This window comes from Onychomys torridus, chromosome 12 (genome assembly GCF_903995425.1).
Source record: "Onychomys torridus chromosome 12, mOncTor1.1, whole genome shotgun sequence".
Taxonomy (NCBI): Eukaryota; Metazoa; Chordata; class Mammalia; order Rodentia; family Cricetidae; genus Onychomys; species Onychomys torridus.
The window spans coordinates 25,008,475-25,152,653 of record NC_050454.1 but is presented as its reverse complement, the minus strand read 5'-3'; the positions used below and the strand labels follow the sequence as shown (position 1 = coordinate 25,152,653).

At 39.2% G+C, this 144,179-nt stretch overlaps 2 protein-coding genes across 4 annotated transcripts; both read left to right on the top strand.

The window, feature by feature from the left end:
* Positions 1–23,299: 23,299 nt before the first annotated feature.
* On the top strand, positions 23,300–55,222 carry LOC118593755 (OX-2 membrane glycoprotein-like). The gene is made up of 5 exons (XM_036203268.1): positions 23,300–23,327; positions 29,695–30,033; positions 30,687–30,989; positions 53,291–53,405; positions 55,147–55,222. The coding sequence occupies exons 1-5, from the start codon at positions 23,300–23,302 to the stop codon at positions 55,220–55,222; spliced, it is 861 nt and encodes a 286-aa protein (XP_036059161.1).
* An 11,095-nt stretch (positions 55,223–66,317) lies between these two features.
* Positions 66,318–91,707, top strand: LOC118594023 (OX-2 membrane glycoprotein). 3 transcript variants are annotated; one of them, XM_036203774.1, is made up of 6 exons: positions 66,318–66,499; positions 73,684–73,765; positions 76,048–76,374; positions 78,300–78,572; positions 80,901–81,044; positions 90,407–91,707. In XM_036203774.1, exons 1-5 carry the CDS (start codon positions 66,488–66,490, stop codon positions 81,041–81,043), a joined length of 837 nt encoding a protein of 278 aa, XP_036059667.1. In that variant the 5' UTR covers positions 66,318–66,487; the 3' UTR covers position 81,044; positions 90,407–91,707. The 3 variants fall into 3 exon arrangements, with proteins under 3 accessions (XP_036059667.1, XP_036059669.1, XP_036059668.1); XM_036203776.1 differs by lacking the exon at positions 73,684–73,765 and having other exon boundaries at positions 66,358–66,499; XM_036203775.1 differs by lacking the exons at positions 66,318–66,499; positions 73,684–73,765 and having other exon boundaries at positions 76,220–76,374; positions 78,305–78,572.
* The last annotated feature ends 52,472 nt before the right edge of the window (positions 91,708–144,179 follow it).

Below are 144,179 nucleotides of genomic sequence, written 5' to 3'. Positions count from 1 at the left end.
ACAGAATTGAAGGATACTGATAACAGATATGACATACCTCTTTCTGGGGGCTGGATATTGTTTTATTCCTTCAATTGAAAATATTATAGGAAATCTATGAATTTAGGTATAACATTCTGATTTCCTATTACCGTTACTTACTTTCATTCTAAATGATAGCAATTGTAAGACTTGTCCATAGACTAGAGTAAGGAGAGGTGTGTGTTAAGTTACCTCCTACAGTACAGATTGAAGACAGTATTGGGATAATTTTCAGGAGGTCCTGAAGAGTGCTCAGAAACACACTTTTCAGAAGATCCAGCCATGTGTTACTTAGTTTGACACTTTTGAATTGTAGTTGAATTCTCAATAATTTCTTCCATCCTCATGTGTGGTGGTATTGTGTTCCCCAAAATATTGTGCACAATAATAAACTTATCTGGGGTCAGAGACAGAACAGCCACAATATTTAACATAGAGGATAGGCAGTGGTAGCACACATCTTTAATCCTAGCCTTCCAGAGGAAGAGATCCATCCGTGCAAGGATACAGCCAAGCATGGTGAATCATGCCTTTAATCCCAGGGAGGGATGGCTGAAAGAGAAAGATATATAAAGCATGAAGACCAGAAACTAGAATCATTTATCTGGTTAAGCATTTGGCTGGTTAAGCTTTTAGGCTTTGAGCAGAGCAGCTCAGCTGAGATCCATTCGAATGAGGACACAGAAGCATCCAGTCTGAGGAAACAGGATCAGCTGAGGAACTGGCGAGGTGAGGTAGCTGTGGCTTGTTCTGCTTCTCTGATCTTCCAGCATTCACCCCAATATCTAGCCTCAGGTTTGTTCTTATTAATAAGAACTTTTTAAGATTCATGCTACACTCATGTTTAATTATACTCAGCCTGTCTCTAACTCTATATCTCTCTGCAAAACTCAGAGGTGATCAAAGAAATAGGGGTTTTCTTCTTGGTGTCCTCCTAATGCTTCACTAAAACAGAAGAAAATCACACATTTCTCCTTTAACTATCTCAAGTCCTCACTACTGGTCTGTAAAAAGTGATTCCTCTCTTTTCTGTGGTGCTTGCAACTGAAATGGAGTGGAGGAGGCAGAATCCCAGGTGATAGAGACTAGCCAGCGATGCCATGAGTTCTCTCACAGTGCTGAGTGCTACCCAGTCATAGCCCACCTTACATCTGTGCACCTACCCAGAAGGTTTCTAACCTTTCTCCCACTGTGGAGACCACAGCAAGTGCTGGTTACTCATCTCTGGGAATGCAACCCTGAGAAATTCACCCTCAGTTTATCCTGCTGTCTAGAGAGGTGAAGGAGCATTTTGATTTGCATCATAATTTCAGCATGAATCAGTAACAGACCATGCTGATAACAACCAGGACTTTCTTTTCTCCCAAGAAGACCATCTGAAGGCCACAATTCTGATAAGCGTTTGAAACAATAAACAAAGCCACATCCAGAGACTTATCTCTTCCCAAAGTATGACTGTTTTACCTCAAAGTTTTAAGTTTCAGAATCCAGGTGGCATATAAATATATATACATATACATATATACATATACACACACATATATATATACACACACACACATATATATATATATATATATACACACACACACACACACATATATATATATACACACACACACACACATATGTATATATATATATATATATATATATATATACACACACACACACACACACACACACACACATATGTGTTTGTGTGAGAGAGAGACAGAGCGAGAGAAAGAGCAACAAAGAGAGACAGAGACACAGAGAGAACTCTTCTGGTTATAAAACATTTAGAGAGTGAAATTAATATGTGCTTATAGTTAACATTGAAATACATATGTAAACAAATCACCCACATGAATCTCATCCAATGGCTTTTCTATGCTTTCTTTATACCGATGAGCTCATTCTCTTGTAAGGATGCTGCATGCTGCTTTCTCCCTGTTACCGCATCATCAGCATCAAGTAGACCTGTGCACAATGTTCACAGAGACGGCATCACCTGAGCACAGACTCCATGATCAGGCTGCCTGGACCCAGAGTTCCGGCGAGCCCCCTTGTAGAGTCAGAGCCTGCTTTCTCTGATTGATTGATCGGTTTTCAAATCCCTTTCATTTCCTAGCTGTGTCACTACCCTCTGCATGTATTATTTCCTGAAATTCCCCCGGCAGCTGTAATGACGCTGAGTCGTCTCCTCAGAGGTCGCCTGGATGTCCCAGGTGATTTAATATGTGGCTGTTTAACAACCACTGCAACTATCCCAGTTCAAGGACAACAATTGCTCAGTTTTCAGTCTCAAAGCCAAGTTCTGATTTTGATTAGTTTTTTGTGACAAAGATGCCTACAATCAGAAGTACATCTATAGTCAGCAGACTTTGTTATCGCTAGCAGTTAGGGTGACTGCTTACCAGGTGGAACCATGGAGCACATAGATAAAATGATGCTACAAAGTTCTCCTTATAAGACCTATGGTGGGACATCTTGCACTGCCTTGAGGAGGAGGAGGGGCTTGGACCTGTCTCAGCTGAATATACCAGGCTCTGATACTCCCCATGGGAGGCCTTACCTTGTTGTAGGAGGGATGCGGGGGTGGGTTGTCGGGGAAAGGCTAGAGTGATGGGAGGAAAGAAGAGAGAGATCTGTGATTGGTATGTAAAATGAATTTAAAAAATTAAATTCTTAATTAAAAAATCTGAGCTTTCAGCCATTTTGGAAAGGGTTTATGAAAGTATTTCTTAACCTTGCTAATAATGTGACCCTTTTATTAGAGTTCCACATGTTACAGTGACCCCAACCAGAAAATTATTTTTTCCTACTTCATAACTGTAATATTGCTGCTTTATGAATCATAATGTAAATATCTGATATTCAGATGTTCTAAGGCAACCCCAGTGAAAGGGTCAGTTGATTCCCTAAGGGGACATGACCCACAGGTTGAGAACTGCTGGTCTATGACATGGAACGTCCCTACAAATAGAGTGAATCCAGGACAATTCTGTCATGGGGTCTCTCAATAAATCTTATCTAGAGGAAGAGCCAACCTAAGCAAATGATACCATAGCACATGAATCTCACAAGGATCTTGTTTCTGTCCAAGTTTGTTCACTTTTTGTTTGTTTGTTGGAGACAGGCTCTCACTATTTAGCTCTAGCTGGTCTTGAATTCAGTAATCTCAGAAGCATTCCCAGTCTATACATCCTGACAACTCCAAATAGCAGGGATCATGCAAGGGAATTATCTGCACAAGTTAACAATGTAAATCCATTTTTGCAAGTGGTCAAAGAAACCATGAAATGATTTTTAAATTGATAAACTACTTATAAAGTTTAAATGAAATAAAAAGTTAAGATTATCACTAATCATTTAGATAGAAATTATGAGGACTAAATGCCCATCTTATATTAGAAATAAAATTAGATTATTAAATAGAATAGCCTCTTTATGCTTATAGGAAGATTGTTGATATTGACAGATATTCATTATGCAGGTCTTATAAAGGCAATTTCTTTTGAGTGGCCCATGTAATTGGACCATATTTGCCTCCTATAATCTCCAGTATGTCTTTCTTTTCCTGTTATCCTTTGGCTTTTTACCCTCTCCTCAATATTTACAGACTCCTGCTTTCATGTCATATACAGAGATGCATGTGCATAGTTTACACATGTATACAAATCTAGAATCCACAAATGAGAGAATACTTGACACTTCTCTTTCTGAGGCTGGCTTATTTTGATTATATGTTGAGGCCAGTTGCATCCATCTTTAAGCAAATTTGTTCTTACTTTATTAATTTTTAATGTCATTCAGTATGAATAAAAACATTCTATTTTGCATGTGTTCCACATTTTCCTTATCCATTCATCTTCGATGAGTACCCAGGCTAATTCTATAGGTTGGTTTTGTAATGATGCTATAATAAACATGGATGTGCAAGTGTTTCTATGGGACATTGACTTAGAATCATGTCTGTGGTGAATTCCACTGTGAATGTGCTAGACTGTAGTCTACACTAAGGACACTGCATAATTGCCAGCATTTCTTATTATTGCCATTGCAACTGAGGTTAGATGCTGGGGATGTCTTTCTGCATGCTGTGAATGTGCTGCTCTGATTGATAAATAAAATGCTGATTGGCCAGTAGCCAGGCAGGAAGTATAGTATTGGCAGAGTAAGGAGAGAGGAGAATACTGGGAAGTGGAAGGCTGAGTCACGAGACGCTGCTAGGTGCTGCTGCCATGAAAGGTAAGATATAAAGACACTGGCAAGCCATGAGCCATGTGGCAAGATATAGATGAATAGAAATGGGCTAATTTAAGTTATAAGATCTAGATAGCAAGAAACCTGCCACAGCCATACAGTTTATAAGTAATATAAGTCTCTGGTGTTTACTCTGCAGGAGCTGGGTGGACACAGGAAAATGCCAGCTACAGTAAGATGGAATCTCAATGTAGTATTATTTTTCTCTTCTCTGATGGCTAAGGGTGTTGAGCAATTTTTTTTCATGTGTTTAAGCGTATCTGTACTTCATTTTTTAAGACTTTTTATTACTTCTTTTGAAGTTTTAGACAACATGTTTTGATCATAGTCACCACATCCTTAACTTCTTCCAGGTCTAGTACAACTCCTTATGCACTTTTTGTGTACTGTTTTTGTTGCTTGTTGTCTCTGTTGTTTGGTTGTTTGCTTGGTTGGTTGATTTGGGGATTGGAAGATTTGGTTTGGTTGTTGGTTTTTGTTGTTGTGGTTTATGTGATTGCTTTGTCTGTGATTTACTATGGAGGAGAGTAGTGTGAATACATGTTTATGAAATGCATGCTGACTACAGACACCAATTCAGGGCAGCCACAGCCAATTGTATTCTTCTGAGAATATATCCTGGTCCAATGTCTGGTTCTAGTTCCCCATCAGCCGTTTATTGGGGATGATAATAACTACTTCTGTTTAAACAAAATAGAAATAAAGGAAGAAAGGTGGAGACATGGGACTTCCTCATTCTGGAGTCTGGTCGGAGCTGCTCCCTAGCTCAGAATGAAGAGTTTAACATAATTTACAACATTTGATATGAAGGTTACTAGCATCAAGATGTGATTCCTCACATGTGTAGTTATTTTATGTTAAAGTAAGAATGAACCAGGCTTAAAGGCCTGGACATATATGACTTTGAATACAAGCTCATCTATTTTGGGGAAATACTTGCTGGGAATCTCAGACAAGACTAACTTAAAAATATTTCCTACCAGGATTGTGTCTGAACACAAACTTCCCACAGTAACAGAAGTGCTGGATGTTGCCCTGCTGGTAATAGAGTGAGTCATGGCGATAAGTAGGTAAGGGAACTTCTCCCTTAGATTCTGTCTCAATAGAAACAAATGGTTCTAAGACTGTGGATTACATGTGCCCCAGCCATATGAGACAATATTTGTCATCTCTATGACTGCAAATGTTGTAGACCTTTCCTTTAATCTCTTAAACTATTTACAGTGATGATATTAACTTTCCTGCCTCCCTGGGTTCAATTACAGGTAACCACCCTGTTTCTGCATTGAGAAGTAACCCATAAAATATATAACTTCAAAATTCACCCCAATTCTGTATATAAGACTATTGTAAGAACTACAAAGTGTGAGGCTCCTTTGAGAAGACTGTCCCCACACTTAGCTATGTCTTACTTTCTGCAATTTTAATGAAACCCAGACCCATGATCTGAGTAATGTCTTTTCTTAACCCTTGATATGAAAATATCTTATTTAAGTCCTAACGTTGCTTTATAGTGACTTGTTTAGAAATTATTTTTTGTACTGATGACAAGATAGTGGTTTGGCTGAGTTAATGTCTATCATGGATTAGGAGACTCCTCAATTTCCTGTGAGTGACAAAGTAGAGTTATGCCTTCTCCCCTGTGCTCTGTAACATTTAATTTTAAGACCGAGCACCACAGGGAAGACAGTAAGCATTAGAAGATCAGTAATGAGTGTACATCTTAGTGCATGAGTTGGCTGTTTGAAACCTTGGGCTTACACAGGGACACTTTGCTCAGTCTGGAAGGAGGTGACAGGACCTGCCTGTACTGAATCCACCAGGTTTAAATGAATCCCCAGGAGTGCCTTGGTCCTGGAGGACATGGGAATGGAGGGGAGGGGCTGGGGGGAGGGTGGGGGGGCAGGAGGGGGGAGGACAGGGAAACCCATGGCTGATGTATAAAATTTAAAACACATAATAATAAAGAAAAAAATTTTAAAAAATTCCAAAGACAAAAAAAAAAAAAGAAAAGAAAAGAAAAAAAAAAAACCCTTAATTTTCAAATAGTTTGTTTGGAGCTAATAATAGATGGATATAGATTTCCAAAGAAGACATTCTGGGGAAGCTGGTATGTAACTGTTTACGGGGAATGCAACCAACAAGTAACTGGCCTGGAATTTAAGTGACATCCAAAACACCAAAAAGAGGAATGTTTTCCTTCTTTATAAAATAGTTCTGAGGAGTTGATAAGAAGAAAACGATGGTTTGATTGGGTTTTCTGTCAATTTAGGGGTGTGTGTGTGTGTGTGTGTGTGTGTGTGTGTGTGTGTGTACCTGAGTGTAGTTGCCCATTGAGGACAGAAGAGGGAGCTGGAGTTATAGACAGCTGTGAAATCTTTAACATGGGTATTGAATTTGGATCCTCTGCAAAAGCGGTCTCTCTCTCTCTCTCTCTCTCTCTCTCTCTCTCTCTCTCTCTCTGAGACAGAAATTCTCTGTGTAGCCTGGGCTGTTCTGGAATTCACTCTGTAGACCAGGTTGACTTTGAACTCACAAAGATCTGCCTGCCTCTACCTCCTGAGTGCAGGGATTAAAGGTGCGCACCGTCACTGCCTGGTATTCTTTCTTAATTAGTGTTCTATTGCTGAAAAGAGACACCATGACTTAGGCAACTCATAAAAGAAAGTATTTAATTAAGGGCTTGCTTACAGTTTCATAAGTTGAGTTCTTTATCATTGTGGTGGGAATCACAGTGGCACATAGGCAAAAATGATGTTGCAGAAGTAACTGAGACCTACATCCTGATTTTATGACTGAGAGAGACACTCTGGGCTTAGCATGAACTTTTGAAACTCAATGCCCACACCAAGTGACACACTTTGTCCTTTAAGGCCATGCCTCCTAATCTTTGTAAATAGTGCCATTTCCTGGTAATCAAGCATTCAAATTCATGAGCCAATGGGGGCCATTCTTATACAAACCACCTGAGTGTCTTAACCCCTGAGCTAGTTCTCCAGTTCCAACTTAATTGGTTTGTAATTCAAGGCTATTTAATGACTTCAAGGGAAAGTCAGATTTTTCTACTCTAGTTCTTTGGGTATGGGTCCATGTATAGTTAGAGCTTATTGAGTCTTTTCACTCACTCTCACTCTCTGTGGTGTTGTGAGCACAGATAATAGGACACGCACATTAGTGAAACTTTTTAATGTCTCTATACCCTCAGAGGCAAGCAATAGAGATAGCCCAGGGACTCCAAGGCACCTCCCTTGGAAAAAGTATTTTCTGCCCTTTCAAGTAGAGGACAACACTCAAAACTTTCCTAAGGATAGTCTGTTCAAGCACATCCTGGTAGAAGGGGAAATTTGATCTGTATGTATGTGTATATGTATATAATGTATATGTAAAAGTTATATGTCTATATCTACCTATATCATTGGTATCTATATTTTCTGTTTCTATCTCTATGTCATCTATATTCATATCTATTTATATAACTATATCTAGCTGTAGCTGGTCAGATAGATGTTGTGAATAAGCCAACAAACATCAATCTGTTCTTGAAGTAAACTCTTAAGAATCAACTCATTTGCCATCTCATGAAGAGGCACTGTGCACTTAAATTAGCAGCCCATCTTCCCATCAAGATAAGGATTCCACTTCATTCCTGCCCCTCAGCTCCTCACTCCACCCAGGAGCCCCAAAAAAGAACTCATGGTTCTTGGATCACTTGTGCTCTTGACCCAATCTCTCTCTGTGCTTTATTTAATTTATTTATTTAATAAAGGAGTGCTTTTCTGTGTCGTCTTCAATTCTCTGCCCCAAGTAGAAAGAACCTGGGAATTGTGTCATAGAAGAACACCAACATCTCCGCTAGTAACATAAGTTTATGGAATTTATGGAGGATAGGATAGCCAGGAAATTAAAAATTTTTGCAATGAAGTGTAATTTAAAATAACTTTTTGAATAAATTTATTTTCTGAGAATTTCATACATGAATACCATATCTGCATAATTTTCCCCCTCCCCTTCCTCACTCCAGCTCCTCCTCTGTCCTCCCTCCCTCTTTTCCTCACAAATTCAGCCACGGTGTCATTCAGAGTATCTGCAAATCTTTATAGAGAGTTGTCTAGGCTGGTGTTAACTCACAGAGCTCTGCCTACCTCTGCCTCCTGAGTTCTGAGCTCAAAAAATGTGCTGGACCATGCATTGATAGAAAAAAAGGAGGAAGGAGTCATTTTAGTTCAGGTTACTTATGCTGTGATAAAACACCATGACCCAAAGCAATTTGGGAAGGGAAAGGCTTCTTTTGCTGACAGTTCCTTTTAACAATTTATCCTCAAAAGCAGTGAGGGTAGGAACTCATTCAGGGTGGGATCATTGAGGCATGAACTGATACAGAGGCCATAGAGGGAAGCTGGCTTGCTTCCTAGTGCTCATTCAGCCTGCTTTGTCATATACACCACAGCCCAGGGATGGCACCACCCATAATGCCAGGCTTCCCTCTCTTACTCAAATAAGCCATTAAAATAGACTGGTTAATGAATAATCTCTTTTGATGAGAACCTCTGGATTAGTAGAGGTGGATTTCAGTCCCATTTGGAAGATGTGCTGAAAAAGAAAACAGCATGACTGATTGTGAGGACTTTCATCATTAGATACAATGGACTCTTCACTCCATTACATTATCCATCTTTTGATGTTGCCTATATGCATCCAAGAATCAGGTAACTTTATTTTTCTGTTTTTAGAAATCTTTAGCTAGAAGTCAATGGTAAATAAATACTAGGTTATGGGACATTCACTTTTACCCCAGTAGGTAAAGGGAAATGTATGCCAGGTTTTGTGTATTAATAATACACCTATATAATCATATAATTATACATCTATAAAATCATTTAATGTGAGCATATTTGAAACAATACAAAATGGGATAAAGATGAGAATGAAGGCAAGCATACAGCCTGAGGTATACACAACTTGCTCAGACTGCATAGTTTCCTGTATATCTGTTTCATGTAACTATAAAGATAGCAGAATGTCTAGATGTAAAGGATCTCCACAACATCTTTTATTTCCTCTGAATTATGCCCATTTTCACAGTTAAACACCATACATACCCTTTAATGTTGAGATTGACTTGTTTTGAGGCCCTTCTTGGTCATTAAGCCTTTTTTACTATGTGGGCAAGGTCATAAATAATTTGTTTTATGGATTTGTCTACCTTTACAAGATAGTCTAATTTAAGAATTCAATAAATATTGTGTTATCATTTTCTTCTAATTCCAAATGACTGAATTAACAGCATTTAATCCATCAGTTTTCTTCAAGTTAAGGCAATAACTAATGTTTTTTTAGAGTTCAGGTGAGTGGCCTAGGAAGACGGCTCTGCATGGAAGAGTAAAGAGCATCTTATTCTTTTGGAGGTTCCAAGTTCTATTCCAAGAACCTACATCCAGAGGCTCACAAACACCTGTAAATTCAGCTCCCGATGATCCAAAGACCTCTTCCATCTTCTGTGGGTACATGCACTCAAGGACATGTACTCTATGCCACAAGCATAATTAAAAAAAAAAAAAAGCAAACTAGAAAAAATGTTTGTAATAAAGAATTCAGATGAGGAAACAAAAACCAAAAGAGAGGCTTAGGTTTGATGATAAGGCTTCTGCTTAGCATGAGTGGGTTCTGGATTCAATCCCTTGCACCAAGCATGAAAAATGAATAAGTAAATAAAATGTACGATGAGGAAGACTTCTGTCATAAAATACTCTGGCTTGAAAGGGAAAGATAACCTGGGAGCAAATGATGAGGAAGGGCAAAGCAGAACAGACACTGTTGTGCAGTCAGTGATGGACAGCTTGGTTGTTACTTTTTTTGAGTTTACAGTTTGGGTTTTTGTGTGTATTGTTCAGTCCTTTGCTGAAGGCAGGGACCAAACTACCTGTGGAAACTAAGATGCTTGTGGTGAATTATACCTATCAGATGACCTGATGTTCTCATTTTATTAAACACTGTGAGTCAGATAATGGTAAGCCTATTTCTGAGATGAAAATGCTGAGGGACAGGAAAGTAAAATATTGCTAGAAGACCAAGTTCTGCAAATCAGCCCGGGCAAGGCATGAGCACAGAACTGACTGATGAACGTAGTATTTCTCTAAATGTTAAACTCGCCCCTCATACATTTGAGAGGCTCATGATGCTTTTGTACACTTTATATTCACTGCATTTATTTTGGAAAACATTTGATACAAAGTTGCTTGTAATTTGATGATGAAGATGAAATGAGTGAAAAGCTTATGACATCATTTGAGTAAGGTGGATCAAAGTGTGTGGTTGGCTTTTTAACCTTTGTATTTAAATGAAGTAGACTGGGGGAAATGGATATTTTCCACAACAGTATTCAGACTCCTTTCCTTTTTCCCTCCATATCCTAGCTCCTCACACTATGTGTTTGTTTTATATGTTGACGACTTAAAAATATATATGAGCACTTAACATCTATCCATTTGTTTCTGGTTTCTTTAATTTATTGAGAGATTTAATCACATATTTAGAGGAAATGCAGTTCATTAAATCTCTTCATTTCATGAATTCCTTTGTGTAATATTATTTATTTATATAATCTTTTCTTTTTAAGTAAAATATTTTTATTATTTATTGGATAATTTCATATAAGGTATTTTGATCATATTTACTCCCTGATTCCTGCTCCTCTCAGATCCATCCTCACCTCACCATGCCAAATTAATGTCCTTTTAAAAAAATAATCTGGATCCTAATTATCCTGCCCTTTTTCCCACAAGCATGGGTCTATCCACTCCAGTGTGTCATGAAATACATTCTTGATTTGCATTTGGTTTTGATCATAACAAATAATGTTCCTATGAACATCTTTGTTTGTATTTTTGGATAACAGATGCATGAGCTTCCATTGTTTCTATTAGATGTATGTTAGGAGTAGACTTACTCCTTGTAGAGAATGTTTATGTTCAGTGATAAGATAAACCAAAGGGTTTCCAACAGAATTTACGCTCCCTTCAGTGGTGTGGGTGAGGTGCATTGTTTCTGCACATCCTCGATCAAACTTGACACTGTTTGTCTTTCATTTTAGACATCTGGTGCATATGTAGTCCTCAATTTAACCAGTAGTTTGATAACCAAATTGAACCCCTTAAGTACACAAGCTGTGCAGCCAGGTGTATATATATATATATATATATGTATAATATATATAAAGTATATATATATATTATTATATATACTTTAGGGTACATTTGTACATATATACCTTATGATTAAATACACACACACACACACACACACACACACACACACACACACACATATGTGCTTTATCTTGTGTTGGTTAATCCATAGTTCTTAATTTTACCCCTAATAAATATTTGTTAGGTAATATGTGCCAGAAATCATATTAAAAACTAGATATTCAATGTTGAAGAACATACTGTAGTTCACTGCCCCCTCCTAGTACTGATGATCCAATGAAGGGCTTGAATGTGTCCAGCAAACATTCTACCACCAATAGTGTGTATAGAATCTCCAACTACATTCCTTTTTATTGAGGTACAGTCTCACTATGTACTACAGGCTGGTCTTGAATACATGATCCTCCTTCAGTCAGCAGTGTGTTATTTTCTATTGTGCAGAAGAGGCAAATAAAATAGTGATCATAAGGCAAAGTGACAGATGCTATTTGAAAACCTCACATAATATGGAAATACATGTCTCTTAACACTGGCTCTCATTGTCAGAGGCTTCACAGAGGATAAAGCAGAAGGATTATGAGACAGCTGTCCTGGGAGGAAGCAGTTTTATAAGTTCCAATTTGATTGACTGATAAAAACAGAATCCTATTCATGTATATTAATGCATTTAAAACTTGAAAGCTGTGTGTATTTAAAATGTAAGAAATTGTAACAAGAAACCCCAGTAATTGTATTGTTTATGTACATGTTAGCTGTGGCATAGTGAGTTTCTGGTTACAAACATGGACAATGTTTTCTCTGCATTCAAGTAGGAGGAAGTTTCCTGGATAGCATGGAGTTGTGGGTATTTTGAAATGAAAGAATTCCATTTGAAAGGTTAGAAGCTGTGGTTGGAGTCTCAGTTCTGGGCATATAAAAGAAAGCAGGTCAAGACAGACTGGGAAAGCAGCTTCTCATTCTCTTTGGGACAAATGTGAAGATGGTTTCAGAAATAGTGGCATATTGTGTATTTTTGAAAAAAAAATATAAAGAATAATTTTACTGAAATTATTTAGCAGCATTTCTGTGGGATCAGGTTTTGTGTTCTTGTATCTTGTTTGTATTGGTCAGTGTTCTCTAGAGGAACAGTACCTGTACGATGGATGGATGGATGAATATGCATATTCTAATTTGTGCCTAGTTGAGATTCAAACCAACCATCACACTATTCTAAGAAAATATTGGGAGAGAAATTTTGTAATGCTTTGAAAATCTAGGCCATATTTGGGCATGTGGGAGACCATTTTATATTCTGACTCACACAAAGATTAGAAGGAATGGACAGAGAAGGAAAGAGTGGGGAACTTCAAAAGTAAATGCAGAGGATTAACCATTACATAAGTGCCCTTGGCTGTAGTGAGAAGCATTCTCAGTTTATACAGTCTGATAGCTCTGTAGTTTTCTTTTTTAACTCTTTGCTCTTTGGGGGACCGCCACAAAGCTCCCAAATAAATACGTGGAGGCATATTTTTTCTTATATATGCTCGGCCTTTGCACTTGGTTTGTTTCTAGCCAGCTTTTCTTAAATTATTACTTCTACCTTTTGCCTCTGGGCTTTCACCTTTCTCTATTCTATACTATACACCTTTCTTTCCTTTTTATTCCATGGCTTGCTGTGTAGCTGTGTTACTGGTCCCTGGTGTTCTCTTTCCTTCTCCTTTTCTCACACCCCAAACATTTTTAATTTTTTTTTTCATTTTTACAAATAAAACTACTGTTCTCCCTCTATCCCCTTCTCACTCTCCCCCCACCTCCTCAATCCCACCCCCACCCCTCACTCCTCATAGGGGGTAAGGCCTCTCTTTGATATTATTCAACCCAGGCTGGCATACCAAGTTGGGGCAGGACCAAGCCCAGCCTCCCAGAATCAAGGCTCAGTAAGGCATAGTACCTTAGGAAATGGGCTCTGTAAAGCAAGTTCAAGTACCTGGGATGAGTCCTGGTCTTATTGCCAGGGACACCACAAACAGATCAAGCCACACATCTGTCACCCTCATTCAGAGGGCCAAGTGTGGTCCCATGCACACTCCCCAGCTGTCAATCCAGAGTCTATTAACTCCCACTAGCTTGGGCCAGATGTCTCTGTGGCTTTTCCCATCATGATCTTGACACCCCTTGCTGCTATAATCCCTCCTCCTAATCTTCAGCCAAATGTCAGGAGCTGGGCCAAGTGCTTGGCTGTGGGTCTCTGCATCTGCTTCCATCAGACACTGGATGTAGGTTCTATGATGACAAGTAGGGTAGTCACCAATCTGAGTACAGGGGAAGGCCTGTTCAGGCACATTCTCCACCATTGCTGGGGACATTCTTGTGGGGTTTTGGGGATTTTCCTAGCACCAGATTTCTCCCTATCCCCATAATGGCTCACTCTCAAATTATCTCTTTCATTGCTCTCCCTCTCTGTCCCTCCCCCAACTTGGTCATCTTGAACCCTCATGTTCCACCCCATCCCTTCCCCTCTACTCCCCGTCCCAGTTTACCCAGAAGGTCTAAACCTTTCTTTCCCCTTTCTGGGGTGATCCATGCGAGGCACTCTTAGGGTCCTCCTCCTTACCTAGCTTCTCTGGGCTTGTCCTTTGTTTTGTGTTTAATATTCACTTAAGAGTGAGTACATACCATGTTTGTCATTCTGAGTTTGTGTTAACTCACTCAGGAAGATATTTTCTAGTTCCACCCATTTGCCTACAAATTTCATGATGACATTGTTTTTTAAAGCTGAGTGATACTCCACTGTGTAAATGTACCACATTTTCTTTGTCCATTGTTTGGGTGAGGGCATCTAGGTTGTTTCCAGGCTCTGGCTATTATGAATAGTGCTGCTATGAACATAGTTGGGCAAATGTCCTTGTGGTGTGGTTTAGTATCTTTTGGGTTTATGCCTAAGAAAGGTATTGCTCAGTGTTGAGGTAGGTTAATTCAAATTTTCTGAGATACCACCATACTGATTTCTAGAGTGGCTGTACAAGTTTGCACCCCCACCAGCAGTGGTGGAGTGTCCCCTTGCTCTACATCCTCTCCAACATAAGCTGTCATCAGTGCTTTTGATCTTAGCCATCTGACAGGCCAAAGATGGTATCTCAGAGTCATTTTATTGGAATTTCCCTGATGGCTAAGGATGTTGAAGACTTCTTTAAATGTCTCCTGGCCATTTGGATTTCTTCTATTGAGAATTCTCTGTTTAGCTCTGTAGCTCATTTTTAATTGGATTATTTGGTATTTTGATGTCTAGTTTCTTGAGTTCTTTATATATTTTAGAGATTAGCCCTCTGTCAGATGTGGGGTTGGTGAAGATCTTTTCCTATTCTGTAGGCTGCATTTTTGTCTTCTTTACTATGTCCTTTGTCTTATAGATGCTTCTTAGTTACAGGAGGTCCCATTTATTAATTGTAGATCTCAGCATCTGTGCTATGGTTGTTATATTTAGGAAGTAGTCTCCTATGCCAATGTATTAAATACTAATTCTCACTTACTCTTCTATCAGGTTTAATGTAACTGGGTTTATGTTGAGGTCTTACATCTATCTGGACTTGAGTCTTGTGCATGGCAATAGATATGGATTTATTTGCAGTCTTCTACTTGTAGATATCCAGTTATGTCAGCACTATTTGTTGAAGATGCTCTTTTTTTCCCCATTGTACAGTTTTGGCTTCTTTGTCAAAGATTAGGTGTTCATAGGTGTGTGGATTAATATCAGGGTCCTTAATTCTATTCCATTAGTCCATATGTTGGTTTTTATGCCAACACTAAGCTGTTTTTATTATCCTAGCTCTATAATAGAGCTTGAAGTCAGGAATGGTGATGCCTCTGGAAGTTCCTTTGTTGAATAGGATTGTTATGGCTATCTTGGGTTTTTTGTTTTTCTGAATAAAAATGAGTATTGTTCTTTTGATGCCTGTGAAGAATTGCTTTGGGATTTTGATAAGGATTGCATTGAATTTGTAGATTGCTTCTGATAAGATTGCCATTTTTACTATGTTGATCTTACCTATCAAAGAGCATGGGAGATCTTTCCATTTTCCAATATCTTCTTCAATTTCTTTCTCCAAAGTCTTTAAGCTCCTGTCATACAGGTCTTCCACCTGTTTGGTTAGAGTTACCACAAGATATTTTATGTTATTTGTTGCTATTGTAAATGGTGATGTTTCTCTAATTTCTTTCTCAGCCCATCTATCATTTGTATATAGGAGGGCAACTGATTTTTTTTTTTAGGAGAATCTTGTGTGCTGTCACATTACTGAAGGTGTTTATCAGTTGTAGGAGTTCCCTGGCAGAGTTTTGGGGTTCACTTATGTATATTGTGGGAGGCCAGCTCCCACCTTTAAAAAGGTTCCTATTAGGAGGAGAGAGGCATAAGAAACTTTTAGATAAAAAGATAGAGAAGAGGAGAAAGACAGAAAATCTGGATAGCTTCGGGAGGTCCTGGATCAAACCCCAACAGTTCCTTCTGCCTCTTCAAAAGGGCTTTTTATAACAATGCCAAGGAGTGGGGCAAAAGACTTCCCCCTTACTAAATCAAAACATACCACACAGCCAAGTGCAGGCCCTTCCAAACACCTGGTAACCATGCCTGTGGTCAAATCATCCCTTTATGCAGTTCGACTGGGTAAATCAAGTTAGATTCTTGGACCCTGAGTACGTTTTCACTAGGAAACCTCTGTGGGAACCTACAGACTATCATATAATCTGCAATTGCAAAAGTTTGACTTTTTCCTTTTCTATTGTATCTCCTGATCTTTTGTTGTCTTATTGCTGTAGCTAGAACTTTGAGTACTATATTGAATAAATATGGGGAGAGTGGACAGCCTCGTCTTGTTCCTGATTTTAGTGGAATCACTTGGAGTTTCTGTCCATTAAGTTTGGTGTTGGTTGTTGATTTGCTGATCCCTTCAAGGCCTTGATCATGAAGGTGTGTTGGATTTTTGCCAAAGGCTTTTTCAGCATCTAATGAGATGATCATGTGTTTTGTTTTGTTTTGTTTTGTTTTCTTTCAGTTTCTTTATATGGTAGATTACGTTTGTATGTTGAACCATCCACACATGTCTGGGATGAAGCCTTCTTGATCATAGTGGATGATTTTTTTTTATGTGTTCTTAGATTTGGTTTGCCAGTATTTTCAGTATTTTTGCTTCAAAGTTCATTGGGGGAGATTGGCCTGCAGTTCTCTTTCCTAGTTGCATCTTTGTGTGGTATGGATATCTGGGTAACTGCAGCTTCATAAAAATAGTTTGATAATATTCCTTCTGTTTCTATTGTTTGGAACAATTTCAGGAGTATTAGTTCTTCTTTGAAATGTTGGTAGAATTCTGTTCTGAAACCATCTGGCCCTGAGCTTTTTTTGATTGGGAGATTTTTAATGACTGCTTCTACTTTTTAGGGGTTAGAGGTTTATTTAAATTGTTTATCTGATCTTGATTTAATTTTGGTATGTGGTATCTGTCCAGACAATTGTCCATTTCTTTTACATTTTTCAGTTTTGTGAAGTACAGGCTTTCAAAGTATGACCTAATGAGTCTCTGGATTTCCTCAGTATCTGTTATTATATCCCCCTTTTCATTTCTGATTTTATTAATTTGGATATGCTCTCTCTGCTTTTTGTTAGTTTAGATAAGAGTCTGCCTATTTTATTGATTTTCTTGAAGAATCAACTCTTTGTTTCACTGATTCTTTTTATTGTTCTATTTATTGATTTCAATCCACAATTTGATTATTTCCTGGCATCTATTCCCCCGGGTGAGTTTGCTTCTTTTTGTTCTAGAGCTTTCATATGTGGTGATATTGTGTTCCCCAAAATATTTTGCACCCTAATAAACTTATCTGGTGTCAGAGAATAGAACAGCCACTAGATAATCATAGAGGCCAGAAAATAGTGGCACACACACCTTTAATCCTAACATTATGGAGGCAGAGATCCATTGTAATCTCTGTGAGTTCAAAGCCACACTAGAAATAGCCAGGTATGGTGACACATGCCTTTAATCCCAGGAAATGATGGCAGGAAGCAGAAAGGTATATAAGGCCTGAGGACCAGGGACTAGGGCCTGGTTAAGCTTTAAGCTTCCGAGCAGCAGTTCAGCTGAGATCCATTTGGATGAGGACACAGAGGCTTCCCGTTTCAGGAAACAAGACTAGCGGGAAGTTGGTGATGTGAGGTTAGCTGTGGTCTGTTCTGTTTCTCTGATCTTTCAGCATTCACCTCAATACCTGGCTCCGAGTTTGTTTGTTTGTTTTTTTATTAATAAGACCCTTTAAGATTCATGTTACATTCAGCTGTGATATTAAATTGCTAGTATGAGATATCTCTGCTTTATTTGTGTAGGCACTTAGTGCTATGAATTTTCCTCTTAGCACTGCTTACATGGTGTCCCACAAGTTTGGGTATGCTGTGAATTCATTTTCATTGAATTCTAGGAAGTCTTTAATTTCTTTATTTCTTCCTTGACCTAGTGATAATTCAGTTGGGCATTGTTCAGTTTCCATGTGTTTGTAGGCTTTCTGCAGTTTGTTTTGTTGTTGAATTGTAACTTTAAGTCATGATGATCTGATAAAATACAGTGGGTTATTCCATTTTTTTTGTAAGTGCTGAGATTTGCTTTGTAACTGAGTATGTGGTCAAATTTTGAAAAGGTTTCATGAGGTGCTGAGAAGGTATATTCTTTTGTGTTTGGGTGAAATGTTCTATAGATGACTTAAATTAGGTCCATTTGAGTCATAACATTTTTTAGTTTCCTCATTTCTCTGTTAAGTTTCTGTCTGGTGGACCTGTCTAGTGGTGAGAGTGGGGTGTTGAAGTCTCCCACTATTAGTGTGTGAGGTTTGATGTGTGATTTAAGCTTTAGTAATGTTTCTTTTACAAATATAGATGCCCTTCTGTTTGGGTATAAATGTTGAGAATTGAGACTTTTTCTTGATGGATTTTTCCTGCAATGAATATGAAATGTCCTTCTCCATCTCTTTTGATTAATTTTAGTTTGAGGTCTATTTTGTTAGATATTAGGATAGCTACACCAGCTTGTTTCTTAGGTCCATTTTATTGGAAAATCTTTTTCCAACATTTCACTCTGAGGTAAAATCTGTCTTTGATATTGTGGTGTGTTTCTTGTATGCAGCAGAAGAATGGATCCTGTTTTTGTACCCATTCTGTTAGCCTGTGTCTTTTTATAGTCAAAATGAGTCCATTGATATTTAGAGATATTAATGACCAGTGATTGTTAATTCCTGTTATTTTTGGTTTTGTTGTTGTTGTTGATAGTGCATGTGTGTTTCCCTTCTTTGGGATTTGCTGGTGTGATGTCATCTATTGCCTATGTTGGTGGTTGCAGCTAACTTCCTTGGGTTGGAGTTTTCCTTCTAGTACTTTCTGTAGGGCTGGATTTGTAGATACGTAATATTTAAATCTGGTTTTGTCATAGAATATCTTGTTTTCTCCATCTATCATGATCGAAAGCTTTGGCATCTGTGATTTCTTATTGTCTGAAGAACATCTGTCCAGGACCTTCTGGCTTTCAGAGTTTCCATTGAGAAGTTGGGTGTAATTCTGATAAGTCTACCTTTATATGTTACTTGACCTTTTTCCTTTGTTGCTCTTAATATTCTTTCTTTATTCTGTATGTTTAGTGTTTCGATTTTTATGTGGCAAGGGGACTTTTTTCCCCCTGTCTATTTGGTGTTCTGTAAGCTTTCTGTGCCTTCATAGGCATGTCTTTCTTAAGTCGGAAAAGTTTTCTTCTATGATTTTGTTGAATATATTTCCTTTACCTATGAACTGGAATTCTTCTCCTTCTCTCCCTATTATTCTTATTATATATATATATATATATATATATATATATATATATATATATATATATATATATATTTTTTTTTTTTTTTCATGGTGTCCCGGATGTTTTGTGTTAAAAATTTGCTGGATTTAACATTTTCTTTGACTGACGAATCTATTTCCTCTATTGTGTCCTCAGTGATATTCTCTCTTCCATCTCTTTCTGTTGGTTATGCTTGCCTCTGTAGTTCCAGTTCATTTACTCAGATTTTCCTTTTCCTGAATTCCCTCAGTTTGTGCTTTCTTTATTATCTCTATTTCAATATTCAATATTGAACTCTTTCCTTCACTTGTTTCAGTTTTTTTCTTGCATTTCTTGGCTTTCTTTATGGGATTTATTGATTTCTTCCAATGTTTTATTTATTTTTTCCTCCATTCCTTTAAGGAATTTTTTTATTTCCTCTTTAAGGGCCTCTATTATTTTCATAAAGTTATCTTTAAGGTCATTTTCTTCTGGATCATCTATCTACTTTGGGATGTTCAGGCCTTGCTGTTGTAGGATCGCTAAATTCTGGTGGTGCCATATTGCTCTGTATGTTGTTAAATGTGTTCTTAAACTGCTCTCTACCCATTTCTTCCTTCAATCCATACAGGTGTGGTTCCAGGTCCTCTTCTTGTAATCGGTGCAGGTAGGGCCTGTGGCTCCAGTGGTCATTGGTGCTGCAGGGAATGGTTGGCAAGGGACATGGGGGAAGAGGCTGTTATCTGGTCTCTGGGACTGTGATGGCTGTGAGAAGGGGCACAAAATGTGTTCCTGTGGCCTAGGGGCTAGAGAACTGGGCTGTCCAATGGGAGATCAGAGTCTTATCACTTCACTCTTCAATCTTTCTTCCCAGATTTCTCCTCCTATTTATGCTCTCTGCCTGCCAACCTAGCATGTTCTTTCTTCTGCCTAGCTTTTGGCTATTCTGCTTTTTATTAGGCCAATCAAGTGTTTTAGACAGGCAAAGAAACACAGCTTCACAGAGTTAAACAAATGTAACACAAAAGAATGCAACACATCTTTGCATCATTAAACAAATGTTCCATAGCATAAACAAATATAGCATATCTTCAATTAATATTCTACAACACAGCTTCAACCAAGAGGGATCATGGAAGGGTATTACATCCACAAGCTAACAATATAAATCTGTTTTAGCAAATGGTCATATAAACTGTCAAATTCACTGATGAACTAATATAAAGTTTTAATGAAATAAAAGTTAAGATTATTTCTGACTAAACATTTAGATGAAAATTATAAAGAGTGAATGCATCCCTTATATTAGAGATAGAATTAGATAATAAAATAACCTTGTATATTTACACTTATAGAAAGATTATTGATATTGACAGATATTCATTGTGTGAGTTTCACAAAGACAATTATCTTTTGAGTAGAGCATGTAGTTTGACCATATTCACTTCTGATAACCTCTCCTTTCACTCTTCCCATATTCTCCCTTTGTCTTTTCACTACCACATTTCCTTTCCTCAGTCTTCTGCTTTCAATTCATATATTAAGTGCATACATATAGTTTACATATTTATAAAAATTCTAGGATCCACCAATGGGAGAAAACTTGATGTTTGTCTTTCTGAGGCTTGCTTATTTTGCTTACATGTCAATGGCCAATTGCATCCATCTTCTAGCAAAGTCATCTTTATTTTTTAATGTCCTTGTTTATGAATCAAGACTTCATTACATATATATATATATATATATATATATATATATATATATATATATACCAAATTTTTCTCATTAATTCATCTGTTATTGGGTACTTTCACTGATTCTATAGGTTGATTTTGCTAATGATGCTATAATGAATGTGAATATACAAGTATCTCTGTGGGACATTGACTTAGAATCCCTTCTGTTGTGGGTTATACTGTGGATGTGCTAGTTTATAATCCACAAACAGTGTCAAAGGATACCCTTTCCCTGCATAATTTCCAGCATTTGTTGCCATTCCAAATGAGGTGAGATGGAATCTCAATGTCATTTTAATTTTCAATTTCCTCATGGCTAAGGATGTTGAGCATTATTTTTCATGTGTTTATGGATATTTGTACTTCACCTTTTCAAACTTTTCCTTACTTCTTTTGAAATTTATACATCATAAATTCATCATATTCACCATATCCCTAACTTCTACCAGATCCAGCTCTCTTCCCTACTCACTTTTTGTGTTCTATTTTTTGTTGTTATTGTTTGTTTGGTTGACTTGGGGGCTGGAAATTTTGGTATGCTTTGGTTGTTTTTGTGGCTCATTGATTTGTCTGTCATTGATTACAGAGGAGCATAGTGTGAATATATATATATTTATGAAATGCAGGCTGATTACTAATGCTGGTGCTGAGAAGACAAGGCCAATTGAATTCTTCAGAAAATAGCATTATCTCCTGGTTAAAGGTCTAGCTTCTGTTTCCCCACCAATAATTTCCCTAGGTGATTATATTTGTTTTGTTCAGATAAGATAGAATACAGGAACAATGGTAGGAACATGGGAAGCAAAAGGACTTCCTCATCCTGGAGTCAGGTCTCAGCCTCTCTCCAGCTCAGAATGAAGAGTTACAGTACAGTTTACCAACATTTTATATGAGGTTACTATCATAAAGATATGCTTCCTCTCATTTGTAACTATTTTCTATTAAAATAGCAATGAATAAGACATAAGACCCCAAAATATATGGCTTTAAGTACAGTCTCATCCCCCTTTTCTGGACAGTTTCTAGGAATCTCAGACAAGACAAATAACTTTTTAAAATCTTTCCTACCAGGATATGTCTGAACACAAATTTCCCATGGGAGGGGAGGTACTGGAAGTTGCCCTGCTCAGAAAAGATTGGGTCATGTGAAAAAGTGTGTAAGGGAACTTCCCCCTTTGATTCTGCCTTAATGTAAATACATTTCCCTAAGGCAATGGATCCCATACACCCCAATCATATGAACAAATATTTGCCTTTCTATGACTGCAGATATTGGGACCATTTTTAATCTCTTAAATGGTTTATAGTAGTGATATTGAAGTTTCCTACTTTCCTGGAGTCCTACTTCCCAGGTGCTTCTTGGATACCATTCTGTAACCTCGTTAATGTTTATATGCAACCCACAAAATATATATCTTCAAAACTCACACAAATCCTATATGTAGGACTAATATAAAGACAAAGAAGTGTAATGCCCATTTGAGAAGGCCATACCCACATATATGTGTGTCTTACTGTTTTCACTCTTAAAAATTAAAAATTAAAAAAAAAAACCCATATCCATACTCTGGGGAGTGTCTTTTACTTAAAATGTATATGAAAGTATCTTAATGAAACCTTTCCCAGTAGGGAAACACTGAATACCTCCCTATACATAATTTGTGTCCAGGCATCTGAGAGGTAGGAGAATTTTATGTGTATATAAATATATATGCACATGTATACAATGTATATGTATATGATGTATATCTATAGCTACATAATCTATATCTATATTATCTAATGTGTGTCTGTTTCTATATGTATTTCATGTATATCTGTATCTATATCTATATCTGTATTTCTATCTATATCTATATCCATATCTAGCTATATCCAGTCAGATAGATGTTGTGAATAAGCCAATGAAAGCCAATCTGTCCTTGAATTCACCTGTTAATAAAAAACCCTGTTCTTGTTCCCAAAACATGATGAGGCACAAATATTCTTAAATTAATAGTCCATCTGCTCATTAAGATAAGGATCCACTTCATTCTGGCTCCTGAAGATCAGTTCCTCACTCTACTTAGACTAATGATAGGAACCACAGAAAAGAACTCATGACTCTCGGATCACATGTGTGATCTTTTTGTGTGCAAAGCTTTTTAAACGGGGAAGTGAATTTCAGTCTCATTTGGAAGTTCAGTTCGAAAAGAAAAGATTTTGACAGTGAAGACTTTCACCCACAGATAAAATGAACTTTTCACTCCATTGTCTTCTCCATCTCTTAATGCTTCATATTTGCACACAAGAATCAGGTAACACTATTTCTTTTATAGATATTTAGCTGGAAGTCAATGACAAATAAACACCAGGACACAGGCCACTTACTTTACCCCAGTAGGTAAAAATGAATGTATGCTTGGATCTGTGTATTAATCATACACCTCTATAATCACTAAGGTAGCAAATCATTTAATGTGATCGTATTTGAAACAATGAGTGTAAAATGGGAGAAATGTGAGAATGAAGGCCGACAAACAGCTTCTGAGGTATGTGCAACTTGCTCAAACTGCATATTTCTTGCATGTCTGTTTTATGTAATTATAAAGATACTAGACTTGCTAGGTGCAAAGGATCTCCTCACAACATCTGTCTGTTTCTTTGAATTATGCCTGTGCTCACAGTCAAACAGCATACATACCTTTTAATGTTAAGATAGGCTTCTTCTAAGGCTCTTAAAGGTCATTAAGATTTTTTTCTCCTTTTTTTAATTTATTATATTTGTGTTTTAATTTCACACATCTGCCATGGGTTCCCTGGTCCTCCCCACTCCTGCCCTGCCCCCACCTTCCTCCAGTCCCTCCCCTCCATTCCCATCTCCTCCAGGTCCAAGACTCTCCTGGGGATTCAGCTCAATCTGGTGGATTCAGTACAGGCAGCTCCAGTCCCCTCCTTCCAGGCTGAGCAAAGTGTCCCTTGTAAACCCAAGGTTCCAAACAGCCACCTCATGCACTAAGGACAGGTCTGGGTCCCCTACCTAGGTGCCTCCCAAACAGTTCAAGCTATTCAATTGTCTCACTTATCCAGAGGGCCTGATCCAGCTGGGGGCTCCACAGCCATTGGTTCATAATTCATGTGTTTCCATTCGTTTGGCTATTTGTCCCTGTGCTTTTCCAATCCTGGTCTCAACAATTTACACTCTTACAGTCCCTCCTCTTTCTTGACAATTGAACTCCTGGAGCTCCACTTGGAGCCTGGCCAAGGATCTCTGCATCCACTACCATCAGTCATTGCATGAGAGTTCCAGCATGACAGTTAGGGTGTTTGGCCATCTGATCACCAGACTAGGTCAGATCAGGCTTTCTCTCGACCATTGCCAGTAGTCTACAGTGGATGTATCATTGTGGATTTCTGGGGATATGAGCAAGCCTATACATAATTTGTTTTATAGATTTCTCTGTCATGACAAGCTAATCTAAAAATGCAACAAATATTGATTTATCATTTTCTGCCCATCCTGAATGACTGAATTACAAACATTTATTCCATCAGTTTTCCTCAAGTTAAGGCAATAACTAGTCTTTTAAAAAATTGGAAGAGGCACCTAGAGAGGTAGCTTGGTGGTTAAGAGTTAAGAGACCCAATTATGTTCCCAGCACCTACATCAGGAGGCTCACAAACACCTGTAAATCTAACTCCAAATCCTCTTCTACCCTTTGTGGGTCCCTGTACTCAAGGGCACATATGTGCAGTCACAAGCCTAGTTAAATATATATAATTAGTCTTTAAAAACTAGATTTTGGTAGATTAAATGACAATGACATGTTAAACTCAAAAGAAGGGCTTAGGTTTAATGATAAACTTCTGCTTAGCTTAGCATGAGTGGATCCTGGGTTCAGTCCCTTGCACCAAGTAAGAATAATAAAGAAATGATGAGGAAGACTTCTGTCATGAATACCTCTGACTATAAAGGAGAAGAGAACCTTGGAGCCAATGATGAGGAGGGGCAAAGCCATGCAGACACTGTTGTGCAATCATTGATGGACAGCTTGGTTGTTGATTTTTTGTGTTGCCAGTGTATGTTGTCAGGCATATTGTTCAATTCTTCCCTGAAGGCAAAGTCCATATTATCTGTGGAAACTAAAATGTTTGTGGTAAAATATAATTTTCAGGTGACCTCATGTTCTCATTTTATTCAACTCTGTGAGTCAGGTAATGTTAAGCCTATTTCTGAGCAAAAGACCACAGTCCTGCAAATTATCCCAGGTAAAGCAAGTGTGTAGAACTGAGTGAGGAACAGTGTTTCTCTAAATAATAAGCCTGCCTCATGTATTTGAGTGCATCGGGATGCTTTGGTACATTTTAGATTCACTGCATTTATTTTCAAAGATGTTTGATACAAAGTTGCTTATAATTTGATAACAAAAATGAAATAAGTGAACAGCTTATGACTTTATGAGTATGGTGGATCAAGATATGTGGTTGGGTTTTTATCTTTTGTATTTAAATGAAGCAGACACAGGGAAAGTGAATAGAATTTCACAGCAGTAGTCAGGCTACTTTCCTTTTGCTTTCTTAGTGTTCTATTGCTGTGAAGAGACACTGTGACCACAGTAACTCTTATAAAATGAAACATTTATTTGGGGCTTGTTCACAGTTTCAGAGGATTAGTCCATTAATCTTATGATGGGGAACATTGTGGAATGCAGTCAGACATGGTAGCTGAGAGTTCTACATCTGTGTCCACAGACAGCAGGTAAAGGAGTGAGTCACTGGGCCTGGCTTGAGCTTTTTAAACCCAATGCCCACCACTAGTGCCACACTTCTTTCACCAAGGTCACATTTATACCAACAAGGTCTCATGTCCCTATCCCTCTCAAGTAGTACCAGTCCTGAAATCCAGACATTCAAATGAATGAGACTATGGAGACCATTCTTATACAAATCACCACATTTAACCCTCTAGAATCCATAGACTTGCAGCCATATAATTATGGAAAATTGTATTCACACTAACTTCAAAAATCCCCAAAAGGCCACAACAGTCTCAACACTGTTTAAAAGTTTGAAGTCTCTTAACTGTAATGCCCTGTAAAACCAAAATAAAAAACCAGATCACATATTTCCAACATACAATGGAACAGGATATGCATTACCATTCCAAAAGGGAAGAAAGGCACCATAGTGAAAAAATATTGGACCAAACAAGAACAAAACCCAGGGGAGACACTCCAACTACCACATCTCCATGTCTAATGTCAATGAGCTCTTCAGATCTATCAGTCATTTCAGTTTTGTTGATTGAAACACTCGTCCCTCTCTTGAGCTGATTCAACATCTGGTCTACAGACTTCTTTGGCTGGTATCCCACAGCTTTTGCATCTCCAGCATCTTGAGGTCTCCAACAACATCTAAACTTCACCTTCACAGCTTCATTCAGTGGTCTCTCTGAGCCTTCATGCACAAACACCACTGACACATACCTGGCCTCAACATCTTGCTTTAGCTGCAGAGGAAGATTCCATAACCCCTTTCTTGTATTCTTGACTCTAAAGCTGAGACCATGTGGTCAAAACTGCCAAGTTCGAGTGCTTTCTGGGGCTGGAACTTGGTCCCTTGTTCAAATATATTTCCAAAGCCTTCTATTGTCAATGACTTCCTTCACTGCTTAAACTTTTTTTTAATTCCTTTCCACACTTTGGAAGCTTACTTGCATGGATTGTACTCTCCAGTCACCACTCCATTTAATCCATTTAGCATCAGACATTTCTTTAAAATTTTAATCTTCTTTATTACAAAACTTAACTTCTTTATACTCTATGGTACCCCTTTTCCCCTCAAACTATATATTTTGTACATTTTCTTGCTCAGATTGCTCCTTTTCATTATAAATCAGCATAAGAGTGACCACTAAGAGATATATTAAAAATAACAGAGTCAATAATACTCTCTCTCTCGGTTTTTTGAGACAAGGTTTTTCTGTGTAGCTTTATGTCTTTCCTGGAACTCACTCAGTAGCCCAGGCTGGCCTTGAACTCACAGAGATCCACCTGCCTCTGCCTCCTGAGTGCTGGGATTAAAGGTATGAGCCACCACTGTCCAGCTAGTATGCTCTCTTGAAATCTCCTCTGCCATTATTCCTAAATTCTTCAATTTAGCCTATGGCAAATTTTTAGGACAAGGGCAAAAAGCAGCCACATCCTTTGCCAAAATATCGCAAGAAGAATCTCTATGCTACTTCCTAATATTCTTCTCCTCTAAAAAGCTCTTGGATCAAGCCATCATAATCTACATTGCTCAAAGCATTATTGCCTTCCTACTACTAGGGCCTATTAAGCCATGCTTAAAACATGCAATTGTTTTTATAGTACAAAGTCCCAATGTCTACATTTTGCCTATAAGCAGAATGGTCGGTCCTTGTTGTTGTTGTTGTTGTTTTCTCTTTTTAGGGGCCCTTCACCCAGCTCCCAAATAAATCACACATGGAGGCTCATTCTTAATTATAAATGCTCAGCCTTAACTTGGCATATTCTTGCCAGCTTTCCTTAACTTAAATTAACTTACCTACTTTTTACCTCTGGGCATTTCCCTTTCTCTTATTTCTGTAAATCTTACTCTTACTCCATGGCTTGCTGTGTACCTAGGTGTCTGGCCCCTAAAGTCCCCCTCCTCTTCCTCTGGCTACTTCTTTCCCCCCCCATATTTCTCCTTCTATATATTCTCTCTGCCTGTCAGCCCTGCCTATCCTTTCTCCTGCCTTGCTATTGGCCATTTAGTTCTTTAATAAACAATCAGGTGTTTTAGACAGGCACAGTAACACAGCTTCACACACCTTAAAATAATATTGTACAAGTCCTGTTACAACATTATCCTCTTCCTGGTCTCTGGTTTACTTCTGTCTTGGTCATTATTCCATTGTTATGAAGAGACACCATGACCAATGCAATTCTTATAAAACCAAACGTTTAACTGGCGACTGGCTTACAGTTTCAGAGGTTTAGTACATTATCTTCATGGCAGGGAGCATGGCAGCATGCAAGCAGACATGGTAGCTGAGAGTTCTACATCCAGATCCACAGGCAGTAGGAAGAGACAGACACTGGGCCTGGCTTGAACTTCTGATAGCTCAAATAGCACCTTCAGTGACATACTTACTCCAACAAGGCCACACCTACTCCCATAAGGCCACACCATCTAATTTCTCTAAGTAATCTGACTCCCTGGGGACCAAATGTTCAAATATATGAGCCTATGGTGGCTATTTTTATTCAAACTCCCACACTGTCCTTATCCTAGCTCCCCACACGATGGGTTTATTTTACCTGTTGATAACTTTAAAAATAATCCATGTCCATTTAGCATCTATTTATTTGTTTCTGGTTCTTTAAATATAATGGTAGGATTTATCCACAATATTAGATGAAATATGGTTTATTAAATCTCATTTTGAATGAGTTTCTTTGTGTAGTATTATAATTTGTACAATCTATTCTTTTTAACATGTTTTATTATTTATTTAAAATTTTCACATAATGCATTTTGATGATATTTAGTCCCCAACACTCACACTCCTCTCAGATCCACCTTCACTTTCCCACTCCAGTTTCACGTCCCTTTAAAATAATAACCTACTGAGTCCAATGTGTCCTGTCCTTATACCTGTAAGCATGGGCCCATTCACTGCAATATGGCTCAAAATATATTCTTAATTGGCAATTTTGTTTTCATCGTGACAAATAATGTTCCTATGAATATCTTTATTTGTGTTTTTGGAGAATACGTTCATGCACTTCTCTGAGGTTTATATTATGAGTAGACTTACTTCTGGTAGAGAATGCTATGTTCAGTGATAACACCAAGGATTTCCACTAAGTACCCAGAAGAATTTACACTGCCTTCAGCAGTGAATGTGAGATATATCATTTCTGCACATTCTTAGACTTGACATCATTTGCCTTCCATTTTAGACATCTGGTACACATGAAGTCCTCAGTTTAACCTGTATTTTCTTGATGAACAAGTTAAGTATGTACATGAACAATCCAGCCAGGTGTGGAATAATATATACTTTATGGTACATATGTACATACATACATTAGTAATATGATACAGTCTTAGTCATATATATGTATGATAAGTATATATACATATGCATATATTACCTTCTATTTATAAATTTATAATTCTTAATTTTTATCATTAGTAAGTATGTATTAAGTAATATGTGTGAGAAACCATTTTAGAAACTAGATATTCAAAGTGGAAGAACATATTGTAGTTCTCTATCTTCTCTTTGTCTTTGTCTCTGTCTCTGTGTCTCTGTGTTTGTCTGTCTATCTTTCTCTGTCTTTCTCTCTCATACTTCTGAGAGTCCAATACATGGCCTTGAATGTGCCAGGCTCTGCACATTCAATGTGTACCATTCTACCACTGATAATGTACATAGAATCTCTAGAATTTTTCCTCTTTATTGAGACATAGTCTCAACTATGTATCATAGGTTGGTCTGGGATGCACAAACCTCCTTCCTCGGTCTGGAGTGTGTCATCACCCATGCCTCATTTTTTGATTGAGCAGAAGAGGCAACACAATGGTAATCACAAGGCAGGTAGACAAGAGCTACTTGAACAGTCTGTAGAAGTATGGAAGTATATGTCTCTTAACAAGAAACCTCATTTTCAGAGTCTTCACAGATGATAAAGCATAACAATTATGAGACAGCTGTCCTAGGAAGAAATGTGACCATCTTCTGCAACTTGACAAGTCTGGCGAATGTTGAACAAATCACCTGGCAGAAAATTCAAGGCTCTTTGCTTCAAAATATTGGCACTTACAGCCATAAATATGGAGAAAATATTCTCCCCCCATATGTAAACAGGCTGCACTGCAAGATCCTGGAACCCAATGCTTCCTTCATAACTATCCAAGGAGTGACATTTGAGGATGAAGCCTGCTACAAGTGTCTGTTCAACACCTTTCCACATGGAAGCCATGGAGAACAAACATGCCTTAACATTCTAAGTATGTGACCCTTTCTCTAGGGTCCTGCAATGGGGGTAGACAGCGTTGAGTTATAGTGTTTAAGGACATTGTCCAGAGAAAGAAAGTTAGATGTTGAAAAACTGATGTTGATGAGTCCAGGTTACTTAGTGGAGAAAATGATGGGGGCCAATGGAGATTGTGTGCTGAGGCAGAACCTTCTCGCACCTCATATCACTTCTTTACATTACACTGCACTGGCTTCCATTAAGTGGAAAAAACCCAGGAAGAGCATTAGAATTTTGTTACTAAAGCAAGGAGAAGATATGAGAAAAGAGATATCAGGGAAGAGAAAAGAAAGGTGGAGGATGAGGGAATTAGGGTTCTCCAATCTTCAAATAACCAATATGTCCCTGTAGTAGTGAGATTACCAGAATTCCTTAGTGTACATCTGTAAGTATGAAGTGCTGGGGGTGTGTAATATAATGTATAGATGCATGGAAGTTGAGACAGCAGTCAGTGAACAGAGGAAGAGGTACTGGAAGTTTAATGACTTGTGAGGGGAGGTATCCAAGAGGGATATGTTTTCAGCATTAATGTGCCATATGAAAACTGGGAAAACACCATTCTTTAACAGCAGAGAATTTGGTATGACATACCATTGTATGAATTTTGTTTCCCTCTCTTTGCCTCAGCTGTACCTGAATTAATAATAACTGAACTCCAATCCATTCCTGGCTCTGAAGATCTCCTCAACCTCCATTGTTCAGCTGTGGGAAAGCCTGCTCCTGGCATCTCCATTTACCCTTCACAGGCCCTAATGCCCACACAAGAAGAATACTTTACTAAGAACCCAAATACCACAGTGACCATCACTAAAATACACAACATCTCTTTGAAAACTGTGAGGTCCTTGAATCTTCGAGACCTGGTTGTATCTATGACTCACCCTCTAAGAAGCGAAGAGAAGATAGTTCCTCTGCCGGTAAATCAAGAAGGTAAGTAGGAGTGACAGCAAATCAAGGGGAAAATAGCTTAGTCTGTAAAATGCTTGTCACGAGGCCATGGAAACTCAAGTTTTAACACAGCACCACCATAAAAAGCCCGGCATGGCTGTGTGTCCTTGTGATCACAGTGCTGGAGAAACAAGGAAGGCAAATCCCTGGGGCTCACTGGCCAGCCAGCCTAGAGTAACCAGGGACTCCCTGGGGAGCCACAAATTGGACAGCACTTCTTATTGATCTCTGGCTTCCATAGCACATATATTCATTCATTCATTCATTCATTCATTCATTCATTCTCTCTCTCTCTCTCTCTCTCTCTCTCTCTCTCTCTCTCTCTTTCTCTCATACACAGACATGGATGTATATATTCACAGACATACTACACTCATGTATACAGATATTAGAAAAAGAGAAAATAGATATTTATCTTTTAAAGCAAGCCTGCATGTCTAGCTTTCAGACCTCTTCCCAGGGTAGCTAAAAGAATGCTTTCAGAGCAGCGCGGCGGCTTAGAAAAGTTCTCATCTGTAATAAATTCACACACAATCTGAGGGTCGTATTTTTTAATTCTCTTTTTTCAGCTCTATTTTTTCTAAGTTCTAATTCCAATTGGTCTCTAATTTCTTGTACCCTAGTTCTAATTCTTCTCAGGTCTAATTCCTAGCCTCCTTCTCTACAGGGCTACACACACATTTTCAGCAGGACACTCTTTGCAATAATTACAAGGTTGCCTCTCAAGGAGGAGGAAAGCCATTTACAATGGCAATGCCTACTCCCAGACATGATGCTTGGCACTTTCCCTGGGCAGTGGCTTCTGCAGTTAGCTAGACATAAAACTATTTCTCTCTGGAATTGATTAATTGACTATTTGTTATTTGGGGCCTAAATAATAAACAGTTTAAGTTTTATATCATAAACTGAGGTTAGAAGTTTGTGTAGTATGTTAACAGCTAAAAGTTTAGTAGGGAAAGCTGCTTGTCTTGTTATCAGCAGGACCTGGTGGGGGAAGTTGGCAAGCAATTCAGGTCACTTTTGTCTCTGAAGGACTTTGATTCAACAACCCAGACATTTTGTAACTTCCTCCTTGAGCATAATCTGTGAAAGTCCAACTAGTGATCTATACGTAGAGACACTACTACATCTGACCAATATGCCCTGTCAGCTTAGCTAATTATAGAGATCAGGCTTCTAAGTGTCTTATAGTCCATGTAGAACAATAGATCTAGTTCTGAAGCATATTCTAGTATGTATTTTTGGGGGGTTCTTTTAGAGACAGGGTTTCTCTGTATAGCTTTGTGCCTTTCCTGGATCTTGCTCTTTAGACCAGGCTGGCCTCGAACTCACAGAGATCCGCCTGGCTCTGCCTCCCGAGTGCTGGGATTAAAGGCGTGCGCCACCACCGCCCAGCCTCTAGTATATTTTTATACATCAAAATTATACAGCTCAATGAGAAATCTTCTTCTTTACCAGCCACAAATATGTGTGCCCATAAGACTGAGATGCAATTATGAGATTAAATATACATATCATCTGAAAATGTACAGTAATGGTGAGATACCAGAGCTGTTTTTGCAGAAGTGAAATCACAGATGGAAGCAACAGTTTTCAGAGTCAATGGTCCCTAAACCTTGCTTGACTGTGTTACCCACCAAAGAATCATTCCTCTGGTGGGTTGACATCTGAATTATCACTTGCTATTAGCTGTATTTGCATCATGGCTTGCAATAACTCATGACAATCTTCTTAAAAAAATCTACTGTAAGATGAATTGCTAAATGGTTTTATTAATTAAAAAAAAAAAAACAGAGCCAGATATTGGGGTGAAAGCTGAAAGATCAGAGAAGCAGAAAGAAGCCAGCCATGTTCTTACTGCTAGGAAATACTTAGCCCAAGAGAGAGCTACTTCCTGTATACTCACATCTATATACCTTTGTGTGCCCTGCATCTTACTTCCTCTCTCTGCCCAGCTCTATACTTCCTGTCTGTCTGTACAGACCTCTAGACCTCTATGGTAAACTAATGCTGGGACTAAAAGCATGTACCACCATGCCTGGCTGTGTTCCCAGTGTTGCCTTGAACTCACAGAGATCCAGATGGATCTCTGCCTCCCAAATGCTAGGATTAAAGGTGTGTATTATCACTGCCTAACCTCTATGTTTAATATAGTGACTGGCTTTTTCCTCTGATCCCTAGATAATCCTTATTGGGTTACACAAATAAAATATCACCACAATCTGCTATAAGAAATATTTGTATAAATCAGTTATTTTTGAAGAAGTAAACTAATATAATGTACATGCATGATTAAGAAATCGAACAATGAAACCAAGTCTAGTGTCCCATGTCTTTAATTCCAGCACTTAGGAAGCAGAGGCACACAAATCTCTGTGAATCTGGGGCCAGCCTGGTCTACATAAAGAATTCCAGGACAGCTAGTGCTATAGACTTGAGAGAACAAACAGATGACAACAGCAACAACAAAGTCAAACAATGCTGACAATCTCCACCCTAACTTTCCTGCTGCGGCAGAGGGTATAGATCCCCTTTGTCTTACTTCTTTTTCTTTGTCATTTATACTTTTCTGATGAATTCTTCTCATACACAGAGAATTCTCTTTCACTTTCCTTTAGTTGAGGCTTGCAGATAGACATTTCAAATTTTTTTTTTTTGTCACATACTATCATTATGTTTTAAGGAACATTTCTAAAACACTTTAATTCATGTTAGGTAGTTTTTGTTCTTTGCATCAATTTGGTGATAGCCATTGACTTTTCTTCATTTTTAAATTTAATTTTTAAATCAGCATATAATGTGCTTGATAGTATAATAAATTTTCAAACATTTCAAAAATTCAAGAGTGAATTTTTGTGGTTTCCTTTCCTCCCATTTTCCCCATGCCCTTGCCATGTCATCCCTCCTGCCTTAGGGCCTCCCACTCCCAGTTGATTTTCCCTCTTCCATGACTCATGTGTCCTTGTGTCCACACCCGTGATCCTGCCTCATCACCTATCACCTAATACTATTACTTCCTCTCTCTCTCTCTCTCTCTCTCTCTCTCTCTCTCTCTCTCTCCTTTTGCAGTTTTATTTTAGACTTTACCCACACTTAGTCTTGTTTACACACACACACACACACACACACACACACACATACACAAGCACAGAGGCTACAATCTACATATGAGGCAAAACATGTAGGTTTTGTTATTCTGAATTTGGTTTTACCTTGCTTTCCAGACCCATCTTTTTTTTTTTTTTTTTTTTTTACAAATTTCATTTTTATTTACAACTGAATAATATTACCTTGTGTGTATATACCACATTTTTATTAGTCATTCATCTGTTGATAGACAGCTAGGCTATGAATGTAGTAGCAATATGCATGGGTGTTCAAGTGCTTCTGTGGTAGAATCTGGAGCTGAATCATTTGGTAATTATCTTTGTAAATATTTGTGGTGCCTCCAAACCAATGTTCATAGTATCTGTATTAATTTGCATCCTCACTAGCAGTGAGTAAGCATTCCTCTTTTCCTCACATCCTCTTAAACATCTGTTGTCCTTTTTCTTTTTAATAGTCTTCTGACTGGAGTGAGGTGGTGTCTCAAAGTAGTTTAATTTGCATTTCCCTGATGACTACAGACATTGAGTACTTTTAAAATTAGTTACTAGAGGGCTACAATGATGACTCTGGTTCTGTGAACTGGCTGCCCTTCCAGAGGATGGGATTGGAGTCCTAGAATCTATATGGCAGCTAAGAACTCTCTGCACTTCCAATTCTAGGGGATCTGATGCCATCTTTTGGCTTCTGTGGGCACTATACACATGCAGGGTACAAACACATGTTCAGACAAACTACTCATACATATAAACTAATCATAAATTTAATCTCAAGAAAAACTAATATATGTGTCTTAGTTTTGGTTTCTATTGCTGTGAAGAGACACCATGATCACAGCAACTTTTATAAAGGAAAACATTTAATTGGGGCTGACTTACAGTCCAGAGGTTCAGTCCATTATCCTCATGGTGGGAAACACAGCAGAATGCAGGCAGACATAGTGCTGGAAAGGTAACATTCTACATCTTCATCAGCAGGCAGCTGGAGACTGTGTCACACTAGCATATGGGACCTGCCCCCACAATGATACATTTCCTTCAACAAGGCCACACCCTCTAATAGTGCCACTTACTGTGGGCCAAGCATACGAACACATAAGCCTATGGGGGCCACACCTATTCAAACCACCGTATTTCACTCCCTGGATCCCATAAACTTGTAGCTATAACTTAATATAGAAATTAATTGTCTAACTTCAAATTTCCCCATAGTCTTTAACAGTCCCAAACTTGTTTCTAATTTCAAAGTCTCTTCTGAGACTCATACAATTTCTTAACTGTAATCCCCTGTAAATTCAAAATAAAAAAGCAGACCACATACTTCCAACATATAATGCCACAGGATATACCATTCCAAAACACAGGGAAAAGGAGCATAGTGAGGAAATATTGGACCAAAGTAAGACCAAACCCAGCGGCACAAACTCCAAACCCTGCATCTCCATGTCTGATGTCAAAATTCTCTTTAGATCTCCAACTTCTTTTAGCTTTGTTGATAGCAACACACTCTTTTCTCCTGGGTTGTTCCACTCCCTGTTAACAGCCGTCCTTGACAGGTATCCAATGACTCTAACATCTCTAACATCTTGGGGTCTCTAACACAATCCAAGCTTCACCTTAACAGCTTCATGCAATGGCCTCTACATGCCTCCAGTCAGAGACACTCCTGACACACGTCTGGCCTTAACAGCTGTCCTTAGTTGAGAAGGGAGACTCCATAACTCCTTTCTTTCATGTAGCAGAGTTTTTAAAGGTTCATCTATGTGATAACATGTATAAACACTTAAATTTTTATATGAGTAAAAAGTATTCTATAGTTTAGATATACCACACTTCATTTATCTTTGATTCAGTTCATAGACATTTGGATTATTTATAATTATGGCTGCTGTAAATAAATCTTCAAGCATTGTGTACAAGGTTTTACATAAGCATATACTTCAGTTCCCTGGTAATAATACACCCAGAACTGGATTTGGGGTTATATGATAGATTAAATTTTTTGTGTTTTCAAGAGCTGCCAGTAGTCAAACTATTTTAAGTTCCCAGCAGCCATGTAAGACTGTTTTTTGTCTGAATCATGCCAATACTTGTTATTCTATTTTCAAAAATGATCATACTAACCATAGTAGTGGGTATGAGTTATCAGTATCTCATTTTAGCACTCCGTACTTTTTAACCATAACTATTATGTCCTCATTCCCCACTTCAAGGAAGCTAAGAAACTAATGTATGTCTCATATGTATAAAAATATGAGTGAAGTTGCACATACGGTCTTTGTAGTGAATGGTCTCATAATATCTTCCCCCAAATGATATTTCCTTTTACTGTGCTTAGTGTTATGGTAGGCACAGTTTCCTTAATCCAGTTAAAATACATAGGAAAGGGCTGGGACTAATTGCCCAGTGCTTGCTTGCCATGGAGAAGTCTCTGAGTTTGATCTCTAGCACTGGACAAAATGGAAAGAATAAAAACGGTTTAAAATATGCCTGTAAAAACCAGAGCTCTTTCTGCTTTTTGCTCTTGTCTCCTGGAGGGTAACTATGGAGATTTAAGCCTGAGGTAGATACAAAGCTCTTTGCCCTTGCAAATATGTTTTTTTTTTTTTTTATTACTGCACTTGATTGCTGCCATCTGGTCAGCTGTCAACAGCTCAGGGTTTTTTTTTATTAAATTTTTTTTATTCATTTTACATATCAACCATGCATCCCCATGTCATCCCTCTTCCCACTGACCCCACCCAGTTTCCCCACTCCCCTTATCCCCTCCTCCAAAGGGGAAGGCCTTCAGTGGGAAGTCAACAAAGCCTGGTATATTCAGTGGAGGCAGGGACAAGCCCCTCCTTCTTGCATCAAGGCTGACCAAAGTGTCCAACCATAGATAATGGGATCCACAAAGCCATCTTATACACCACAGATATATCCTGATCCCACTGTCAGGGGCCCCTCAAACAGACCAAGCTACACAACTGTCTCCTGTGTGCAGAGGACCTAGTCTGGTCCCATGCAGGTTCCACAGCTGTTGGTCTAAAGTTTGTGAGTTCCTATGAGCTTAATTCAGTTGTCTCTGTAGATTTCCCCATCATGATCTTGACTACCCCCCTTGTTTATATAATCCTTTCCTCTCTTTGACTGGACTCCCAGAGCACAGCCTGGTTCTTGGCTGTGGATCTCTGCATCTGTTTTCATCAGTTACTGGATGAAGGCTCTATGATGAGTTAGGGTATTCACCAACCTGATTACCAGGGTAGGCCAGTTCTGGCAACCTCTCTACTATTGCTAGTAGTCTAATCTGGGATCATCCAGGTGGATTCCTGGTAATTTTTCTAGCACTAGGTTTCTCTGGTATCCCATAATGTCTCCTTCTATCAAGATATCTCTTTCCTTGCTCTCCCACTCAGTCCCTTCCCCAGCTTGACCATCCTGTTACCTCATATTCTCATCTCCCATCCCTCCCTTCTATTGCCCCCCCATCCTCAGTTTATTCACAAAGATCTCATTTTTTTCTCCTTCCCAAGGTGATCCATACGACCCTCTTAGGGTCCACCTTGTTTCCTAGCTTCTCTGAGTTGTGGGTTTTAGTCTGATTATCCTTTGCTTTACATCAAATATCTCTCCACTTATGAGTGAGTACGTACCATGTATGTCTTTCTGAGTCTGAGTTAGCTCACTCAGGAAGATATTTTCTAGTACCATCCATTTGCAAGCAAATTTCATGATGCCATTGTTTTTACAGCTGAGTAACATTTCATGTGTGTATGTACCACATTTTCTTTATCCATTCCTTGGTTGAGGGGCATCTAGGTTGTTTCAAGGTTTTGACTATTATGAGTAGTAGTGCTATGAACATAGTTGAACAAGTGTTCTTGTGGTATGATTGAGCATTCCTTGGGTATATGCCCAACAGTGGTATCATTGGGTCTTGAGGTAGATTGATTCCCAATTTTCTGAGAAGTCCCATACTGATTTCCAAAGTGGCTGTACAAGTTTGCACTGCTACCAACAATGGAGGAGTGTTCCCTTTGTTCCACATCTTCTCCAACATAAGCTGTCATCAGTGTTTTTGATCTTAGCCATTATGAGGAATGTAAGATGGTATCTCAGAGTCATTTTGATTTGTACTTCCCTGATGACTAGGATATTGAGCAATTCCTTAAATGTCTTCCATCCATTTGAGATTCTTCTGTTGAGAATTCTGTTTAGATCTGTAGAATATTTTGGATCATTTGTTATCTTGATGTCTAGTTTCTTGAGTTCTTTATATATTTTGGAGACCAGCCCTGTGATGATATTTTATTTGTGCTATAACAAATAAAGCTTGCCTGGGGATCAAAGAAAAAGCCAGCCACTATATTAAACATAGAGTCAGGCAGTGGTAGCACACATCTTTAATCATAGCATTCAAGAGGCAGAGATTCATCTGGATCTCTGTAAGTTCAAGGCCACACTGGGAACAGAGCTAGACATGGTGGCTCATGCCTTTAATCCCAGCACTAGTTAACCATAGAGGTCTGGAGGTCTGTTCAGATAAACAGGAAGTGATAGAACTGAGTGGAAAGAGGAAGTGATGTAGCTGGGCGGAGAGAGGAAGTAAGATGACAGGGCACATAAAGGTATATAGATGTGAGTATACAGGAAGTAGCTCTCTTGAGCTGAGGATTTCCTAGTGGTAAGAACTTGCAGCTTGGCTTGTTCTATTCCCCTGATCTCTCAGTTTTCACACCAATATCTGTCTCCAGGTTTCTTATTAATAAGACCTTTTAAGATTCGTGTCACACATAACTGTGTCAGATTGGGGTTGGTGAAGATCTTTTCCCATAATGTAGGCTGTTGTTTTGTCTTATTGATTATGTCCTTTGCCTTACAGAAGCTTCTCAGTTTCATAAGGTGCCATTTATTAATTGTTGCTCTCAGTGTGTGTGCTACTGGTGTCATATTTAGGAAGTGGTCTCCTGTGCCAACACATTCTAGGCTACCTCCCACTTTCTCTTCTATCAGGTTTAGTGTAGATGGATTTATGTTGAGGTCTTTGATCCACTTAGACTTGCGTTTTGTACATGGCGATAGATATGGATCTATTTGCAATCTTCTACATGTTGACATCCAGTTATTCCAGCAACCTTTTTTGAAGATGCTTTTTTTTTGTTTTTCCCTTGTACACTTTTGGCTTCTTTGTTAAAAATCAAGTGTTCATAGTCATGTGGATTAATGTCAGGGTTTTCCATTCAATTCCATTGGTCCACATGCTGGTTTTTATGCCAATACCAAGCTATTTTTATTACTATAGGTCTATAGTCGAGCTTGAAGTCAGGGACGGTGATGCCTCCATAAGTTGCTTTATTGTAAAGGATTATTTTAGCTATCCTAGGGTTTTTGTTTTTCCATATGAAGTTGAGTATTATTCTTCTGAGGTCTATGAAGAATTGTGTTGGTATTATGATGGAGATTGCATTGGATTTGTAGATTACTTTTGATAAGATTATCATTTTTATTATGTTCATTCTACCTGTTCAGGAGCATGGGAAATCTTTCCATTTTCTGATGTTTTTAATTTCTTTCTTCAGAGACTTAAAGTTCTTGTCATACAAGCCTTTCATTTGCTTGGAGAGTTACCCCAAGATATTTTATATTATTTGTGGCTATTGTAAAGGGTGGTGTTTCTCCGATTTCTTTCTCAGCCCATTTATCATTTGTATATAGAAGGACTACTGAATTTTTTTTTTTTTTTTTTAGTTAATCCTATATCCCGCCACATTACTGAAGGTGTTTATCAGCTATAGGAGTTCCCTGGGAGAATTTTTGGGTCACTTCTGTATATTATCATATCATCTGCAAATAGCAAACATTTGACTTCTTCCTTTCTAAATTGAATCCACTTGATCTCCTTTTGTTGACTTATTGCTCTAGCTAGAACTTCAAGTACTACAGTGAATAAGTATGGGGAGAGTGGACAGCCTGGCCTTGTTCCTGATTTTAGTGGAATTGCTTTTACTTTCTCTTCATTTAATTTGACGCTGGCTATTGGCTTGCTGTAAATTGCTTTTATTATGTTTAGGTATGTTCCCTGTGTTCCTGATCTCTCTAACATCTTTATCATGAAGGAGTATTGAATTTTGTCAAAGGCTTTTTCAGCATCTATCTAATGAGTTGATCATGTTTTATTTTCTTTCAGTTTCTTTATATGATAAATTACACTGACAGATTTTTGTATGTTGAACCATCTCTGCATCTCTTGGATGAAGTCTACTTAATCATGGTGGTTTTTTTTTAATGTGTTCTTGGATCAAGTTTGCCAGTATTTTATTGAGTATTTTTGCATCAATGTTCATGAGGAAGATTAATCTGTAATTCTCTTTTGTTGTTGCATCTTTGTGTGGTTTGGGTACCAAGGTAACTATAGCCTGATAGAAAGAGTTTGTCAATGTTCCTTCTGTTTCTGTTGTATGGAACAATGAGATTTTTTTGGTTGGGAGACTTTTAATGACTCCTATTTCCATGGGAGTTACAGGTCTATTTAAATTGTTTATCTGGTCTTGATTTAATTTGTGTATGTTGTACCTATCCAGAAAATTGTCAATATCTTTTGGATTTTTCAGTTTTATGGATTACAAGTTTTTGAATTGTAACCTGCTGATGATTCTCTGGATTCCCTCATTGTCTGTTGTTATGACTTACTTTTCCTTTCTGATTTTGTTAATTTGGCTATTCTCTCTGCATTTTGATTAGTTTGGATAACGGTTTGTCAATCTTGTTGATTTTCTTAAATATCCAACTCTTCTTTCATTGATTTTTTTTTGTCCTGTTCCCTTGGTTTCTATTTTATTTATTTCAGCCTCAGTTTGATTACTTCTTGGCATTTACTCCTCCTGGGTGTGCTGTTAAGTTGCTAGTGTGAGATTTTGTCAACCTCTTTATGTAGGCATTTAGAGTTATTAACATTCCTCTTAGTACTGCTTTCATAGAGTCCCATAAGTTTGGGTATGTTGTACATTCATTTTCCTTGAAGTCTAGGAAGTCTTTCCTTTCTTTCTTTATTTCTTCCTTGACCCAGTGGTGATTCAGTTGAGCATTATTCAGATTCCATGAGTTTGTAGGCTATCTGTATATGTGTTGTTGCTGAATTCTAACTTTAAACCATGGGTGATCTGATAAAATACAGGAGGTTATTCTAGTTTTTTTGTAACTGCTGAGATTTGCTTTGTGACCAAGTATGTGGTCAATTTTAGGGAAGGTTCCATGAGGTGCTGAGAAGTTGTATTGTTATGTGTTAGGGTGGAATGTTCTGTAGATATCTATTAAGTCCATTTGAGTCATAACATCTGTTAGATCCCTTATTTCTCTGTTAAGTTTCTGTTTGGCATTGGTGAGAGTGGAGTATTGAAGTTTCCCAATATTAGTGTGTGGGGTTTAATGTGTGATTTAAACTTTAGAAATGTTTCTTACACATATGTGAGTGCCCTTTTATTTGGGGCAAAAATGCTCAGAATTGAGACTTCATCCTGTAGATTTTTTCCTGTGATGAATATGTAATGTTCTTCCCCTTCTCTTTTGATTAATTTTAGTTTGAAGTCTATTTTGTTAGATATTAGGATAGTTACAGCAGCTTGCTTATTAAGTCCCCTTGATTGGAAAGTCTTTTTTGTCCTTTTACTCTGAGGTAGTGTCTGTCTTTGAAGTTGAGGTGTGTTTCTTGTATGCAGCAGAAGGATGGATCCTGTTTTCATATCTATTCTGTTAGCCTGTGTCTTTTTATAGGTGAGTTGAGTCCACTGATATTAAGGGATATTAATGACCAGTGATTCTTAATTCTTGTTCTTTTTGGTGTATGTGTTTTTATCTTCTTTTGGATTGGTTGGTGTGGGATTATGTATTGCCTGTGTTTTTCTGGGTGCATGTAACTTCCTTAGGTTGGATTTTTCCTTCTAGTGCTTTCTGTAGGGCTGGATTTGTGAATAGGTATTGTAATGGGTAGCCATTCCAGCCTTGGCCTGGAAGTTTCAACCCCCATTGAGGCTTCGGTAATGGTCACGCCTACAAGGCGGGGCATAGAGAGGACGCTGAAGACCCAGGATCAAGAGGAGAGGTTTCTCTTGGTTCCAGGACCCTGGACGCTGGAGGTAGACCCAGCAGAGTTCTCCAGAGAACACTGCCAGACTGTGCCATACCTTTCCCAGACCCTGCAACCTATCCCTTCATTTGTAAGTTACCCCACAAAATAAACCTCCCTTGTAACTACGTGGAGTGGCCTTAATAATTTCACCAATGAGGTATTGTTTAAATCTGGTTTTGTCATGAAATATCTTGTTTACTCTGTCTAAGGTGATTGAAAGTTTTGCTGGGTATAATAGTCATGGCTGGCATCCATGGTCTCTTAGTGTCTGCATGACATCTACCCAGTACCTTCTGGCTTTCAGAATCTTTATTGAGAAGTTGAGTGTTATTCTGATGGGTCTGCCTTTATGTATTACTTGGCCTTTTTCCTTTGTAGTACTTAAGATTCTTTCTTCATTCTGTATGCATAGTGGTTTGATTATTATGTAGCAAGGGGACTGTGTGTGTGTATGTGTGTGTGTGTGTGTGTGTGTGTGTGTGTGTGTGTGTGTGTATACAGTCTATTTGGTGTTCTGTAAGCTTGTTGTGTCTTCATAGGCATTTCCTTCTTTAGGTTGGGAAAGTTTTCTTCCATGATTTTGTTGAATATATTTTCTGTGCCTTTGAGCTGGTATTCTCCTTCTTCTATTACTATTATTCACAGGTTTGGCCTTTTCATGGTGTCCCACATTTCTTGGATGTTTTGTGTTATGACTTTGTTGGTTTTAATGTTTTCTTTGATGGACACATCTATTTCCTTTGTACCTTCAATGGACAGAAGAGATTCTGTCTTCCATTTCTTGCATTCTGTTGGTTATGCTTGCATCTATAGTTCCTGTTTGTTTACTTAAATTTTCTATTTCCTGCAGTCCCTCAGTTTGTGTCTTCTTTATTGCCTCTATTTCAATTTTCAAGTCTTGAACTGTTTCCTTCACCTGTTGGATTGCTTTTTATTGGTTTTCTTGACTTTTTTAAAAAAGGATTTATTGATTTCTTTCAATTTTTTTGTTTGTCTTTTCCTTGATTTCTTTAAGGAAATTTTCATTTCCTCTTTAAAGACCTCTATCATCTTTATAAAGTCATTTTTTATGATTGTTTTCTTCTATGTTGGGATGTTTGGGTCTTGTTGTAGCAGAATAACTAGGTTCTGGTGGTGCCATATTGCTCTTTATGTTTTTGAATGTATTCTTGCATTGGCATCTACCTATCTCTTTCTCCAATTGGTGCAAACAGTGTCTGTGTCTCAGGGAGCTGCTCTTTGTCCAATCAGTATTCTTGGTCCAATTGGAGCTAGTGGAATCTGTGTCTCAGGGAGCAGATGAGGTCTCAGGAGATAGGTGGGTTTTGGGGGACAGAGTGAGGCTTTTAGATTATTGGGTCTGATGGGGGTGGTGATAATCAGGTCTACCTGCATTTGTTTTGCCTGCCGGCCTGCAACTCAGATTCTTAGTCCAATTGGAGCTGGTAGAGTCTGTCTCAGGAAGCTGTTGTGGTCTTGGGGCATGGGTGGGTTTGGGGGATGGAGTAGGGCTTGCATATTACAGGGTCCAATGGAAGAAGTGGTTAGGCCTGACTGCAACATTCTTGCCTACTGGCCTGAAACTGGTGCTGCAATGTGTGGGGGTATGGGGACATGGGTTATGCCTAGAGTCTGGGGTCACTGACTTGGAGAGCACTCACCTACCTCTTGGTCCAATCAGAGCTGGTAGAGTCTTTGTTTCAGGGAGCAGCTGCAGTCTGGGGGGATGGGTGTGTTTGGGGAATAGAGTGGGGATTGTAGATTACAGGGTCTGAAGGGGGCTGGTGGTCAGGCCTGCTTGCAGGAGATTTAAATGCTGGCCTGCAACTGGGGCTGCAATGGGTGGGGGTATGGGAGCACAGGTTATGCTTCTCAAATAACTCAGTTTTAACTATAAATTTAATAACAGGTACTTTTGTTTGGTGAAACATGTTTTTAAATGTCAAGCTTGTCACTTAGATACTTTCTCTTACTATGTCTAAGCCCTATGAACTCTTTTTGATTTGGGAAACCTTTGATATTTTAAAAACTTTTTAAAAAGTAATTTCTTCACATTTTCTTAATAACTACAAAGGGAAACTTGGGCTATTAACTAATGAGCTGAAACTAATTAGGTATCTTGGTATTGAAGTAGCTTTTATTATACTATTTCACATCAACCACTTTCCATAGTCTTTTTGTTACCATGCTCATCATTAATGTGTTTTGAGCTTCCATTTCCAGCAGAATAAGACTATCATTCTCAATCTTCATCAGACCCTTAGAAATTCTATGGAAGTGGTAGAGATCCTGGATTACCTATTAGATGTTTTCCATCTTCCTTTTGACAAGTGTTGAAAAAACATTCCCAGTCTAAAGTTTGGCTTTATTTTCCAAATCTCTTCATGTTAGGGTAAATATAATATGGATATTTATATGGTAACTATCTTAGCCACTTTTTTGCTGTGAAGAGACACTATGGTCACAGCAACTCTTTTTGTTTCACTTTTTTTATTAAGATTTTTTTTTCATTTTACACACCAATCAGAGATCCCCCTCTTCCCTCCTCCTGCCCACACAGCCTTCCCCCTCAACCCACCCCCTATTCTCCCCACAAGAAGGCAAGGCCTCCCAGGGAGAGGCACATCCAGTAGAGGCAAATCCAAACCCTTTCCCCTGCCTCAAGGCTGCATGAGGTATCCTGTCATGGATAGTGGGCTCTAAAAAGCCCTCTCATGCACTAGGGATGGATTCTGATTCTACCGCCAGTCTCCCACCCCAAGCAAATCAATCTACACAATTGTCTTGCCATGCAGAGGACCTAGTCCAGTTCCATGCTGTCTCCACAGCCACTGATCCAACTTTCATGAGTTCCCACTAGTGTGGTTTGGTTATTTCTGCAGGTTTCCCCATCATGATCCTGATGCACTTGCTCATAGAATCTCTTATAAAGAATGTATTTAACTGGGGGCTTGCTTACAGTTTCAAAGGTTTAGTCCATTATTAGCATGGTTAGAAACATAGAGGCATATAGGCAAACATGGTTCTGGAGAAATGGCTGAGAGTTCTATGTAAAGATCCACAGGTAGCAAGAAGAGAGAGAGAGACAATGGGCCTAGTTTGGGCCTTTGAAACCTCAAAGCTTACCCCCGGTGATGCACTTTTGCCAGAAAAGCCACACTTACTTCAATAAGGGTACACCTCCTATCCCTTCTTTAGTAATGCTACTTCCTGATGACTAAACATTCATATTTAGATACTGAGCTAGACAGTATTATATCAATTTGACACAAGCTAAAGTCATTTCAAAGGAAAGAACTTCAAGGAAGAAAATGCCTCTATAAGATTGGGCTGTAGGCAAGCCTGTAGGACATTTTGTTCATTAGTGATGGATGGTGGAGGGCCCAGCCCATTTTGGGTGGTGCCATCCCTGGAATGGTGGTCCTTTTCCATAAGAAAGCAGGCTTAGCTATCCATGTAGAGCAAACCAGTAAGCAACATTCCTCCATGGCCTCTGCATCAGCTCCTGCTTCCAATCTCCTGCCCTGTTTGAGTTCCTGTCCTAACTTCCTCTGATGATGAACAGTGATATGGAAGCCAAATAAATACATTCCTACCCAGCAGGCTTTTTGTTCATGGTGTTTCATTGCAGCAATAGAAGCCGTAACTAAGGCAAATTCATATGAGAATACTAGGTATTGCTGTGACAAAACTGACCATGTTGTTTTTGTAGGATTGTAGAAGGACTTTGAATCTACAGGCTAGAAAAACCACTGAGTATTGAGAGCTTAGTGGGGTGTTCTATGAGAGCTTGGAAGATGAGAATATTGAGATCAGTGCAGATAATGCCCTGGCTTTTGCTATTTTGGGTTAAGAGTATGCAGTTTTGGTTAGCTAAGGCTGATGAACCAGCTGTACTTAAAAAAAGACAAGAACCAATGAAGTAAAACCTTTGTTTACTGGGACAACAGATACTGGTCAGCTGTGACTAAGAAGAGATGAGCATCATTGAGGTGAAGTCTTCTGGGAAATATTTCCTCAGATTCTGTACACAGAAGCTGTGTTCCAGATATGACCAAGGTTGTTCCTTGCACAGGCAGCCAAATGTAAGGTGGCACTGGTTTTGAAAGCATGAAGGGTTCATGTAAAGCAGCTGAGGCTTGGCACTGTGTGGCAGGGATGGAATCCCTGAAGAGAGCCCAGGAAAGGCTATTGGTGAAAATTGCAGCAAGGAACTCTAGCATTTTGTAGATGCCAGTATGCTGGGACGACCACCAAGAACAGCAGCAGCAGAAGAGTTGAGCCAAGAAGACAAGCTGTGTGTGCTGCAGATGCCAGAGTCAGAGAAGTCAAGAAGACTTTTGGAAGAGCAAAGAAGATTGTGAGTGAATCTTAGACATTGGGTGTTGAGTTATTTATACTTTTGGAGCTTTCTTTGCTTGATTTGATTGTGACTATGCTCTGGTTCTCCTTAAATATGAAAGTACTTAGTTTATTTTTGATTTTACAGGAACCCACAGATATAAATTTTTTATCCCCTTGAGCACTGGACTTCCTGTGGACTCCATTATACTTCCTGGTGCTCCTTTTCTCCTTAAACTGTGCATAATTTATGTTTTCCTTGCTCCACTTTCTCCTTTTCATTATAGATCTACATAAAAGTGGTTACTAATAACCATATAATAGAGTCAATAGTAGGCTCTGTTAAGATCTCCTCTACCAACACCCTGAATCTAAAGCTCTTCAATTTAGCCTCAGGCAGCTTATTAGGACAAGGGCAAAAAGCAGCCACATATATCATAATAATCACCTCTAGGCCACTTCCTAATATTCTTCTACTCTGAATCCTCTTGTGCTGGGCCCCTGTATTCCATATTGCCTCAGCCCCACTATCTTCCATGATCCTACTAACATGGGCTTTTAACCCAATTTAAAGTGTCCATCAACTTTCTAGGCCAAAGCCTTCCATAAAACAAAGAGCATGTTCAGGACTATCACAGCAATACCCTGCTCCCTGGTACCAACTTCTGTTTTAACTAAGGTTCTGTTGCTGTGAAGAGACACCATGACCAAGGAAACACTTATAAAGGAAAACATTTAATTGGGGCCTATTTACAGTTTCAGAGGTGTGGCCTGTTGTTTTCACAGTAAGAAGCAGGGAGGCGTGCTGACAGACATGGTACTGGAGAAGTGGCTGAGAGTTCTACATCTAGACCCAAAGGCAACAGTAAGAGAGAGATACTGGGCCTGGTTTGAGCTTTAAAATGTCATAGCCCACCCCCAGTGACACACTCCTTCAAACAAGGCAACACCTATTCCAACAAGGGCCCACCCCTTAATCCTTCCTAGTAGTGCCACATTCAAATATATGAACCTCTGGAAGCCATTCTTAATTAAACTGCCACAGTAAGTGATAACATACTTATATTTTACTCTCACGACACTCAACCATTATATCATAATTTCTCTAAGTTATTTATACATTAGCCATCTGCTTACTCATTTCATATTTCACAATCAATGTAATAATTTGTTTCCTATCAAGATTACCTTTGCTAGTTTTAATGTTTTTCAAGCATGACAAGTCATTGTTCTACTAGTTTGTTCCTTGTATGCACTAACCAACAACAATGCCATCACTGTAAATGGCATTGTCCTCGTGGTTAATCCAGATACAGTTTTGAAGTCACTCATTAGAAGCTCTTTCTGTGACTGTTTCTATTAACATGCTTGAATGCATCATGATGTTGCTCATAATCAATAATTATCAGTAATATGGGTAATTTAACAATATTTAAAATAATTTAAAGGTATACCAACATTTGAGTACATTAGGAATAGCTTAATGAATCTCCAGTCACATTTTTTTTTACCAAGTAAAGGATTTTTATGGTTTTTCAACAGCCAAGAACACGCTGTCTACAGACTTTCAGAATTTCATTTTAGATTTATAGTCCAAAGCATGTTACATGGACTATCTTGATCATTCTAGATTTCAAATTAGTGAAATTTTAGGCTTCAGAGACCTAAGGAAACAAACAACCCTATTCAAGTGAAAAGTTCCCCTGCTTAAAGCCTTAGCATTTACAACACACTTGTTAGAGGGTGGGATGTATTAGAGGACTTCACCACTGCCCCTTTTTCTTGGAAGATCTCCTAGAATCTAAAAGATACAGCTATGAAGAGACTGGGGTCTTTGGGTCCAATGAACTTCAGATGTCAAGCTATAGAAAGATAGCTAGAGAAAACTCAGTTTTAAGTATGAACATAGGACATTTTCTTAGTTAGGGTTTTATTACTATGAAGAGACACCATGACCATGTGGCTGGCTTATAGTTTCAGAGGCTTAGTCCATTATCATCATGGCAAGATACAGTGGTATGCAAGAGTACCTGGTGCTGGAGAGGTAGCTGAGAGTTCTACATCTTGAGCTGCAAGCAGAAGAAGAAGACTGCCACACAAGGCTTAATTTGAGCATGAGACCTCAAAACTCACCTCCATAGTGACATACTTCTTCCAACAAGGCCACACCTACTCCAACAAGGCCATACCTCCTAATAGTGCCACTTCCTATGGGCCAAGCATTCAAACTCATGAGTCTATGGGGGTCATTCCTATTCAAACCACCACATTCTACTCTCTGTCCCCCATAAGTTTGTAGCCTTAATATAATGAAGAAATACATTCATTCCAGCTTTAAAAGTCAGTATAGTTTATAACAGTCTCAAACCTATTTAAAATCCCAAACTTCAAAGACCATGCAATCTCTTAACTGTAGTTCCTTCTAATATCAAAATAAAAAAGCAGATCACCTACTTCCAACTTTTAATGGCACAGGGTATACATTACCATTCCAAAATGGAGGAAAGCAAGCATAGTAAGGAAATACTGGACCAAAGCAAGACCAAAGGCCAGCCGGGCAAATTCCAAATTCTGTATCTCCATGTCTGATGTCAAACTGCTCTTCAGATCTCCAACTCTTTTTGGCTTTGTTGACTGCAACACACTTCCACTCCTTGTTATCAGCCCTCCTTGACAGGTATCCCATGCCTCTGGCATCTCCAACATCTTGGGGTCTTCAAGGCAACCCAAGCTTCACCTTCACATCTTCATGCAATGGCCCCTCTAGGCTTCCATTCAGAGACACCCTGACACATGCATGGGCTTAGCAGTTTTCCTAGATGGAGGATGGGGATTCTATAATCCCTTTCTTCTATCCTTGACTGGAAAGCCAGAATGGCATGGCTGAAGCTGTCAGGTTCTGCTGCTTGACAGGGATGGAGCATGGCTCCCTCATTCAACTACATCTTCATCAGCTTTCTGTTTTCAATGGTTTTTCTTTGTTTCTTAAACTTGGCTATTCTGGAACTCACTCTGTAGACCAGGCTGGCCTTGAATTTAGAAATACACTACCTTCTGCCTTCTGAGTGCTGGAATTAAAGATATGCACCACCACACCCAGCTCTAAGCTTTTCTTTAATTCCTTTTCACAAGTGGGAAGTTTAGCTAGATGGGGTCTTATCCTGAGGTCACCAGTCCCTTTATTCCATTTAACATCCTGCTCTTCTTTAATCTGTTTATTTCCGTGAATGTAGGGCTTAGCTCCATTATACTCCCTGGTGCACTTTTTTATTGTTGTTTGCTTTTTCATTCTTTTAGTCTTTTGGGAGGCCTGCCACCCAGTTCCCAAATAAGTACACACATGGAGTCATCTTATTACTTAAGAATGCCCAGCCTTAGTTTGACTTATTTCTAGCTTTTCTTAATTTAAATGATCCCATCTACCTTTTGCCTCTGGGCTCTTTCCTTTTCTTCTGTAATCTTACTTTCACTCTTACTCTGAGGCTGGCTGTGTGGCTGGGTGGCTGGCCACTTCTTTTCTCACCCTTTCATCTCTCTTGCTTTTTCTCATTTCTATTTATTCTATCTGTGTGCCAGCACTGTCTATCTTTTCTCTGCCTAGCTATCAGCCATTCAGCTCTTTACTAGACCAACCAGGTATTTTAGACAGGCACAGCAACATAGCTTCACAGAGTTAAACAAATGCAACATAAAGAACACAACACATCTTTGCATCATTAAAACAAATGTTCCACAGCATAAACAAATGTAACATATCTTAAAATAATATTCCATAACACCTTTCCTCCTCAATCTGTGCATTTTGTATTTTTATTTGTTCCTTTTTATTATAAATCTTTATAAGAGTGAACAGTAGTAACTACATGACAGAGTCTATATTAGACTGTTTTGAGATTTCCTTTGCCAATGCAATTAATCCAAAACTCTTTACTTTAGCCTCAGGTAGACATTTTGAACAAGGCAAAAAGCAGACACATTCTTAGCCAAAATATGACAAGGACAATCTCTAGGCCAAATACTAAAATTCTTTTCTGAAACCTCTTGAGCCAGTACCTCAGAGTTCAAACTACCTTCAGCACCACTGTCTTCAATGCTCCTACTAGTATAGCTCATTATGCCCCACTAAAGCATCCCATTTCTTTCCTCATCCAGTTTCCAAATCCACATTTCTGCAAACAAAAGCATGGTCAGGCCTATCACACCATTACCCCAGTCCTGGTACCAATTCTATCTTAGTTAGGGTTTCTGTTGCTTCAAAGATACACCATGATCATAGCAACTCTTAAAAGGAAAAACATTTAATTGGGGTTGGCATAAAGTTTAAGAGGTTTAGTCCATTCTGGTCATGGTAGGACATAGAGGCATGCAGGCTGACACAGTTCTGGGAAAGAAGCTGAGAGTTCTACATCTTGATCCACAGGCAGCAGCAGAAAAAAACTGCCACACTGGGCTTGACTTGAGCATGAGACCTCAAAGAACACCTCTACAGTGACACACTTGCTCCAATGATGCCACATCTCCTAACAGTGCCACTGTCTATGGGCCAAGCATTCAAACACACGAGTTTATGGGGGTCATTCCTATCAAACCACCGTATGGAGTTTTGCTACCATATCCTAAAAGGGATTCAAATTATTCCCCAGAGGAGAATAAGGCTTAGAATATTATATAGACCACCCTACTAATATTAATTATGCTATAAGTGTTTAAGGTAAGTATAATAATACCCCATGTATTTTAAAATAAAATCAAGTAATATAATCTTTCTTCAAACTATACATTGACAGTTTGTTGCAAATCCAGAGAAGAATAAAGAAGTTTCGTGTATTTTTTTCTTTCCCTGTTGTACAGGCCCTCACTTGTTTTCCAGGCTTTCACTTGATGACATAGTGTCCAGGAAACCTCTGGCTTTAAATCTTGTTCCTATTCCCATATATTGACAGACTTCATAGATTTCCTGTAATGAGAATGAAATGAGAATCTATAATGATATAACTTGGTAAGGAGACCTGATCTACTTTTTTCCACTGTTAGGATGTAATGATTGACATTTGTTTTTAATAAACTCAGAGGGCTAGTGAGAAAGATGCAACTTTGCATAATTTGGTCATATTAACTCAGGAACCAAGGAGAATCACTAACCATCAGTAAATTCTGAATGTTTTCTCATTTTATGGAGAATTTCCTCTTTTTAATGCAACTGTCTCATTTTAGAAATCTCTCAGTAAAATTACGTTAAACCATCTGGGGTAGCTTCTACTTCATTTTAATATCCATAACTCTTTCTTTTCTTCATATTATCTTGGAGATTGTATATATATTTTCTTTAAGTTCTCTCATGGAGTTTTTCCTTCTTTTGAGAAGTAAGTTTTTAACTTAAAATTTCCTTTTCAACTTAAAATGGAAATAGTTCATTTTTGTTAATTAAATTATATTTTTGACTATTCATACACACATATATAATGCATTCTGATTCCTTTCTGTTCTCTTCCATTTTCTTATATCCCTCCCATTCCAATCATCCCACCCCCACACTTCTCCCCACAACTCACTCTCCCAGGCTCATGACTTTTGATCTTACCTTGTGACCCACTTAGTTTAACCATGGCCATCAGTGGTCATATCCATTGAGGGTTGGGGGTCAGCAGCAGATAGATGCACAGCTGAAGATAAGCTTTTCCACTGTCCCTGAATATACCAGTAGGAAACATTGAAGTACTGACGAGTGGGGAAGGCTGAGCCCCTCCTCCACCCATGCTAGGCAGTGGATGGGCTAAAGTGTTCATTCTTTCAAAAACTTTCCCTCAATACTTACATTAAGACAGCCATATCTTTTTAAGTATGTTTAGAAATGATAACTTGAAAGTCTCCAGTCATCTTCTGCTTCACTGGTTGCTTCTTTCCTTCACCTTTGAAGCTGATTCTTCTGTTACTTATTTTCTAAGTCTCTCTTTTCACAAGTTCTTGACACTGAAGGCTATGTCATATTCTTGCTCCTTTTCATTTAACAGTTTATATTTTAATGCTATTTTTAAGGAGTCTCAAAAATATTAGAGATAAGTATTTGTGTTATGTTTGTTTCTTGAAACTGAAGTGGGCCAGCTCCTTTTCCTGGTCAGTTTTCCCAAATTCAAACCCTTTGGTTATAGGAATTAAATACTTTAAGTATCCTCTATAAATCTATTGGCTGTGTTATTATGGTTAGTTTCAATTATTTATTAAAATGCAAGTGTCCGTAAGAAGTAATTTATCAATTCAGAATATGGTTCTTCATCGCTTAGGTATATGATAAGTATTGGGGATGTAAATTCCTGAATCTGGTGAAATCCTTGTGCAGTTATTTTGCTTTCTTGGAATTGCTTTCAGAATATTTCATATTTCAGTGTCAAATTCTTTGTGTTCAATTTCTTCCACCTACATAAAATGGTTATGTAGTATCTTCCTGAAAAAGAATAGTGGAAAGTAGATAAAAACCACATCTATGCAATCAAAGGCAAAGCTACAGTACCTTGCTTAAAGGCATGCATATTCCTAATTATAATCAAGGAAAGAAGAAACTGCTACCTAGGATTTTCCTTTTCTTTTCATGGTAATGAAAAGGCATCTTATACAGTGAATTTGAATGTCAATTAAGCTGCAGCAAATCAAAAAACATTACAAATTAAAGGCTCTAAGAGAGCAGTATATGTAACCAGAAAAAAAAAAATGTTCTGGTTTATGTTTTTCAGGTACCATGAATCATTCTTTAAATTGGAAGAAAACTGCAGTTGTATTCATTAATCTGTTTCTTATTTCATGTATCATCTTTGGGACCGTTCTCTATATGAATTTCAAAAAGAAAAGGTAAGCTATATGATAACTTGATGTGACAGAGAAACTAGATACCATAGCACTAGCTATGAATGTTATTTTTAAAAAATTCCCAGGGGTCTGGAAAAGTCCATCATGAAGAGCATATTGACGAAAAACTTGTTTTCTTAGGCTCAGCAGTGTCTGGCATCAAATAGCCATGAAAGTAGAGCCTATTGGCAAGCATTTCTGTTTATGGTGAGTTTAGTAGAAGATTCTTTTTATATAAAGAAAAGATTTGTTTATTTTTTTATTGTATGTTTACATGTATCTTGCCTACATGCATCTGGTGCCGCTGGAAGCCAGATGAAGTTGTTAAAACTCAAGTTACAGGCAATTATGAAACCTTTGTATGGGTGCTGGGAACTGAACCAGAGACCTCTGAACAAGCAACAACTGCTCTTAACTGGGGCTGGAGAGAGGGCTCAGAGGTTAAAAGCACTGTATTCTCTTCCTGGAGGTCAATTCCCAACAACCACCTGGTGGTTCACAACCTTCTATAAGAGATCTGGTGCCCTCTTCTGGCCTGCAGGAGCCATTAACTGTTGAGCCATTTCTCTGGCCTAGTTTTAAGATTCTTTATTGATCCTGGGGCAGTGGTGGTACATGTCTTTAATCCCTTCACTGGGGAGGCAGAGGCGAGCTGATCTCTGAGTTCAAGGTCAGCCAGGTCTACAGAGTAAGTGCCAGGACAGTCAGGGCTACACAGAGAAACTCTGTCTTAAAAAAACTAAAAAAAAAAAAAAATCTTTATTGAGAACAAATTTTCACATAATACAGCATAGGGCCCAGGACAATGTGTAAAGGAAGATGTGAAGACTGGAAGCTTGAGATATGTCCATCTGAGGCATAAGCTGAAAACAAGATCTTACTATATAGGATTAATATAGAAAAATCCCCACTCATTTTTTCAGCTCTCCTCATGGACAGCAATGTATGATGGGAGGATAAATGGAAATGTTACTAGGCATGACAATAGCAACTGTAGACATAATTGATAGTGTGTGATTTATTTTGCTGTTATTATGTACTCTTTAAATTTAAAAAATGGTGGGGTTTTTATTCTGCTCCATCTCAATTGAGGGAATCACCTAAGCAGGGTGAGAGTCTGATCTGTAACCTAGAAGGCTCTCCCACTGGGATGTGGAAGAGAAGTCTTAGCAGACAAGAATGAAGGAGCATTTTGAAGAGATGGCTACAGCCGTCAGGAGACAGATGGTAACTGTCTGGACTGAAGAGGTAGAAAGAGGAGGAGGGGTTAAGGTTTTATTGGGGATGGGAAGATTTCCTGAGTGACAGGTATGTAGAAAGAGTGAGAGGAAAGAATTATCTTACTCAAGGTAAGTGTTATAGCATTAAGGAAAACTTTTACAAAAATGTACAGGAATAGACGGAGAGCAAGCTTTGGAGGGAGGATTAAGACTTTCTTTAACGCCTATTTTTTACTCAAGAGAGAATGTTAATTAAGTATCTACATGGATGAATCTGGGTTTTGTGGAGCAGATGATAAGTTTTTGGAAAATAGAGGATAGGATCTCCATGGAGACAGATTATGAAATATTGCTCTTACTACATTAATGTAAAAACAATAGGCAAGTTATAGTAATTTGGTCAATTTCTCAAGAGAATTTGTGTATGAATCTCTCAAATTCTTATACCCTTGTCTTACTATGTACTGCCATGAGGGGGAGTGTTTATTCAGTTTATTTCTGTAACAGTGTCATGGTATCTCTAGGTCAGAGAACACACCTGAACCTTCGTCAACACAGATGTCTAACTTATTAGCAACACCAGTGCTCACATCGCCATAAACAGAGACTGAGAAGTTAAAGAGCCAACGTTGTCAGGCAAAGATATAATTTGTAGTATCCAATTTCTTTCTGTTACTATAGTCTTTAATTTTAGGAAGTAACCTTACAAATTTGATCATGCAAATTGCTAGCAGCAATTATCATTTTAGAAATAAGTGGTGACAAACAGTTGTTTCAACATGCAATTCTATTCCAAAATCAGTAAATTCAAGTGAAGTTTTATTTTTGTTAGTATCTTTACATTTTGAAATTAAAATTAAATTTAACTGATACATAATAACTATAGTTATTTTTGGAGTACCATGTAAATTTTGATCATGTCATACTTGTCTTTCTGTACCTGAATTTTTTTTTTACTTGACAAGTTCATCCATGTTGTTGCAAATAACAGAATTTCCTTTTTATGGCCAAATCATATTCATACGGGTGTATCACATTTTCCCCATTCATCAGTTCCACAAGATAGTTGCTTTATTTTTTATCTGTTATACATAGTGCCACAGAGAATATGGAAGCCCAGACATCTCAACATTTTCAACATATTAATTTCTTTTTCTTTTAGATATGCATCTAGTTATGGGATAGCTTGATCATATAGTAGTTTTAAACTTTTTGAGAAGCCTTCATACTGTTTTTCATAATGACCATAAAATTTACATTTCATTTTCAATATGCAAAGATTCCTATCTCCATATGCATACATCACTTTTCTTTGGTGTTTTTAATAGTAGCTCTTCTTATGGAGTAAGCTGTTATCTTCTAGTGGTTTTGATTTACATTTCCCTGATGATTAGTGACATTAAGCATTTTTTTTCACATGCCCATTAGTCATTTTGTATGCTTCCTTAAGATGTGTCTATTTAGGTGTATTGCCCATAAAACCTAGTATTTTTTTAATTGAGTTCTTAAGTTCCTTATATGTCTTCAAATATCAAATCCCTTTCAGATATGGAGTTTGCAAATATTTTATTCTTTTCAGGAGATATTCACTTTCATACTATTGTTGACTGTTTTCCTTGTTGACCAGAAATGTTTTAATATCATGGAATCCAGTTGTTTATTTTGGTTTTGTTGCCTGAGTTTTTGGAATCTTGTCTGAAATGTCCTTACTGACTCTACTTTCCTGAGTATTTTTCCTAAGATCTCTTCTAATGGTTTTATCATCATATATTTATGAGATTTTATATTTGATATTTATATTTTAAAACCTATACATAAAAACCTACATATAATACATATACGTTTGTATAAAATATTCATGTATTATACATATAAGTATAGTATATATAAACCTACATATAATATAGGTTTTCAAATCCTAAATTTGAGCCTTCCTTCTAGTTGTATTTGATTTTTGCAACTTGTGTGAGAGAAGACTCTACTTTCAGCCTCTTGCTTATGAGTTATCCCATTTCCCTAACAATATTTATTGGAAACACTGTCTTTTTCTAGTATGTATGTGTGTTCTTAGCACCTTGGTTGAAAATTAGTTCTCTGTAGATGTGTGGGTTTATTGAAGAGTCTCTATTCTATTCTGTTGGTCTACGTGTCTGTGTCTTGCAAATAAATACCATGCTGTTTCGATTACCTGCAGCTTCATGGTAGATTTTGGAATTAGGAGGTCCAATGTCTTTAGGATTCTTTTGCTGGTTCCATGTAGAATGTCATAGAAATCTCATGAATTCTTTGGACCCCATTAACTAATGCAGACCTTTGATGATTTGAATTCCTCCAGTCTATGAATACAGGGTATCTTGTCAGTGTGTGTTTGTTCTTTGATTTCTTTGTCTGATATTTTGTGATTTTTTTTCATTGTGGAAAGCTTTAGGAAGGCAGATGGCCTTTTCAGTGTAATTTTGTCATCTCATCTTTGTTATATGTTTGTTCAAGTCTCTGTTTTTCAGTAAAGGTCACATTTTTCTCTGTATATGAGTTTTGTCATTTTCGCCAATCTAATGCCTTGGTTCTTTTTATTTATTCACTTTTATGAATGGCTCCTTGTTTGTATATAAAATCTTGGTGGCTGTTAGTGACAAGAAACATTCCTTGGTAGTATAAAGTAGCTTGTGTTTAGAAATGCCTGCTGGATTTATGTCAAACTAGAGCCACTGGAGAGGAAGGAACCTTAACTGAGAAAATACCTCAATAAGGTTGGGCTATAGGCAGGCCTGTAGGTCATTTTCTTTATTAGTGATTGATGGACCCAGCCCATTGTGAGTGGCACCACCTCCACACTGTGGCCTTGGGTTCTATAAGAAAGCAGGTTGAGCATTCCAGAGAGAGCAAGCCAGTAAGCAGCACCCTTCCAGGGTCTCTGGATCAGCTCCTGCCTCCAGTTGTCTGCTCTGTTTGAGTTCCTATCCTGACTTCTTTTGATGATGAATAGTAATCCAAGGATAAGCCAAATAAACACTTTCTTCCCTAACTTGCTTTTGGTCATGGTGTGTCAATGAAGAAACAGAAACTCTAAGACAAGTTGATACCAGGAATGTAGGGTATTTCTGTGACAGACTTGACCATGTTGTTTTGGAAAGAATTGTGGAAGGACTTTGGTACGTTGTGCAAGAAAAACCACTGAGTGTTCATTCAGTGCTTGATGAGCTATTCTGTGGGAGAATGGAAGATAAGGACATTGAGGGCAATGCAAAAGATGGAGGCATGACTTGTGAAGTTTCAGGGGTGATTTTAAAGACTCTATTGGAGCTATTTGTTATTTTGAATTAAGATTCTGTGTTTCCAGCTAGCTGGGGCTGAAGAATCAGCTATGATCAAAAAGATACCAGAAATACTAAAATAAAACCTACTTTGCTGGGTTAATTGAAGCTAGCTTGCTGGAGCTGAGAAATTGGTGGTGATTAAGAGAAACCTGTATCGTTGAGGAGAAATCTTCTGTGGAGAGTTTTGTGTGAGTTAGCATGCAGAAGTTGTGTTCCATAGGTGTCCAAAGTTGTACATGGTACTAGCAGCTGGACTTGGTAGTGTAGGGGTTACTCAGGTGGTACTGGTTTTGAATGAATGAAGAGATCATGGAGAGCAGCTGAGGTTTGGCACTGTGAGACACCAGGAGAAGACTTTGAAGATACAGAATTGAAGGGGTCATGGAGAGAAGTTGAGGCTTGTTACTATGAAGAGAGCCTAGGAGAAGCTATTGGTGAAAGTGCAGCCCAATTTCAGCAGAAGACCCCAGAATTTTGGAGATGCAAGAACCATGAGATGACCACCAAGAATAGCAGCAGCAGAGGAGTGGAGTCAATGGGAGCCAAGAAAAACAGCTGTGTGTGCTGCAGAGGGCAGAGCCAGAGAAGTGACCCAAGGCCTTTAGAGGAGCACAGAAGATCATGAGTAAATTGTGGACATTGGATGCTGAGTTATTTATACTGTTGGAGTTTGGTTTTGCTTAGTTCAGATTGTGACTGTGCCCTGGTTCTTCCCTCTTGAAATAAGAAAGTACTTTATTCAATTTTTATTTTCAGGGAACATAATACAATTGAGAGACTGCATTTGAAAAGAGACTTTAGGTTTTAAGAGACTTTGAGTTTTCTTTAAGAGACTAAATTTTAAAGTGTTTGAATTTGTAAAGATGGTGGGACTTTTAGAGTTATTTACATTTTTAATGTGAGATCTTGGGGATGAATAAGAAAGGAAAGGTTATGGTGTAATAGTGATGTATTTGTGAGTTAAGTTGACAAGGGGTCAGTTGTCTGATAAATTTTGTTTCAATTTGACACAAGCTAGAGTCACTGCAGAAGAGGAAGCCTCATTTGAGAAAATGCCTCCATAAAATTGGGGTGTAAGCAGCCCTATAGGATATTTTCTTAATTTGTTATTGATGTGGGTGGGTCTAGTCCATTGAGAGTGGGACCAACCCTGGGAAGGTGGCCATGGGTTCATAAGAAACAGGCTGAACACAGCCATAAAGAGCAAGTCAGTAAGCAATACCCAGCCACGGCTGCTGCATCAGCTCTTCCTTCCAGGTTCTGACCCTGCTTGAGCTCCTGTCCTGATTTCCTTTGATGATGAAAGTGATATGGAAGTATAAGTCAAATAAATGTTTTCTTCCCCAACTTGCTTTTGGTCATGGCATTTCATCATAGCAATAGAAACCCTGAATAAGACAAGATTCAAAGTCTTTTGATTGATTCTGATACTTCTCCATGCACATGATCATCTCTCACAAATAATAGTAGTGTGGGATCTCTGAACATAATATTTAAGTATGGCATTTGATAAATGCTGGCTATTAAGAATCTTATTGTGGAAGACAAATTCATATTTTTTAAAAATTACCATGAAAATGTGATTAATGAGTGGGGAAATAACATTGTAAGTATAGTGCTTAGCTGGCAAGTATGAAGATGAGTTCTATCCACGGAAATGAGACCATGCTGGTCACACAGAGTCCCAGGTAAGATCAGCCAGCCCTAGATATTCACAGCTTCCTCAGAGCTCACCCAGCTTCCCCAACGGCATTCTTCATCTCATCTTCATATCCACGCCTACAACCCTCGCAGAAACCCACCACTCTACTAGAGGCTATGCTGGTACCTGGAGCCCCAGATAAGACCTACCCTCCTCATAGTCAGCCCAGCTTCCCCAACAGCAGTCCCCTCATCTCCATATCCAGTCCAACAACTCCTGCAGAAGCCCACTGCTCTATCCACTGGTAACTAGAGCCCCAGAAGCCATGCCACCATTCAGAATCCCAGATACCATACCAGCTCCTAGAAGCCCAGAACTCCAGAAGTAACACTGGCACCCAAAACGCCAGTGAACTGAACCATACTACTGAACCAGAGGACTCACCCGTCACCAAAACCAAAGGCCACTCAGGCCAGAGGACCAGCAAGGAAACAGAAGCCAAAACAAAAAGCATCCATCCAACAAAGATAAACTCAGAAATCAGCACCTAAACCTATAATTACCCCAAACCCAGATGTCTAGATACCAGTATAAGAACACAATCAACAACAGAGCCCAGCTACCATACTATAGCAACTCCTGAATATTCCAATACAGCTGAAGCACAAGAACAAATCCCTTAAAGAAAGCCAAATATAAACATATGGATAAAGGAAATTAATGAAACCATTCAAGATCTCAAAATGGAAACCAAAGCAACAAAGACAACACAAACTGAGGAAATTCTGGAGATGGAAAATATAGTTAAGCAAACAGGAACTACATATGTAAGCATGATCAACAGAATACAAAATGTAGGAGAGGGAATCTCAGGCTCAGAAGATAATATAGAAGAAATTGATTCAACAGTCAATGAAAATGTTAAGTCTAAAAAAATTCCTGACATAAAACATCCAGGAAATCTAGGGCTCTATAAAAAAAAAAAAAAACCCCAAACCTAAGAATAATAGGAATCAAAGAAGGTAAATAATCCCAGCTCAAAAACCTAGAAGATATTTTTTAACAAAATCATAGAAGAAAATTTTCCTAAATTTAGGGACATGCCTAAAAAGTTATAAGAATCTTACAGAACACCAAAGAGATTGGACTAGAAAGCAAAGTCACTCCCCATTCCCCTGCCACATAATAATCAAAACCTTAAACATACAGATCAAAGAAAGAATATTAAAGTCTGCAAGGGGAAAAGGCCAAGTAACATATAAAGTCAAATCTATTAGAGTTACAACTGACTTTTCAATGGAGACTCTAAAACTCAGAAGAGCATGGACAGATGTCTTACACAGATGCCAGCCTAGACTACTGTACCCAGTAAAACTTTCAGTCACTGTAGATTTAGAAAACAAGATATTGTATGTCAAATCAAATTTAAACAATATCTATCCACAAATCCAGCATTACAAAAGGTACTTAGAAGGAAAATTCCATCCCAAGGAGGCTAACTATACACATGAAAAATGTAAGAAATAATCTCACACCACAAAACCAAAAGAAGGAAAGCATACACACATATACATGCACACACACAAGCACACACTCTACCACCATTACCACCACCACCCAAATAACAAGAATTAATAATAATTGATCATTAATATCTCTCAGTATTAATGGACTCAATCCCCCCAATAAAAAGACATAAGGTAATAGAATGAATGTGAAAACAGAATCCATTCTTCTGCTGCATACAAGAAACATACTTCAACATCAAAGACAGACATTACCAACATTACCTCAGAGTAAAGGATTAAAAAGGATTTTCCAAGAAAATGGACTACAGAATCAAATTGGTGTAGCCGTTCTTATATGTAACAAAAGAAACTTACAACCAAAATTAATCAAAAGAGATGGGGAAGGACACTTCTCACTCATCAGAGGAAAAATACACCAGGATGATGTTTCAAATCTTAACACGTAAGCCCCAAATGCAAGGGCACCCACATTTGTAAAAGAAACACTAAAGCTTAAATCACATATAGAGCCCTAAACATAATAGTGGTAGACTTCAACACCCTATTATCACCAATGGACAGGTCATCCAGATGAAAACTAAACAAATAATGAAACTAACAGACATTATGAATCAAATGGACCTAACAGATATCCATAGAACATTTTACTTAGGCACAAAAGAATATACCTTCTTCTCAGCACCTCAAGAACTTTCTCCAAAATTGACCACATATGTGGTCTCAAAGCAAGTCTCAACAGATACAAGAAAATTGAAATATCCCCCTGTATCCTATTAGGCAACCACAGATTAAAGTTGAATTTTAACAACAGAAGCAACAGAAAGCCTACAAACTCATGGATACTGAACAACTCTCTACTGAATGATCACTGGGTCAAGGAAGAAATAAAGAAAGAAATTCAAGACTTTTTAGAATTCAATAAAAAAAAAATGCACGACGTACTCAAACCTATGGGACACAATGAAAGTGATGGTAAGAGGAAAGTTCATAGTACTAAGTGCCTACATAAAGAATTTGGAGAGATCTCATACTAGCAATGTAATAACATACCTGAAAGCTCTAGAACAAAAAGAAGCAAACACACCCAAGAGGAATAATGGCAGGAAATAATCGACCTCAGGGCTGAAATCAATAAAGCAGAAACAAAAAGAACAATATAAAAACATCAATGAAACAAAGAGTTGGTTTTTTTTTTTTTTGAGAAAATCAACAAGATAGACAAACCTTTATCCAAACTAAAAGACACAGAGAGAACATCCTAATTAAAAACAAAATCAGAAATGAAAGGAGGGACATAACAACAGACTCTGAGCAAATCCAAAGAATCACTAGGTCATACTTCAAAAACCTGTATTCCACAAAATTGGAAAATCTAAAATAAATGGGTATTTTTCTAGATAGATACCACTTACTATCAAGATCAGACAATTTAAATAGACCTATAACCCATAAAGAAATAGAAATAGTCATAAAAAGTCTCCCAACCAAAAACAGCCCAGGGCCAGATTTTTTAATGCATAATTCTACCAGATATTCAAAGAAGTGCTAATATCAAAACTATTTTTTTATTCTACAAAATAGAAACAGAAAGAACATTGTCAAATTCATTTTATGAGGCCATAGTCACCCTGACACCCAAGCCACACGAAGACACAAAAAAGAAAGAAAATTACAGACCAATTTCCCTCATGAACACTGATGTAAAAATATTCAATAAAACTACCCTCAAATTGAATCCAAGAACACATCAAAAAGATAATTTTCCATGATGGAGTAGGTTTCATATCAGAAATGCAAGGATGGTTCAACATATGAAAATCTGTCAATGTAATTCACCATATAAACAAACTGAAAGGAAAAAGAACACATTATCATCTCATCAGATAATGAAAAAGCCTTTGACAAAATCCAACACCCCTTTATGATAGATACCTTGGAGAGATCAGGGATACAAGGGATATACATAAACATAATAAAGGCAATTTATAGCAAGCCAACATCAAATTAAATGGAGAGAAACTCAAAGCAATTCCATTACAATCAGGAACAAGACAAAGTTATCCATTCTCTATATCTATTCAATATAGTACCTGAAGCTTTAGCTAGAGCATTAATACAACTAAAGGAGATCAAAAGAATACAAATTGGGAAGGAAGAAGTCAAATTATTGTTATTTGCAGATGATATGCTAGTATACATAAGTGATCACAAAAATTATCTTTCAGCTGATAAACATCACCAGCATAGTAGCTGAATACAAAATTAACTTAAAAAAAATCAGTAGCCCTTCTATATACAAATGATAAACAGACTAAGAAAGAAATCAGAGAAGCAACACCTTGAACAATAGCCACAAATAACATAAAACATCCTTGGGTGACACTAACCAAGCAGATTAAAGAAATGTATGACAAAAACTTCAAGTCTTTAAGAAAGAAATTGGAGAAGATATCAGAAGATGGAAAGATCTCCAGTGCTCAGGGATCAGTAGGATTAACATAGTAAAAATAGCTACCTTACCAAAAGCAATCTACAGATTCAATGCAATCCCTGTCAAATCAATTCTTTTTAGACCTTGAAAGAACAATATGTAGCTTCATATGGATAAACAAAAAACCCAGGATAACTAAAGCAATCCTGTACAATAAAGGAATGTCCAGAGGTATCACCATCCCTGATTTCAAGCTTTATTACAGGACTATAGTAATGAAAATAAAAACCACATGCCATTGGCATAAAACCAGACAGGTTGATCAGTGGAACTGAATCATAGACTCAGACCACTCACCTATGGACAACTGATTTTTGATTTAAAAAAAAAAAGCCAAAACTATACTATGGAAAAAAGAAAACATCTTCAACAAACAGTTCTGATATAACTGGATGTTGGCATGTAGAAGAATGTAAATAGAGCCCTACATTTCAGCCTGTACAAAATTCAAGTCTATGTGGACCAAAGACGTCAACATAAAACCAGATGCACTGAATTTGATAGAAGAGAGAATGGGGAATACCCTTGAATGCATTGGCACAGGAGACAACTTCCTATGGTGATATTTTATTTGTACTGAAATGTGATTTTATTTGTATATTAGTAAAGTTGCTTTGGGGTCAGAGAAAGCCATAGCAGAAGCTGGGTGGTGGTGGTGCACACCTTTAATCCCAGCACTTGGGAGGCAAAGCTAGGCAGGATCTCTGTGTGTTCAAGGATACAGCCAGCATGGCGACACACGCCTTTAATCTCAATACCAACCATAGAAGACCTGGAAGTCTGTACAGACAGGCAGTGACGGAGGAGATCATGTGGCTGGGTTTACAACCAATGAGAAGGCAAATCAGAAAGTCTATATAAAAGACAGGACACGGGAAGTAGATCTCTTGCAGAGAGGAAAAACAGAGCAGCAGAGAAGGGTAAGGTTTTCAGCTCTCAGGTATTGCTCTGACCTCTTGGCTTTTAACTCTGCAATTGGCTCTGTGTTTCTTATTTAACAAGATGGTAACATCTACAACTTCCTGAACAGAACACCAATAGTGCAGGCACTCAAATCGATAATTAATAAATGGGACTTCATGAAATTGAAAAGCTTTTGGTAAGGCAAAGGGCACTAGCAAAGGACAAATGGCAGCCTACATAATAGGAAAAGATCTTCGCCAACTCCATATCTGCCAGAAGGCTGATACGTACATATATACTCAAGAAACTAGATATCAACAAACCAAATAATACAATTTAAAATGCATATAGATCTAAATAAAGAATTCTCAACAGAGGAATTTCAAATGGGTGAGAAACACATAAATGTTCAACGTCATTAGCCATTAGGGAAATGCAAATCAAAATGACTCTGAGATTCCATTTTATACTAGTCAGAATGGCTAGGATAAAAACACAAGTGGCAGCTCATGCTGGTGAGATATGGAGGCAAGGGGAACACTCCTCCATATCCGGTGAGAGTGCAAACTTGTACACCTACAAGTGTGGCTGTTTCTCAGATAATTGGGAATCAATCTACCTCAAGATCCAGCTATACTACTCTTGGGCGTATACCTAAAGGTCACTCCATCATGCCACAAGGACACTTGCTCAACTCTGTTCATAGCAGCTTTATTTGTAATAGCCAGAAACTGAAAACAACCTGGATGTTATAACCTTTTTTTTTTTTTAATTTAGACAAAAAAAAGAGAGGGAAATGTGGTGATATTTTGTGTAAGCTCTAACAAATAAATCTTGCCTGGAGATCAGAGGGCAGAGATAAGCCACTAGTTAACCACAGAGGCCAGGCAGTGGAGGCACACACCTTTAATCCCAGCACTTGGGAGGAGGAAAGCATCCAGTGTTCATAACCCCTGAGCCATCTCTCTAGACCCAGTTTCCTCCCTGCCTTCGTTCCTTCCTCCCTTCCTTCCGTCTTTTCTCTGAACTACAGTAAGATTGATATGTGTACTTTATAGTCTCTATTACAGAAGGACATTTGTATTTTATTCTGTAGGATTCTATGCAACACATTGCTAATGGTTTGCTTATTCTGAGTTAACCTGTAACCTAGGAAGCTTGAGAGGAAAGCATGACAGGTCTGGTGCTTATGAACCCGCCTCCTGCTGCACAGAGATGATGAAGATGGACAGTAGAATTTTCCCTGCTACAGCAAGAAGGAAGACACACACACACACACACACACACACACACACACACACACACACGCACGCATCCACGCGTGCGCAGAGATAGGCGGTGGAGAGATGGGTCAGCAGTGTTGCTTCTATAGAGATCTGGTGTACACACGCAGGTCTTTAATGTCTTTAATACACCAAACTGTTAAAAAAAAAAATGTTTTCTTTCCCCAGAGTGTCTGTATGAATTCCCTCATCCCTTCCAGACCATTTCTCTTCTCTCTAAGTTTTATTTTTTGCTGGCCAGGATCACTGGATACAGCAGGTCTGAGTTCGAGCTATCACTTCCCTCTATGATGGACAGTAATTCGGCGGGCGGGCGCCCTCTGTCTTTTGCACGCACCAGGGAGGCAAATGATGAGCAGACGTGTGTGGAGACAGAGTATTCATTCACGTACAAAATAAAATAAATAAATCGAAACGAAAACAATATATATTTCCACGTTTTTTTTTTCTCAATTACTCTTAGCAAGGGCGAGAGCCTGGGTCCGTGCTTGGCGGGGGTGGGGACAGGATGGGGCGGTGGGGGAGGCGGAGGGCGTGTCTTTACCGGAGGAGCTTTAGAGTCTGCGTGTGCCGGAGAAGGGGCTCTGCGCTGAATTGCTGAATGGTGGTACCACTGCTGACAGGTGTTGCTGCGATACCTTCCACCGTGGAGGAGCTCAGACCCCAAGAAGCTGGTGTCTAGCTGCCGCCCAAAGCAACAATGGGCAGTCTGGTGAGTGGAATCTGGGATGAGAAGGAGGGCGGAAAGCGATTTCTGGAACCCCTGGCTCTCGGGAGAGCGCGTGGAGCCAGGGAGGGAGGCGCAAGAATCTGTTCCTTGGAGAAAAGATGTCCGGGACTTGGGACTGCCTTAAGTGGACATGGGCCGGGAGAAAGCCCAGGATCGCGGATCCCACTGGGTGGGCGGCTTTGCTCCTAGCTGCAGGCCCACTGCAAAGAAAACACGGCCAGTGCTCCATGGTTCCCAGAAGGGGAGGGGTAGCACTGAGTATTTTGCCTGTGTTGGTCCTTAATCTGCATCAGGGGTATAGCCTAGTGAAATTGCTTCTTGCTGCATTCTTGGCCCTTGCCGGGGAAGCCATGAAGCATCTGTGCTGCAGCAACCTTCCATAAGGGTTGTCAGCTCCGTGATTGTGTTAAAAAGCCAGGATATTTAGAGGGGGCCGACATTTTGAGTCTTCAGTACTGTTTACAAGACAGAAAATTTTAAAAAGGATGGATGGGCATACGCCCCATTCTTTATACACGCGAAACTGGTAGAATTGGGTGAAAATCTAAACGCAACTATAACCCCAAGGTACTGTTTTTCATAGGGCTGGCAAGATCACAGGCCGATTTTTGCTTTACCTTTCTTAACAAAGGAGAATGGTGGTGTGAGAGCTGATGTTTCCTGCCTGGCAGATGCTCTTAATCTTTAAACCAGGAATCGCTTTCCTGTTTTACTAATAAATGGGCAGGGGGGTTCATTTTTTCCCTCAAGTTCCTGTGGCTGTAATGAAGATACAAATTCAGACCTAGAAAGAATAGGGAAAAAGCAATCTATACACCTAGGAGGTGCGTAGGTGACAGGTAAGACCCAGGCTGTAATGAGCATCCACCTTCTCGGTGAGAATTATAGTAGGATTTCTTTGTCTTCATAATTGGACTCTCAAGTCAATTCATGATTGGTTAATCTTTTATCATCTGTTAAATACTGGGCACTGTACTGGTATTTCAACCGTGGAATTGTTACCATAACCCTGCGATATGAAAGCAGCATTGATTTGCTCTTTTTGCAGCAGATAGGCTCCTAGGATCTTTACCATTCAGAATGCTGCTTTAGATTTTTTAATATTTGCAACTGCACAATGAAATCTCCTGGAAGTGGGACCCAAGACTAAGCAGGACATTCATTCATATTTCATGTAGATCTTATATACAGATGCTCAGATAATGTCATGATTACACAGTTACTTTTGGTGACTATGACCATCACATGATGTCAGGTGTGGAATTTTCCACAGTAATAACGTGTCAGCAATGAGAAGTTTCAGATATTGAAACATTGTGATTTTTTAATTTCTTACCTATGCTCCATTTAACCCTGAGATTAGCACTGTCATTTCCCCCAGGCTCCAGAGAGGTTAATAATGTGTCTTACCTGATATATATAGGATTCACTTTAGGCTGGGGTCTGCCCTGGTTACCACGCAGCAATTTATGTTCCCTCTCTGGGAAACAGAAAGGCTGCCATTAGCCTGCATGAACCAGAGGAGAATATAAATAAATGAGATGTGGATTTCTAACAGAGAAGCCTCACTCTTGATTCTTTACCCCCCAGGATCTGTGTTTTTGTTTTACACCATCCCCAGGACCCACTCCTCAGTCTTACATGTGCATTTGCTTTCTCTCTTATCCTAAAACACAGTTATTTTTCACTACAAAAGCCAGATAATAATTTTCTTATTTCAGCCTTTGCTAGGGCTTGGGTTTCATTGTGAGAGAAAGGTATAATAGGTAAAAACAATGCTGTAGAAATAGCCCACCATAATCTGTCCCTGTGATTTCCTTCAGGTAAAGTAAAATGTATTGACCCTTTTGGTGCTGAGTTTTCCTACACAATAAGGAAGGATGGAGAACAGTCTCAGCAATAGAAAGAAAGATTTCCAGAAGTCCCTAAGGCATTTCAGAGCTAATGCCCTTTTGAAGGGGGTGTCTGTGAGCATGAAAATGGGGAGGCAGAGTGGGTATTGTAGAGGCTGCATCCTTTTAAGAAGCTCATCACCTTTAACTTCCCAAAGGGTAGTGACTTGTTGTAAACCTTAAACCAATGAAGTCAAGAGGAGTCACAAGGTGGTAGTCATGGCATATTCATGATACACTTGAATGTCACAAAACAAATTGTCCATGCACATAATCATTTGCAAACAAATAGTCATCCCACTCAGACAATAGGATTTTTAACTTCCTGTAGCCTTAAGAATGTTAGGAAACCCAACCATGCCATATAGATGGATATCAACACATACACCTTTATGTCTTCCTGTAGGGTACAGGCAGCACATCTGAGAGACTGAGGCTTCCTAGGTGTGGATTGTAAAGCACTCAGGTATGGAGTGGCATTGGAGATGGCCATAGGGATGAGACCCCCTCTCTTTCAGGGCATACATCTTGAAAGATCACCAGGAATACCAGGAGAAGGACTGTGATAAAGGTTCAGGGTCCATGGCACTTTCAGTGGATGCTGGCAGAGCCACATCCCCCTGACTGTAATGCCACAGTTCTCTTTCTCTCTTTCTCTGCCTATCACTCTCCCCCAACACACACACACACACACACACACACACACACACACACACACACACACACACACAAAACTACCTACAGGGTACAATTGGCCCTTAGGAAAAAAGCTAGACATACTTTGTTCTAAACCATAGACCCTGGCCAGGATAACTAGGCTTCTTTTGCTACCTGGGTTGAGGAAGGATGACAGTATTGGTCTTTCTCAGTTAATTTTCTGCCTCTACTTATGAAGGCACTTGGTTAGGAAAACTCAAGTTTACGTAATGAGATTAAAGCTTGTGACATGCCAGATGTCTCGACTTGGTGTGTCACTTCTCCCAGTAACACTTTCTCCATTAAGCCATTAAGTTTTAGGTCATGGATATTTTGTAAGAGGGAATACATGACCCAAAACAACAATTCCATACAGTGGAAAGTAAGAGAACATTAAAATTGGGGTGCTCCCACTGGGCAGTGAAAGGAATAGAAATCCTTGTAGCAGATTGAAATTATCTCCAGATCTTCAAACACATCTTTCCTAGGGCTGGGTGTGGCAGCACATATCAGTAATTCCAGTACTCAGAAGACAGACAGGAGGATTCATAGTTCAAGGATATCATTGGCTACATAGCAAATTCAAGGCTGGTTTAAGCTACATGGTATTCTATTTCACCCCACCCCACCATGGCTCATTTCAAAAAGACTCTACTCTGTTCCTCTACCATCTGACCCAAAGCCCAGAGGAAAAGAGATATCATAAGACAACGAGACATATTGCGGCAACGAGAATGCCTCACTTTAGAGGTGGTGTGGAAAATGAACTCTAGAAGTCACTGTATCTAAAAGACATGGCAAAAGCTGGACTTAGTTCAGGCACACCTTGAGAATGAAAAGAGAGTCCCTCAGATGATAAACCATCCTTGGACAGCCACCCTGATTCAAAACCCCAAATTATGGCTATCTAAGTGGTTTTGGTCCAATGGTTTAGAAATAAGCTTCAGTTTACCATGGTTGCAGAAGATGTGGCTAAGCAAGGACTAATAATATTATATTCAGAATGGGATGTCCATTCTGGGTTTGTTATAGCAATAGGCTACAGCAAGGATAATGTGGTCAAAATACCCTGTTTACACAACTGGATTTGATGAATTTTGACATTCATGTTGGTCAAGGGGCAAAAAAGAGTCAAATGACAGACTGATTCTATGTACAAAGTCTATGTCCCAAATCCAGGAACCCAGTGCCCTCTGTGAGAGGTATTTTCAAAACTAGCAAACCATACTGCAGTATTAGATTTTCCCACTCACAAAGAAGAAGGAAGAGATTGACAGTCTTTGGAAGGGTGGAGGGAAATGGTAGGCAGGTAACCAAAATATTGGGGAAAAGTCTAGGGATATCTATACATATATTCCCATATAGAGAAGATATATGTATGCATGTATGTATGTCTATATGTATGTATGTATATATGTGTATGTATATATATATATATATATATATATATAGATATAGAGAGAGAGAGAGAGAGAGAGAGAGAAAATCTCATAAATAAATAAAAATGAAAAAAGAAAGTGGCAACTCATGTAAAGAAGAATTTAAGGAAGATTACTTTAATAACATATAAATATTTATAAATATATAAATTGAATTAGAGTAGGAGACTCTATCTGCTTTATCTATCTCCAAAGCACCTGTCACAGTGCCTTGCATAAATCAAGCTCAATGGATGATGAAAGAAGTATTGGCAAAGTTTCAGTTCAAGATGTATGATAGTTTCACAGTGAAACCTATCCTTCTGTACAAGTAATTATGCTAATAAAAAGAATTGAAAATATATTCAATTAGAACCAGGACAAAACACCCAGTTACATGAGATGAGACCAAGGTATTAGAACAAGAAGCAAGGACTTCACATGGGAGAATGTATTGTATGAAGTGACTAATTAAATGTCTGAGAAGGAGAAGTGTGTGACAGCCAGTGAAATTTTCTTGCCTGGAAGATAAAGTCCAGAAGAAACACTTCATGGGATGAAATGATGATTAATTTCCCGTCATATATAGAGTTATTAACCATCTACTCCATTGATTCTTTCAATTGAGAACATTTTAGGCAGAAGGAAGATGTACAAAAGAACTTGGCAATTTGAAAAGATTGAAGGGCTGGTAAGGCAGAGTTTGATATGCAAGGAGGAGACACAGCAATATGAGGTCTGAGAGTATGTGTGTAGGTGCTGAGCTACCAACAATAGGAAATGGGCATGCAGGACTCCATGAGGCATCAGGTGGGAACTTCTAGCCAATTTCATAATGGCTGTCAGATTGCTTGGCTCTGGAAACACCATTAAACATGGTCATCTTATCCTGACAAGTCAGCAGGAGCTTGATAATCTACACAATCATGGTGTTGAGACAGACAGTACAAAATAATTTTATATTTGTGCCTAATTTCTAAAACCAACAATGCTTTGTGCACAGTAGTGTGGTTGTGATTGTGAATTTTTTAGCCATTGCCTGGGTTTGAGTCTTGCCTCTACTACTTCCTAACTATGTTACCTGAGAAAAGTCACTTAATATCTCTCCTTCACATTCTTCACTGTGCAAGCATTGATATTAACAGCACCTTCTTCATAGGCCCTTGAAGTGTTGGGTGAAGTAGTTGATCTCAAGTGCTAAGAACAGTGCCAGGTACATAATGAGTTCAATAAATGTTAGTTTTATGATCACTAGAAGTTCAGTCACCTAAGGCAAAGTAAAAGTTGAAATAAATATATATTTCGATACATTTATCTCATAGATGTTTAATCCATTTATTCCTGTCCTCTGGTCTTTCAAACCAATCATGTCCCTACTACCTTAGAAGAAGAATGTTATCACAGAGAAGTTTCAGTCAACAAACTTTTGCAATAACAATGGACTAGACATTCAAGCTTATAAAACCCTACAGGCTGAAAGAGGAGGGGAAAGTTCATTCCACAAAGACTTGAAGAATTTCATGGTAGTGGAAGAACCAGATTTTCTGACACTGGGGAGATAAGTGTTTTCCAGACTGGGAAAAGAAAAGGGCTGACTAGAGTCTATGGCAAGACACCAGCATGTGTGAAAGAAGGTCCATTATACCCACCACCACCAGCAGGAAATAACAAACAGAACCCATGCAGAGGTCTTGAGATCCAAAAGAAGACAGGGTCAAGCATAGCAGAGTGAGTGCCACAGGCACTTAGAGAGAGCACTAATGAATTTCCTTTGCTCAGCAAAAGGACAACTGGGATAGTTTACAAGAACATGAGAGAACTGCAGTTTGCCTTTAAAGCAGTAAGTAGCTGTTCAAAGGATGGCCTTGGGGATTGAAGGAAACATGGCTATCTGGCTATCTCAGTGAACACAAGGTAGAAAATGGTTGTAATGGAAATCTGGAAGCCCCATGCTGTAGCTTGGTGTGCTGTAAGCCCCCATGAGTTCCTGGAGTGCAAATGTAACACCAGAGATGGGGGCCTTTGTGGAGTGTTGGGGTGGTGGGAGGCTGAGTGGACAAAGAAGGTACAACATTTATTGAAATGAAGTTTCTGCCTCCAGTTGGAATGGCAATGTGAAATAAAAATGAAATTCAGTCCATGAAAATTACAGAGGAAATTGGCATATCTTACATTACTTCAGTGTAAAAAACACAGAATTATAGCCATCAAAATGACTCAGTGTGTTGAGACACTTGCTGCACAAGAGTTCAGTCCCTGAAACTCACATAAAGGTAAACGGAAGAAATCAAATCCATGGAGTGTCCTCTGACATCCGCACATATGGGATAACATGCAACCCCCCATCCATATTGTGCATGAGCACATGAGCGCATGCGTGTATACACACACACACACACACACACACACACACACACACAATGAATTAACTAAAAATATAGAAAAGCATCCACCTTCTGCTTGTATCCCTTATAATGCGCACACTTCAGATACAGTGAAATGATTCTGAGGCAACCATAATGGACAGCTCATCTGTACATTCTGTCTCTAGCAAGGCAATGCCCAGAATAAAATTCCCATATATAGTGCTGGGGTATCCATCAAGGCAAGGGATTCCTGGCCAAATACAGAAAAGTAAAGCAATGAAGGAATAAACAAAGTTAATATTAATACTAGTTTCTAAGTATTTAAAAACTTGGTTACATTTTCAGGAGAGTCTCCCTCAGCAAAATCCAAAGGCAATCATGTGTTTCTGAAAAGTGTTTTTCCTTTTGTGTTTTGACCTTAATATTAACAGCAGCTGATTATTTGGGAAGGCTAAGTTGTCTGGCATCCGCATCTCATGTATGTTTCTCTATAAGCTTAAGGCAGTTTGGCCCAGAGAGCTTGTGTGTCAGAGACTTTGCTCTTGACAGTGGTAGCTTTAAATGATAGGCTCACACTGCCAGGGCGATGAAAGAGCCACACTGTAGCTTTTTTCCTCCCCACATCCTGAGTACTCTGTTATTTAGTCCATTTATAGCCTTGGGTTCTGTTTCCACATAACTCTGGTGGGTAAACACTTGGACTTTACCATTTCCTGAAATAGGTATGACAAGGACGCTTTCCCGCCTCTGCCCCAACACAACCCCCATTTCTATCATTTGCTTTCTGTCTTTAGGTGTTCAGGAGACCTATCTGCCATCTCTCCACCTACAGCCTGATTTGGGGCATGGCAGCCGTAGCGCTGTGCACAGCTCAAGGTAAAAATGCTCAGTTCTTCACCCGGAGACACTCTGGGGTGGAGGCTGGCCACTCCTGTGTGTGCTAGGCTAGCCCACTCATTTGCATGAATTCTGGAGCATGCCATCAGCCTTGGGACAGTGGGAGTGGTTCTGCCCACTTCCCACGCTCTTGTTTTCAAAGGATTGGGACAACTGGAATTCAGAAGCTGTTCCAGTAGATAAACCAGACTTAAGGAAAACATCCCCTCCCAAGTGAAATATGACGTCAGTTTTTCACCCACAGAACTGAGTGGGGAGGGAACCTTGAAAAACAATTCCCTGAACTTGATTTTAAGGATCTTGGAATATTTAGAGTGAAGGAACAGATATAGTCTTCCTGAAAAGCAAGCCCTAAAATTGAGTTTATCCACTTTTTACAGAAAGTAAAATGTATAAAAATACTAACCCTCAGGGGTGCATAAGCTTACATTATCTCCTATTCAGAAAACATGCTTGTACCACCTTCTCTGGATTTCCTATTTTTTCTTATTGTTTAAGGGGGGACACTGCTCAAGTTATGCTAGTTTTGTTGTTTCTAATCACTTTTGGTGTGATGTCGTTCATCATTAGCATCCTGGGGAAGGCACTGTACGTGGAGGACTGTAGGCTTCACACCCACCATATCCACGAGAGATTTCCTGACTGAGGAGCAGAGTGGAAAAGGATTCCACACAAGCACTGAAGAATACTTTTCCACTCAGGGAGATCCTCTGAAGTCAAGCAGAGGCTTACCCACATGTTCAACTCTAGTTTTGATCTCCTTTCCATCCTGCATTCTAAAAGCAACACTTTTTGGTTTTCCAATATGTAAAATCTCCAAAAGTTTTCAGGGCACCTCAACCTCATCAATGAGTTCTGCATTGCAGAACATCCCTTACCTTTAAGGGGTTCCCATCATCAAATTACCAGCTAGATAACACTCAGTGGTCCAGGGTATATTGACTGCCATGTCCTCTTGTTCTCTGAATCTCTAGGGGATGTTTGTATGGCCTTCTATTTCCTGCTTAGACTTGTTAGTATTTCTTCTCTTTGGTTACCCATAAAGAATAAATTTTATAGGTTTTGAACAAGTCTACACATTGTCTGTCATTTTATTATTTCATTCCCTGCTGTTGTTTAAAGGGGGAAGGAGTGGGTTTGGAAAAGTAGGCATCTACTCATTTTCCATCTCTTTGGTTCCCAGTGAATGTAGTTAGTATCAAATCTGTCCATCAGAGAAGTATTTTATCAAGTTTTATAGACGCTTAGTGCATTATGCTCTGGTTACTACTTGCTTATGATAATTTATGAGTCTTGCTATGAGTTCAGCTGTAATTAGAGTTCAAAAGGATTAGGAGTTTTATTGTAGAGTAGACAATGTTCAGAAAGAGTAAACTGCAAGTTCAGTTAGGGAAATACTTTATATGTGCTTTGAAAAGATTATACATTCTCTCAGTAATATACATATCTGAGCAATATATATGCATACATATAAAAACATATGATGTATATATAAATCTAGTACTTTCAAATTAAATATGAAGCCACATGTAAACATATTTTTAAATTTTCTATATGATACTTGCTTTTTTGCCTTAATGATTTAATATTATGGAATTGAAGATTCTGAGAGATGTATAGAAAACTCTAATATTATGACTATGGATTTATAAGTTGCTATTGTAATTGGCCTACTAATTCCTCATGCAGTGGTAGCCATTCTGCTAAGTTGAACAGTTTGTTGAGATTTTGTAGTTCCTGTTCTCCAGATCTCTAATTTCTACCATTTACATTGTTGTTTTTACTCACCCATATTCATGCCAGAATGCTTATTGATTTATGATGCCTGGATTCATTTGATGTGAGTTATTGGGTATAGCATTTATTACTTCTCTTTTATTATATCCTTTTCCTCAAATGCTTGGTAATTTGCTGTTGGTTATTTCTTATTACATGGACTCTAATACATTGTCACCTGTCATGTATAAGTGGCCTGCATTGCATAGAAGAAATAATTGCCATAACATCTAATGAAAATAGGGAATATGTAGATTATCAATTGAGTGTCAAAATCTCTTGATCATGTTGGGTACATCAAACCTCTCAGAGCATCATCCTCTCCATCACTCTCCTTGTATGTCTGTGCTCAGTCTTGCTTTCCAGAGCTTGAGCCCCTCTGTGGGGCTCCCTTTCTCTGTGGTGTGTGTGTGTGTGTGTGTGTGTGTGTGTGTATTTGTATGTAATATGCTTCTAAAATAGAAATGTTCTTTTTTGTTCTATAGTGGAAGTGGTGACCCAGGATGAAAGAAAGCTGCTGCACACACCTGCATCCTTACGATGTTCTCTGAAACTATCCCAGGAACCCTTGATTGTGACATGGCAGAAAAAGAAAGCTGTAAGCCCAGAAAACATGGTCACTTACAGCAAAGCCCATGGGGTTGTAGTCCAACCTGCATATAAAGACAGGGTAAACATCACTGAGCTGGGACTCTGGAACACAAGCATCACCTTCTGGAACACAACACTGGATGATGAGGGTTGCTACATGTGTCTCTTCAACACTTTTCTTTCTGGGAAGATCTCAGGAACAGCCTGCCTCACCCTCTATGGTGAGAATCTTTGAGAATACATTCTCACCTTTTCAGAAATACTATTTCCAGTAGCATTGGGAATGTGCTTGTAGTGCCTGAGTTTTTTGTGTCAGAAGCATGGACAGGTTCACTAGAAGGCACTTAGCCTTTCATGCCTCCTGTAGCTGTTATCACAAAATTTGGAGAGCTCTATGCACTGCAATAAAGTGTTTGGCTGGAACTATCTTCTCTCTGGGGTCTTGCTGTCACCAAAATCAAAGACAATGATGTGGGCAACAAGTTCTCCACAGCAGTGATCTGTTTTCTGACTCGGTGTTTGGAAGGTAAATGTGCGATGTGTTATCTCTAGAGCCCCTGACAATTTCTGGACCTCATGGCAGAGGCAGATTAGTCTAACCTAGACTTGTTTTAGTTCAAGGAAGCTGTTTCAAAATTACAAAGGGCACAGCCAGCAGAGGCTTTTCATAATGGACTGATGCCACTGAGAATATAACAGGGTACAAAGCATTCTTTAAGCCCCTCCCAGGCTTAATATGGTGAGATTGTTTCCTTGTTGCTGACCCCTGGCTGGGATGAAGCCTTGGGAAGTGGGACTAAGGATAACTTTGTGACATACCATGGGAGGTGGTAGTTTTAGGAGGGAGAAGAAAACCCTGTCAGAGTCATTATAAATATTAAAGCAAGGCTTTAAGCATGCTAAGAGACTTGGCCAGAGGAAAGGAGGGGGTTCACTAGGTAAGAGAAATGTGGGTGAGGGACTTTTATTTACTTTGTCTATGTAGGCCCCCTCAGTAGTAAAACAGGCTTTCCTCTTGATCTCCACTTCTCTGCCTGTATGTTTCTCCCATTACCCGCTTCAATCTCCTCCTCACCCTTTCCTCACTCCCTCCTTCTTGTCTTCTTTTCCTTCCTTTTGGCTTCTCATATTTTCTCTTTCCTGTATCTTTTTATTTTCTATAGTGTTTTTTTTTCTCCTTCTCATTTTTTCTCTCTAACCTCCAAACTGGAAGTCCTGTTCTCAACCTTTCTATCATATTCATAAATATCACATTCATTTTTCCTGACTTTTCTCTCTCCCAGCACTTACTGCTGCTTGGAATTTGGGCAGCCTCCTACCGTTCCACTCCCCCAGCTACTGTGATCTAAACTGTCTCTTGAACACACACACAAACAAGCTTTCACTTACCACTGGCTTCTAATTAACTCGTGGGCTTTGAAGCCAAGTGCACAAGGATTGGTTTGTACAGGATGGCAGAAATAAAGTCTACATTCCCACGGAAATGAAGCCATGAGCTTGGGAGGCCTTTACAAAGAGAACAGGTTGAAACCTGTGGGAATATTCTATCTTCCTCTTTAAAATGATTTTCCCTACTTTGTCAGATGATTAGGAACTCAGAGTTTCTAGTTTGCATTTTAGGTATGCCTTCCATCCAAGCCTTTTTTCATGTTTTGGTGTTTTTTTTTGTTTGTTTTATTTTGTTTAAATCATTTTCCTCTCTGTCTCATTCAGCTTTTTGCAGAATATGGCCTTTTCTCTAAACAACAAGCTCCGGAAGCTGTGCCCTGCCTGGTGCTTCTGATAGATGCAGAGTACACACATAGAGAGAGGTGCTAATTAGGGGATACTGTCAAATTATTCCTGAGAAACACCTACTAGGAGATATTGCTCACACATAAGATACAGAATCATTAGACTTACACTGCATGGAGGAGGAAAATATCAATTCCTGTCTTCATGTCTCTCTCTAACCAGTTATGTTAGAGACAAACTACAGACATGGCATTTCTCATGAAAGGTTTGGACTCTGCTGCTGTCATCTTCTCTGTCTGGCTTCCACTGTCTTTCTGGAAGGATCTTTCCCTCATCCCTGTGGGAAAAGGCAGATCCCAGGCGAGGTGCTTCTTAGCTGATGGCAGGCCTTGTGTTCTTTCTTTTGTCCCAGTACAGCCCATAGTATTCCTTCACTACAACTATTTTGAAGACCACCTAAACATCACTTGCTCTGCGACTGCCCGCCCAGCCCCTGCCATCGCCTGGAAGGGCACCGGTACAGGAATTGAGAATAGTACTGAGAGTCACGTCCATTCAAATGGGACCACATCTGTCACCAGCATCCTCCGGGTCAAAGACCCCAAGAATCAGGTTGGGAAGGAAGTGATCTGTCAGGTTTTATACCTGGGGACCGTGATTGACTACAAGCAGTCTCTGGACAAAGGTAAGAGAAGGTGGGCAAGGGAGATGGGTGCTTCTGTGTTTGTGCACCGGGAAGATGGTAATGTTCTTCATAGACTTTCAACTGCTCAGCAAAGACCATAGTTAGAGAGAGAATGAGGCAAGTGTAGAAAGAACTGAAGGAGCAAATAAAGCAAGTTGTTCTGCAGTCTCCCCATCCACAGCGGCGACATTCTAAGACCTCCAGTAGTTGCTTGAAGCTGCAGAGTATTGGACTATATGTTTTACACACACACACACACACACACACACACACACACACACAGACACACTCACACACACACACACATGCACACACGCACGCGTGCGCACACACACACACACACATACCTACCCATAATTAAGTTGACTCTCTAATTAGGCATGTTAAAAGATCAACAAACACCAATTAAGAAAACACAATTACAGCAATCTGCTTTAATAAACATTTGTATTTAGAATACCTTTAAGAAAAACATTGAATATAAGCATGGCAGTGAAAAAACAATTGATCTGAAAATCAAAGCAGCTACTCCATGACTAACAGAAGGCTAGTACACACAGTGTAGATACACTGGGCAATTCACATCCTTTATGAAGTGATGTGAAATGTGATTGCATTACTTGAAATAAATAGCACATGAGCTAAAATTTGTGAATTGTTTCTTTCTGGGATTCTTTTATATATTTTTGGACTATACAACAGCTAACTGAAGTTTCAGAAAGAAAAATTACCAGAAAGGGTAGATGGGAAACATCATATTACTTTATATACCTAGCAACATGGAACTATTTTCTAGGCAATTACAAAACTGTGTGTTCAGTACTCCAGTAAGAAAGCCACACTAGACCATGAAAGTATCAAAGGCGAAGGATATGAGTTCTCAGATAATTCTGGAGAATTACAAAGGTATCCTAGAAGACCTCACATCTGTGTTGAAATCTTTGGATAACCTTCACAGAAAAAGGCCCTGTCTGAAGAGCCATCACTCTTTCAAGAGAAACTGTTTACTATTCATATGTTTTTCTAGTCTCTTGGATGATCCTTTCCAAATGACTCTCTCTGGAACTCATGGATACAAGATGTGAGAATTATGTGTACATGACTATAGGGGGCTTGATTTCAGAGTGAAGAACTTGACAGGCATGACTTTCTGTAGTTTTGAAACACTAGCTCTGGAATTGGCACATGATGATAAGCATCCTAAAATGATGGCAGCTGTATAGGGGCATGTTTCAATCAATCCAAGCTGGAAGAACTGGCTATGTCGCCTTCTTGTGCCATAGCCTCCAGGAAGTAGCTCCTACAAGTATCTGGGCTCCCCAAAAACTCAAGGCTAGTTAGAAATTGGGTATTTAGGTCAATTTTGGGCAAAAAGGCTTGGGTGTTGCATTTGGACTTTTGTGAAGACAGTTTTAGGATCAGCCAAGGTCAAGAGCAAATGTCCTTGAGACACAAGACCTGAAAAAGGAAATTCTTTTCCAAGAATTCTGAGTTGGACTTACATGATGTGAAATGTTGGCTGTTGTTTGTACACTATTTGTTTATTCTGTGAACTTTTACTGAGGATGCTAAGAACACCACATGCGGCTCTAGAAATCATGGAAATGAGACAAATCCAAAAGCTTTCAGTTCAGTTGTAAAAATTCTGCTGTAGGGAAGATGCTAGATGCTTCCTTTCACTTTGTGTTATCAACACCAGGGAACCAGAGTTTAGCTGCGCTCCATTGGGCCATCCTGGGAAAAGATTTAGTAATGAGGACATAGATTGGAAGAAATGCAATAAAACATAGAATGAATTGCTTCCAATGATGGGCGTCATGGGATTCATGATTTTTTCCCTTGATAACTGCCAGCATATTTAAATTTTTCTTTAATACACATGTCATCTTAGTGCAACCTATGGCAAAGAGTATGAGTTTTGAAGGCAAAAAGATTTGACTAAGCCTTGGCTCTTATACTTTCTACCCTAGTATTGAGCAAAGTTAGCCTCCCAGGTTAGGATTGGATTCATTTTGCAGTCTGTAAGATATTAATAACATTTAACTTTGGGAATGTTTTCAGGATTAAACTAGTGGACATTGGCAAAAATCCTATTATATGTAACTGCATGAAGTATGCTGGCTGTTACTAATATCTAAATGTTTTACAAATCCTATGAGGTTGTGGCTATAGACATAACTAGGTATGTTTTTAGGGTAATTTTAGGTCAGAGCTCACTTGTCATTAAAAGTCATGATAATTGTGGCTTTGTGGCTTTCTCACTTTTTGCCTTAGCGGCCTCCTCTTCTGAGTGACTCCCTTCTTCCTTTCTCCCCTTGCTCCCTGCAGGATTTTGGTTTTCAGTTCCACTGTTGCTAAGCATTGTCTCTCTGGTGATTCTTCTGGTCCTGATCTCAATCTTATTATACTGGAAACGCCACCGAAATCAGGAGCGAGGGGAATCGTCACAGGGGATGCAAAGGATGAAATAAGGTAAATATTTTTTTCCTTTGTAATAATTTGGGATTGTTTGAATAGATGAATGAGGGGGAACAGCGCTGTTACATTTATTTGTTGATAAAATACATAAAGGTTGATGCTGTTTAGGAAAAGCTCTAAGCTCACTGTCTCGCAAGTGAACATTTCTGCTTTTCATTTTCCAGGATATTTGAAAGGTTATCTCATCAGTTAAGAGTAAGAGTTCTCAGGAAGATAGTAGGAAAATATTAATTGGATCACAGTTTGATCTGGTAAAGCTAAATAAAGGAATATGGCATCCACACAGGGACCTCTCCAGCAGTTAATAAGGCCAAACTTTTCTCATTTTATGGCAACCACAAGCCATCAGACCAATTAAGAGTCTGAAATTGCCTCATACCATCATTCGTTAAGTAGCACTTCCTATAATACATATATGATACATATAATATGCCTCAAACACTATCAATATGCAAGTAATTCACACATTTAGTTGGTATTTCATATTATTCCGCCTGCCTTTCCAGGCTGGGAATTTCTCTTTATCCCTTCATAACATTTTCCGCAACTTCACAACATATATATATAAATGTTCATGAATTAAATGAATAAATATATGGAACTAGCATGAATAAATTTTCAAAGATATTTTCCCAGTTCTCTTCCTCTTACTGTAACTCAGTACCTCATGAATGTCAGCCAAGTTTTAGAGAATATAAGGCATCACAAAATAAGATTGTCACTAACACAAGAGAAATGAGCTATATTTTGAGAAAGAATTAAATTCCTTTGTTTTCTGAAGGCTGTGCACAACCTATTATTAAGCACAAAGCTGCAATTTTTTTTTTTTTGTTCGTTTGTTTTGAAGTGGGAACTTCCTAGGGTGAAGGGGTAACATGGGAGTTTCTTCCATCTCAGATAACAGAACTTCAGGGTCAGGAAGGAGAACAAATGTTGGTTTTTAGTGATGTTTTAGAATTTTATTTAAAAATATCCGTTGGGCTGGAGAGATGGCTCAGCCATTAAAGGCTAGGCTCACAACCAAAAATATCCTTCAAATTCTACCTTCTTTTCCTTTTCATTTTATGTTTCATGGACTACTTTTCCTGTCCTCACAACTTTTTGATCATATTATCTTGCCTAACTCTTTATTTATTTGTTTGTTTGTTTGTTTGTTTGTTTTTGAATCTTTTTAATTTAAATTTAAAAAATTACACATCAGTCCTCCCCCCTCCCGCCCCCACTCCCACCTTCCCCCCACCCCCTCACCTCTATTCCCATCTCCTCCAGGGCCTAACTCTTAAATCAATACCAGATCAATTCATATGAATTTACAAAATAAGCAATGAGGCTAGCATATCACAGACCATTTTTAGAAAGTAGATGAAAGGATTTGTTCCATCTGCAAGATTATGGATCATACAATCTCATGTAATATAAACATAAGCCATAGAACATGAAGCTCTCCCCATGATATCAAAGGCAGAAATCTCTTTGATTCTATTTATTCAAACACTTTAGTTTTTCAATTAGGAAATGGGAGCCCAGAGAGGGAAGCCAGCCTCCTTCTCCAAGGCCATGGGCAGTTCTCCTAAGCAGGTTAGAACTAGAATGCTGCTCTCCTGACCCTGTCCTAACTCAGAGAAGGTCCCAACCCCTTTCCTGACAGGGAAGGAGCTCCTGCTGTCAGTTACATTCATTGTAAACTGTTCTGTGTTTCAAACAAAAAGGTCTAAAATATTCAAATTCATTTCTTAAAGTTCATTTTGACTAAGTTATATCTGTTTAATCCCAAGATAAATTTCCCTAGACAGGGATATTTGCAAAATAATATTTCCTGGTTCATTAAGCAAGTTGTATATTTTCTGAGGAATACAATTGCTAAATGCCAAAAAGAGGCTATTTATGTTTGTGTTCAACTTTTGCCTCACTTTAAAAAATGAATACCCCTGCTCATGTTGAACCTTGTGAGTACTCAGATTGCCATTTGTTGACAAATGTTGACATGACATATGGCCACTCAGTCAGTTTCTCTAAATGTTTATATTTTGAGTAACTTAATTTATTAAGATTTTAGAACTTTTAACAGCCATAGGATTTGATTCTGCATATTTAAAACTACTAAAACCAGTGTCAATTATTTTGAAAGCTCAGTTTCTCAGAGCCAAGAAAATGCTGGTTCACAAAGAACCAAATTCTAAGCTATGCAGAAAGTTGTGAGAAACAAAAAAAAGTCAAAGAATATAGTGATGTTTGCCATTTTTTTTTTCATGCAATGAGTTTTGGTAGTTAAGTTTTTAAGGTGAGTCACAGCTCAGCATTGTGCCTTTCATCCTGCCCACCTTTACTTCTATCTTTTCACTTTTTCTTCCTCTCATCTTTTGAGGTCATAAAACTTTTAGGTATGAAAGGAAATGCAGTTAGGCAAATACTAGCTTTAGGGTTCTGAACACAATGACCCAAAAACCCGTGCTATGAACCTGCAAGAGGAAATGAGAAAGAGGAACTGAACATGTGTGGGGGGTTGTGTGTATGTATGTGTGAGTGTGTGTGTGGGGGGGGCTTTGAAGGAAGATAAGGAGAAAAGTTAATGACACTTGTACTTACTGAATCTGAACAGACTCATTTTCATGGAGGGCTCAGTAGCCAGTAAGAATGTGTTCAGTTAGGCCAACATTTGTTTGCTAAATGACCAAAACAAAACTCATTTTTGGATCCCAATCACAATCCATTGTCCACAAAAGTGCAAATAAATTTAGTTTTCCCAGAGAGGGAATCTGTAATAACTGCTGTTGCCTTTGCATAGAGGCCAGCCTACCTCATACTCTTCTTGTGATTCTGTACAGTTTAGGACAATGTCCTGTGCTCCCTTTCCCGCTGTACCCTGTGCCCTGGAGGAACATATGGTAGTTATTAGGCCACCCTCTACACCATTCCTAGAAGGATCATCACAGTTATTACCCCTATGAGACCAAGAAGCCTTTAAAGAACATGCTTGCTTTCTGTTGTTTTCCTGATTCCAACGTTTTATTATTGAATTAGAAAGTGGGAAAGAATTTGGAGTTTTCTAGAGAAATTTTCTACCATCCCATAATTATTCCTTCTAGTAAAACTCAATGATGTAAATTCATGCCTTCTCTATATAGGACAATAAAGGTAAATATGAGGGTGAGAACAGTTTTGCATTTCTCAACAGGCAACAATGAATGAAATTTTGTGTCCTCTTTGGAGCAGATTGCTATGTGTTACAACTCTTTGTTTTGAGTTGCTAAGCTATTTTCCTTGATTTGATTGATTGAAGACTGGGTTGGAAACAAAAGAACACAGACACTCGTGTGAGACATATATTCTAGACTTCACTTTCTAAGTGCTAGCTATTTCATATAAAGGTATATTTTTAACCACATAATATTTACATTTATCTAGACTTCCTTTACTTACTAGTCACCTGAGCTCTGAATGGGCTTTTGGTAATATATAATAATCATATTAATAATTCACCATTTCCTGGATAGGAGCATATGCTGACTCTAATTTTAAGCTCTTACTACGTCAAGGAACAAAGATATTCAGTGAACAACTGGTGATGATAAAATTCACCATTCGTTAGAAAGAAAATCCAAAGAACATTTATTGATAAAGCAATTAGATCTTTGTTGCTAAAAGATTATGCTCGTGCTCTCCAGCTTAAAGGGCTGGGTGAGTGAGAATCCCTACCCCATCCCAGAATCTTTATAGCCCTAGGAAGGAATATGATACTCCATATGAGTAAAGCAATGAGGAGCCTTTAAAGAAACTATTCTGGTTAGCATTGCAGGGAAAGAGGTACTCCAAGCCTTTTTTAAAAATTATGTCTTTTCATGTGTAAAACTACCATTCATCATTCTAAAATGGCATGATATAATCTGATCACTAATTTCTTGGCCACCAGACTCTTAAAGCCTAGGTTTCCTTGCATGGAACTATTCTTTGCTGTCCTCCAACATCCTAAGGTCATCTTGACATAAGTAACCTAAATTCTGAGTTCCACTCCATGTCAAGAACATCTCCAGGAGTGAAGACATCTTGATCTTCTACATTGTAATTAAATGGTAGTTTAGTTCTCAAATGGATATCCATCTCCTTAGCTGTTTGGCCATGGGGATGTTTTTTAAGAAATCACCTGTCCACATTAGTGTAATTTATTAGACAAATTAATGAAATAACAAGGACTAGAAAAATTTTAAGCTTAGTAATCCTCTAATGGTGTTGTTTTGAATTTTAGCTGATATTCTTTCCCTCGTGCCGATAACCAGTTGCATTCTTTGGAACTGTCATGCCTCTCACCTGTACAGTCTGCTACACCCTGAAGCTTGGCTGAACAGATCCATACTTCTAATCCACATTATTAGAGAAGCCACATTTATGTTCTTTAAACTGAAGAGGTTGAGTAGGTTGAATTACTTTACAAAAGTACACAAATGACTTAGCCAAGGAAAACAAATACTGTGTTTTCTGTTGTTTCTTTATCAAATTATCACAAACATAGTGACTTATATACAATATTTCATTTTCCTACAAGGCTTTAGGTCAGAAATCCCACACAGGAGTCACTGGGCTAAAGTCAAAGTGTCTTCAAGGCTGTATCTTCCTTTCTGCAGGTTCTAGAAGAAATTTATTTCCTGTGTTTAACCATGTGTTTCAGACTAACCTCATCCATTACTTTTATACCCCCTTACATCTACAGAGATAGTGATGGCCACTTAAGTCATTCTCAAATTGAGTTTCTCACTGGCTCTCCTGCCTCCCTCCAACCCTCATAAAAACATGTGTGGCCACAGTAGGCCTGTCCATGACTCTGGCCGGTAATTACATTTCACAGAAAAACCTCTCTTTTATGTAAGGTTATTACCTTCCCGCATTCCCAAATTAAGGATGGGAATGGTATAGAATATCCCTGTTATGTGACCACAAATGCAAAGACAGGATGAAGTAAGTGGAGAGAAGTTGTTGCCTGGCTTCATATTGGAGTATGAACATCCAATACCCACAATTCCTTAGCCTCAGCTTTGTTCAAGGCAATGCTGTATCAAAGAACATCAAAACATGGTGAGACCCTCTGAACACATCACTTTGGCTTTATCATTCAAGCTTCATCCACCTCCAATGAAAAAAAAAACTTTGTTTACAATATTTTTCAAAATTATTTTTTGTGTTTCAAGTCTTTAACATAAAACAGTAACTTCTTCTTTCTGTTCTTTATTAATCATCACTAACTGTAACATTACCAACACTGGCACATTTCATGGGAACCTCAATTCTGACCTACTTCCTGCTTTTCTCTATTCATATGCCCCTCACAGCAGCAAGTATTTCTGACTAGCTCTACTATCTTAGTCATAGGTAAGTCCACTTGGATTCTCTGTAAGAGCGAAGTATAATATTACACTCAGCGCCATACATCATGATATTACACAGGACCAAACTGGTCTTTCCCATCTATTGTAACTTAATAAGATGGAAGTTTCTGACTAGGCAAGACAGCACATGTATGTAATGTCAACAACTGAAATAATAAAACAAAATAATTTCAATTTTAAGATTAGCCTGGGATATATAGTTAAAGACAATCTAAACAGAAAAAAATATGAAGATTTCTGTGTCTCCACCATTGAGAGAATAATGTTATGAGGCCATTGTAGATTTCAAGAACCTGAGTATTTTCTTTATAACTCTTTATAAACCCTACCAATAAGCCTCAATTGCTGTCAACAGCCCTTATACAATATAACTCTTTAAATAAAACCTCACAGGACTAATAAATTCCATGCTTGTGTTCACTCGTTCTCTCTCTCTCTCTCTCTCTCTCTCTCTCTCTCTCTCTCTCTCTCTCTCTGTCTGTCTCTCTCTCTCTCTCTCTGTCTCTCTGTAACACCCACACACCTCAATGTAATAGGTAGAGGTATGTCCTCTTGGAGATTTTTTTTTCTACAACTTTAATACAAACTTCTGTTTGGTGTGTAGGGGGGTTGTTTTTTGTTTGTTTGTTTTACTCTAGCCCCACATTGGATGCCAAAATGTTCTTGGTTTTTTTTTTTTAACTCTTTTTAACTCTTTTGGGGGGCCCACAACACAGCTCTCAAATAAATCACACACACACACACACACACACACACACACACACACACACACACACACAGAGGCTTAATTATAATTCTTAATTATAAATGCCCAACCTTAGCTTGGCTTGTTTCTTGCCAGCTTTTCTTAACTTTAAATTATCACATCTACCTTCTGCTTCTGGTCTTTTTCCTTTTCTTACTTCTATAATCTTACTTTCACTCTTGCTCTGTGACTGACTGTGAGGCTGCTGGCTGGCTAGCCTCTTTTCCTTGATTCTCTTGCTCTCCCTTTTTCTTCTAGATTTCCCCCTCTATTTATTCTCTGCCTGCCAGCCCCACCTATCCTTTCTCCTCCATTGATACTGACCATTCAGCTCTTTATTAGACCATCAGGTGTTTTACACAGGCACAGTAACACAGCTTCACAGAGTAAACAAATGCAATATAAGAGAATGCAGCATATCTTTGCACCATTTAACAAATGTTCCACAGTATAAAAAAACATAACATATATTAAAATAATATTTCACAACAATCTTCTATTCCACAGTAGAATATGATGGAAGCATCTATAGATCAGAGAGCACCACAGTACAGGCTATTTCTCATTTTAGTAAACAAACCAGACGGAACTCACCATGACTGATTCTAAGTGCTCCCGATTCTAAGAGTCTCTGTGGTCCCTGGTTTGTAAAATGTATAACTTTCCCTTCATATTTATACAACAAAGAGGAAAGGCTAGCCTTGTATTTTGTAAGTCCTTTGAAGATTATTTATTTTTACTAAATATTACTGGGGCTTTTCATCTTCAAAAAAATATGTGTACTAATAATTTCAACTTGAATATTTATATTACTTCTTAGACAGACAAAACTGTTTAAGTAACATATAATACCATGCTTTGAATGTATGTACAAATTGTGGAATGGGCTAAATCAAGCTAAGGACTAGAACTTCTTTATTACACTTTAAACTTTTTCTATAATGAGAATATTTACAACCTTGTTACTAGACTCATCATGAATTGCACTAGGGCTTTGGACTTCATACTTCGGTCTAACTGAAATTCATTTCATGCTGCTTGAAATAATTCTACAGTAGTATTCCTGTCTTCCATAGTTTAATATTTTGACTGTCTATTTTAGCAAAGGAGATTATAAATGACACGCAAAATTGGCTATTTTCTGGTCAATCATTGTTTTATTTGCAACTATAACTACTTACTTAGTGATTCCAATAAAGTCCGATTTCTTTATAAGGTAGCTAGCTACCTCTGGACAAACCATTCAACATCTCTATGCTCCTTTCTCTGTATTAAGAAAGTAGGAGTAATTACTATAATTATAAGAATGCTGTGTAGATTTTAAAAGAAATGTATGCAATTAGAAAATGCTAAAAATCGGCACTAGCTTAGGCAATAGCTGGTAGAGTTGCTTTTGCCAAATTATTTTGTACAAATGTTTTCATTATGGTTAATTTCAAGCTACCATCAATTTAGTCATTGGCCTACATCATTAAAGCTCCATTCACATCACTGTGTCATAGTAAGTTTCCAATAAGTGCTGGTTTCTGTTATTACTAAGTCTGTGGTCCTTTTTGGTTTTATCAATGTGTATTTTCAACAGTTGCACAAATTATAAAAATGAGGAAAACTCAAGAAGGTGAACAGAGAAAAAGACATAAGGATTCCAGCAAGCTGGGTTTGAAGAATCAGAATTCAGAAATTGATTTGAACACAGGAGTGGGAGTGATTGGAAGGGAGAGCACATGGTATTAATTTCACCAGCAAGTTTAGAAAAGTTTGGAGCAAGATAAGATGTAAAGGGAGAGAAGACAGAGGTATATATGGCAGAAATTTACACATACTGGAATGAGTTTATGATACCTAACATTGAGTTCTAGATATTGGAAATGTAATTTGTTTCATTTTGAAGATGTGGAATTACTTTGGTTAAACTGAGTTGTTGTTTTTTGGGGAAAGGGACTAGGTTGATGGGAAGGCTGGTTATTTATTAATATATATATATATATATATATATATATATATATATATATATATATATATATATCTCAGACAGAGAAACCATAAATGAACTAGTGGATAAGGAAATGATGAAAAAGTGAAAATGGATTTGTGAGGAAACCATATATGGCATATAATGAATGGGAAACAGGAGTCACTTATTTAAGATAAATACTCTGAGGAGAGCTTCTCTGTAGTGGTCATACTAAGGACCTGGAAACAGAAAACAAGCCGGCCACGGAGGAGAGCAGAGATAGTTTAACTCTAGAAAAAGAATTACAAATTTGAAATCTTAAAAAGAGAAAAGCCATTAAGATTTTAGAACAATCCTACATGAAGCATGGTCCAAGGAGGGTTGCCCATCCAAAACCGACCCTGTAATCTGCAGTAAAGTAAGTGTTCATTGAGACTAAGTAGATGGTATGATAACAACCTGACAGGGTAAGTTCATGTCTGTTAAGTACAATAATTAAAAAAATCAATTACTGCATATTTGTCTGCTCTTTTCCTTTTATTATAATAATTAACTTATATTAAAATATTGAGCCATGTTGAGGGGGAAGGTAGTGCCTTCATGAACCATTGGTAACTAATGGTGCTGAAAATGTTGGTATCTAAAATATGCATAATTTTGGAAGATCCAGTAAAATGACCTAAGAGTACAGAGAGGAAGGGAGGTACTGAGGTTAAATTCCAGGTCTCACTAAATACATTCCTTGTGGGGGAGACTGCAATCCTCCCACTTTATGTGCTAGAAAGTTAACAACTCTTGAAAATATTTCTGTCTACTTAATGGGTATTCCCAACCTGATGTCCAGCAAGTTACAACCCAGAGGAAATGAAGTTTAGGGGTCTCATTGAGACACTCTCTGGTTGTTTGGCATTCTCAAACATGTGCCTTTCTTTGTAATCTTAGGTAATTCCCTAGTCCATTACTGGGTCAGAAGTATCTGCTTCCAGCCAGTGTGTGATCCCAACACTTGGGAGACCAAGGAGGTAGGGAGATTATCACTAGTTCAAGACTGTTCCAGGCTCCACATGAGTCAGTGAGTTCCAGGATAGCCTAGGCTACAGAGCGAAACTCTTACCTTAAAAACAGAACAACAAAAAAGAAAGAGAAAAAAAGGCAGTGAAAGAAAAGAAAAACTGTACACTAAGAGATTTCTATTTCTTAATCCTCTTGTTAATTGCTTCAAGTATCTTGAGAAATTACAAATGTCCAACATTGACACACTTCTCTCTCTTTCATCCAGAGCTCTAGAGAAATCATACAGAACCCTGAAAGTTTTTTCCCTGGTCTACTTGAATCTGACGTGAAAGGAAAGCAGGTGGGGAAAGGTCATTCTCCGTGCGTGCGTGGGACCAAAAAAGAGCAAAAGATGCAGAAGCAAGCGTGTGAGGGATTTGACTTTTTGCTGCTGTCCTAGGGCCTCAGTGTTTGCATTCCAAGAGGAAGTTGTGTGCCTCAGGTCTGTTGTAGGACTTGATTTCTTTAGAGCAATGCAGTGTCATGCTGTTAGCAGACTTAGGCTGACTTGGGCTCCCACCAGAGGGAAAAAAGAATCCCAGTAGTCAATTTACCTCACAGAGCTTCCTCGTCCTCATACAAAATATGAAGGAGTGGGACCAAATACTTTGCCATGTAAGTCTGAAACCTGATAGAATTCTAGAAAGAAAAATGAAGACCAAGCAAAGGAAGAAATGAAAAGAAGAAAACAGAAGGGGTCCAAAGAACTTCTGAGACTACCTTTTGCCTTTCTGTTGGTCTCCCACCTCTGCTTTGTTCTTAGGTCCACAAGTGTGTTTCCCTGTTGTTTGAGTATCTAGTCTACTACCTGCTACTATTCTGCTAACTGTTGGCCTTGCTAGAATCCTTGATCCCCCTGCTGTTCTCCGTGTGCTTCTATGAGGGTTACTATGATGAAGATAGAACAGAATTTAGTATGAAGTAACATTGGCAACTGTAACGTGTCCGTCTAACTTATTTTTATAGCACTTAGGCAGTATTGTTAGTCTTAGCCAGTAATGCACATCTTTACAAAAGCATGCTTTCCCTGTCCACTTGACCCACACTATCACCCTCTTTTAGGACATTCCAAATCCCACCTACTGTAAGGATTAATATATTATGAAAACAGATGCGTAACAATTTCCTGTACAGCAGTCAGTTGTATATGTGCTCTTTCCCTTAGCTCCTATTTCTGTGACTTAACTTTTCACAAAGAGAAGGCAACTCTGGAAATCCAATCCCTTTGCCCTAAAGATATTGTGAACCATTCATTCCTAACCCTTTGACAAGACTAGTGAAGTTGTCTTCTGTACCTTTTGCTTCGTCTGTCTCTATGCAGTGACCTAGGAATTCAAGAGTAAGTTGTTTTCATTGTTGAATTGGATATTTATATACTTGGTATGCTTTTAATGTGTTATTTAATTCTGTATCATTTCTTATATTTGTATTAAATTACTGAGCGATTAAAAGTGTCAACTAAATAAATACTTAATGTGTGGCATTCCCTTGAGAAATATAGAAATAAAGAATAACACTTAGATTTTCTCTCTGTATGTGAAATCCTCAGTTGATCTTTCTCCCTACTCACAAGATTCTTCATGGGATGTCTCTGATATGGTCAGTGAGAGCTGTTTATTGTAGGTGGATATCTTTTGATGTAACTCTATAGGTTATGGAGTTTCGTAGGTGTGCTCCCTTGTTTTACTTTTAAATACCAGACTTCACACACTGACTAGCTCAGATGGTTTCATGCACAGTAGGAATCAGCACTCTGTCTTGCTGTGTCTCTGGCACCTCAGATGAATCAGTGCTGGGTCAGAGGAGTGAAAGCAACATCTCTTCAACATATTGTCCTCAGAACCCACCCCTCTCATCATTAAGTCATTATTGAGGACCACAAAGTGTTTCGTTATAGAATTAATTATGTGTCTTGGCATCTGCCATTTTTGAGATGAAAAAATAAACTTTTAAAAGAAAAATACATAAGCACATGGAGCCATCAGTGTTGCAAACATCACATGTCAGAGTTTTTGTTCAACTCCACAGCACACTTAGAAAGGATGAGAGTTAAGAACATCACATGTCAGAGTTTTTGTTCAACTCCACAGCACACTTAGAAAGGAAAGGATGAGAGTTAAGAGGACAGACAGTGCTATCGTGAAAGTAATTTTCATTCAGAAGACCCACGAATGGTCTTGGAACAAAACTGAAGATGGATCAGTTGAACTATAGGTGATGCAGCTATGTGTGCCTTTCTCAAAGCAACTCCTTCCGAGACAGCCATCTCCACACTACCTCAGTTTTTTCATCATTGAGCCATCCCTTAAGTAAAGCCATTGCTTTCTTTGGAGTTCATCCTCCAAGTTCAGAAACTTCAGAGAGCCCCAAACTAACCCGTATGGTCCATTCATAGTTCAATTTAAATCAAAATGTTAAACAGCTTATCAACTGCCTACCAGAATAGAGGCACTTGAACTTAAGACAAGTGTGTTTGATGGAGAAGACAAATAGGCAGGGTTGGAGAGAGATAAAAAGATAAGGAGAAGCGAGAAGAATTAAGAGCATGCATGCTTCCTTATCTGAGGAGGCAGAGCAATGTGGAGCAGCACAGCATGCTTTCATCAACATGCTTCCTTCTACAGCCTCACCTAGACCAGCCCTCCCCCACTCATTTTGAAGTTTCAACTATGAAGGCTTTTTTTAATTTATGAATTAGAAAGAATAGTTTGAACTTTATGTATTAAAGCAAACCTGGGAAAGTTGTAAACTTTTTAGTTCATGATAACCCAATCACATACATCTTTGCTAAAATTTTAGAAAAATTCCACGGTGGTGGTAAGCCCATTCAGAAGCCGGGGGAACAAAGAACTCTTTGGTGCTGAGCTGAAACTGAAGATGAGGTTTGGTTCTCCCATGAGTTAGTCATCCCTCTCTGAGAGTGATTCACAAACATGGGCACAAAGAGAACAAAAGCCACACTATTACTAGATACTATAGGCTTTCTCTTTACATAGTAAGTTCCAGACCAGCCGGGGCAATATAGCAATGCCTTGTCTCAAACAAACAAACAAACAACAACAAAAAAAAAAACAGACAAAACAAACTAAACAAAACAATATCCCCCAAACACCATGGTTCTTAACTTTTTTCTCTCGTGTTTTCTTATCAAGGCAAGGATTTCACTTTCTTAAAAAGACTTCCAAAATTATTTTCTCAGGATGTTTTAGTGATTAAGTTGTTTGATAGTCTCAGAATATTCCAAATTTGACCTTCACATTCCCTTTAGTTGCTCAGGCTAATTCATTCACAGGTGGTCACAGAGAGCTGTGATATAACTCAAGCAACTCAAGCTGTGTGTGAATATCATAACCATTTGAGTCAGGAAGGTATTTAATGCCATTTTTATAGGTATCAAAAATGAGAGTGTGGACAATATTAGACATATGCAATAGTGCTAACATTCCAGTTCCAGTTCTAGGTTTCTTGTCCTGTCCTCCAAACTCCGGCCTACACTCATTACTGCACTGGGACTCACCTTACCTCCTGTTTACCAAGGTCCCTGTTTGCTCTATTGGTACATTCAGACTCTGATTTTATTTTACTCTAATTTTAACCCCTGGTCCAGATCACTATTATCATTCTCTCGAGTCATTGCTATAACTTCCTGATTAATCTCCTTGCTTCTCATTCCAGTTTATTTTAAATACGACTATCCTAAAATACATCAAATCAAACTCTTGCACAAAATTTCTTAAGTGGCTTCTTAGTTCACACCTTATAGAAGCAAAAGTCTACATGAGCCTACAGGATGCTGCTGTCACTAGCATCTATGACATTTTGTCAGTGTGCCAGACACATTTTGACTTCAGCCCTGGTACTTGAATCCCTGCTTAAAGTTTCTCCTATAGATCACTTCACAGTCCTTACCTTTCTGCTGACAAAATGCCTCACCTCCCTCTGTGGGCTTTCCTCCATTGCTCACCTCAATAACTAGCATACCATACCTGGTACATGTTTATTATCTGCCTCCTTCACTATTTTGTAAGCATTGTAGGGAACATTTTTATTGGCTAATAAATCTTTATTATTACAATCTGGTCTGGGAATATTGCTCAGTTGGTAAAGCATGTGTAAAGCCTCAAATTCAGTCCCCAATACTCCATAACTCAGGTATGGTGTTACACACCTGCAATCACAGAATCTGGGAGGTGGCAGGAGGCAGATCAAAAATTCAAGGTCACCCTTGCCTACATAGCAAGTTCAAGGCTGCCTTAGGATTCATGAGGTCCTGTCTAAATCAAGTCAAACCAATCAATCATCCAATTAATATTCCTTGAGTGAAGTTTTTCACTCACAAATTATGGAAGGAAGAAAAAAATTCATACAACATTGCCTTGGGGCATCCTTTCTGCCCTGTAGAGGCATCATATGTTACTAAATTGTCCAGGAGGAAAGAACTTTTCCTCAAAATTGGTGGTTATGGGGCTGAGGAGATGCCTTAGTCAGTAAAGTTTTTCTTGTACAAGCATGAGGACCCGAGTTCCAATCCCCAGCACCCATATTAAAACCCATGTGCAGTGGTACATGCCTGTGATTCCAGTTCTGAGGCAGCACTGGATTCTCTGTATTAAAATCATGCACTGCCATACCCAGCTTTTGATGTGAGTGTTGGAGATTCAACTCACGTCCTCATGCCTGAGGAGGCAGACAAGAGGATCCCTGGGCACTCTAGGATCAGTTAAAGACCCTGACATATAAATAGATAGATAGATAGATAGATAGATAGATAGATAGATAGATAGATGGATGGATGGATGGATGGATGGATGGATGGATGGATGGATGGGTGGGTGGACGGACATCTGGACAACAAACACACACACTCACACACATGCACGCACACACATTTATGCACACATGAAAATGAGTACATGTACAATTGCAAAATTGGCAGACTTAGAGACAGAGAATGAGGATCATATTCTGTTCTTGGCATTTATAGGCTAGTCACTAAATCCAATGAAAACAGTGCTCAATCAGTCCAGTATAAACCGAACTGTAGTCTCTTTTCCTGGATGGACTCAAGGCTCAAAGGATGGATGGTAGAGTCTATAACTTGTACAAGTTCATGTGCTGAGTCTGTTCTTCCTGTGACTTCAAAACCCTACTGACACAGCACATGCCTCTTGTCCTCAGTTTCCTTTTCCAGCTCCAACATGCTGCCACAGAGGCAGACTCAATGTAAGGAGGATGCTCTCGCGGCAAGACTGTGGGAACTGCCATCTGACTAAACAGAAAGAAAAAAAACCCTGGCTTTAGAGATGCGGTGGCACAGGCAGAACTGGTATGAGTTGGCATTTTTCTGTGCTGAGAAACAAAAGGACAAGCAAAAGTTAAAAAAACTCGCTTACGTGAAGTTGGCTTTCCTGACACAGTTTTGTAATGTATTGGTTTCTTTTCCTGTCACTATGAAAGAATGCTTTGACAGAAGCCAAAAGGGATAGACCATTGACTCTGGTTCACAGTTCAAATTAGAGTCCTTCATGGTGTGTGTATGTGTGTATGGAGGGGGCGAGGAGGAAGGGGCCACAGCCATAGAAACGAGAGGGAGTTGGTTATGTTGCATTATGAAGCAGAGCACACTGTTCACTTTGCCCATCTTACACAGGTCTGGATGCCTGCCCAGGGAATGGACTGACTTCTGTTAAGATGGTTTTTTCCACATCAATTAACCTAAAGAAGACAACCCTTCGAAGCCTATCTTTCAGTTGACTCAAAGTCTTGTCAAGCTCACACTAATACCGACCATCACCCCACATGACTTTAAAGTCAGAATAATGAGACCTTTTCTGTAATGACAGTCGTGTTCCAGATGACTTAAGTGGGGTGTCAAAACTGACCTTGAAGCTTCTTTCTCCAGACTCATATTAATAAACCAGAGGTAACACCATCAGGAGATGTTAAATGTCAAGAATTCTCTGTGAACTTAACAGTTTGAGATTTTTCTTTCTGATTCATGTTAGTCATGAAATTAGAAAACTCCCACTTATAAATGTCAAAACATCTCATGTACACCATTGATGTGTTAGTCTTTACTTAATTTTTTTAACTAAAATAAATAAATAGATAAATTTGGAGCTCAACAAAATGGAGTTCAGTTTTTCTGGGAGCAACCATCCCTTTCTGGTCTAGTTGCAGAGGTGTGTTTGAAGCTATGCTCTTCAAACAACACAGGATTCTGGACGTGGTTGTAATGCTATTATGATTATTATGTGGTCTGGTAGATTCTGGGCTACTGCCCTAGCTCAGAGGAGAAAACAGTTTCCCTTGTTTATATATAGTGTTAGGACTTCAGAGTTTACTGTGAACCAAAACTTTCCCAAACTGCTTTTCCATACAAGGCTCAAAGCTATTCCCATTACTGGCTTTTGACTGGCTTCCAACATTTTTGGCAGTGGAAAGTACACAACAGGCTTGAGTCCTAGAGAATAGCTTTTCTCTTGGGTAGAATCATTTGGTTGTTTTTTCTCAGGGGTGTTTATTTCCCTTGGATGAGGAGAGGTATATTCCAGTGCATTCTTAGCCGGGAAAGGACAAGTGTCCAGAGATAGCAAACTAACAACAAAATTTAAAATTTTATAAAAAACCAAAAGAACCAGTCATGAATCTAATATATAAAGCCAGACTTGAATGAGTTTCCATTCATAATCTTCAAGTTTCAAAGCCTGAATACAATGTAGGGAACATTTCAACCTTGGACAAAAGATGAAGTGGTTGGCAAACTTGAGGTCATGCTGGTTTTGATTTTCAGGTACAGAATGCAGGGACTAACATCACTCAGAAAGCTGTCAATTACTGTATTTTATACTAAAAACCTAAGAATAATTTTCTTATACTGCTGTTAGAAGGTGGCATCCATTTCTCTATAGTGTGTGTCGTGCCATGTTTCCATATTAGACTAGTGAGCAATATACGTCCAGCAATGGGCAAACCCTGAACAAATTGTCACTCAAGTAATGTGCTGAGCATGAGCAGTAGGTGCAGGGGAAGGAATTAATAAAACCTTGTAATACAGAATTTCAGCAGTTAAGAACACATAAAATAAACCTATTTGCGTGTTTTCAGAGGCAATCCGTGGAAATTTATGAAACAGCGTGTTCTAATGCAGATTAGGTATCCCTTATACAAAATGTTCATGTTTGAGAGCAGCACTATTTTAGCTACTTATAATTTTAAATTTCTGTATAGCATAGTTATCCTGGAACTGGGACCCAAGTGTAAACACAATTGTTTATGCTTCATATAAATCATATACACAATATATATGTATGTTTTATATTTTTATGTATATATGTGTTTGCTAAGTGGAATTTTATACAATATTTTTATTTTTAACATTTTTTATTATTTGTGTGTACCTAATGTACGTGATGTGTGTATGTGTGCAGCATGTTTGTATGGATGTCAGAGGGCAACACTTGAGACTTGTCTCATTCCTTTTATTGAGGCCTCTGAGGGATCAGAATGGAAGTCATCAGGCTTGTGAAGTGAGAACTTTTGCCTGCTGAGCCATCTCACCAACCATGGCAAGGTATTTTTAGTGTGCTGCCATTGTGGCTGGGATCCATCACATAAGGTCAAGTGTGGAAGTCTCCCCATGTGGAATTTTGTAATCACTCAAAATGTTTCTGATTTTTGGAAAGGTTCAGATTAAGCATATTCAATCTATGTATCGTGATTCCGTTTTCATGATGATTTCATTTAATTACAAATGTAACTCTCTGATGAAATAACTGATAAGTAATAGAAGTTGGCCATGTCTTAGTCATCATTGAAACTGAGACCCATTCCATTTTCCTATTTGTTTGAAAAAAAAAAAAAATCTCATAACCCAAATGAAGTCAGAAAAGGACTTAGGGACAATTTTCTGTTACCTGAGGGTGGTTTTTCATCTAGCAATATTGCTATCTTCTTTACTTTCATAATATGTACAATTTTACCACCTTTTCATTCAAATAAAATCTCTTCTTGATGTCTTTGAATTAATTCCATTGCTGTAGACTTCTGTCAATGAAAATAAAATACCAAACACTCTGCACTCAACCTTTCATAAAACCTACATGTTAAAGTGACTAAAGAATTATTCTCCTGATAATTGCCATCATAGATATGAGCTAACAGAAATCCAGGTACTGAGCATGTATTTGAATACCTGGTCCTCAGTTGGTGTTTGGGAGGATTATGTAAAGTGGTAATTTGAATGAGAATGACTCCCATAGGCTCATGTGTTTGAAAACTTGGTCCATAGTGGATGAAACTGTTTGAGAAGGATTAGGAGGTGTGGTCTTATTGGAGGAGGTATGTCACTGGGGGTGAACTTTGAAGTTTTCACAATCCCACTCCATTCTTGATGTCTCTCCCTCTCTCTGCCTCATGCGTATGGATCAAGGTATAAACTCTTAGCTACTGCTACAATGCCAAGGCCTGTCTGCCTGCTGCCATGCTCTCCTATCCTGATGGTCACAGGCTCACCCTCTGAAATTATTAGCCTCCAATAAATTCCTTTTTCCCCCCTTCTAAGTTGCACTGGTCATGGTGTCTTACCAGAACTATAACTAAGACAGGGAACTTTTAGAAGGTAGAACCTTGCTAGGATGGGTGTGTCCCTGGGGGTGGGCTTTGAAGGCTTACGACATTGCTTCATTTCCTGTTCCTTACCTCTGCTTCTTGTTTTCAGATGAAAATGAGATCAGCCAGCTTACAGCTCTTGCCACCCTGCCATCACTTCCCTGCTATGATTGACTCATCCCTCTAGAATCATAATGTAAAAGCTTTTCTTCCTTAAATTGTATTGGTCCTGGTATTTTATCACAGTGACAGAAAAGTGGCTAGCAGTACCACTCCTTGGCCTTTGTCCTTGGATCCCATAACCATCACCTGTTACAAAATTGCTTACCCCTTCTGCTCCATTTCCGATACTTTTTGCTCATTTCTGGCCCCTGTCAGTGTGCTCATGGAGCCATGGTGCTCAGAGCTCCAAGCTGACAACCAGCACTAGAAGGACTATTTCTTTCCTCAAGGAACTGATGCCTTCCTTTCTGATTCTAACCATAAAAATGTCTGTTTCCCTTCTTGCCTTGACTAGAGAGAACCCAATGCAGTTGGTTTTGTTTTGTTTCGTTTGTTTTTCTGATCACCTTAAAAATGCTATGAAGTGCAGAAAGATAAAATTCTAAGGCATGCAAGATAAAAAACCAAAAACAACAACAACAACAAAAACCCTAATCCACTACAGAGTTCACTGCCCAGAAAAGCCACCATGATCATTTTTGTAAACTTTAAACAGGACCTTCAATTTATGAAATTATATTTGCTATCACATTTGGTATTAGAATGATTACTTTTTATTTGGTTCCAATTTTCACAATGTATTACTTTTTAAAACTTATTTTTGTGTGTTTATGTGTGTGTGTGTGTATGTGTGTGTGTGTGTGTGTGTGTGTGTGTGTGTGTGTGTGTACTCATGTGTGTCTCAGTGAACACGAAGAAGTCAGAGGACAAATTTGGAGAGTCAGCTCTGTCCTTCTCCCATTCAGGTCCCAAGGATAGAAATGACATTGGCAGACTTGGTGACAGATGCTTCCTGGAAAAGAGAGGACAAACAAAAATTAACCCTTAAATCAACTGACAGGGTGACAAGATGAGGCAAGTCTAATCAAGCCTACATTTCTTGACATAATCCCCACCCAGCTGTGAGATTATGGAGATTATGATTCATTGGCTCCAGGAAGAAATTGCCAAGTATCAAGATATAATGGAAACAATATCAGCCAACTTGTGTTGAGGGCTTTGCCGTCTTAATCAGCCATTGTACAGATGGCTGCTCACATACCATGTTATTTAACGCTTAGAACTCTGGAAGACGGAACCAGGATTTGACTTAAAATCAACATTGCCAAACCTGAGAGGCATAGTAAGGCTAAGTAACTTTACCAACTATAAACTGGAAAAGTTAGATACTACTAGATGGAAACAATCTTGATGTCTTTGACGTTTGGAAAGTTGTGATTTTGTTGTTGTTTTAAACCTTTTAAAGAGTCTCTCCAGGAAGTAATACCTGAATTCTAGTCTTGTAATTAAACACTAGTTCATATCACTATTTTGTAACGTAAAGTGGGTGTAGCGTAAGGTTACATTTATCAGTTGTATAGCTATGTAGAAATATCATTGCTCAGCCAGGTGTGGTGATACATCTTTGCAATCCCATGACTTGAAAGGTAGAGACAGGAGGATCAGGAGTTGAAAGTCACCCTTAGCTGTTCAGAGTTGAAAGTTTCCCTGGGGTACACTAGACTCTGCCTCAGAAAAAAAGAAAGAAAGAAAAATGGGGAGAAGAAAGAAGGGGAGGAGGGAGGAGAGGAAGGAGCAATGTAAGGAGAAGTTGATTTTGTCTCACACTTTCAGAATAATTTTAGCCCATCCCCATGGTGGTGACATGGCCAAGTGGCTCCATCCATGGTGGCAGGGGTGTGTGGTGCCTACTATTCACATGGTAGAGGACCATAAAGAAGAGTTAGCCTGAGACCAGGAGAGGCTATGATCTTCAGCCCATTCCTAGTGGGCTATATCCATGGCCAGGCTCCTCCTCCTATAGGCTCCACAGCCCTGAAAACAGCATCTGAAACTGGGCACCGAACATTTACAACCCAAGCCTTTGGGGGACATTTGACATTTAAATGGTATCTCCCCTTCAAGAACTATTTCACTGGAGCTCAGTGAAGCTGTGAGAATAAAAGAGGACCCCAACTTGGGTGAACTGAAGAAGGGTAGAATGAGGTACAAAGAGAAATGCTTCAACTCTGAGGTTGATTCAGGAAGCGAAATAAAAACTACCTTAAATTCTGCCTCCATGTGGCTAGACATTCATTTCAACAAATAGGTTGTTTGTTTGTATTAACAGATATGAGCAACGTATTCTGCTTAGCTTTAATGAAGTAAGACAGGTTTCTTTCTCTAGAGAGGCTATGGGAGATTTTCATAAGTCAGGACAGTGATGAAATATAATAAAACTAGCAAATATTCTATGCAGTCAGACTAGGACATGCAGAGGGAGCAGCTGTGAAACTCTAGGCATGGCTGAAGGAGGGAAACATGGGGCAGAAGGATAAGGTGGGAAACAGGAAAAGGACCCAGAAGAGAGGCTGTGTTATGCTGCAAAAGACCTATGGGATATAGGAAGTTGGTGTTGCTTCTTCACTCTAGCTTACAACACAATTACAATTAACCTGAGATACACTCATTTAAACTGGTGCATAGGGCTCACAGGAAGAAATCTGACTGCTTAAGGTTTGAAATATTTTACTTGGCCAGTGGAAGTGTATGTTCAATTCATGCAGATTTCTTGGCTTTGCTCATGTTACACAACATGAAGGGAACAGGGGAATTGGATGCTATTTCTAGACTGTTATTTTTCCCACATTGAATGATACACAACCCTCCTCTCAGATGACAGTAAAATCACTGAACCAAAGGGGCCTCAGGATGTATCATATCTGACCTCCATAATATATATATATATTTGGTTTTTTGAGACAGAGTTTCTCTGTGTAGTTTTGGTGCCTGTCTTCGATCTTGCTCTGTAGACCAGGCTAGCCTTGAACTCACAGAGATCTGCCTGGCTCTGCCTCCTGAGTGCTGGGATTAAGGCTGGCGCCACCACCGCCTGGCCTGACCTCCACATTTTGCACATTAATGACCAGAATTCACTCAAGGGTGTGTACACAGAGATAATGATGAGGTTTTATCTTGGGCTGGGAAGTTTTTTCAAGTGCTTTCATGCAGAAATGGGTATAGAAAAGAAGCTGACATTTTGTAACAGTGTCATCTGGGAGAATGTCCTACTTCGCAGTCTTATAAATCAGACCAGGGCATTATATTCAGCTCAAGTTGTTGAGAGAGATTAGATAATCTTCACACAGTAGTCTAATTTACCCATTGTTTCTACCCATGTAGTCATAGAGCTTCTAGAACTCTCCATGTCTTCACTTTGTTTACCTCTTTCCCTTGCCATGGAGTTTGAGATTTAAGCACCATTAAAGTAAGTTAATAATAATTCCTCATGCCTTTTCCTGAGATAGTGAGCCAAGTCATCATCTGTTACAATTCAGGAAAAGGGGATGTTAACAACTAAGAAGGGGGATAATGGAAACTAACACATTATAATATTATTTTGACACATGCTTGAAACACAGTAGGTGTTCAGTAATGAGGATCATTTCTTCCTTTATTTCACCGAGAGAAGAGTTGAAAGATACATTGAGACAAATGAAAGAAAGCCTGGGGAAGATGAAACAGGTGTATTCTCCAGAAGCTGTAGTGGGTTGAACTGTAAAAATCTAGGTCTCCGTGTCTGCTTCCAGAATCAATGAATATGACTTTTTTTTTTTTTGAAAATGTGTCATGAAGGTAGAAATTAAGGTAAGGAAGGATCTTGAGATAAGGCCATCTTGGGATCTGAACATGCTTTAAAACCAGTGGAAGATGACCATGGAAGCAGGGATTAGAGCAATATATCCACAAGCCAAAAAATGCCTGGAATCACCAAAATCTGAAACAGGCCAGGGCCAGTGTTCCCCTGGAGTCTTTAAAGAACTCAGACCTGCCAAAACCTTGCTTATGATCTCTAGCCTCCAGAATTGCAAGGTAATGTATTTCCGTTGTTTCAGAGCACCACACGGGTGACATTCCTAATTAATGAAACAAAGAACCTGGACAGAGGATGACCCTGTCTCAAACAAACAGACAAACAAACAAATAGTTCAGAATAATTACTGAGAGAGTAAATGAGCACACCTCAATTAGAAATCGATTGATATTTGCCCCTTCTAATATTTATCATATTTCATATTTCTGAGCATAATTTTCTCAACTAACTCCTCAAGAATCTCCGGATATTATTCCCATTATTGCACATTGTTCCTGGCTAAGTTAAGAATAATATAACTATGTTCAAACACAAAGTCACTGTTGACCTGGCCTGGTAAAGAGACAGAAGCAGCAGATATAGCTTCATACCTGAGCAGCTGTTTCCCTGAAGCTGGTTCATTTACTGTCTTCTATTTGTAGGAGAGGTTTCCCTATGAACAAGTAAAGAAGGTGCCATATTTATATTCATGTCATCTATTTCTTTAGCCTACTAGATGATCAGGGAAACCAAATTTATATAATTTCATTGACCTTGAAGATAACTAAATAATACCCTTTGTTCTTGAGATCATAAAGAGTTAATATTTTGGAGATGCCAGGGACAAAACTTCAGACACATGATATGAGTGTGTGTGTGTGTGTGTGTGTGTGTGTGTGTGTGTGTGTGTGTGCCTGTGATATATCTGCTTTATAGTCAACTCAAACTAAACAGGTCTAAAGACGAATTCTTGGTCTTTCTCACATGTTCTTTCCTGGTTCCAAAATGAAGAATTAATTGTGAGATCGGCTTTGAAAGTTCTAACAACCTTCTTATAACCTCCATACACAGCAGAGGGGATATTCTTACCGTGTAACCGTGTGTCTCTAGCACTGACCATGGCACCTCATGGAGAGATTAGGTGCCCGATGTAGCTTTGTCAAATGTAAGATTAAAACACCAATGGCCAAGATAAGGATCTATAGATTTCATTAGACTCTTCAATGAGTTGTTACTTTCTTGTGACTGTGATGAAAAAGAGATTTTTATTTTGGCTCATTGTTTCTGAGGTCCATGCTAGCTTGTTCCGTTTATGTCTGAGCCTGTGGTGAAGCAGAGCATTGTAGCAGAGAGGGAATAAAAGTGGGTAAGAAGTAATGTCAAGAACAGAATAAACCTTCAAAGGCATGCCCTTTGTGACCCCTGTCCATGACTAGGCCCCTCATAGCCTACTCATCAATGAGCCCAGTGTCTTCATAAGTCAGTCACCTCTCAATGGTAACATCAAATGGGAACCAATCAACAGAAGAGTCTTTTGGGAGGACACTTCCTTTCCACAACTTAGCAGGCTTCATCTAAAAAGTTACGAACTACTTTGTGAGGATAACTTGACCTTGGAGAACAGATGTTCAAGCTAGAGAGCATCCAGAGTCCTGTTGAGACTTTGTTGGTGAGACTGTCTCAGCAAGCAAACTTTCTCTGCTTCCTGCTTTGGCCTTCTCCTCAATGCTGCCTGGTTGCTGCTGTTTATTTTTGAGATTGTAATTTAATTACATTTCCCCCTTCCCTTTCCTCTCTCCAAACCCTTCTACATAACCCTCCTCACCCCCCTTCAAATTCATGGCTTCATTTTTAATAGTTATTGCCTGCATCTATGTGTCTGTATATACATGTATATTCTTAAATATAACTGTCGAGTCCACACGACGTTATTTGTGTGTGTGTTTTTAAGGCTGACCGTTCAGCACTGGCCAACCAATTAGTGAGCTCTCTCTTGGGAAGGATCCTCTCTTCCCCTCCCAGCTTCACCCATTTGCCTGTAGTTCTTTGTGTAGACTGGGGCCTTGTGAGCTTTTCTCTGTCCAGTTTGGCACGTTCATTTGTGTCCTCATAGTTCAGCTCACATTTGGGCAGTTCATGCTGGTGAGACTTAATGGGTGTGGCTTCTGATGTCACTAGAAGATATCATCTCACAGCGAACTCCTTGATCCTCTGATTCTTAGGATCTTTGTGACTCTTTTCCTCAATATTGCCAGGGCCTTGGGTGTAGGAGTATTTTGAAGATGTATCCATTGGGACCCCTCTGAGCCACTTTGGAACTGTCACCACTGTGAAGAGATTGTGGAATCAAATTTTAACAGATAACTGCAAAACAAAATGGGCCTTTTGAGAAGAGTGGGAGAAGGGCTGTGTTTGTGATTTATTCAGACACTGTTAAAAGCCAACTAGCTTATCTTGTTTCATTCCATTTTTCCAAGGAATGGCAATATTTTGCCATTACTTATAATCTACAGGAAAACTAAAGGGCAGTGGATTAAATAATCACAGTTCTTGGCTTCTATGGTTTCATTAATATCTTTCACTTTCAGTTTTCTTCTTTGTGTTCTTTTGTGGCAGTAAACTGAGACATAATTAAGAGACCACAGTCACGGCAGAGAGATTTCAAGGAAAGGCTCCGGGCTTTGGCCTCTGTTTCTCCAGCGCATCCCTCTATTTTCCTGCCTGGCACAAATTTTCACTTTTCTATTCTTTTGTATACAGACTGTACCTGCTTCAATCACCTCTTAGACACTGTGGAGGAAAGGTTTAGTTCTTTAAACATTTTTCTAAGAATCTCAAAAATGCTAGTGACTCTCCTCAAGGGGAGAGCCTTGCCCAAGCAGGAAAATCCATTCTTGCTGCAATAAAATACTTTCAAATCGGATCTAATGAAGTTCATAAAGGGACAGACATGCTGGTAGGAAAGCAAAAGAGAAAGCAGGTTGGAAAGGTTTATTGGGCAAACTCCCAGATATTAAATTCACTGGAGGGAAAACATAATAGAAAATTTGGAAGTGTCTCTGGAAAATGAGTTGCAAAAGATAACACAGGCAGACCTCCACAGAGACTCTGAAACAAGTCACTCTCCCCTTGAGAAAGCAGATTTGCAGGGTCCATTACAGCACTTGGTCTTGTGCTTGGTGCTGGCCCAAAGTAAGTGCTTGGTTGCCCTCTCCTCTACTGGATCCCATGCTACAAGACAATCCTATTCTCTGCTTGGAAGGAGCAGAAGTAAATTGCTGTTGTCCTTTAGAGCTGCTGGATAGGGCAGCAAGAACCTGGCAAACGACAGAGTTCAAAATTGTGTTTGGTCAAGAGACTCTCTTGGTGTAACTCAGAATAGCTTAAATTCAGAGCCCAGGCTGACTTTGAGCTCACAATCTTCCTATCTCAGCTTCCCGATAGTTGCAGGCATGTAGCACCATGCTCAGAGTCGGGACAGGAAAACTAATCATCACAGCATGTACAATGAGAGAGCTTATCCTTTTGAAGGCATTTTGACTCTCCCTCCAATTGACTCATTTGATTTCTGTTCAGTGACACAGCTGCAGCCTGGTAATGACAACAGCATTTACACACAAGTTATTCACAGGGCACACCCTTTGGTGACTTTCTGAATATCCATTGCTCTTCCAGGGAAAAGCTCTAGTTCTTTGGTTACAGCTAAAATAAATATTAGTTTGACTGGAAATTATGGTAACTCTAGACAGAAAGATGTCGTAAGGTGCATCACCATCCCCAGAGGTCATAGTTGCTCTTTGGCTCTCTACGAACTTTTGTTTCATAGGGTGTTTGCATAACCTCATCTTTGCCTCTCTGAATGTTTGACAAGGCTTTCCTCAGGACTTTGCTCTGGTGAAATATATGCAGCTCTACAAGTAGACTCACAAACTGTGGTCTAATGTTTTGCTTCCTCCAATCCTTCCAAACTCGGTGTGCTCAGTTGTATGTCTCCATTAAGGAATGGAGCAGTGCAGTATGTCTCCTTTAAGGAATGGAGCAGGGCAATGAGCTGGAGGGGAGATGAAAGACAGGAAGAAGGTATGCTCTTCACTCTCATGAGTTCTACCAGGCTGTGTCTGCTTGTGTGGAGGAGAAGTTTCTGTATGGGCAGCACATACTTCCTCATGGGTTTCCATCCCTTCACCCCTTTCCCTGCCTCCTCTGCCCTGACATCCTTTCCTCTATAATCTACTAAATGGAAGGGTCCAGAAGGAGGTAGACATCCTGGAGACTCATGGCCATTATCCATGTTAGATTGATTAAGAGAAATACTAGAACCAGTAGCAATTGTTCCTAAGGAGCAAATGAAAATGAAAATAGTTATGACCCAGAATAGCCAGAGCTCACCCATGCTGTGGAATCTTCCTTCTCCCAACTCTGCTAAGAAAGGGGTAACAGGGAAAAAGGAGACCACACTTCATAGACTTGATTGCTTTCTATTTTACAGCCAAGCCACTGTGTCTAGGATGTGTAGAGTTATTTTTGTGGATTTAGCCCACCAGAGAGACTTAAAAAGTACTAGTTCCCTTTACTGTAATTAAGTAGGTTCTAATACATTAATGCACATGCTTCTAATGAGGACATTCTCATTTTTGACTATGGGATTCTGAAAACAGTTTATTAATTGAGCAGACATCAGAACTTAGTCACTAATGATCTCAACCACTAGCAGATGTGTTTTGCTTGGCATATGAAGTATTGGAAAAAATTGGAAATTTTCTGTGAAAGCATGGATTCCTTGGTTTAGGAGAAAGAAAGTAATTCCAATCTGCCCATGCTTGGCCAGGTGTCTGGCTCCCACACAAACCCATGGCTTTCAACAGGCAGCAGCAACACTTTGCCAGAGTCCACCACATCTTGTTGTTTTGTCTGTGGGAAAAAAGCTTTACATTTTGGTTGCCTGTCTGGCTCCTCATAGAGACTGGAGTCATACCTTCTGAACCACAGCAGTTAACATCTGGATTGCTGGTGCTGCCCCCTCCAGTAAGCTTGCTCTGAGATCTAGCCCACCCTCTCAATGCTCCACTTCTCTCTTCCTCTCCTCCCTCGGCATTTGTCTACCTCCCTTCCCAGAACCACCAAGCTTAAGTATAGCGTTAGCGATTCGGAAACCTTGTACATTCAATGTGATGAAGATGTCTGGCTGGCAGACCAGGTCTTCCCCAGATCAGTATGAACTCCTGACAGATCCCTTGGAAAATCTTTCCAGAAGCTTGTTTAGTTTCTCATAGTTGAGGTCAAGTCCACCACATCCTGTGAGTCCCTATAGAGGATGACTTTGGAGGCTACAGTTAGGCAGTCAACAGTTAAACAATTTCCTATAAACAAAACATTTTTTCCTAAAATTCAGGAAATATGACAGATGAGATGGATTGAATCCAGAGCCAAGGGACAAGGCATTATTTGTATAAACCAAATTCTCAACATGGCTACCTATAAGATGTAAACATCTGGAGCAGATGTTTTGTGTTTACTTATGGCCTCCCTACTCAAGCACAGACAAAGCATCTTCTCCTCTTGATCCCCCTTTTCAGATTCTCCAGGTTAATAGGCCCTAACACTTCTCCAGGTTTATATTTTTGTATTTTATTTGTGCAGTTTTCCCTCGGTGGCCAGCAAAACAAATATATATATATATTTTCTGTTCATCACCAGTAGCTAACAGAACCAGGCACACGGATGGTGCTCAATAAATGTTTGTACATTGGAGTTAAACAGAAGACCCACAGATGAACTTAGATTGTTTCTAGTAGACACACTAGAGAAGACAGATTGAGTCATGTAATGTGGTAAGTGTATATACAGATTTGTGAATTGCTCACAAATATGTGCCCTCAATCATAACCTCATTCATGTTTCTTCTTCTGGTCATGGAAAAGAATACAAGGTGCTTAATTAAAATGTAGCTGAATGTTTTAATATCCACACAACTTGTCAGGCACTTCAGTATATATTTTAGTAGTTCAAGTGTGTGTGGGGGGGGGGGGCAGTTAAATACTCAAATTTGCATTTTTTCTATTTTGGATCAGAGTCACATGTTAATCTATCTTTTCATCTAGAAAATATTCAGATAATGTGTAGAGACCTTCCAGTAGCTGAGGGATTAAGCAGGCATAATTACTTTTTGAGAAACTGCTGCTAATGGACAAACACAGATGTCAGAGAGCAATTGCAGACCAGAGTACTGCTTCTTTCTCGTGAGCTACTGTGGTTTGTCATGGCTTGTCTCCCAAAGGTTTGTACAGTGGAAGCTTGGTGCTCATTGTGGTGGTTAGGCTAAAGAACCTTTGCGTGGTTGAGCCTACTGGGAGACATTTAGATGATGGAGTTTTGACTCTCATGAATAGATTAAAAATAAATTAAAGCTGTCCCACAAAATGCCACTTAAAAGTGAGGTCACTCACACACTTTGGCCCTTATTCAAATAGAGTCTCCCTTTTCAGTTCTCTACTATGCTGTGACACAGCCAGGGTGGCCTATTACAAGGTGGCTGCCATAATTTCTGGACAATCTAGTCCCTTGTGTCCTAGTCCAGATAAAACTCCTGTTTTTAACAAAGCACCAAGTCTTGGGTATTTCATTTCTATCAACTAAGATAAGAATGTACCCAGAAGTTGGATTGTTATTATAGAGATATGTGGACATGTGTAATGAGCTTTACACCTGAGTAATCAGTAGAGGTGAGTAGAGTTTGGGGGAGCAGGCTAGAAACCGTGTGCATGGCTATGAACAGAACATAAAAGCAATTCTAGTGAGGGCTCTGAAAAAAAACTGAAGAGCCCAGGAATGTGGAAAAATTGTGTACCTGCCTATGTAGCTTACACACACATTCCAGGGATACTGGAGCTGACAGCAGCTCTAAACAAGTTAACCTTTGCCCCACATTCCTTCCAGTTATGGGAAATTAAGGCAGATCCACAGCTGTGTCAAGATAGCCACAGGCTGTTTAGACATCTTGAACTAACACCCTTTAATCAGAAGGTGTGGATCTCAGAATTTACTGTGACTCAAAACCCAGGTTCAAGAGTAGAAAAATCTCTTTGATTCACCACCGGGTTTATGGGGGTTTTGCCATAGGAGGAGGCCTATGGCCTCTCCTCTCCTCAGTGCTGTAGTATCAGAAGCTCAGACTCGGCCTGTGGCCGTAGCTAGCTAGAAGTTTTGGTACCCCGCCATTGAATGGAATAAAGTTTGCTTCTGGTTAATAGACTTTGGTGGTCTGATCCCCGTTATTTGTGCAATTCTAGGACCCAACAAAACAAGGTGACCAGAAAAGGGGCCTGGAATTTCTTAGACATTCATTGAGTGTTTGTGAGCCGAAGACTGACAGGAACGGGTAGTAAGCAACTAACTGATGAAATGCGCAGATGAAAGGGAGTATGATCCTGTTGGAAATTAGAATTAGTCCCACCACCCAACACTACATTATGGAAAAGAACATGGATACATTATGGACTAAGGGATGTCTAACAAAAGCCATTTCTACATAAAATACGGAAAAGGCTAAGTGAATGGTGTAAAGCCTTTTTGGTTTAATGAGAGAGGAAAGGGATGATTTAAAAGAGAAAAGGAGATGGTAAATTTGGGAGGAAAGTTTCAGCCTGTCCAGGAAAAGGCAGAGAACTGTGGAAGATATGGCTCAGCAGCTGCTTGCTAAAGATTAGCATAGACTAAAAGGAGCCAGGTGTTATACATCCTGTCAATGGGAAAAATAGGTCAAGATCATGGCAAAACTTTACAAGGCCGTCTCTCCTGTTATAAGCCCATAGGTCTTTGAGGTAGTGTGGGTTCAAGAAATGGGTCTGGTGTGATTCCTACAGGCTCCCTGAGCAAGGTCATTTCATGCTTTGTAGCACACTGTTCTGAGTCTTTCCAGATGTGGAAGAGGGTCCAGGTGTCTCAGGCTGGACCCTAGAAGAAGCCAAACAGAGACCTTTATACAAAGTCTGTTCTCTAGTCTACAAACATACAAAGTGTAAGAGCAATAGGATCCTGGCAAGTTACCTCAGGATTTCAAAGAAACCCTGAAAAGACAGGCATAGGCTTGTGGTAGAGGTACCCTAGTGGTGATCTTGGAGCATCAGGTCTGCAGGCAGTACTGTGGGACACCAAAGCAATCACACCACAATACTAGCACAAGAGAGCTGAAGTTTGGGTGTGCAAGGACAACAGAACAGCCACATGAACTGTCACCGGCAAAGCAATGGAAGGCTGGAGGCCCACAGCTTCAGGGATAACTTGTAGCCCAGTATATGTAAATGCTTATCCTATACACCATTGAGATTTAATGCCTGTTCTGCCAAGTTTTGAACCATTTGGAGGACTGTGACTTCTTTCTCGGTGTATCAGCATGTTTGCACTGATTCTGTTCCACTCCTTTATTTGCAAGTATGCATTTCACTTTGTTTTGTATTGTGCTTTGCTATGGGTTTGTTTTGCCTTGTGTTGTTTTGTTTTGAATGGGTTCATGGCTAGAAGGAGTATGAGTCCCAGAAGAGATTTTGAATTTGAACATTTTATGATTGTGGGATAAGCTACTTTTGGGACCAATAGTCCCCCATGGAATGAAAATATTGTACATTAAGTTGGACATGAACTTTGAAACTCAGGCCTGATGATTAATCTTGATTCAGAATTCACTAAGAGACACACCTCTGGGTGTATCTGTGAGGGCACTTCCAGGAAGAATTCAATGAAGGGAGAAGACCATCCTCCAAAATGGGTGATACCTTCCATTGCGGAATGAGCAGTTACCATCTTCTCTGCCTCTACAGCATTAGATGACTATTGTTGGACTATTCAGCCTCTATAGATTATAAACTATCCTAGTAAAGACACTTTATCATACATATGTGTGTGAGCACATGTGAGTGCACGCGCACACGCACACACCAGTCCTGAGAAACATGCCAGGTTTGAAAGTCATCCATCATTTTTGGGCTGGAGAGATGGCTCAGCCATTAAAGGCTAGGCTCACAACCAAAAATGTAAGATAGAGTTCCATCTGCTAGTTTGTTGATTTCCAATGTGGAGAGACTGAAGTAGTGATTTCAGAGACCGAGCCTACTAGAACATAATGAGGTCATGAGCACTCCTTCCTGAACAGACTAGTGCTACCTCACCAAACCAGAACATTAAAAAGTAGGTCACCCTCCCTTCTGGGCCTTACTCATATGGGTTCTCCTTTTCCATGTCGCCATGCTGTGGTGCAGCCAGGAGAGAGAGGGCCTTGCCCAATGCTCTGCTTTCTAGATGTATAGTAACCAGTATCATGAGTCAAATCAATCTCTTTCCTGTTTAAAGTACACACTCCACAATCACTTCGTGATAGCAGCACAAAACAGACCCAGATAGAAACAGAACTGTGGTACATACCCAAATGGGTCACATTAAAAAATCTGAACACTTGCTTATTATCTGCTCTGGCAAAAGTGAAAGACCCTGACTAAAAATATTTTTAAGGTGAGACTGTCTCAAAACAGCAACAAAACCATACAACCTTTTCACCATTTTCTTATGTCAGTCATGGCAGGAAACCCAGCCCTGCCTCCTAAGAAATCTACTACTTCAGATACTAATTTTTGTAAAGCGTTGTTATCCCTTTTGTGACCCTGGCTTCCACCATTCTTTAAGGCTTGAAATCTTTTAACTCTCTTCTTGGAATTCCCATCCAACTTATGAAGAAATCCTCAATTTGCTTTCTAGAGTTTCCCTTCTGTTGTACTACCAGGTTCTGGTACCCGCTGGAGAACAGCAGACATGGCAACCACTTTGTTTTCTTGGTCTCACAGTCTGGATATTGCTGGTGTGGGCAAGTGCTTTGCTCCCCATTGCCCCTAGAAGCTGCTTCCCTTCCCAATTCCATGTAAAGCACTTCCTTTGGATCTCAAATAACTCAGTGATTTACCAACTCCCCCTCTTTGTCATATAGTCTGTCTACCTTCCCCAGGACACATATTCTCTCTCTCTCTCTCTCTCTCTCTCTCTCTCTCTCTCTCTCTCTCTCTCTCTCTCTCTCTCTCAAGATGTTATTGGGGGTAAACTTTATGTCCACAAAGCATCAGTATTGGTCATATCTGAGTGAACATGAGTAATCCTATTAATTTGTCTTGATCTATTATCTGTAGTCCTCAACTGAGTGGTATTTTGACTCCAATTACACCAAAAGACACTTGTCTTTGAAAATTGTCTAGTGAAAGTTGAGGTTAGCACAGTTTACAGAGTGTTACTTACATCTTGCTGGGAGAGGTAGTAAGCATCCTACAGTACCCTGCACAGTTTTCCATAACAAGGGATTGTCCCGTTAGTGTAAAAAGCGCCAAGCTTGTCAAGTCTGTCCAAACACTTCTCAGACCTACCTCCGTGATGGAACTGGGCAATCTAAAATAAGAGGTGTTCAGGTCTTAGCTCTCAGGTATGCAGCATGCTATCTTATTTGAATATAGTCATTATAGATGTAATTAAGGTAGAGCCATGCTGGGAAGCACAGTTTCCTGATCCAATATGATTTTGTCCTCATAACATAAATACCACATAAGTGGTTCAGTTCTACATAATTATAAGTAATCACCCCTCGCAAGCACAAGGGCATATAAAAATAAATAAATAAAAGAAGAACATAGAAAATAAAACTAATACAACTGTGTTGCTCTGCATAGTCTTCATTTTTTTCAAGTATGAGTTTCAAACTCACTATGTTTCCCTTGAAGACTTTGTATTGAAGATATTTAAGAGGAGCTAATACCACAAACAGATGACTTTGGCTGAAGCACTCAGAGCTTTTCCCTATTTGTGTTTGTCGTAAGTTCTAAGTATTTAAGGTAATCTCATTTACTGGATTTGTGAATTCGTGTTATAAAAGGCTGAAATGCTTGAGGGAGCCACACAGGGCTACAAGCTTTAATACAACCAAATTAACTAAAACTGACTGCTTCAAGAGAAGGTTTTCCTCTCAGTCTTTGCATACTGCTTTGTTGGCTATTTGAGGCCCTTGAGGAAATCCATTGTTATAATAATAATGTGACCAAAGCTAGATGTTTACATGAATGGAAGCAATCAGGTGTATAAACCATGCGGAAATATGCAGGAATAAGCAAATGATTGCATTGCAGCATTCACTATATAAAGTACAAAATGCTTTACGTTCATATGAAGCATCTGAAATTTTCTGTACTTTCTGTGAAATATAGAAGCTAAGCAAACAAGTATAAATTGTGCTTGGTTTCAGTCTAAGATTTCTTAGAAATTAATTTTGCTAGATTTTTTTTTCTTCCAACAGCTCTGTTGAAAGTTTTCTAAAAAGCAGTTTCCAGTTTGTAATTGTAGTACATTGATTGTCAGGGACAGCACAAGCTACTGTAAGTATTGTTTTCTGAAAACAAAAGCTGCTATGAGACTTAAAAAGTTCAGCTGACATCAGCTTAGGGTTAGTCCAAAAACAAAAAATCTTTCTGATGCAAATGATCCCAGTTCCAAAAGCAGATTCTGGCAGAATGAGGTGAACAGGGAGCTGTCCAGGAGGAGAGGGAATGGTGATGAGGGAGGGGGGATATTAAGAGGACCAGTCTTGGAGTGTGAAGAATAAAAGAGAATCCTTGACAGAAGCCAAAATTCCATAACAGGAAAAATATGCAGGAGGCAGCCACTGAAAAGCATTCCCCAGTGCCTACCTCCCACTTTCAGCAAGAAATAATTCCTCAAACACACAAAATGAAAACAAATGGCTTTCCAGACATCATTTACCAGAAGTGTCCCTGATGGTCGAAGATGGAAAACAAACAAGGCTTTTGTTGGTGTTTGCTTTCACAAAGGAGGAGCCAGCTCCATGGCTCACATCCTTTCCTTTCTAATCTTTTAGAAATGATAAAACTCCTATAAAAGTAACAACACCAAATTCTGACAAGATACACATTTGTTCTGCCACCAAACACTTCATCCCTTGGGAAGAGAGATCCTCAGCTGAGGAATGGTCTCCATCCGATGGGCCTGTGGACATGTCTGGAATTTGTAGATTAATGACAGTTGTTGAAGGGCCAAACCCACTGCCGGTGTGCCGTCTCTGGGCAGATGTTCCTGAAGAAAGCACACTGAAACGCCATAAAAAAACAAGCTAGTAAGTTCCTGCATAGTCTTTGCTGCAGTTCCTGCCTACCGGTTCCTGCTTTGAGTTGTTGCCCTGACTTCCTTGCTGATGGACTCTATCCTGTAAGATGTAATAAACCCTCTCCACCCCAGCTTGCTTTTGGCACGGTCCTCATCACAGCAATGGAAAGCAACAAGAACACATTCTACTCGATGTGTGTTGTCTATCCCTTCTGTCAAAGCCACCTCTACTATGAAGCTGCCCAAGAAACAGTCTTCATGCTCCTCTTGACAGGACCTTAGTGGAACACAGAACAAAGGGATAAAAAGAGAACCATTTAGATAATTTGCCACAGGTTTTTTGATTCCCTTATGATGAGGCAGAGGCAGGTCAGGTAGAACATGGTTCCCAAAACAACCGTTCTAAGACAGTCCTTGCCCAAAGCAAGGAAATGGGAGAAGCTAGGTCTGGTCCCCGCTTCTTTGTTATCTCCAAAATGAGCATCTCTGGCTACAGGCTATACGTGATGAGGGGATTGAAACCAAGAGGAGGCAATGGGACGCCTGGCTGGGCCCACTGGGCTAACCAGTTCATCTCCCTTTCCATAGTTCACCATAGTTTCTGCCACAAATCTTTTACAAAGTCCCCTTTTTACAGCAGGCTGTATTCTATAAGACACAGATTTTACAAGGAAGTTAAAAATACTAGTTCTGGACAAGAACTATTTGATTATGGCAACAAATGGCACCCCAAAGAGCAAGTTCCAGGGAAGTCATGACTATGTTTTCTCTTGGGAGTGCAACCCAGTGAGACGCCTGGTTAATTAATTTTTCAAACTGGTTTGAACTTGTTCTGACCCACTGTAGCTGAAAGTGTTCCTGTGTCCTGCCTGGCCCACAGTCAGGACAAATCCCTCTCACCCACCAGTCCCATAGCTGCTCAGATCTAAATATACACACACAGGCTAATATTATTTATAAACTACGGCCATAGAAGTCTTCGTGCTATCTAGTTTTTATATCTTAAATTAAATTAATGTATAAGTTGCCACGTGGCCATGGCTTACCAGTCTGCTGTCATGTTGTTCCTTTGGCGATGGCTGGCATCTGCTTCTCAGCCTTCCTCTTCCCAAAATTCTCTTTGTCTGCTTATCCCACCTATACTTCCTGCCTGGCTACTGGCCAACCAGCATTTTATTTATCAACCAATCAGAGCAACACATTCACAGCATACAGAGCGACATCACCCATCAACCCACTTACCTACAAAACCAAATTCTACTGGGCAGGGTTACACATGCTTTTAATCCTAGCCCCATTATGGCAGACACAGGTAAGTCTCTGTTAGTTAAAGCCTAACCTGATCAATATAGTGAAATCCTGTTTCAAAAAAGCCAAAAACCAAACAAAAACAAACAAACAGAAGATGCATCAACAAAACAGCATCTCTTGTTAAAGATTAAGTGGATTCCCCATTATGCTCCTGGAAGCAACACTAAGGCAACTGAGCCTGGTTATATAACTAATCTCATTATTTTAACTTTAATTCAGGAGTGAGAGCCTGTGGACTGGAAAAAAGACAAACAGAGTGATGGCTACATACTGAGAATGTGGCAAAACACAAAAGAACAATTCCAAGAAGGAATATAGTGTTGGAATAAATTAGTAGGAAAATAGTTTGAGGTTATGAAGGCAGATAAGTATCCTGACAGGCAAACAGTCAGAGAAAGAGGCCATAGGTAAATACCAAGATGACAATCTTGGCTTCTTCATCCAGAACAAAGGATGGTGTGGGGCTTACCACTCCTCCATGGGTCTGAGGATTTGGAATCTTTGCCATGACTATGCACATGTCAACAATACACATTCACTCAGGACCTCATTCACTCAGTGCTTCCTCTGCTCCCCACACATATGTGTCTAAATATAATTTCTTTGCATTAAAAAGTTAATATGTACATCTGGGCGTGGTGCACACCTTTAATCTCAGTACTCAGGCAGATATCTGAGTTCTGGGCCAGCCTGTTCTACAGAGCAAGTTCCAAGGTAGCCAGAACACTACAGAGAACCCTGTCTTAAAAAACAATGAAGTTAATGGATGCATTTTTCTCCTTGTTTGAAGAGAATTTCTAAGTCTTTTAACAGATGATGGTAGGTTTAAGTAGCCTTATTCTTAGGATACCCTTGAGGGCATGGATATAGAAGGGAGAAGTTTTATTCCAGAGGATAAATTCCTGAGCTCTTTCTGCTTGGCTGGAGTAGGCCTCTATCCAGCCTGAGAGGTAGTTTTCTTTTCATTTCGAGAAGGTTATCAGCAAACATCAGAAAATATTTAAACTCTCGACAAGGATAGCATTTAATTAAAATTTAATTGCCAGTTATTTCCTCAGAATGTGCCCATCCTTTGTACTGGATGAAGGAAAAGTGGCGGCTTAGCTTCACATCTCAAAGACAGTGCAGGCAGGCCCTTGTGACTTTGGGATCACCATCCTTTGTCTCAAAGGTACAATCAACTAGAACACTTAAGGTCTGTCTTTTGAGGTAGCATGAGTCATAAATCCTTTTAATAGTTTTTCCACTTTTATTTAGAACAACAGAATATTACCTTCCTCTTGAATCCCCTGGTCATTGTGGTGAGTCTAACCTCATTGGGTGGTCCATTCTTTCTCTGCTTCTGTGTAAATGGGTTTATCTTTAATTATTGAAAAGAGATAGCCCAGCAATTTTATAATTTGTCTACCATATTGTCAAAGCTGCCATAGCTACTATAGGTTATAAGTGTCCTAGTTATTCATGTGTTACAGAGTAGATGGGCAAGTAAGTTATGGCTCTAAGAATGTACCCTAACTTTTAGGTGAGGGCAGTTCCAAAGCTGGGGCTGACCACAACTCCTCTGACTTTTAGAAAAGTCTACTGCATTTGCTACAAGTTCACTCAGTAAGGCATGTTGAGATGTCAATAAGGCAGAGAATAAAGACTTGGTATTGGAAATAATATTTTCACATGGTGTGTCAAGAGTTCTCCAAGGTACCTCAGCGGTTATTTGCAGTCACTTGAGTGGCACACATCACCAGTGAACCCATTGCAGCTTCTGTCTTTAAGGGCAAGCATTATTGGAGCTGATGGTCCACCCACCCTTGGAGAGTAGAATGTATTCTCTTACATTTTACAACTCCACTGAGAGCAGTGCACTAGGTTCCCACAACTATGGGAAGAATCCTCCATTGGACCCTGTTCTCTGTGGAATTTCTCTGAGGTAGCAGGTACTTATGTACCAAGGAAAATGGACTGTCCCCAGGGTTAAGGCTGTCAGTTGGGCTTGTCCCTTTGCTTGAGATAATTTCTCCTGGGCTTTTGGGATTGTCTCTGTTTTATTTCTGTTCTTGAAAACCCCCAAAAGTTGAACTCCAGTGTTTGGGGTCCACTGCTTCCTTGTACAGCTCTTCCTAATGAGTGGAGTAGATGGTGGATGAAATGAATATTCAGCTAAAACCAACACTAGAAAAAGATGGACTTGAGTGCAGGGAGCCACCAAATGTCTTTATTTGGTCTTCTACCCAATGTGGCATCACTAAATAAATTTGCCTTTGCCTTTTTTAAAATGTCACCCTAAGAAAAATTTACTAACCTTTCCCCATCAGAAATTTAATCAGCTATATACTATCTTGCAAAGTTTTGTCTTTTAAGAATGTGTTTGTTACTCAGGCCTTCTGTGATGGGTTTTACAGTCATATCTTTACTGATTTCTATTTCCATTTTGGAACAATCCTTTAATGTAGGAGTAGATTGCCATGCCAAATTCATTTTTATCTAACTATGTCTTCTTTTTTCTTTAAACATCTTTACTAAAATATATCTCATATGTATAACTTATAAAGGTTTTTCACTTGATGATTCTGATCTAAATTTTTGTCTCTTAATAAAATAGCTGTACTCCAGTGAATACACAAAAAGCGGTATCGGAAGCAAAAGCAAAGCCTGCTAACAGTCCTTGAGCTGCTTCTGTTTACTCCCATGGTGGGTGGAGAATAGCTTGTAGAGTGGGATCTGGAAGGTCCAGCCCAAAGACTTACAAAATCAGCATATGAAAAAATAAATAAAACAAGCTAGTAAAGAGGAAGACTGGAATTCCCTGCCCAGCTAAAACCAAATACAGGCTCTGACACAGAGATACCCCAGAGTGTCTGACTTATGGCTCATTGTAACACAAAACTGCACGCCTTTAAATAGAGATTTAAGATGCTGATAAGACATGCAATACATGATTGTATACAGAACTATATGTAACTGGGAGAGCATGCTTTTAAAAAGCTGATGCGGATGCTGAAAAAGCCTTCGACAAAAATCCAACACCCCTTCATGATATCAGTATTGGAGAGATCAGGAGTACAAGGAACATATCTAAGCATAGCAAAGGCAATTTACAGCAAGCCAACAGCTGCCCTCTAACTCACCCCCCTAACCTTTGAAGGGATTCTTTATGTGAACTTCTTGACTCCCAACCCCACTTCCCTCTTAGATTCTACCTTCAGTTTCCACTTTGTCTAGTAGGCTGTTGTTCTTTTGTGGACTTTCCTGTCACAACCAGACTTGGCACATGACTTCACCACACAGCAAGGGCATAGTTCGAAAGTTTAGTAATAAGAAATGACGCTGGGTCATTGGAACGTTGCAAGAAAAAACAGGAAACAGAGGAAATGTTAACCCAAATAGACAGCTCCAGTATGACTATTTGAGTACAGAGAGGGCCTTTCCAACATTGGCAGTGGTAACAGCCAGTGGGACTCTTTTCTCGGTAGCTAAGCTTGGCAGCTTCACCATGAAACAACCAGATCCCGGCAGTGACACTGTGGATTCTCCGATATGGCTGTGGTACCTTATTCATTGAATGAGCCCCTAAACAAGTGAGGCTAGGGCCTCAGGGTATCTGCCATAGAGAAAACAAAGGGCTTGTCTCTTACCGGAGAATGGGAAGGAAATGTGGGTGGGACAACTCTGGAAGTCAGTTGTTAGTGAAGGGAAACCACTGTTGGGTTTGAAAAGGCAATGCGCAGTTCTTTGTTGTCCTTCCTCTGGATGTTATATCCCCAGGAAGAAAGGGCACAGATGTTTCCTCTGCAAAGGCTGAATGCAGTAGAGGGCTGCAGCTCTTCTGAGCTTGAAACAAGAAGATCCCAATTTGCACCTGAATGCAGCCATTAGCGTGACATCTCCCACAAGTTAGGTTGGTCCACCTTGAATCTTGGCTTCCAATTTTTTAAGAAATGAGATGTTATATAAAAAAAAAAAAAAAAAAGAAAGAAAAAGGAAAAGAAAAACATTCTTCTTATACTGCTGTGAAGCAAACTAGATGAGAAAAAAATTGTGAAGAAAGAAAACACTAAAACATCTTATCAATGTGGAGTTGTATTTCTAGTTTAAAAATGAAAAAACTGGTTCCCAGATGCATTATTTGTTAATGAAGCAAAATTCTGTGAAACAAATATAGCGTTTACTACATGATGCAAAGCCCAAAGATAAACAGACAATAGCAAACAGTCCCAACACAGCAACCAGTAACTGAGTAACAGATGTGTATTCAAGTAGGTACCACGTGGGAGCAAGGAAGGCTTTGCAGAAATGACAGGCTGCGAACGGATGCAGGTGGTATTTCCAAGGTTAAGTATTTTTAAATCAAAAACAAGTTTCCAGAATGAGTATTTTCACTTCTAAAGAAGAGAGCTTTTATGTTAAGGTTTTTCAGTATTACATATACTCTCAACCATACTCACCCACAGTGGAATTAGCTCATTTTGAGAACATCATTCACCATCATTAACACTCACCCAATTTAAGCCCTTTCCAGATTAGGCATCACATCTGCTAAAATGCAGTTACGATTGTTAATAAGTAGGATCAAGTGACTTCTGCTGCTAGATGAACAAGATATAATGCTAGGCATACCACTCTATGAGTTTATTAGAAATACCAGTATTAGATTTTTATTTTCAGACCTTTGAAAACTATTTAAGATATATCATGAAAGGGTATAAAGTGAAATACAGTGAAAGCTCCAGAAAACTTTCAAATTACATGTTTTAATCTGAATTTTTTTCTAATTCCCAAAGCCCAACATAGTGATTTTTTTAAAGTAAATAAAAACTTCGGTCATGGGCAATTGTCATTCATTCATGTCACAGTATTCAAGTCCACCTTCCTATTGCTTTGTCATTAGCTAAAAAAAGGGGGGGGGGAAGAATAAAGGAAATAATTTCTAAAAATGTCCAAGACTGACCAGTGAAAGATTTCCTACACTATTGTTTAGTATCCCTATTTTATCATGATGAATAAAATAGGAAAAAAGAGTTATTTTTGGCTGTGGTTCCAGAGAGATAAGAGTCCATCATGGTGGGAAAGCATGGCAGCCAGTGACAGACATGCAGCAGGAAGCCGAGAGACAGGTGACATCTTCAACTGCAAGCATAAAGCAGAGAGAGTGAACCAGAAGGATGGGGCTCTGAACTCTTGGAGCCCTCCACCAGTGATGTGTCTCCTCCAGCAAACCTGTACCACTTCCCGAAACAGTGCTATCAACTGGGAACTAGATGTTCAAATGCTTGAGCCTATGGCAGGGGAGCCCCTTCAAACCACTAAAACAAACAAACAAAAAACAGCTAGTCAGATCCAGCTGACCCATCCACAAGGTGTACATGAGTCTTGCTATCTGGTGGCTGAATTGGGGTTTCTGGCAAGATCATTTCTGGCCAGTCTCACTTCTGGCCAGCATAGTACCCAAGACAGACATGAATCAGTCTCTAGTGGGAACAATTGTGGCATTCTTGACCAAAGATAGGTACCAGAACTGTCTGTTTTCAAAGTCCCTGTCTGCCTGGCCATTTCTGTCTTCTCACTCATCACTATTATCTTCTTTAAAAAGACCCTGTAGGTTTTCTTTTTTCAATCTTTACTCTTTGGGTGCCCACCACCCAGTTCCCAAATAAATACATGGAGACTTGTTCTTACTTGGCTTGGCTTATTTCTAGTCAGCTTTTCTTAACTTAAATTAATCCGTTTCTTTTCTTCTACATCTTGTATCTGGGCTTTTACCTTTTTCTATTCGATATACCTTTTTTTCCTTTTTATTCTATGGTCAGTTCTGTGGCTGGGGGCTGGCCCCTGACATCCTCCTCTCCTCCTTTTTTCATTCCTCCCTCTTATCTTTTTCTCTATTTATTCTCTGCCTGCCAGCCCCACCTACACTTTCTCCTGCCTAGCTACTGACCATTCAGCTCTTTATTAGACCAATCATGTGTTTTAGGCCAGCAAAGTAACACAGCTTCACAGAGTTAAACAAATGCAACATAAAAGAATGCAACACATCTTTACATCATAAAACAAATATTCCATAGCATAAACAAATGTAACACATCTTTAACTAATATTCCACAATGAGATGCTGTTCAATACTGGGATTTCCCATCCATTCTTTCACTTCCGTGTTTCATAAAACCTCTTCACATCCCCAAGGCCCCTCCTCAAGATAAGGTAGAAATGAGCTAGAAAACACTCATTGATTTTTCCCAAAGGCACACCTTTCCTGATTTCTGTCTCTCAGTTTTCTATGCAGCTTGAGTGTGGTAACCTCAGATTCAGGTTAAAGTTTCAGCCCGTGCTGTAGATACTGATGGATATTGGGGTTCAGAAGTATTTCCAAAGGGGTTCTAGGTAATCGTATCTCCAAGCAAGGATCTGAGCAGGCACACATCAGTAGCAGGAGCAGACTTTATAAGAAAGGATATACTTCTAAAGGAGGAAGTGGGCCAGAGCAGAGAGAGAGAGAGAGAGAGAGAGTTGAGTATCTCACATGGCTCTGTGTTGAGATTTTTATATTACATCACAAGAGCACTGGGGTTCCTTTGCATAGTGAGGACTCAGGGTATCATTTGCATAGTGAGGACTCAGGGTCTCATTTGCATAGTGCGTCTTTCTGAAACATACAACTTCAAACATCATCTCTCATCAGCATCTTAAATCTTCCTTTAAGGATGTGTTTTTTACCTAAGAACTGAATTTCCCAGAAAAGAAAAGGTTGTACTCATATTAGCCACTCTACCTGACTGATTAAAACTTCCATAACGGTGGGGGGTTAAAGAGTATAGACTAACCAAATTAGCTTGGTCTACTTAGGAGCTTCTTATAACTCATCTCTGTGTGTGACCTAACAATTTCATGACTATTAGGTAAATTTTTTACATGTATAAACACACTGCTAGCTTCCACAATTCCAAAGAATGAGAATGACATATGATAGTATCAAAGACCTTGAGCAAACACCTGCCCATCATTATTCTGTAATCCATTCACCAGTTTATTTTCCAAGTCCACAAAGACATTAAGATGTGATAAGATCAGTTTTCAAATTAATTTTCAAAAAAAAAAACAAAAAAAAAACAATGGGTCTTTTTTAAAATGATGTTTTTTTTAATTCAGTATGTTCTGTGTTGGAGCCCATTTGGGTTTCCTAGTGGCTTTATTCAGCAGGTCTGCATATAGAGGATGATTGGGCAGGTGCTTGCAAGGGTCTACAATTGGCTGTATCTTGCAAGGGGGAAGTTTTTTTCCTCCCCTTGGCATTGTCATAAATAGCTCTTTGGATAAAGTTCAGGGCTGGTAGGTTTGGACCCAGGCCCTCCCGAGGCTATCCTGTGTTTTCTGTCTTTCCTCTCATTGTCCAGATATCCCCTTCTAGCTAATACTTCTAATTTATCCCTGCTCAAGAGTACCCTGGAAGAATAAGAGGGAGCTGGTTTCCCTCAATTTTGATCATGGTTCCCCTCCCTCATCACCTCCTAGATCTTCCAAACCACCCCACCTATCCAATTCTCTGCCCTCTTTCTCTCTCTAGAAAATAAACATGTCAATTTAAAAGAAAAAAAAAAACAGAATGAAACAAAGCAAACAGCTAAATGGGGTGGAGGGCACAATAAACACATATATACACACAGAGACACATGCACAAACCCATGAAAACACAAAATGCAAAGCCATAATATACAATGAGAGACAAGTATGGTGAAAATGCCCAAATAAAGCATTACAGGATAAAACATCTCCAACAATACCATTGAGTTCTTCTGCATTGGGACTCCTTTAAATGTGGTTTGTATACCCAGTGAGACTCCATTTGAAGAAAAGTAGTTTTTTCCCCCTTTGGGAGTTGTTGTCAGTTGGAAAGACTTTCTGGATTAGGGATGGAGGCTCACTTCCACATTCTTCTTAGCCCTAGAACCCCAGAAATGGAATTCAAATGTATCTTAATCATATTTACCTCCTACTCCTTTCTAATCTCCCCAAGACTACTCCTAATATTTTCCCTAATACCTTAACTCTATCCTCTGTCTTCTCGCTCAAGTCCATTTGATGCTTTTCTACATGCATAAGAGTGTGGACATATCCAATGGTGCTTGGACACTCTACCAGCAGCTATATTTCTAGTGAAAAATGACTCTCCCTGCCCCAGCAGTCATCAACTCCTAGTACCTCCTAGCTGGCAGTAGAGCTTCATAAGCCTCTGTCATATCTATGTTTGAATATTCATGCTAATTGGCTTGATCTTGTGCCAGTCTTGTACAGGTTACCACAGCTGCTGTGAAATCATGAGTGTAATGGCCATGTCCTATCCAGAAGACAGCATGTCACAGTTCTCATCATTCTCTGGCTCCTGCATTCTTCCACCCCATCTTCCATAATGCTTACTGGGCCTTAGGTTGGGTAGAAAAGGGATATAAAATTTCCATTTATGGCTGAGCACTCAAAACTCACTTATTTACAGCTCTTTGATCAGTTTGAGTTTCTGCATTAACTGCTTCTGCCCACAGCAAAATGAAGCTTCTCTGACCAAGATTGAGAATACCACTACTCTATAGCAACAAACATAAATGTTTAGAAGGCAGTTTGACAACATGAGCATTTAGCAGAACAACAGTAGTAGGTTCTTCCTACAAAGCCTTCTTCCTACAATGACCTTCTGAGCCATGGGATTCTGTTCAGGTTTACAGGCATGAACTTCTCTCTGGAACTGAATTAGAAAGTAGTTGGTTAATCCTGTAATGGTTGTGCCACTATTACAACAGGGGTTACATCTTGCCTGGTAGGTTCATATAGTTAGGGACAGGAACATCCTCTCCCTATACAGAGCTTCCTGAAGATAGATTTCACAGCCAATAGCTGTCTCAAAAGAAATTAAAAAAAAATTACCAAGTAAAACCCCTGGATGAATGAAATAGCAGGAGGCCACAGGAAATAATAGAAATCTTTACCTAGTTAAAGATTAACTAGTTAGCTACTGCTAGGTGAAGAGTCATTGGTAGCTGATAACTGCTGGAGTAGGGAGAGTCATTTTTTCATTGGGAATGTAGCACTGGTAGATTGTGCATGTGCCATTGGACAGCTCCACACTCATAAGCAGAGGCAGAGATGTGCAGATCTGGTTGTGACTTTCAGTAGGCTCAGGGTTCTTCCCTGTCCCACCAAGTTTGTTCCATTCATCACCAGTTTTGCTTATTTTTCATCTATTTTCATGCCTACTTTTAGCCAACCAATGCCCAGCTGGTCCAAGTTGAACTCTGATAGCACCTTCCCAAATTCAAGTTTCAGAAGGTAGGATCCTATAGATCTCAAGGGAAGAGGAAAGGAAGTGAGTGGATGGAGAAGGATGTCCCTTGAGCTTGTGGCTTTTTGTCTTCCAACTAGCCTCCAGGACTCAACCTATAACTTCAGCCAGAGGGTAAACATTCCTGCCTCAGTCCTCAAGACTCCACACTTCAGCTACAGAAGAGCAGTACGGGCAGTTAACCATTGAGCCATCTCTCTATCCCCTTGTATTAAAATGTTAAGCATCACACATAAGGTAGGTAACTAAATACTTTCACATAATTTTCTAACTAATGCTATCATCTTATTAATTAAAATTTTAGTTGATTTTATTAAACATGTACTAAAAACGTACACTAGAGAAAGGTAGCCTATTTTTTCAGTTTAACTTTTTTATTGTATTTGTGTTTTAATTTTACATATCAGCCATGGGTTTCCCTGTCCTCCCCCCTCCCGCCCCCCCCCCCACCTTCCCCCCCAGCCCCGCCCCTCCATTCCCATCTCCTCCTGGGCAAAGACTTCCCTGGGGATTCAGCTTAACCTGGTAGATTCAGTACAGGCAGGTCCAGTCCCCTCCTTCCAGGGTGAGCAAAGTGTCCCTGCATATGCCCCAGGTTCCAAATAGCCAGCTCATGCACTAAGGACAGGTCTGGGTCCCACAGCCTGGGTGCCTCCCAAACAGTTCAAGCTATTCAATTGTCTCACTTATCCAGAGGGCCTGATCCAGTTGGGAGCTCCACAGCTTTTGGTTCATAATTCATGTGTTTCCATTAGTTTGGCTATTTGTCCCTGTGCTTTTTCCCATCTTGGTCTCAACAATTCACACCCTTACAGTCCCTCCTCTTTCTTGACAACTGGAGTCCTGGAGCTCCACCTGGGGCCTGGCCGAGGATCTCTGCATCCACTTCCATCAATTATTAGATGAGAATTCCAGCATGACAGTTAGGGTGTTTGGCCATCTAATCATCAGACTAGGTCAGTTTAGGCTTTCTCTCGACCATTGCCAGTAGTCTACAGTGGATGTATCATTGTGGATTTCTGGAGACCTCTCTAGCACTTTGCTTCTTCCTGTTCTCATGTGGTCTTCATTTATCATGGTCTGTTATTCCTTGTTCTCCCTTTATGTTCTTGATCCAGCTGGGATCTCCTGCTTCCCTAAGCTCTCTTTCCCTCAAACTTTGCCCTTCATTAATCCCACTCTCATCCAGGTTGTTCATATAGATCTCATCCATTTCTCTGTCATTGGGCAATCCCTGTGTCTTTCTAGGGTCCTGTTTTTTAGGTAGCCTCCCTGGAGTTGTGAGTAGCAGTCTAGTAATCTTTGTTTTACATACATACATACATAGTATCCTCCTATGAGTGAGTGCATACCATGTTTGTCTCTCTGAATCTGGGTTACCTTACTCAGGATGATTTTTTTCTAGATCCATCCATTTGCCTGAAAACTTCATGTCATTGTTTTTCTCTGTTGAGTAGTACTCCATTGTGTATATGTACCATATTTTCTTTATCCATTCTTCAGTTGAAGGGCATCTAGGTTGTTTCCAGGTTCTGGCTATTACAAACAATGCTGCTATGAACATAGCTGAGCAAATGCCCTTGTGGTATGATTGAGCATTCCTTGGGTATATGCCCAAGAGTGGTATAGCTGGGTCTTGGGGGAGATGGATTCCCAATTTTCTAAGGAAGCACCATGTTGAGTTCCAAAGTGGCTGTACAAGCTTGCATTCCCACTAGCAGTGGAAGAGAGTTCCCCTTGCTCCACATCCTCTCCAGCATCAGCTGTCTTCTGGTTTTTTGTTTGTTTGTTTGTTTGTTTTTATCTTAGCCATTCTGACACGTGTAAGGTGGTATCTCAGAGTCATTTTGATTTGCATTTCCCGGATAATTAGGGGTGTTGAACAATTCCTTAAATGTCTTTCAGCCATTTGAGCTTCCTCTGTTGAGAATTCCCTGTTTAGTTCTGTAGCCCATTTCTTAATTGGACTGTTGGGCATTTTGATGTCTAATTTCCTGAGTTCTTTATATATTCTGGATATCAGCCCTCTGTTAGATGTGGGGTTGGTGAAGACCTTTTCCCATTCTGTAGGCTGTCGCTTTGTCTTGTTGACCATGTCCTTTGCTCTACAAAAGCTTCTCAGTTTCAACAGGTCCTATTGATTGATTGTTTCTCTCAGTGTCTGTGATACTGGTGTTACATTTAGAAAGTGATCTCCAGTGCCAATGCGTTCAAGAGTACTTCCTACTTTCTCTTCTATCAGGTTCAGAGTAACTGGATTTATATTGAAGTCTTTGATCCACTTGGACTTAAGTTTTGTGCATGGTGACAGATATGGATCTATTTGCAATTTTCTACACATTGACATCCAGTTATGCCAGCACCATTTGTTAAAGATGAAGACTCTGACATTAACCCGCACACCTATGAACATAACATTTTTGACAAAGAAGTCAAAACTGTACAATGGAAAAAAAGTAGCCTATATTTAAAATGTTACTGGGAAAACTAAATATCCAGTTTTAGAAGCATTAAAGATATCCTACAGAGAGTCTTGTATTCCTCTTATTGGCTCTCAGAACATTGAAACAATTAATGGTTCTGTTGTTTTATGATTTGTCCTGGAGATATGTAAGGAAATATCCAGTTATCCTAGAAAGGTATTCTGTCAATTACACACCAATGCAATGATTCTACTTCTGTCTTTTTTAGTGAATTAGGGCATTTACTGGAGTTATTAACAGGAACAAGAGTGATGTACAAGCAGCTGCATCACCCAAATGTTCAGCATGGGTGTTAAAGCATGAAAGTGGTATTCCTGGAGCTCTCTGCAGGGATTACAGGCATCTGTGAGTCTCTTTAGGGTGGGAAAATCCCTTTCTGAGTAATTGTTTCTGCTTTTATAACCCAAGGAAGAGGCCTTGTGAATTTTCAAAGTTTCAGCATCCTGAAGCCTGGAAGTGTAATCTTCTTTTTGATTTATGCGAGCCCCTCTCATTCCTTCCAGGAAGGAATGTTACTATTCACCGGAAATCATTAAATCATACCCAGTAGTCGGCCAGGGGAAGGCAAAGGTTGAGACGAAGCCTGATGCTAGGCAGAAGAGAAATTTCACCTAGATCTGACAACCCATTAGACCATCTTGAACAAGAGACTGAAGCCAGATAATAAAAGGTCAATGGTGGCTGTGACCAGAACTGCTTAGTCACATGTGTATCTTGCCCTCTATTTAAGCCTAAATTTCACGTCATTCTCTGGAAGATGGAACAAGGGACTCACTGGATCTTTTGGTTTTGCTTCCCAATAAATGGGTCTCCTTTCTATGCTCTTCACTATTGTCAGTTTAAATGGCCTGTTCGGAACAGATGGCCAAAGTCTGGTTGTTAGGACCACCTGTAGCTCAGGTTCTGACTCTAACAACTTAGATAACACATGTAGAAAAATGAAAGTAGATCTCTGGACCAAAAGGAAAAGTCAATTCAAAATGGTTCATAGATCTCAGTACAAGACCAATACAATATATAGAGATAATAATGATTTCCTCCATAGGACTCTAACCACCAGAAACAAAAGCAAGATTTGACAAGTAGGATTTACATCTAATTGAAAATCAGAAGATAGCTTACAGAATGGGAAGATATCTTTTCAACTATTCATCTGACAGATTTAACCAGAATATATAAAGGAATCAAAATATGTAACAACAAAACCTGAGCAGTTAAATTAAAGATAGGCAGATGATCTGAATAGGTGCTTCGCTTCCTAAAATAAGAAAAACAAATGACTTACAAATATGTGGGGAAAAATTCAGTTTTACTCTGTCGGGGAAGATCACACTGTAATAAGACTCCATCTCATCCCAGTTAGAATGTCTATTATCAGAAGAATAAAAAAATTGTTGGCACAGATGTGAAGCAGAAAGAAGCTCTTGGAAAGTAATTAGCATTGTCATTACAGAGAAGAAAATGGATATTCTTTACAACCTAAAAATTGAAACACCATGTGGTTCAGCTGTCAATATCCTGGAGATAAAGCTATCCATCCATATTTATGTATCTATCTGTTTATATAAGATGTCTATCTGATCTCTTTATTATCTATCAATATCTAACCTATCTCTCTATTGCCTATGCATCTGTCTATTCCAATTATTTTCCTATTATTTACCTACCTCTATTATCGATATACTCACCTGTCTCTCATTATCTATGTGTCTATGTATCTATCTGATGCTCATGTTTATTGCAGCACTATTTACAAAGACCAAGATACAGAATTAATGTAGGTATCCATCGATGGATGAATGTATAAATAAAATATACTATGTACACATATCCAAGTTGTTTTCAGGAAGGTGGCTGGAACTGGCATACATCATGCTAAGCAAAATAAACAAAGTAAGTCAAACACAGAGAATCAAGTACTACAAGATTTTTCTCATGGAAAAACTGACTTTTTTTTTTAAGAACTGAAAGTATGACTATATGGACTAGATAGTTGACTGGGACAAGGGGAAAATAAAAGAAGCTGAGATACACTGGAATACGTGTGGTGGACAAGATCAAGTCATGGAAATTTAGGTATGAGAATGTGGCAGTGAATCCTACTCATTTCACAACTAACATATGTAAATAATTATAGTTTAAAAACCCAAGTGTAACTTAACAGTAAAATTACCAAAAATAAAGAAAAGTAAATGTTTGGAAGGGATAACAGCAACAAAAATATTAGTGGGGATCAAAATAAAGAAATTAATGTTACCTATTTAGCATTTACAGTTCTTCCAAGGATGGCCTGGTACGGTTAGAAAACTGAATCCTACCACACTATGGCAGAATGATAGAACATATATCCATGAGAAAATCATACACCTTACAGTCTAAATGAGTCAAAAGAGAAAACCTGCCAATTAACCATGGTTTCTGCATTGAGGAAGAAGCAAAAAGATAGGAAAGCTACCTGGAAATTTTCATGTATTTGTGAGTAATACAGAATAATTTTTATATTTATTTATGAGATACAGTATTGTAACAACCAAGCCAGACCGTGAGCACTGTGATCTCCTTAAACAATTACCATTTCTTTGCTTGGGGTACCACACAATTCATTTCTTTCAGTTCTTTTTGTTTGTTTGTTTTGTTTTATCTGAGACAAAGCCTACTATGGAGATCATTGTACATGGTATGGCATTAAATAAGGGCATTTTCATACAAGTATATATTACATACTATTTACACATTTTAATGTGGCTAACTAGTAAGCATCAGGCATATTCTCCTCCACACCTCTCACTCCTCCCCTATCTTATCCCTCTGTCTCCCATTAGTCTCCATTGTTCATGGAGGAAGTTTCATTTCTAGTTTCATATTACATATACATGCATGATTTTATATATCTACATAAAATCTTGGAACTATATTTCATGGTGTTTGTTTTTCTGAGCCATCGTAATTTGCTTAATATTTCTCAAGTCACAGCCATCTTTCTGCAAGTGACACAACTCCATTCTTAATATTAGAAAAAAAAAACAATTGTGTACATATCCCACATTTTTTTATTCATTTCTAGTTTTGAACATCTGAGTTGGTTCTATACCTTAGCTCTTGTGACTAGTACTACAATAAATATTGGTGTGCAAGTATCTCTATGACTGGTTGGCTTGGAGTCATTTGAGTAAATATCATGAAATAATAAAATGAAAGAGTGGTTCATCTATGCCATATGGTAGTTCTATTTGTAGTTTTGTTTTTGTTTTTGTTTTTTTGTTTTTTGTTTTTTGTTTTTTTTGTTTTTTGTTAGGAAACGTCAGACCGATTTCTATAGCAACCAGACTTTTTTTGTTGTTTTTGTTTTTCAAGACAGGGTTTCTCTGTGTAGCCCTAGCCATCCTGGAACTCACTCTGTAGACCAGGCTGGCCTCAAACTCACAGAGATCCGCCTGCCTCTGCCTCCTGCATGCTGGGATTAAAGGTGTGCACCACCACTGCCTGGCAGCCAGACTTATTTCTGTAGTATCTAGACTACCAGCAATGGATAAGGGCTCTTTTCTGTTCATACCCTCATAAGCATTTTTAATGTATTTTCTTAATGACTAGAATGAGATGGAATCTCAACATAGTTTTAACTTCTCTGATGGCAAAGATGGAAGTTTTGTTTTTTTTTTTCACATGTTTAATAGCCATTAATATATCATCTTTTGAAAATTCTGTTCATTTTTTTAGCCCATTCGTTGATTTGGTTGTATTGAATCAGATGGATGTACCCTCTGGTTCTCACTCATTTTTCTTGTCTGTTTCATTTTATACTCGTCTTCCTTGTATGGGGTCTTGCCTGGGCTTAGGTACCCTTTCCCTTAAAGAGAGGGAAAGAGGCACCAGTAGCAGACATAATGACTTGACAACATGCTTGGCATTAAAATGAAGCTTTCTGTGTCTCAACTATGCCTCCAATAAATTTGGAAAGCAGAGTGAATATTATTAGCATAAATGTAGAGATTTTTAAAGCCATGCTTATTAATAATTAAGAGGTAATGAAGAAAGTAATTGGAAAATTGAAAGGGGGAGTAAATTAGGAATTAGAAGAAAAATGTCTGACTGGAGGCTTGACAAGTAATAGAGGAAAAAGTTTTTAGAAAGCTAATTAAAATACAAAAGTTAAAATTAAGAAAGTTTGAAATATGAAATGAAGTAGATACAATAAAACTTAGCCAGCATTTCCTCTTGGTTGGGATATGTGTTTTCTCCTCGGGTATTTTTTATAGCTGACTCTACAGAAAGTAGAAGATGGCTACTAGACATGTAATTCACAACAATCGGACCAAAATGTCTCTCCTGCGGGGTTAGGTCCTGCAGAAGAAGAGGCTAGCCACAGCAGTTCCCAGGCCCTCGGCATGAGTTGCCCACTAGGATAGTGCTCTCCTCTTCCTACAGTCTTCTCTCTAGTGTACTGGTGACCACATCTGCCACACACCCTTGGTATCTGAGGTTCTGGGAGAAGGGGTACACCCATACTTCTGTTTGCCTTTGTTGTTGGGTGCTCTTCAAACATATTATTATTTCTAATAATGACACAGAGTTCTTGCCTGAAAATATTTCTGTTCTTAGTCTCTGTCAGGTCCTGTTCACTTCTCACATTGGAGTGGTTGTCACAGTTGTGACTGCCTTGTAAGTGGAGGGGAGGGGAGTCCTTATGGTTGGAAGATGTAACAGTTTGGTGATGGTGTGTCCCTTAAATACATTACCTCATTTCATCTTGGAAAGGATGGAGGGAAAAGGGCAGACATAGAGTTAGTAACAAGGGGAGTAGGAATTGGAGAATGCTGCATGAAGATAAACACGAAAGAAGTCAGCTTGCAGAGAAAGACTAAAAATGCTAGCATCACCTAACAGAGCATGCTCCACCCAACCCCGGGAAATACAGAAGCAGGGTCCATAACAGACCATGCATCTCAAGACCAGATGCTTTGTGTCTCTTTCTTGGGGTCATTAGCACACTCCCATGCTCAGGAGTGCTTCTGCCTTTCTGAAAAGTGTCTCTTTCTATGCCATGTCTCATGTGAAAGGAAGACTTTTTCTCCCTCTCCCTCCTGGTGACTTTGAGAATTTTCACCTAACCTATTTATCTCCTACACTAAAATTGTCTTCAAGCTTTCTTGTGAGTCTGTTTCTAAAATCTTGTATTAATCAGACAAAGAAATCCCATACAAGAACTTCAGTTTCCCTGGTAACAAGGCCTTCCTAAACTCCTGTCTCACAGGCCCCATGTAGCTTCCTTTGTCTGTCTCTCTCTTTTCTCCTTATTTTGCTCTATTTTGTCTGTGCACACAATCTTGGGGTGAAAGAAGGTAGGAAGTGAAGGGCTCTGGCAGGCCCAAGCAAGGCAAACATAATGCCTATGGGTTTTGTCTTTTACCCACCCCACCCCCACCCGTGCTCCCAAACCATTAGATTACATTCCTGAAGCTAGCCCCAGGTCCATTCCCTTATTTGGGCACTGACTCATTCCTGAGACAAAATACCGAGGTCCAATGAACAAAATTCAATATTTGGCTAATATGTCCAATCAGGACTGACTTACCAGCTCACCCTAGCATTTTCCCCCCTAAAAACCCACTCCTGCAGAAAGTCTTGCTCTCTTGCTTGCTACTTGTTGCTGGGCTGCTGCTGCTGCTGCTGCTGCTGCCACCTTTGCAGGCCCTCTCCCATCCCATGCCCCCCCCCTCCCCCGCGACCAGGGCTAATAAATCTTCTTTGTACTGAGAATTTGGTGTCAGGGTATATGCAGGGAGCCGACCTCCCTTATAAGAGGATTCTCTGGTCTTTCTTGAATCTTTACCCTACTGTTCACTCATAATCAAGTGTTTTCTTACGGATTAGCAAGGCATGGGAACGTGCAATTTGTTTCTGCCATCTTCATTGAGAAGGAGCACAAACCGAAGTTTCCGAAATAGCAGCCAACTAGTCAGCCACAGGATAGAACTTTCCCATTAAATATGTTTTGTGTGATCCACCCCCCCACCCCACCTCCCACCCCCACTCCCCACCCCCGTCCAAAATCCTTCAGGAATGTCTGCAGTGTTCACTGAGCAATGTCTCACATGTTTTGTAGACATTCTTCATTTTCTTTTTTATGGGACTGGATTATTTTAAAGTACCTACTGGAACATTTACAAGATCCTTTTTTTCTGTTTGATCTCAGTCTGTTGGTGATTTTCTTGAATGTGTTCTTCAGCTTTTTGTTTGGTTGGTTTTGTTTTTTAATATTCCTTTCTGCCTTGCCTTTTCTTTCATTCTTCAACCTTTTTGCTTGTTTGGCCAGGCCTTTATGTAGCCCAGACTGGTCTTGTACTTGCTGCATATCCAAAGGAGACCTAGCTTTCCTGATCCTCTTGTGTCTGCCTCCTAAATAACAAGGAGGGTGCCGCCACAGCAAACTGCGTCTTTGAATTTCTCATCTCCAGCATCTCTGTTTGCATCTTCTAAATGATTTAGTACTACTGAATGCCTTTGCAGATTATGAATTGTTTTAGTAACTTTGTTAAAACGTCTTTTGTGTTTTATCTTGTATTTCACCAAATTTCTTCAAAATTACTGTTTTTCAGTTTTTAGCCACTTTATCAATTTTCTTTTCTCCGGGTCTGTTGATAGAGAATTATTGAGTTCCTTTAGAACATATTATTTTCCTACTACTAAATGGTTCTCATGTTCCAATGCTTGATATTCTCACATTTCATGGAGAAGTTCTCTCTCTCCCTCTCTCTCTCTCTCTCTCTCTCTCTCTCTCACACACACACACACACACACACACACACACACACACACACACACACACACCAATTTCATAGGGTTGCATTCATACCAAAACAATTTCTCCTGAAAACATGCTCCAAGGCATTGCTGAGTAGGGTGGAGTGGCATTGGTTTCTGCTGGGTACTGTAATACAGCCTGTGTATGTTCTTTGTCTGTAGCTGTCTTAGTGGCCTAGGCTGCAGACCATTGTGGGATTTGTCAGCTGAACTGTGGCTATCTTAGATGTGATGGATTCACTGGCAGCTGCTGTAGGAGTGCCATTTGTGGACACAGGTGCAAGATTCTTATCCGTTTCTGTGGGTTTCTTGTGGGTGGAGAGGCTTTAATTGGCTAAGGTAAGCAAGCTGCAGCTGGCATAGCAATGGAGGCCAAAAGATATCAGTTTCTGATTGGTCTGAACCTCCCTCCCCTTCATGACCCACCAACATGTGGAGAATATCCTAGCCTTGGGAATGGTTCAGTTATCAGTGTCTTAGGGCCATACAGGAGTAGGACTCCACTATTAGTCCAAGGAGGGATGACCGTCAGTGTCTACAAGCTTCACAAGTGCCTAGATGAGCCTCAGTTGGTCCTGTCATTTAGGATGGAGCCTAGATGCTTCAGTGGGCCACATTTGGGTGGGCAGGATGAGCTAACTCCTTCGCCAGGTTTCAGGAATACAGGTAATGCTTCTTGGCTGCTTCACAAGGGATTCAGTGGCTTCCTAGGTCAGAGGAAGTTAGTCAAGGCCGAAGATTCATGGATTGTTCACTCACTTTGAAGGATCATAGGTATGGGGTTTCCAAAGGGCATTGTGAAGCAGGAACCTGGGTTAAAGGCAGTACAGTGTGGATAGGTTCTCTTCAGGTAATACAACGCTGTTGATTCATTCACGAAACCCCTCAACTTCTCTGTTCCTGTGAGGGCTTCAGTTTTATCTCACAGCAAACATACCCATTAGTGGGAACTGCTGGGCTTCATGATTGCACATTCCCCGCTGCACTGAATAACTCTCGGTTCACTGTGGATCTGGAGAGGCGGGATGGCAGGTGCTGTATGTTTCATTCACTCCTTAGTGGGCCCACCCTGAATCTCCGTGCTCTGTTGCATCCTGCTTCCTCAAGCACTCCAGTGAGATAGCAGTTATGCTTTCTTTGTTTTGTGTCTTAATTATTTTTCTTTTTAAAATTACCACACAAAATATTAGGCCTTTTCAAACAGAGTCTGTTTTAGTTGACTCTTCCCCTGGCTCATCTCCTCTACCCTGTAGTCTCATGGACCCCTGATCCCCACACACACACCCTGTAACCCTCCCCCCAATCTTGTGTATTGCCTTCCCACCACCCGACCCCAGCAGCTGCTTTGTACAGCCTTAGTCTCCTTTCTCATTTTGTAGGGTAGAAACACATTTACATTGATCCCCCCCCCTTTTTTTTTTAAAGGAGAGAGGCTCAGCTGGTGTCTCTGGGCAGTCATCTTGCTGATGTCGCCTGGGAATTATCCATGATACAAAAATCACATACTTGAAAAAGTAGTTTTTGAAGTTAATCTAGACAGCTTTTTCCCCTGTGAAAGAAATAGAAAACAAAAATTACATTATAGAAGTTCCATCTTTCTGTTTCAAAAGCCAGAAAAAGTGTTTGCATGCAGCATGGGCTCACCACTCCCCTGGTCTCGTTTTGGTTCTTGGTATGTTTACTTATTTTGTTTTGAGACAGGGTCTCACTATGTAGCCCTAGCTGACCTGGAACTTTGTAGATCAGACTGACCTCAAGCTCACAGAGACTGGCCTGCTTCTCCTTCCCAAGTATGGAATAAAAGGCTCGTGCCACCTCACTCCAATCAACTCTCCACATTTTGAACTATTAAAATGCAGTGATTTCTACCTTGTTTTAATTTTTCCCTTCTTGGGGAGTGGTGGTGGTTTATCGCTATGCTTAGGGTTAGGTTAGGGTTGGGATGGGGTTAGAGGTAGAGTTGGGACTAAGAGATAGGATTCAGATTATAGGAATAGGGTTAGTATTGTAGTTTGGAGCTAGGTTTAAATTTTAGCCTGGGGCTAGGATTTAGTTATAGTTAGTATTATGATTAAATTTAGTGGTAGATTATGGATTGATGCTAGGTTATGTGCAAGGTTAGTACTGGGACTAGGTTTAGTGCTAAAAAGAGTTTTATATTTTAGTCTAGTATTAGAGTTAGGGCTATGATTAGGGTTATTTAAAAAATATTTTAATAAGACTATTTTTGATGAATGAAAGAATGCAAATATTTTAAATGGAAAGTTAGTTTTGAGTGGGTTTCTTATTCTTAAGGTTTAATCATCTAAATTCTTTACAGCCTGGGAAATACCAAACAGGAAATAATTCCAATTTTTCCAATTGTTTCACAAACTTAGTAATTATCAAATATCCTTGATAAATTCCAAACCACTATTTGATTAAACTACTTAGCCTCACAGTTCAAACTAATCTTCCTGCCTCTTTACATTAATAATATAAGACTAAATATATTATTTTGGAGTTTTGAAGGCATGATACAATTTAGGTAGTTTTATCTGAAGGTGTCATAAAAACCTGTTAATATTAAAACTGCTGTTGTTGCATCTCATTATTCTTGGCTTGAGTTTGTTGCTTGTGAGCTTCTTAATGATGACCACCTGAAGACCTAGATTTCATTTCATCTGATCCTGCCTAGAATTTCCAATAAACTCCAATAACCTTTGAGAAAGAGGACCCAGAGAAAGTGTGGGAGGCGGTCCTTTATGTTATAGTTAAGACTCTATTGAGCAACCGCTCAAACGTTTTGACTGGCTCCCACACACGAGAGTTCAGAGAAGACAGAAACTGCTGCCGCACAAGTCGTAATATTTTGTGATGGAGAACAGAAAAAAATCAAGCAAAGACTTGAAAGAAGTTGCCAGAACAATTATCTAAAAGGTTAGTCTGTCAAATATCAGCATAAAGGGAGAGGACACACACAATAGGAAAACCAAACAGCTGAATAAATAAAACACAGAGTTTTAACAGGAAGCCAGAGCATTTCGTCTTAACTACTTCCTTTTACCATTGACCTCTTGTTCTAGTTAGGGTGACTATGGCTCTGATGAAACACCAAAAGGAAGTGGGGATGGCAAGGGTTTATCTGGCTTATACTTCCACATCATAATCTGTCACTGCAGGAAGTCAGGACAGGAACTCAAACAGGGTAGGAACCTGGAGGCAGGAACTGATGCAGAGGCCATGGAGGGGTGCTGCTTTCTGGCTTGCTTCTCATGGCTTGCTCAGCCTGCTTTTTTATAGAACCCAGACCACCAGCCCAGGGATAGCATTACCCACAATAGATTGGGCCCACCCCCAACAATCACAATCAAGAAAATTCCTTACAGCCTGATCTTACAGAGATATTTCTCTAAATTGAGGTTCCCTTCTTTCAGGTAACTCTAGTTTATATCAAGTTGACGTAAAACTAGCCAGACCAACCATTTAATAAAAAACAATAAATAAAGAACTTTTGTTTATCTCAGAGGGTATGTTTGCTTTTTATTGAAAATATTCTTTTCTCATATAATACATCCCAACCACAGTTTTCCTTCCTTCCACTCTTCCTAGTTCCTCCCACTTTCCTCTCCCTCAGATCCACTCCCCCTCTGTTTCCTCTTCAGAAAAGAGCAGGCCTCCAAGAGACAAGTCAGACAAGACAAAAAAAAAAAAAAAAAAGATACAATAAGACAAAGTGAAAGACCTAGTATCTAGGCTGGACAAGGCAAGCCAGGAGGAAGAAAACAGTCCCAAGAGCAGGCAAAACAGTCAGACATACACCCCTTCCCACTGTTAGGAGTCCAACAAAACACCCAGCTAACAGTCATAGCATATACACAGGGGACCTGACGCAGACCCACACAGGCCCTGGAACTTGCTGCTTCAGCCTCTGGGAGCCTGGGAGCCTCTGGGAGCCCTCCTTAGTTGTTCCAGTGGGCCATGTTGTCCTGGTGTCCTCCATCCCCTCGACTCCTACAGTCTTTCCACCTCCTCTTCCACGGGCTTCCCCACTCTCCACTGGGAGGGTCCCAATGGAGACTTCCAATGTAGACTCTCTCTCTACATAATGTCTGGCTATGGGTTTTTGCACCCTCTTCCATCTGCTGCTGGAGGAAGCCTCTCTGATGATTACTGTACAAGGAACCAAATTATAAATATAGAAGGTTATCATTTGGAATCAAATCATTTCATTGATACTTTGTTGTTGTTATTGTTGCCAGTAGTGTTTGGTTCTACCCTAAGACTCTGGGCTATCCGGTCTCCAGTTCTTGGCCATCCAGTCAGCATAGGGCAATGGGCTCCCTCTTGTAGGGTGGGTCTCAAGTTAAAACAAACATTGGTTGACCACTCCCACATTGCCCCAGCACATCTTGAAGGCAGGACAGATTGTCGGTGGAGGATTTTGTGGCTGAGTTGGTGTCCAGGTTTCTCTTTCCATAGCCTTCAGACATCAAAGAGACTAGAATGTAGGCATGAAGGCCCCAAGCCTGCATCAGCCCCTCCTCTCTACCCTCTCAACATTCAATGTGCTGAGTGGAAGTTGTCTCAGCAATGGAGTCCCCTGCTGTCAGGTATCAGAAGGTGATCTTCTGTCCTAGCATCAGCCTGGGTTGTTTAGGGATCTCCAGGGAACCTCCTCAACTAACAACTCAGCAGGATATAACCCAGTCCTATCACTGGAAGCTTTGCATGACTACAAAAATGGCCAGTTGATTATCCTGTATCTGTATCCTCCATTACTCTAAATCCTCACTAGGTTCACCCTCATAGATTTCAGGAAGTTTCCACTGCATTAGGTTTCCACACAGTCCCTCAAATAACCCCCAATTCCATTTGTCTCTTCCTTGCACTCCCTCCACCCCACCCTACCCACTAATCTGATCCCTCCTGTCCTGTCTCCACCTGCCCCTAGACCACCCACAAAAATCTATTTCCGCTTTCCAGGGAGATCCATGCCCCCCCACATAGTTGTCTTCGTTATCTAATCTCTTTGGGTTTGTGGATTGTAACTTGATTATAATTTATTTAACAGCTAATACCCACCTATAAGTGAATACATACCATATTTGTCTTCCTGGTTCTAGTTTACCTAACTCAGGATAATTTTTCTTCTAGCTGCCTGAACTCTCCCACTATTGATGTGTGGGGTTCTATGTATGATTTAAGCTTCAGTAATGTTTCTTTTACAAATGTGTGTGCCCTTGCATTTGGGGCTTAGATATGAAGACTTGAAATGTCATCTTGGTGAATTATTTTTCTTTGATGAGTATGAAGTGTCTTTCCCCATCTCTTTTGATTAATTTTGGTTTGAAGTGTATTTTGTTAGATATTAAAATGGCCACACCAGCTTGCTTTTTAGGTCCATTTGCTTGGACTATTTTTCCACCCCTTTACCCTGAGGTAATGTATATTATTGTTGCTGAGATGTGTTTATTGTATGCAGCAAAAGGATGAGTCTAGTTTTCATACCTATTCTATTAATCTATGTCTTCTTATTGAGGAATTGTATTCATTGATACATTTTCATATCAATGAACAATGATTGTTAATTCCTGTTATTTTGTTGTTGTTAGTGGTGGTGATGGTGATGGTGATGGTGATGGTGATGGTGATGGTGTGTGTGTGTGTGTGTGTGTGTGTGTGTGTGTGTGTGTGTATGTGTGTGTGTTTTCTTGTATTTCTTTAAGGGATTTATTAAGTTCCTCTTTAAGGACCTCTATCATCTTTAAGGTACTTTCTTATGCTTCAGCTATATTGGAATATTCAGGACATGCTATGGTAGGCTATCTGGGCTCTGATGGTGACATATTAATGTGGCTATTATTGAGCTACAGTAAATTTTCCTATATTCATAATAGGAAAATATTAATAATTTTTCATTAATAATCAATATGTCATTAATATCTCGTTATAACTATAATATAAAAAATATGATAGTATATCATTAAGCACCTGAGAAACATTAGAATAATAATTGCAAATATAGATTAGTATTTTTCATTGTATAATCTCAAAAATTAGAAACCATTAATAGGAAAGTGGTTACCGTACTGTTAGAAATCTAAATAGAATGATTAAAACACAAAAACATATTTTTTGCCTAATGATACTTTTTGAGAGAACCAAATGTTAAGTATATATTCTGGCTTCCGTAGCCATTCTTCAAGAGAGATATGCTGTAGACTGAGAATAATGCTATGGATATCACTCTGTATGCTGTGGATATGTTGCTCTGATTGGTTGATAAAATAAAATGTTGATTGGCCATAGCCAGGCAGGAAGTATAGGTGGGATAAACAGACAAGGAGAATTCTGGGTAGAGGAAGGCTGAATCAGGAGACACCATTCCACCTTCCAGGGAGCAGCATGTAATGGCACACAGATAAAGCCATGGAACATGCGGCAACATATAGATTAACAAAAATGGACTGAGTTTAAGTGTAAAAGGTAGTCAGTAATAAGCCTAAGCTAATGGCCAAGCAGTTTTAATTAATATAAAAAAACTTGGCTGTTATTGCTTGTATTCTTAAATTAGTATCTAGGCATTTCGGTTTGAGGTGATCATAGGTCTAGGTGTTGATTTCTAGGTTTGTCTTGGTTGGTTTTGTTCCTTGGTTTCTGTTTCCTCTATGGATTTTCAGGGGTGTGCAGGCTAAGTGTTACCTGTTTTGCTGCCCTGCTTGGCTAGTGTGTTCAAGGAGAATGTTTGCTGGTGTTGGAGGCTGGGGGAAGGTGAGGTCAAGGGAAGATGGTCTCAACACTCCACAGAAGGCATGAACAGGGGAGAAGAGATGACGCTCCTGATGTTGTGATGCAACTACAGTGCTTGGAGCGACCCTGAGAATTAGGTTGGGGTATTAGAGAGAAAGGGGAAAGTCTTCAGGCAGGCTACCTGGTCTTCTGGTAGGCACTGCTTGTGGTTGAGCAGGGGCTGTCTGCTCAGGTTGGGGTCTGGGATGTAGTGAAGAAACAGGAAGGGTAGGGCAGCAGTGGATTGGTATGTTTGCTTTTAAATATGTTCCTGTCTGGCAAACAGTCATTAACATTCCCCTAATATGTTCATACAGTCATTGCTCCCTATCTGATTTTTCACTTTCCATCAATTCCATTACTCATATAAATAATAGATAGTAGCAAATGTCACATCTATAATACATGAAGACATACAGAGAAGACAAAGTCCATATTTATATTACTTTTATTGAAGTATTTTTATTACTTTTCTAAGACAAAATGGAAAGACTCTAGCATCTATCTTTATTTAGAGGAAATAATACAGTAAAAGTGTATATCAATTTGGGTACTGCTTTCCATTTCAGACATCCACTGCAGATCTTGGAATGTATTTCTTGTGTGTAAAGGAGCTTCAATGGAAATTCATTACAAAACAACCTCACTAGGGATTGACTACAAATAAACTCTTCTAGTTTTTCAGTAAATTTTAATTTTGGGCTTATAAGTGATAGCTCTAGGGGTAACTGATACCAAAGTCAGTTGAGTAAGCATTTTTAGGAATTGATAAGTTAGGCTATTGGAAGTTCTAGGCAGGATTAGACAAAATAAATGTAAGTCTTCATATGATCAGTGTAAATAAGCTCTGTGAGGGTGCTCAGTACTGACTACCCTTGACAGGCTTCACTCCTATAATCCCAGCACTTGGTACAAAGACATTGAAGAATCTAGACTGCGAGGTTGTTCTTGCAGTCCAAGACCAGCCTGGTCTACAACATGAGAGCCTACCTAAAACAAACAAACAAAATGCCACAAGTTGCTGTGGATGATTGATTGATAAATAAAGTGCTAATTAGCCAGTAGCCAGGCAGGAAGTATAGGCAGAACAAGGAGAGAGGAGAATTCTGGGAAGTGGAAGGCTGAGAAAGGGCGACACTGCCAGCCACCAAGATGAGGAGCAGGATATAAAGTACCAGTAAGCCACGAGCCACTTGGCAAAGTATAGATTAATAGAAATGGGTTAATTTAAGATATAAGAACTAGATAGCAAGAAGCCCGAGCCACACGGCCATACAGTTTATAAATAATATAAGCATCTGTGTGTTTATTTGGGTCAGCTACAGGATTAGCGGGTGAGAGAGATCTGTTGCGACTGTGGGCCAGGCAAGACCAGGAGACAACCCCAGCTACACAAAGTGAAAAACCATCAATTACTATATTATTTAGAAATGTCTGTCCTGAAACACTCTCTATTTCACACTAAGAACCCTCTGTGAATATTATTTCTAAAATTATACCACACCTAGGAAGGTAATAAATCTTCACTATAGAATTAATAGTATCTCATTAAGGATGAATGTGTACTATTACATCTACTTTTGCTTAATACTAAGAAACTGAGGTTCAGAGAGATGGTTAGACTGACCTGAAGTCTAGGCCATGGCAAAGTGAGACTCTAACCCTCTTGGCCGACTCCCCAGTGCAGCACCCTCCTCAGTATCTCTAAATGCTTTGGAGTATCAGATATGTGAGGTGTTACCTTATGCTCGCCTTTACTTGGGTAGAAAGACATCCTGACTTTCTGACTGAATTAATTGGAAAAACAGTGGCTGATCTGGGGTCAAAGCAAAGAGAACCTTCATTATGAGATCTCTTCCCATTGCTTGATCTCTGCCCATTCTTTGCTTACCTGTTTCAAAAACGAAGAAAAGGAAATGGTTAAAGTAGGAAGAATATGAAAAAAAATATTAATAATACATGGGTTAAAATGTCATAAAATGTACTTTGTACACTTAATGATTTAAACTTGGCTAAAAATGTAATTGACACTTGAAACAAGTAATTGGAGACATCACTCATCTCACTTCTTTTTTTTTTTTCCTGAGACAGGGTTTCTCTGTGTAGCTTTGGTGCCTGTCCTGGATCTCACTCTGTAGAGCAGGCTGGCCTCAAACTCACAGAGATCTGCCTGGCTCTGCCTCCCAAGTGCTGGGATTAAAGGTGTGCACCACTGCCACCCAGCCTACTCATCTCATTTCTAAACAGTGGGAATGATAGAAATTATAGTCTCAAATATGGACACAGATAAGTATTTTTAATATACTTATTTATTTCTTTATTATCTTATATCATGACTGCAGTTTCCCCTCCCTCATCTCCTTCTAGTCCCTCCCACCCCACCCCTCTCTCTTCCCACCCCACAATCCACTCCCTGCTCTGTTTCTGCTTAGCAATGGGAAGGCCTCCCATGAGTATCAACAAGACATGGCACATCAAGTTACAGTAAAACTAAGCACCTCCCTGGTGCATTAAGGCTGAGCAAGGTGACCCAGTATGAGGAGTAGGGTCCCAAAAGCAAGTAAAAGAATCTGAGACAGCTTTTGTTCCCACTGTTAGGAGTCCCACAAGAGGGCCAAGCTACAGCATTGTAGCATATATAGAGAGTGTCTAGGTCAGTACCATGCAGGCTCCTTGGTGGTCAGTTCAGTATCTGTGAGCCCCTATGATCCCAGGTTACTAAAAC

Coding starts and splice junctions, on each gene's coding strand:
- LOC118593755 (XM_036203268.1), top strand. CDS start 23,300: ATGCTTCATATTTGCACACAAGAATCAG. Junction 23,328..29,694: donor TATTTGCACACAAGAATCAG/GTAACACTATTT, acceptor CCTCATTTTCAG/AGTCTTCACAGATGATAAAG. Junction 30,990..53,290: donor TCTGCCGGTAAATCAAGAAG/GTAAGTAGGAGT, acceptor TATGTTTTTCAG/GTACCATGAATCATTCTTTA.
- LOC118594023 (XM_036203774.1), top strand. Junction 73,766..76,047: donor AGCGCTGTGCACAGCTCAAG/GTAAAAATGCTC, acceptor TTTGTTCTATAG/TGGAAGTGGTGACCCAGGAT. Junction 76,375..78,299: donor AGCCTGCCTCACCCTCTATG/GTGAGAATCTTT, acceptor CTTTTGTCCCAG/TACAGCCCATAGTATTCCTT.